Source organism: Podarcis gaigeae (genome assembly GCF_964106915.1).
Source record: "Podarcis gaigeae genome assembly, chromosome: 8".
Taxonomy (NCBI): Eukaryota; Metazoa; Chordata; class Lepidosauria; order Squamata; family Lacertidae; genus Podarcis; species Podarcis gaigeae.
The window spans coordinates 7,031,611-7,153,343 of NC_139684.1; the positions used below are offsets into that span (position 1 = coordinate 7,031,611).

At 50.4% G+C, this 121,733-nt stretch overlaps 6 protein-coding genes and 1 pseudogene across 14 annotated transcripts; 3 read left to right on the forward strand and 4 right to left on the reverse strand.

The window, feature by feature from the left end:
• Positions 1-10,892: 10,892 nt before the first annotated feature.
• On the reverse strand, positions 10,893-16,246 carry MRPS24 (mitochondrial ribosomal protein S24). Its single transcript, XM_083753472.1, has 4 exons — positions 16,162-16,246; positions 13,624-13,704; positions 12,454-12,565; positions 10,893-11,451 (listed from the first exon to the last, which is right to left on the reverse strand). Exons 1-4 carry the CDS (start codon positions 16,210-16,212, stop codon positions 11,168-11,170), a joined length of 528 nt encoding a protein of 175 aa, XP_083609598.1. The 5' UTR covers positions 16,213-16,246; the 3' UTR covers positions 10,893-11,167.
• A 2,551-nt stretch (positions 16,247-18,797) lies between these two features.
• NPC1L1 (NPC1 like intracellular cholesterol transporter 1) lies at positions 18,798-53,759 on the reverse strand. The gene is made up of 19 exons (XM_083753148.1): positions 53,635-53,759; positions 48,826-50,369; positions 45,361-45,461; positions 42,399-42,571; positions 40,419-40,547; positions 39,912-40,094; positions 38,546-38,660; positions 35,671-35,798; positions 35,384-35,521; positions 34,205-34,294; positions 32,742-32,932; positions 30,692-30,819; positions 29,869-29,998; positions 27,739-27,794; positions 27,313-27,463; positions 26,313-26,544; positions 22,972-23,085; positions 22,164-22,326; positions 18,798-19,546 (listed from the first exon to the last, which is right to left on the reverse strand). Exons 1-19 carry the CDS (start codon positions 53,686-53,688, stop codon positions 19,350-19,352), a joined length of 4,017 nt encoding a protein of 1,338 aa, XP_083609274.1. The 5' UTR covers positions 53,689-53,759; the 3' UTR covers positions 18,798-19,349.
• A 531-nt stretch (positions 53,760-54,290) lies between these two features.
• On the forward strand, positions 54,291-55,371 carry LOC310850141 (ATP synthase F(0) complex subunit B1, mitochondrial-like; annotated as a pseudogene). The gene is made up of 2 exons (XR_014568719.1): positions 54,291-54,863; positions 55,108-55,371. The product of XR_014568719.1 is annotated as an ATP synthase F(0) complex subunit B1, mitochondrial-like (transcript).
• Positions 55,372-57,947: 2,576 nt separating this feature from the next.
• Positions 57,948-69,024, reverse strand: DDX56 (DEAD-box helicase 56). The gene is made up of 14 exons (XM_083753291.1): positions 68,925-69,024; positions 68,673-68,834; positions 67,569-67,729; positions 66,432-66,602; positions 65,433-65,523; positions 64,300-64,544; positions 63,922-64,050; positions 61,573-61,686; positions 61,063-61,160; positions 60,733-60,806; positions 59,642-59,731; positions 59,414-59,519; positions 58,927-59,006; positions 57,948-58,256 (listed from the first exon to the last, which is right to left on the reverse strand). The coding sequence occupies exons 1-14, from the start codon at positions 68,979-68,981 to the stop codon at positions 58,152-58,154; spliced, it is 1,683 nt and encodes a 560-aa protein (XP_083609417.1). The 5' UTR covers positions 68,982-69,024; the 3' UTR covers positions 57,948-58,151.
• An 833-nt stretch (positions 69,025-69,857) lies between these two features.
• On the reverse strand, positions 69,858-74,685 carry TMED4 (transmembrane p24 trafficking protein 4; the record flags this gene model as incomplete). The annotated part of the gene is made up of 5 exons (XM_083753437.1): positions 69,858-71,131; positions 71,992-72,138; positions 72,420-72,545; positions 74,267-74,367; positions 74,493-74,685. The coding sequence occupies 5 exons, from the start codon at positions 74,683-74,685 to the stop codon at positions 70,982-70,984; spliced, it is 717 nt and encodes a 238-aa protein (XP_083609563.1). The 3' UTR covers positions 69,858-70,981.
• Positions 74,494-83,325, forward strand: LOC310851213 (interleukin-1 receptor antagonist protein-like). Of its 3 annotated transcripts, XM_083753469.1 has the most exons (7): positions 74,494-76,482; positions 77,066-77,203; positions 77,438-77,891; positions 78,613-78,658; positions 79,504-79,592; positions 80,913-81,037; positions 82,210-83,325. In XM_083753469.1, exons 3-7 carry the CDS (start codon positions 77,852-77,854, stop codon positions 82,420-82,422), a joined length of 513 nt encoding a protein of 170 aa, XP_083609595.1. In that variant the 5' UTR covers positions 74,494-76,482; positions 77,066-77,203; positions 77,438-77,851; the 3' UTR covers positions 82,423-83,325. The 3 variants fall into 3 exon arrangements, with proteins under 3 accessions (XP_083609595.1, XP_083609593.1, XP_083609594.1); XM_083753467.1 differs by lacking the exons at positions 77,066-77,203; positions 77,438-77,891 and having other exon boundaries at positions 74,841-76,450; XM_083753468.1 differs by lacking the exons at positions 74,494-76,482; positions 77,066-77,203 and having other exon boundaries at positions 77,467-78,658.
• Positions 83,326-83,532: 207 nt separating this feature from the next.
• LOC310851085 (uncharacterized protein) lies at positions 83,533-118,633 on the forward strand. 6 transcript variants are annotated; one of them, XM_083753196.1, is made up of 17 exons: positions 83,533-84,268; positions 87,373-89,262; positions 92,507-93,700; positions 94,165-94,237; positions 96,637-97,060; positions 100,720-100,926; positions 103,288-103,368; positions 104,416-104,528; positions 109,443-109,501; positions 109,711-109,803; positions 110,653-110,696; positions 112,257-112,426; positions 112,686-112,756; positions 113,611-113,756; positions 115,177-115,321; positions 115,767-115,910; positions 117,958-118,633. In XM_083753196.1, exons 3-17 carry the CDS (start codon positions 92,612-92,614, stop codon positions 118,219-118,221), a joined length of 3,123 nt encoding a protein of 1,040 aa, XP_083609322.1. In that variant the 5' UTR covers positions 83,533-84,268; positions 87,373-89,262; positions 92,507-92,611; the 3' UTR covers positions 118,222-118,633. The 6 variants fall into 6 exon arrangements, with proteins under 6 accessions (XP_083609322.1, XP_083609326.1, XP_083609323.1 ...); XM_083753200.1 differs by lacking the exon at positions 83,533-84,268 and having other exon boundaries at positions 87,383-87,617; XM_083753197.1 differs by lacking the exon at positions 83,533-84,268 and having other exon boundaries at positions 88,838-88,924.
• Positions 118,634-121,733: the final 3,100 nt, after the last annotated feature.

The window sequence follows — 121,733 nt, forward strand, 5'->3', positions numbered from 1 at the left end:
TGCTTCCTGATCTAAGACACTGCAGTAATCTGGAGTAAATTTGCCCCTCCTGTAAAAGGAGTGGGCTCCACATAGACAATAGTAAAAGCAACTTAGAATTTAGGAAACAAGCAAAGATAACCAGTTCATTTCTCACTAGCATTATATTATTTCAGCTTACAACTAAGTTTGACCAAACTGCGGGAGGCAGTGGAAGACAGGAGTGCCTGGCATGCTGTGGTCCATGGGGTCACGAAGAGTTGGACATGACTAAATGACTAAACAACAACAACAAAGTCAGGTAAGCAGAATACAGTGGTACCTCGGGTTACAGACGCTTCAGGTTACAGACACTTCAGGTTACAGACTCTGCTAACCCAGAAATAGTACCTCGGGTTAAGAACTTTGCTTCAGGATGAGAACAGAAATCGTACTTCAGCGGCGCGGCAGCAGCAGGAGGCCCCATTAGCTAAAATGGTACTTCAGGTTAAGAACAGTTTCAGGTTAAGAACGGACCTCCAGAACGAATTAAGTACTTAACCTGAGGTACCACTGTAGCTGGCAGACATAAATTTGTAAGAAATGAATTATCAAGGTGTTCTTACCAAATTACTCATCTAAAATACCCCCTTCCCTTCTCCATAAGCTAACATTGGCCCCTGCCTTCCTCCACCTGGAGGACTGGGGTATTTGGGGGGAAGTTTTGTTGAAAGCTTTTGCTGTTATTGATGTTAACTGATATTACTGATATTAACTTTTTGTAACTTTATCTTTATGTGGAAATTGTTCAGTTTGGTTGTGTAGTTTTTAATGTGTTTTGTTTATTTTTACGACTACTTTGCTTTACTTGTAATTATGTAAATCTTTTCATACTGTAAGCCGCCTTGATCATTGTTTTAACTGTGGAAAGGCAGCATACAAATAAAATGATGATTTTCAATGGCTGCTCCAGCATGGACCCGATCCCTTTTCGCTCTGTGCTCTGTATGACCAGCCTGACAGCTTTGCTTCAGGTATCCGCTCCCCTCTCCCTTTCTTGCTGTACTTTTAGCATGAGTGTGTCAAACGTCACACATTCTCTGTCTAAGCTTTTGACAAGGAACCTCCTTGTCCTCTTTAGATCAAGCTGTGTTTGTAGTGTGCAAGTTGCTGCCTGCTTCTACTGTAACTTTGCTCTCTGAAGCAGCATTTACCGTATTTTTTGCTATATAACTCACTTTTTCCCTCCTAAAAAGTAAGGCGAAATGTGTGTGCGTCTTATGGAGCGAATGCAGGCTGTGCAGCTATCACAGAAGCCAGAACAGCAAGAGGGATTGCTGCTTTCACTGTGCAGCGATCCCTCTTGCTGTTCTGGCTTCTGAGATTCAGATTTTTTTTCTTCTTGTTTTCCTCCTCCAAAAACTAGGTGCATCTTGTGGTCTGGTGCATCTTATAGAGCAAAAAATACGGTATATATGCTGTCAATTTCATCACTACTACTATTATTCCCCTTCATGGATCACTGCCTTGCCGTGGTGAAGGGACTTGAATAACTCAGAGAAGCTATGAGCTATGCCGAGCAGGGCACCCAAGATGGACAGGTCATAGTGGAGAGTTTTGACCAAACGTGATCCACCTGGAGCAGGAACTGGCAAGCCACTCCAGTATCCCTGCCAAGACAACTCCATGAGGCTCCAATACTTTGGCCACCTCATGAGCAGACTCAACTCCTGGAAAAGACCCTGATGTTGAGAAAGATGGAGGGCACAAGGAGAAGGGGACGACAGAGGACGAGATGGTTGGACAGTGTTCTCGAAGCTATCAGCATGAGTTTGACCGAACTGCGGGAGGCAGTGGAAGACAGGAGTGCCTGGCGTGCTCTGGTCCAGGGGGTCATGAAGAGTCGGACACGACTAAACAACTAAACAACTACTACTACTACTACTACTATTATCTGAAGGCAGCCCTCTTTAGGGAAACTTTTAATGTTTGATGTATTACGGTATTTTAATATTTTGTTGGAAGCCGCCCAGAATGGCTGGGAAAGCCCAGCCAGATGGGCGGGGTATAAATAATAAATTATTATTATTATTATTATTATTATTATTATTATTATTATTGCTTTAGCAGCCCAGGGCAATCAAATCTATATGCATATATGCTTCTGAGAGTACAGTTTCACTTTTAAAAAAATGTATTTTTATTAAAGATTTTCTTGGTTTACAAAAGTATGTGCAATCTCTCTCTCTCTTTTTCTCCAAGTAACATTTTTTACAGATCAGTTTCGTTTGTTGAGACATTAGGAAGAAGAGGGGGAAAGGGGGGGGCGGAGTACAGTTTCACTTATAGCAATTAACTGCTTAGGAACATTCTCACTAGGGAACTAAGCTAACCTTTCTTTATCCCTTGTGTGAGTGAGCTTTTTTGGGTAAAGTTAAGTGGGAAAACACATATTCATAACAAACAGACATTATAACTAGCAAAAGGTCCTAAAGCTCTTTGTAGTGTATGTAAGGATATGAGTGCTAGACATGTACCTTGTAACAAACCTACTTGGGTACAGTGCCCAATCAGGTATATCATTTGAACAGATCCAGAGCTTTTGTCTTGGTTACTTAATGCCGCAGTCTTGGCTATACAATACTATCTGGATTGTACATGTTGCTGTGTGTGTGAGAGAGGTGGGGGAATCAAATAATCTTTCTCAGCACCCAGTTCTGGGACATGGAAGTGCTCATGGATCCAGAAGACTGAATCATAGCCTGGAGGAACCTCATCAGCCCCTCACAGAATGGAAGAGGCCACAGTGGAACCCAGCATGGGCCACCTCAAGGTCTCTGGTGGAAGGGAAGTGAGATGTAAATGTAGCAAATAAATAGAAAGATGTATTAATAGGGCCTCTGAAGGACTTGCCTGAGTGGCCTTTAGCTTCTAAAGCTGAGAGTGAGACAGAGATAAAAGACTTTCAGTGGAGGAACCCAATGGCCCAACTGAGCTGTTTTGACATCCAAAGCTCTAGCGCCAGAGTGGTTGGGTGGGAGGAGCAGGATTGGCGGAAGCTGCTCTGACCTTTGAAAGGTCCTGAGGTGGGACTGTGTGCTCCAGCCAGCTGGCAAGGAGTGTTGAACTTAGTGCCTTGTTGGGTTGAGCAACTAGTCAACAGGTGAGTCACACAAGTGCAGCAAGTTTAATGTGCACTCGTGATGACTTGTGGTCATGATGGTGTTTGGGTGGTTATACGCAGTCTCGCTTTCAGCACTGTTGGCCCCTGCAAAGGGGACAGATTGCTTCGCCTCCAATTCGCTTTCTGCTACAGTCCTAAAACTCTTGCATACCGCAGATGTTGTTTGTTGTCCTGCTTTTCTTGTATAGTAGCGCAGGAGTGGCTTTCCAGTCAGCCATAATTGCATAAACCTGGAGGAAAAAACCCATGAGGCACAGATCTTCCATGCCCTCAGACATGGGAAATGATGTACAATGAGTTGAAGAAAATGTTTAAAATTACATTTGTTTAAAAAAACACCAGAAGCATTTTTGTTAGGGATTGTAGGACAAGACCTGGCAAGGAAAATAAAGAACTTATTTATGTATGCTACAACAGCAGCAAGAGTCTTGATAGCACAAGGATGGAAGAATGAGGAAACCCCAACAAAAGAACAGTGGCAAGAGAAATTGATGAACTATGCAGAACTGGCATGCGAATTGTGAGATAAGGACAAGTGTGACTTTAAAGAAGAATGGGAGCTTTTTACAAATTATTTTAAAAGACAACAAAATGAACTGGACTCCTTGGCAGGTTTTGAATAAACATACACAAATTTATTGAGGGTTAATATGGTAGATAGATAACACAAGGATGTCTACAATTTTACAATATGCAGAGAATAACATGAGCTGAGAAATCAGAGACAGGAGCTGAGGGAAGTCTTGGGGGGAGGGGAGAGGGTTTGCTGGGGAGGGGGGGAAAGGGGGGAAATAATGAAGATGACTTATTTTGATAATTTGTTATGTTGAAATTGTTAATATTTTTTTTTAAAAAAGAAGAGACATATCCCTATCTAAACACAACCAAGTAGACGGAAAGAAAAAGAGCCCTGCTGAATCTAGCCCACTTCCTCTTATCCCCATGGCCAGCTAGATGCCCCAATGGGAAGACCATAAGCAGGTAAAGGTAAGGGGACCCCTGACCATTAGGTCCAGTCATGGCCGACTCTGGGGTTGCAGGACTCATCTCGCTTTATTGGCTGAGGGAGCCGGCATACAACTTCTGGGTCATTTGGCCAGCATGACTAAGCCGCTTCTGGCGAACCAGAACAGCGCACGGAAACGCCGTTTACCTTCCTGCCAGAGTGGTACCTATTTATCTACTTGCACTTTGACATGCTTTCGAACTGCTAGCTTGGCAGGAGCAGGGACCGAGCAACGGGAGCTCACCCCGTCGCGGGGATTCGAACCACCGACCTTCTGATCAGCAAGTCCTAGTCTCTGTGGTTTAACCCACAGCACCACCCGCATCCCAAGCAGGACATGAGTGCAAACATGGCACCCTCCCCACTGGTGATCCCCAGGAACTGGAATTCAGAACCAGACCACCACTTAAAGCAAAGTAATGGTGACTATTAGCCACCCACTTCCAGAACACCAAGTAGTGAATGCACGTCAAACATGGTGTGTTCAGATGCCACCGCCCCTGACCTTCTTGCTTCTTTTTCCACACCACAATTTTAAAATAACGCTGTGCCTGGTATAACAGGCCCTGGAGCGAAGATTCTCACCCTCAAAGAATGTTGCTTTTAACACACACATAATGGCAAGAAGAATCATGCAGGAAACACTGAATTTATTTAGATGTAACCCGACATTTAAACTGTCTGAGCTTAGCGAGCTGCAGAGAGGATTGCAACGGCCACAAAGCTTGAATCTCTCTGCTCATGCACCAAAGCTGAATCGGACACCATGAGGCCTGCCAGGCTCAAAGGCAAGAGAGGATTGGGTTTGGGGGGGGGTGTGGAGGGTGGCTGCTTTCTTAAGCCCTGTTAGGCCATCCTGGGAGTCTCAGGACCAACCAGTGACAAGACGTGAACCTGGGTCTTCTGTGTCCTACCATTCCAGACGCTGCAGTATGTCCAGTTGAGCCAGAATGTCTGGTGGGGATGACCCAGTGGCCAGAGGGCTAATGGGACCAAAGAGGCTAGCCGAAGCTACCTTAGCTTTGGCATGTTCTGCAACCTTGTCCTTTCTCTGCGTGGGCTCCCATAGTTTGCCAAGCGGGAAGAGCCACCAGCCACCCAATGAAATTTTGCTGGGAGGAGAGAAGCAATCTTAAGGCGCACCAGTCATGCTTCTGAATGCCAGTTGCGAGAGACCACAGGAAAAGTGTGTTATTGTGCTTTGAGTCCTGCATGCAAGCTGGAGCCAGTGTGGTGTAGTGGTTAAGAGCGGTGGACTTGTAATCTGGTGAACTGGGTTTGATTCCCTGCTCCTCCACATGCAGCTGCTGGGTGACCTTGGGCCAGTCACACTTCTCTGAAGTCTCTCAGCCCCACTCACCTCACAGAGTGTTTGTTGTGGGGGAGGAAGGGAAAGGAGATTGTTAGCCACTTTGAGACTCCTCTTCTTCTTCCCACAGGCATCTGTTTGGCCACTGTGAGAACAGGGCGCTGGGCTGGATGGGCTCTTGGCCTCATCCAGTAGTTCTTCTTCTGTTCTCATGCAAAAGAGCATCTACAGAGGACTTTTCATGAGACCACTGAATGTTCGAGAATATGGTTCATGAGGAAGCTTGACACAGAAATTCCTTTTAGTCAGTAAGGGAAATGGGTTTGTTTATTTATTAGTTTCTTCTGTTTACATCTTGATGATCTTAGAGCAGGTTACATTTTAACACACTACTATAAAACAATACAGTGCTATTTTTAAAAGATAAAGTAGAACAAACATATCTGCAGTGATAAGATTGCAGCAGAACAGCACTAGCAGTCAGTGGAACATTTGCTTGGCTCTCCCCTCTTTGCATATGATGATAAAAATATCTTTTGGGGGGAGGGTTTTGCATCATATTCAAAGCAAGTTCCATGGAAGAAAGGAAGGAAAAACTTATTGGCAGCTTTGTTTGAAGGCCTGGGGCCAAACTACAAGTTGAGTCTTTTTCAGAAAAGCAGCCGTGTGAATGCACACTTCTTCAGATACACTGAAACACGAAAGCTCATACCTAGAACTAACTTAGTTGGTCTTTAAGGTGCTACTGGAAGGAATTTTTTTATTTTGTTTTGACTATGGCAGACCAACACGGCTACCTATCTGTAACTGAATTCCTGCAGAATCTGGTAAGCTTATGTTTTGATCAGAAGCCCAGTAAGCCAAAGCAAAATTTGTTGTTGGATTGCCTTGTGCCTGCTGGAATTTGTGTGTGTGTTTTAAAAGCCTGCTCTAGATGGATTTTTGTACCCTCTTAAGCAAGAGCACATGCTCAGGATAAAAGATTTGCTTACTCTAACAATGATATTCAGGATATGGACTCATGTTCTAAGTTTGTAACACACATCAGTGGGTCTCAAGGAGCTGTGATGCCTCGCAGGGGGTTGAACTAGATGACTCTGGGTCCTTTCCGACTCTGTATTTCCGATTCTATTCCCCCGCCCCCTACAACAAAGAGGGCCTGCCAATTTTGCCACAGGGATGAGCTCCCACTGGCAGCTGAGAAATCATTGCAAGCAACACAATCATTGCAGCGCCTCCTTTGGCGCTGCTTTTGACCTCTCCTGTGCACATTGGCCAATTCGCTTGACAGGCTTCCACCTCTGTGAGGTCAGAAGCTGGGCATCATTCGATGAAATCCAAAGGTGCCAGAGTTACTTCTGTTCAGCGGAAGCCAGGCAACCCACCTAAAGCCAAGATAATTATCTATACACAACCGCTCCAACAACCCACTGCTTGCAAACCTTGTCCTGGAAGATGAGAGGTGGTATGCTTTTGAATGCCAGTTGCTGATGGGGGGGGGGCTGTTCTGTGCTCCTGTTTGCCCGACTTTCCTTTGGGGCACTTGGGTGGCTGCTGTGAGAACAGGATGCTAGTCTAGATGTGCCCCCATTAGGCTGACCCAGCTGGTACTGGGCTCTTCTTCAAATTCCTTCCATTTGAGTTCGTGGGTACCCATTATTTGCCAAACATCAGATTACTCCGCCAGGAGGGAGGCAAAAAGAGAAGCAGCGGGACTAACAGAGGGCTCAAGCACCCCTGGCTTTCCTAAACTGCTTTGATGCAGTCAGTGGGCTGCAGATCTCATTGACGTTAATGAGCAGGCTTTGGACTGCAGTCTGAAAGTCAAAAATGTCCCTGCACACCGCAGGACATGCAGAGGAGATATGAAGGAGGAAGCGCAAAAATACCCCATTGTGGGCGAGGGTCTGCTTACATGTGCAAAGGGATGGATCAGTGGGAGAGGACCAGCCTGGCATACAGGTCCCAGCTTCCATCCCAAATGGATTCTCCTGTTGGGGCTGGGCGTGTCCCCTCCCTCAAACCTTGGAGTGTCAGTCACCAACGGCCAATGTGGAAAAAAACCACTGAGCTTGATGGAGTCAGGTCACTTCTGCCTGAAACCCTAGATGGACAAATGGTTTGATTCAGTATTAAGGCAGCTTCTATGCTACGCTCAGAGGACCAGCTTCTCCACAGGATTGGTGGGGGGGTGATATGATGGTGCAGAATGTCCAGACCTGTCACGAAGAACTAGGGGGCAGAGCTGAACACCCTCTGAAAATTGAGGGGGGCTGGCTCCCTCAAAAACTAAATGGGGGGGGGAATTGTCTTGGCCCCCAGGAGTCAGCGTCTATGGCTATGCTATTATGTACAGGTAACCTAAATGTGTATTTTCTTGCCGGGGGGGGGGGGAGCTGGTTACAAATTTGCTGAGTTCCCCTTACTCTGCTGAGAAAGTTCCCACCCAGGCCTGAGAAAATTGTCCACACTCTTCTGAGAGGAACAATTTGTTGCTAGGCCTGTAATCCATCAAGACAGGAGGACGCTGGTGGTGGTTCCCACTTTTAGGAATATCTGTCGCCACAGACTGAACCAAAGCACAATGAGCAAGTGGCCATTCAGGCTTCCTCAGCTGATCCAAACCTCCTCCATCCACAGATCTGGAATCATCCATCCATCTGAACCATTTCCCTGTTCCAAAATCAGTGTTTGTGACGGCTTCCGTGCTGGTTGGCAGACCCTCCTGCTTTTGGAGGTGAGCTTTTGACAGCCATAGGGCTGCAGTCAGCATGACTCCCTCCATGTGCTCTCTGTCCAGGTATGCCAGCTCCCTCCCTGGCCAACCAGCCCGTTTCCAGGAAGGAAGGAAGGAAGAGGGCATGCAGAGTTGCACAAGCACAGCTGCTAGGTCTTGGCCTCATCTTAGGGCGGCCCGCAGGGGAGGGAGAGAGCTTGCTTAGTGTTCAAGCCAAGGAAGCCCATGCCAAGAGTGACCAGCTTCCGCACTTGCCCACCTGATTGACTCTCTGCAACTGCCTCAAGCCAGTTTCCTTGCTGTCACCTGCCCTCCACTGGCACCCAGCCTGGCCAGACACTGAGGGCAGCTGTTGAGATGGTGGAGAAACGGAGGCCAAAGGAGTGTGTAGCTCATATTCAAGGCCCTCCATCGACCCACATCCAATCGGGGCTCATGCACCACATGCAACTCAAGCTCAGGCAGAGATCCCTGGACCCCTTGGCAGAGTCAGGGCTCCGCCCACAAACCTATCAAATAACACACAAGAGCTTCTGAGCATGCGCAGAGACCTGCCTCCTGGATATAGCAGCAGGGAGGCATCATTATGGCAGGAGTGACAAGATAAGATCTGATGGGCCTCTTCAAATACAGTGGTATCTCGTGTTACATACACTTCAGGTTACATACGCCTCACGTTGCAGACTCCGCTAACCGAGAAATAATACCTCGGGTTAAGAACTTTGCTTCAGGATGAGAACAGAAATCGTGCGGTAGCGGCGCAGCAGCAGCAGCGGGAGGCTCCATTAGCTAAAGTGGTGCTTCAGGTTAAGAACAGTTTTAGGTTAAGAATGGACCTCTAGAACGAATTAAGTACTTAACCCGAGGTACCACTGTACCTAAAGGGCTGTCACATGGAAGACCAAGCAAGATTGCTTTCCGCTGCTCCAGAGGGGAGGACCCAAGCCAATGGATACAAATTATAATAGAAGAAATTCTGACTAAACATTAAGAAAAACTTTCTGAAGTTAAGAACAGCTTGACAGTGAAACCGAATCCCTTAAGTGGTGGTGGACTACCCTTCACTGGAGGTTTTTAAACAGAGGTTGGAAGGCCATCTGAGAGTGATTCTTTGGCTGTGGTTCTTGCTTGCAGGGGGTTCTATTAGATAGCTCATGGGCCCCTTCCAACTTTCCTATAATTCTATGACCTTCTTTATTGTGAGGACAGGGATGCCCCCAGGAGTATCCACAACTAGTAGGTGCAGTGGAAAAAGCACAAAGTAGGTGAGGTCTAACCCCGCCCCCTCAAAATGCCGCCTCCCCCCTCCCCCAGCTGTCAGCTGGGAAGGGAGGAAGAAGCCTCTCTTCCACCACACCCAGCACAGAAAACAGGCAGCCAGCTTGTGTGATGTGAGCCTACAAGCCAACTGCTTGCATCGTTCTTTCAGCTCCCTAATTTTTAACAAGGTCAGTGGCTGGGCACTTGCCCTATTTACCACTCCAGCACAAAAGTGACGGCATATTCCAGACCGTTCTCCCTCTCTTTTACGGAGGAGAGCCAAGGACAATTGCTTTATAGCGCATCAAAGACAGTGATTACTCATTTGCTGCCCAGGACCCAGCTGCCTTATTCTGCTCCAGGGAATTTACATTTCCTGTATCTGTGCTGGGAAAGTACAATTCTCTGCTGTGTTGGTGTTAGCTGGGTGCTGGCTGCTGGCTGCACAAGTATGAGTGGCCCCAAGCAAAGAGTGATGTCACCGTCACTGATGACAAAGGACAAGGTCCACAACCCATCTATCAGAAGAGCAGGGTGGGGGGGAGCTCTCCAGGGTGCAAGCCTGGGCAGTGTGTATGGAGGTCCTGGGCTGTCCAGATGACACCCCCCTCAGCCTCACTGATGTGGTCCAAAGGAAAGCAGAGGAGTACATTTGGCACCAGCTTGGCTGCAGGAGTTGCCGGAAGGAGGCGTACAAGGTGCCATAAAACCGTCTTAGGAACTCCGCTTAAGATTTGTGTAGGGTTTACTCCTTAGCCTTTTCTTCTCCCAAAGAAAAGCGGCCCAGTTCTCTGAACAGTAAAGTTATCCCCTGCAGAAGGAATTCACTGCCACCCACTGCCTGTGTGAACCAGATATTCTGTAAAGGTAAAGGTAAAGGGACCCCTGACCATTAGGTCCAGTCGCGGCCGACTCTGGGGTTGCGGCACTCATCTCGCTTTATTGGCCCAGGGAGCCAGCGTACAGCTTCCGGGTCATGTGGCCAGCATGACTAAGCTGCTTGTGGCGAACCAGAGCAGCGCATGGAAATGCTGTTTACCTTCCCACTGAAGCGGTACCTATTTATCTACTTGCACTTTGACATGCTTTTGAACAGCTAGGTTGGCAGGAGCTGGGACCAAACAACGGGAGCTCACCCCGTCACAGGGATTCGAACCGCCAACCTTCTGATCGGCAAGTCCTAGGCTCTGTGGTTTAACCCACGTCCCTAATATTCTGTAATTGGCACCAAATGGAAACCTGCAGGACCACCCCAAAGAGGCTGCCATATAGGAGGGGATGCTTTGAGCAGTTTCTGCACCACGGCTGCTATAGCCACAAAGATACTTCAATCCCCTGCCTGGAGGAGGGCTAAGCCCAATGGATGTCAACAGCTTCTGGGATGCTCCTGGCATATAAGTCGAGAGTCCAGGAAAACAGATCTGGAAAGAGCCACGAATAAGGGGCACAAACATTCTTTGTTTGGATTTCAACAAAAAAAAACCAAACTCCAGCTCCTTTCACACCAAGAGTCCAGGGCTCAGTCATTCTCTGAGCCTTCACATGCAAACTGAGCGTCTTCCTTACAAGGTGGCTACCAAGCAGAAGTTCCCAGGTGCCCATAATTCCCTCTGAAGTCCCTGGCCGGAAGGCTCCTGCTCCTGGCTCAAGAAGCAGGAGGCCCAGCTGGGTCTTGGCTCAAAGACAAGCTCTCCCCAGCAGGGGCGTCCAGAACTAAATATACTTGTAGACCACCTTCTCACGAACCGTCTGCACTTCCATCTTGACGGGGCACTTGTACAGGAAGGAGAGCAACGTCTCTGTGTAGCCAATCAGGAAGTAGAACTTGGAAGGCCGCAGCTTCTGCAGGAAAATGGCGCAGATGATCAACGTGTTGGCACGGCGCTTCAACACAATATCGCTGGCCAGGCAGCCATGGAAGGTGCCGTAGATTAACTTGCGGATGAAGACATCCTCCACAGAGCGTTCAGCTGCCCCTCCTTCGCCACTCAGGTTGCCTACAGGGCAGGCAACAAGACAAGGGGAAGGGGGGGGGAGGTCATTAATTCATTAATTATTGTATTTCGATCCCACTTTTTCCTCCAAGGAGCTCAAGGTGGTATACATAGTTCCCATCCTCCCCATTTCATCCTTACTGTGAGGTAGGTTAGGCCGAGTGTGAGTGACTAGCCCAACATCACCCAATGGGCTTGATGGCTGAGTGGGGATTCAAACCCTGGTCTCCCAGGTCCCAATCTGACACTCTAACCACTATACCACACTGACTTTCTGTATCAGGGAGCACCATCCTCACTGCTCTGCATTCAGGAGAGTCATAGCTAGCGCTGGTGGTTTCAACCAGCCCTTTGGTTCACAACTTCACTGGGTGGCAAAATGGCCGAGCCAATGAGGACATGGATCACAACCTAGGTCAATTCCAGGGGGAATTATTATGCCTTTACTGAATTGCATTAATTGTTTTGATGAATTGGTGGTTGTCTTTTTTGCTTTATTTATATGCTGCTGTGTTCGATATGATCATGATTGCAATGTATGTTTGTGATTTAAGGCTCTTGTGGTTGTTGTGAGCTGCTTTGAGCTCAGCATCTGTTGTTGGAAAAGCAGAATTACAAATATTAAATCAAATCAAAGTGACTGAATACTCTTCCAAGGAGGCCAGGTTTGGAAGAACTTTGTATGCAGCTCATAACAAGTGCCAAGGGAGTATCTATACCTACCAAGAAAACCACCCATTGCAGACAAGAACACCAAATGAGTTTCTCTTTTCAAGACACAAGCAGTGTGGAAGATGTCAGGAGTGATGACTCCCCCCCCCCACCTCCTTTCCCCAACAATAGTGTCCTAGGCCCTGTTTGATGACAACAGCCCCAAACCCAAAACCTTCCAGGAAGGAGTGGCCGCAGACCAGTTGCACATCTCCAACTTTTCCAAATTAAAAAAGCTTTGATTCAAGTGTCAGAACAGCCCATTCCCTCCCCCCCCCACTGCCCCCAACTCACTTGTGTGCTGGGAGAGCCAGCCCTTGCGGTGTGCAATGAAGTGGGGTTGGTGGGCTTCCTCATAGGTTACGGGCTTGTCTCCTTTCCCAACACGAACACGAGCTGCTCGGTTCTGCAAGAGAGGTGTTGCAGGAGGTGTTTACCTCTCTCACACAAGCAGCATGTGTGCGCACAGGAGAATCCTATGCCATCTTTATAATAATGGAAGGCATCTTGCCCTTGCCTGCAGTGCCACAATACACAGGAAGCCAGGGGTGGGCAGAGCCTCACAGCCCTCTGGGTGATTTACAATACATCCACAAGGACCTTTGACTCTGGATTTGGCACCAAAAGGAGTGGTTTTCTTCTAATGCAGATTGCTGTACAAGGAACATTTATACAAGAGAAAGATGACTCTTGGGGAAAGAAGACTCAACCCCCGTCCTGCTTAAATGCTGTGGTGCTGATTATGATCCCCTTCCTGACCTAGCCTTTCTATTGAAAGGTCCTGACAGGGGTGGGGGGTAGAGGCTCCCTTGAACCCAACTCAGCTGTGGCATGCTCAGGGCCCCTCACAGGCCTAAAAGGAAAGGTAAAGGGACCCCTGACCATTAGGTCCAGTCGTGACCAACTCTGGGGTTGCAGCACTCATCTTGCTTTATTGGCTGAGGGAGCCGGCATACAGCTTCCGGGTCATGCGGCCAGCATGACTAAGTTGCTTCTAGCGAACCAGAGCAGCGCAAGGAAACGCCGTTGACGTTTTCGCCAGAGCGGTACCTATTTATCTACTTGCACTTTGACGTACTTTCGAAGTGCTAGGTTGGCAGGAGCAGGGACCGAGCAACGGGAGCTCACCCCGTCATGGGGATTCAAACCACCGACCTTCTAATCAGCAAGTCCTAGGCTCTGTGGTTTAACCCACAGCGCCACCTAAATGCCACCTGGCCTAAACGTGAGGGGACCTAATTCATACAGAAAAATCCCTCTGCAGACAAAATGAAAGGTGCTCCCAACACCTTTTAGAATGGTATGTGGTTAGCTTTCTTCAGCATGCAAAGTCAGAGAACCCCATTTGAAACCCTGGCCCTAGAAGAAGAAAAAAACAGTCTTTCCTTCAAAAAGGCAGAGTGCTCCACAGCATTCCCAGGACAACAGCCACCCAAGTATTTTTTGGATCTCTCAGGCTCTTACCTTACAGCAGGCAACACTGGTCCGGAAATCCCGCCTTGCACAGAGCTGCCAAGAAATATTGCCAGGACTCCCTACAAAGGCCTGAGAACAGAATGACAATCAGCTATTCATCTGACACAATGGAGAACCAAACCAAGCACTTCTATGCATATTTTTAGGTTAGCTCAACAGCTCCCCTGTAGTACAGGGGACACAAGCACACACCACACTTTCTAGGTCTCTAGCTCCCACTACTCAGAGATGCTGTTGCCTCTGAACAAAGAGGTGCCATTTAGTTATCAAGAACTAGCAATTTTGGCAGCACTCATAGCCTCCAAGAAGGTTATGTCCTCAAAATAGAGAAGAAAACTAGAATCAAGGGACTGGCTACAGAGATGGTGGAAAGGTTTGAATTGTTTGAGAAATAAAGAGGATGGACTCAAAATCTTAAGACAGCAAAGCAATGATACTCAATAGTCATTACTGAAACCTGATGGAATGAGATTCATGAATGGAATGGAGGAACTGAAGGGCTTAGATTATTTTAAAAGAACAGATCATTAAAAGGATGCATACACAAATGAAGAAATCTACAAACCTAAACACTTGGGTAATTTTTTTTATAAAGAGGGAAATAACAGCTACATCTTTGTGGGAGCATGCTGCAGATTGTCATGCCAAAAAGAAGACTTGAATGATGCCTTCCTAGATCTAGAATCATAGGACCCTCAGGGTCATCTAGTCCAACTGTCTGAAATGCAGGAATCTTTTATCCAACGTAGGGCTTCTGTTCAAGGACCCTGAGATTTAAAGTCTCATGCTCAACCGACTGAGCTATCACAGCCAGATGAGCACATTTTCAAAGAAGAGATTTCAACTATCCTGATATATACCGGAAGGCAGGCTTTGCTGAATCTAAAATTCCTGATGCCTGGCTGACAACTTCATTTTCCAGAAGCACTGGAAGCTGCTTGCATGTGGGCTAGACAATACAGGCTATTTTTAGGTGATGGACTGTACCAAAGAGCGGCTCCTGGAGAGAACAGGCAAGTTGGATGCCACAGGGTTCCATTCTGGGCCTGGCATAGTTGAACATATTCCTCTATGACTTAGATGGAGGATGCTCATTAAATCTGCAGAAGACACCAGACTGTGAGGGGTAATGAATACCTTTGAAGACAGGAGAAGGATGCAAGATTTATACTGACAGGAGAAGAACAGGATGGGTGACACCTGGCTTAGCAGGAGCATGTGTGAAAAGGAACTAGGGGTCTTAATAGAACACAAACTAAACAGGAATCAGGAGTGCACTGTGGAGTAGCTAAAAAGGCTAATGCAATTCTAAGTTGCAACACCAGAAATCATACAGTGTCTAGACTGTGAGAAGCAACGGTTCCAAAGCTCTGCTCTCCTTTGGAGTGCCCAGTTCTGGGCCACACACAGTTTAAGGATGATGTTGACAAAGTGGGACATGCCCAGGAGAGGAGGAACAAAGATGGTGAAGGTGCTATGAGGAAATGTGGAAGGCATTGGGCATGTGCAACACAGAGACAATTAGGAGACATAAAGATCACCTTTATGTCTAGACAGCATCTTAAAAAGCAGAGACATCACCTTGCCAACAAAGGTCCGTATAGTTAAAGCTATGGTTTCCCAGTAGTGATGTATGGAAGTGAGAGCTGGACCATCAAGAAGGCTGATCGCCGAAGAACTGATGCTTTTGAATTCTGGTGCTGGAGGAGACTCTTGAGAGTCCCATGGACTGCAAGAAGATCAAACCTCTCCATTCTGAAGGAAATCAGCCCTGAGTGCTCAGTGGAAGGACAGATCCTGAAGCTGAGACTCCACTACTTTGGCCACCTCATGAGAAGAGAAGACTCCCTGGAAAAGACCCTGATGTTGTGAAAGATGGAGGGCACAAGGAGAAGGGGACGACAAAGGACGAGATGGTTGGACAGTGTTCTCAAAGCTACCAGCATGAGTTTGACCAAACTGCGGGAGGCAGTGGAAGACAGGAGTGCCTGGCGTGCTCTGGTCCAGGGGGTCACAAAGAGTCGGACACGACTAAACAACAAAAGGTCACCTAGCTGGGTCTGATGGCTGTTGCAGCCCAACATCAGCCCGCCACCACCCTAGCTTCCCCTGACGCACCTGAAGTTGGCAAGGGCCGGAACTGAAGGTAAAGAGATTTAGACTGAACTTCAGGAAGAACTTCCTGATGGTGAAAAGCAGCTGAAGTTTCCCCGCGCCTGTTCCAGGCTTCGTTGGAGTCTTTAAAGCGAAGGCCCCTTCAACGTAATTTGTCACGTTTATATCCCGCCTTTTCCCCTCCAAGGACCTCAGGGTGGCGCGCATGACTCTTCCCACTTACCTCAATTAATCCCCACAACAACAACAACAACCCTGCGAGGTAGGCTGAGAGGCAGCGACGCCCCCCCCCCCCAAGGTCACACGCTTCCTGGCCGAGTGGGGGAATCTGAGCCCTCCGCGGTAGCGCGTGAAGCCCCTTCCAGCCCCCCCCCCAAAAAAAACCGACTTCCTGACCGCCCCCAGACTCGCCTCAAGGCCCCGCCGAGCAGCCACCGCCGCCCTCCACCAGGGGGCCGCCATCTTGGGACGCGACGTAGGGAAGAAGGATGGACCGGCCAAGTCTCGCGAGAAGAGGGCGAATGTGCCCGGATGTACTCAGAGACTAGAGTGGGGGGGGGACCTGAGCGCCAGCACGTTATGGGTCGCGTCCAAAGAGAGAAGCCGAGCACGTGCTGCCTCACAACTTCCGGTCGCAGTGCGACACCTCCTGGACCTTACCAGCCCTGAATTCCAGTGACTTCATCTAGATTTAAAACGGGCATCCAGTCTCTCAGTGACTATTCCAAGGGTGATCGGAGCTGATGCGATTTCACCCGAAAGTTGCAGAAAAAAATATTTTGTCCAGAGATCTGTCTGGCAAGGATGGCTATATCCAGAGAGAAAATGGGCTCTTCTTGTTTTTTTGTAATTTAAAAAAGAAACCCAATCGAACAGCAGAATATATAACTTGGAACCACAGAATTGTATAGTTGGAAGGGACTGTGAGGGTCATCTAGTCCAATGTTTTGCCCAACTTGGGGCTTGAACCCGTGACCTTGAGATTAAGAGTCCTGTGTTCTATGGACAGAGCTATCAGTTGTTAAAACAAGAGGGAAAAGGTCGTGTAATTTTCTCAGTTGGAATCTTGTATGGGTAAAGAACATAAGGAGAGCCTTCTGGATCAGGCCAAAGTCCAGCATCCAGTTCTCACAGTGGCCAACCAGATGCCTGTGGAGAATCTCATAAGCAGGACCCAAGCACAAGAGCGCTCTCCACAACTGGGATTCAGACGCATTATTTCTGCCTCCGACTGTGGAGGTAGAGCATAGCCATGCCGGCTAGTACCCATTAATAGCCCTCTCCTCCCTGAATTTGTCCAGCCCTCTTTGGAAGCCATCCAGCTTATTGGTCATCATTCTCTCCTGTGGCAGCGAGTTCCATAGTTTAACTGCACTGCATTAAGGACTTTCTCTTACCTGTTTTGCTTCTTCCAGCATTCAGTTTCATTGGATGTCCGTGGGGTTTAGTGTTATGAGTTTCAAATTCATCTTTATGCCCCCCACCCTCAGATTTAAAATGGGGCAGCTGCTGAGGGCCGGCCTGGTGGTAGCATATGTTCTGTCCCCAGGCCCAGACGGGGGGGGGGGGGGGGGGCATATGGGCCACTTGGCCCGGGCCTCCGATTCCAAAGGGGGCCTCGGTCAGCATATTCACAATTGCTAGGAAAGCATTTTTAAATGTAAATACTTAAAATAATCCTTTTCCCTATGTATTTTTATATTGTATATCTATATTTTGCATTTTGTCTTTATATGCAGATATAGTTCAAGCCTTGAAATAAAACTACTTGTCAGCATAACTTTTGTGAAAATTATTTATATATTTATTTATAAGACTTCAGTTATCCCCAGGGTAAAAAGGGGGGAGCACATTATCTACCTGGCCCGGGCCTCTGCCTGGCTCTGCAAGGCCTTGCCTGTCCCTTCCTCATGGGCTTGATGTCTAGTGCCCCGTTTTTGACATGTTGGCACGTTGACATCAAATGGTTCATTTGCAAGCCCCATCAATCAGCCAGTGATCAGCCTTGCCTTCCAGCCCAGCCATATTGAAAATGAAAACGACCCCAGCATTACCCATGACACCCGATGTTGGGCAAGCGGGTGTTGTTCTGCGGGCCTGATTAGCCCATGGCTGCTTTCTATAGGATTACTTTCATACACACCCTGGATCCACCATATAGAAAGGGGGGGGTGGAATCACTAAAGCAAAATATTATTTTATTTTATTTTGTGGAGGAGAGAGTAAAACAGGGGAAGAGGGGTCTCTATGTCTCCTGTGTTCTGGAGGAAAGAAGGCACGGTGACATCTTAGCAAAAGCCCTGTTTGCTGCCCTTGGAGCAGTTAGCCATTTACCTCCCTCCTCCATACCTGCCCTGTTTTATATGGGGTTATGCCAAGTTCTGATGGCACCAGATGCTTCTGACTAAATCAACCAGTCCACAGAAGCTTGTGACTCAGGCTCACTCTTTGCTCACTGTTGCCCCAGGCAGGCCGACTAAAGTGAAAGCTATTTGGTAGGTTATGGGATGTGGGTGGTGCTGTGGGTTAAACCACAGAGCCTAGGCTTGCCGATCAGAAGGTCGGCGGTTCGAATCCCCGCGACGGGGTGAGCTCCCGTTGCTCGGTCCCTGCTCCTTCCAACCTAGCAGTTCGAAAGCACGTCAAAGTGCAAGTAGATAAATAGGTACCGCTCTGGTGGGAAGGTAAACGGCGTTTCCATGCGCTGCTCTGGTTCACCAGAAGCGGCTTAGTCATGCTGGCCACATGACCCGGAAGCTGTACGCCGGCTCCCTCGGCCAATAAAGCGAGATGAGCGCTGCAACCCCAGAGTCGGCCACGACTGGACCTAATGGTCAGGGGCCCCTTTACCTTTACCTTTATTTGGTAGAGTGGCTTCAATAGGAGGGGGTCAAAAACAGGTTTTGGGGACAGGCCATTATTATTCCCCCTCCCGCCTAGAGCCACAGCTCTGCAACCCTGTGCAACCTCTGAAGCCCCATAGTTAGAAGGGCAGCTTTGACCAAGAGACAAACTACCAGAGAATTGCCGAGGAACACAAAGAAATGTGTTTGTGCTGCTTTTGATCTTTATTCCATTTCCACCCCATCTTTCGCACACGGAACTCAGGGGAACGTCCATGGGGTTCTCAGACAGGCCCCAACCACCAGAAGCGCAGAAGCATTGGCAAGGCGGCCCCATCGCACATCTGTCCCAGTCTTATGTCCTGGTTCTCCTTCCTCTTCAGAAGAGCATCTTGTGGAGGAAGAAACACCTGGAATCACATCCTCCACCAGGTTGGTGGCTGCAGAAAGTGGGGGACCACAGGCGACCAGTTCGTGGGGTTCTCCAGCTCTTCTTGGTTGGCTGGGACAAGGCCAGAACTCTGGTTTACAAATCTACCCACATTCGGCAGATTCTTGCAGTTAGGAACCAGGTTCTTACAGATAACACTGTATTGTTGCCCTTTTGCTCGCAGGGATGCGGGCTGGAGAATAATTATTATTTGGGGTGTGCGCACAATCACGCACACACACGGCACTTGCTTGCGGGGGCTGCTGTGGTTGCTCCCCGGACTGGCCAGCATCCTTGCTTGCCCAGAGCCTCTGTCCTGTGTCTGCCTAGATGCCTGCTCCTTCTGGGCAGCTGCCACCCACTCCTTCAGATCCCTCCTGCTTGGGCCTGTCCTTTGGAGCTTCGCTGCAGCCACTAAAGGCTTGGTTCTGGATCCCGTTGCTGCTTTCAAGAGCAAGGCTGTTGGCGATGACCAGGCTGCTTTTTGTCTTCTGCTGCACATTCAAGTGGATGCTATCAGGCCCTGGTGGGGTGGGAGAGAAAGAGGTCAACCACCAGGCTCCCTAACCTCACATGAAGCACCCCCACCGCATGGCAGGTGTTATGTATTGAAGTGCTTACCCTGGGTATTGTGTATACAGTGGTACCTCTGGATTTGAACGGGATCTGTTCTGGAGCCCTGTTTACATCCTGAAGCGAATGCAACCCATGTCCACGCGGGTCGCGATTCGCCACTTCCGCACATGACATCGTTTTGAGCATCTGCGCATGCGCGAGCAGCAAAACCCAGAAGTAATGCACTCCGTTACTTCCGATTTGCCACAGAGCACAACCCAAAAATACTCATCCCAAAGCTACTTCAACCCGAGATATGACTGTATAGTTTTCACTCAGGTCCACTTCAGGTAATTTAGGCAGGAAACCCTGGGGTGTTCTTGTTGACAGCCGGCTGCCTATAAAAGCAGGCCGGCTGAGCTGTTCGGTTCAGTTCAGTTCAGTTCCAGCTTACTATAAAGAACCACTTGGAGAAATCTCTGTGCCGTCTGCTTTGTCAACCCACTACAGTGGTACCTCGGGTTAAGCACTTAATTCATTCCGGAGGTTCGTACTTAACTTGAAACTGTTCTTAACCTGAAGCACCACTTTAGCTAATGGGGCCTTCTGCTGCTGCCGTGCCGCTGCAGCACGATTTCTGTTCTCATCCTGAAGCAAAGTTCTTAACCCGAGGTACTATTTCTGGGTTAGCGGAGTCTGTAACCTCAAGCGTATGTAACCCGAGGTACCACTGTACTTAATAGCAGCCATTCTGGAGGACAGTTGCTGTCTCGGTCAAGGAAGATGCACAGAAGAGAAGCACTGACCGCCATGATTTGTTCATAGCTGTGGTCTGATTGCTGGGAAGAAGGGAGCTCATAAGAATATATGGTTCATGGATCATCTAGTCCAGCCTCTTATGTGACTGCCCCAGATGCCTCTTTTGGGAGACCAGCAAGTAGGATCTGAGCACAAGAGACCTCTTTCCTCTTGTGGTTTCCAGCAACTGGGATCCAGAAGCATCGCTGGCTTCAACCGTGGAGACAGAGCCAAGCCATCGTGGCTAGGAGCCATCGATAGCCCTCTCCTCTGTGAACTTGTCTTTTAAAGCGATCTGAGTTGGGGGCCATCACCAAGTTGGACAACCATTGCTGCCTCCTGTAGGAGCAAGTTCCATAGTTTGTGTGTGTGGCATTGGGGGGGGGGCTTAATAATAATAATAATAATAATAATAATAATAATAATAATAATTTGTACCCTGCCCATCTGGCTGGGTTTTCCCAGCCACCCTGGGTGGCTTCCAACAAAAAATACAAATACATTAAAATGTCACACATTAAAAACTTCCCTGAACAGGGCCACCTTCAGATGTCTTCTAAATGTCAGGTAGTTTATCTCTTTGACATCTGGTGGGAGGGTGTTCCACAGGGCGGGTGCCACCACCAAGAAGGCCCTCTGCCTGGTTCTCTGTAACTTGGCTTCTCGCAGTGAGGGAACCGCCAGAAGGCCCTCGGAGCTGGACCTCAGTGTCTGGGCAGAACGATGGGGGTGGAGACGCTCCTTCAGATATACTGGACCGAGGCCATTTAGGGCTTTAAAGGCCAGCACCAACACTTTGAATTGTGCTCGGAAACGTACAGGCAGACAGGCACTGTGCTGAGCGACTGGGGACTTGGTACAGAGCAGTGCTGCCAACTCTTCCGAAGTGGGGTGTATTCTAAATAAGTAAGTTAAAGCCGGCACTGAAGATTAAACTGGATTAAACAGCTTACATGTGTTGTGCTGTGCTATTAGGAAATTCTTTTTGCACGGTTTGGTTTTGAAATACATTGTTTTCTTTGCTGCAAGCCACTCTGAGCATCTTTTTGTGTGGGTGTGAGAAAGTTAAAAAAAAGGGAATGAATGAAAGCTCAGCTGGATTTTCATCTTTCCAAAACCCTGGAGAAGAGCGGAAGAGATGGGCCCGTTCGACAGGAGGAGAACCCAGAGCGAGGTCTCATGGAGAGAGGAACCCCCTGTAGCAAGCAAACTACCTCTGCAGAGCACTTCCTTAGAGTCATTCATGAAAGAGCAGTCCTCTCCCACCCCACCCCACAAGCAATGGTGGGCACCCACTTCCCCCTCCTGTCGCAGGCAGCTTGAACTGTGCCTCCATCCCCTGTGCCCCTGTCCTCTTTGCCCCTCATTACAGGCTATCTCGGGACAGGGGTGGCGCTGTGGGTTAAACCACAGAGCCTAGAACTTGCCAATCAGAAGGTCGGCAGTTCGAATCCCCGTGACGGGGTGAGCTCCCGTTGCTCGGTCCCTGCTCCTGCCAACCTAGCAGTTCGAAAGCGCATCAAAGTGCAAGTAAATAGGTACCACTCCAGCGGGAAGGTAAACGGCGTTTCTGTGCGCTGCTCTGGTTCGCCAGAAGCAGCTGAGTCATGCTGGCCACATGACCCGGAAGCTGTACGCTGGCTCCCTCGGCCAATAAAGCAAGATGAGTGCCGCAACCCCAGAGTCGGCCATGACTGGACCTAACTGTCAGGGGTACCTTTTTACAGGCTGCCTCAGCAATTTCCCCTCTTTGTAGGGGTCCGGCTTGGGAAGGCAAACTGGCTCACCGAAATAACTGAGGGCCACAGGCAGGAAGACGAGTCCATGGAGCATCCCCAGCAGCGTGATGATGAGGTTGAGGCGGAAGAAGAAGATCTGGATCAGCTGGGCTTTGGCAAAGGCCAGGACCACGATGCCCGGGAGGTTGGTCATGGCCACGCCAGCAAACACCTGGAGGGACAGCAAGCCGACAGCACAGGCTGGTTATACCCAGAAATCTCCAAATGGGGGAGAAGGGGCAGAGATGGCTCACACAGCAGGGACTGCCTCTGCAGGCAGGCGAGGAGTGCTATGGCCATGGCAGCTTCACCAACACAGCCCAATACCCAGTTGGCTGCCCACCAGATGGGCATAAACAGCTCCCAAGAGTGGAAGTTGGAAAGTGGAGGGAGAGGCTGAGGAGCTCTCGTGCCAATTTGGAGCTGGTTCTGGATGACCAAAAGCAGTGTGTTCATTTGTGGGGGGGGGCGGGGTGTGTATGAGAAGAGCACAACTGATTCTGGAGAGGGGGAGCAGAGCTTGGACAGCCATCCATCGGATTTTTTAGCTGTGATACCTGCAACGCGGGTGGCGCTGTGGTCTAAACCACTGAGCCTAGGACTTGCCGATCACAAGGTCGGCGGTTCGAATCCCCGTGATGGGGTGAGCTCCCGTTGCTCAGTCCCTGCTCCTGCCAACCTAACAGTTCGAAAGCACGTCAAAGTGCAAGTAGATAAATAGGTACCACTCCGGCGGGAAGGTAAACAGCGTTTCCGTGTGCTGTTCTGGTTTGCCAGAAGCGGCTTAGTCATGCTGGCCACATGACCCACGACTCACCGCACTCCCCATGTTGACTGTGGCCTCTCTGGCTCTCCCCACTTTGGTGGGCTCCGTGCTGATAGCGAAGGAGCGGGTGATGTGGGAGACAAACTCCACCGAAATGCCCACAGCCTGCCGGGAGGAACAGAGCCCTTGTCAGAAGAATGAGCAGCTTTATTATTATTATTAAATTATTTGCTGGGCCAAAAAGCCCCAGTTGTTGTTTTTTGTACCATGTGCGGCAATTTCAACGTGATCAGCACAAAAATTGCACCTTGCTTCTGTTGCAACTGAAGGAGAAATATGGTCTAACCTAACCTGGGCATCAGCTCCGTTTTGTCCAGTCGTTACAATGCTCGTAGATTAATTGGTAAAGGAAATCATTGTAATCAGGAAAATGGAGAGGGGGAAGAGAAGCAGCAGCAGGTTTCTCCACCATTACCCTTCAAGCTGCTGTGTCTCTGCCAGAACAGGCACACAGCTTTGCAACTCAGGACCAAGGCTGTCTAGGGTGAAGTGCCACAAAGCTTCTCCTGAATGCTAGGAAATAAACCCAGCTCCCTGATAGTTTTTGTTATGGTGGACAGAAACCTCTGTTTCGATGCAGTCCAACAGAGCTCTCTTTCAGATGTCTAGGGTTTGGCACCCCCTTCAGGAAATTCTGAACAGAGAGCTATTTGGAGGTTTATTTCAGAACACCCATTCGCAGGTAAGTCCCTTCTTCGCAATGACTTATAGAACTCAGGTCCTGCTCGTGGGCATCATCCAATAATGGGCATCAGGCTGTGAGAGCAGGGTGCTGGACTAGATGGGCGCCCTCTGGCCTGATCCAGCAGCAGAGCTCTTATGTTCTTAGTTAATAGCCAACTGACCTGAATTGGATAGTCTTTTTATGGTGGAAGTCCAGAATCAATAGGGAGGTGGAATCAACCTTTAAATAAATTTCTGATTGGCTACCTCAAAGGCTTAGCAGTGATGGAGCTTCTCCTACCACTGGTCTCAAAACCAATCAATTGCCACCAAATGATTCCCTTAAATTTACACAATCTCTCCCAATCACAATCACCTTAGAACCATCTAAATCAATGCTCTCTCAGAACATTTCCCCCCTGAAAGTGCTGCATTGCCCCAAGTTCTGTGCAATCGGGTAAAATATAAGTGACGAAGTTCCTTTCCTTTATTCCCAAACAAATATTCTTACATATAAGAACCCCCTGGCTTCCTTGTTTTCTCACTAAAATCTGTGCAACTTTCCATAATGTATTATGTCTACCTCTTTGTGTTCTAAGGATACTGCACAAATGTGTTGTTGAGTTCTGTGTCCTATGGGCTCTGGGGGAAGAAAACCAAAGTTTCTTACGGCTTAATATTTCTAGAGCTGGCCTCAAAGGGAGTGGTCCTTGCTAGTTGTGCTTAAAAATCCCCCTTTATTTAGGACGATTCATAGACTACTGAGAAAACTCAGTGGTGCACATGATAAAATTATCAATAAAACACCTAAATTTAACAAAACTGTTTGGAAAAAATATGTGTGTATAAGATAAAGTGTAAAGGAAACAGAAAAATATTTTTAAACAAATATGGATAACTACATTAAATTTCTGGGTAGGCTTGCTGAAATAAAGTTTTCAGCAAGTATCAGGAACAATATAATGAGGGCACCTGCCTAATGTCAATAGGCAGGGAGTTCCAAAGCATAGATGCTGCCTATCAGATTTGCAGCTCTCTTGGGAAAATGCAATAAGGAGCATTGCTTTCTTCACTTGGCTGATGCTCATCTCTCCCCATGATCTTCATTTCCTGTTCTGCACCCCACAAACCTGTCGCCCCAACTACTTCTCATCCATCCAGAACTCCCAGTTTGGGTATGTTGCTGTGGATGGAATTACTAAAAAAAAACTGTGATGGAAAGCAAATATTAGCATATGTGTTTGACAAAGCACGTGTGCAAGCTGGGTAATGTGTGCAAATAAGAATGTGCTTCCATGTGCCTCACATCAAATTGCATTATTATTATTATTATTATTATTATTATTATTATTATTATTATTGATTTATACCCAGCACATCCAGCTGGGCCTCCACAACCACTCTGGGCAGTTCCCAACAGAATATTAAAAACACAATAAAACATCAAACATTAAAAACTTCCCTAAACAGGGCTGCCTTCATATGCCTTCTAAAAGTCAGATAGTTGTTTATTTCCTTGGCATCTGATGAGAGGGCGTTCCACAGGGTGGGTGCCACCAGTGGCGTAGCGTGGGGGGTGCAGGGGGGGCCGGCCGCACCGGGCGCAACATCTGGGGGTTAGGGTGAGGGGGCGCAAATCCACGGGTTAGGGGGCGCAAATTACTTGCCTTGCCCCGGGTGCTGACAACTCACGCTACGCCACTGGGTGCCACTACCGAGAAGGCCCTCTGCCTGGTTCCCTGTAACCTCACTTCTCGCAGGGAGGGAACTGCCAGAAGGACCTTAGAGCTGGACCTCAGGTATACTGGACTGAGGCCATTTAGGGCTTTAAAGGCCAGCACCAACTCTTTGAATTGTGCTCGGAAATGTACTGGGAGCCAATGTAGGTCTTTCAGGATAAGTGTTTATTCTGTGGGGTGGGGAGGATTTTGTGTAGAATTTGCAGACTCACAAAGTCAGAAGGCGGAATCCCGTTTTGAGGCTAGACACCTTGGAAGGAACTCCACAATGACCCTTGGAAAACACCCCCCAAGTTGGGAGATTCTGGGGTGCCCTCTCCTGCCGCCCCCGCTCCACAAAGCCAGAGCTGTGCCCCAGAGCAGTTTACCTGTTTCAGCTGTGTATGACACTATTACTATATACATTATTGGCAGAGTTGTGCACTAGTTGACTGTATGTCTATAAGTATCTCCAGGCTTTGCTATGCACGTTGCACTTTAATTTGCTGAACTGTCAAATTTTGGTGCTGGAGGAGACTCTTGAGAGTCCCATGGACTGCAAGAAGACCAAACCTCTCCATTCTGAAGGAAATCAGCCCTGAGTGCTCACAGGAAGGACAGATCCTGAAGCTGAGGCTCCAATACTTTGGCCACCTCATGAGAAGAGAAGACTCCCTGGAAAAGACCCTGATGTTGGGAAAGATGGAGGGCACAAGGAGAAGGGGACGACAGAGGATGAGATGGTGGGACAGTATTCTCAAAGCTACCAGCATGAGTTTGACCAAACTGCGGGAGGCAGTGGAAGACAGGAGTGCCTGGCATGCTCTGGTCCATGGGGTCACGAAGAGTCAAACACGACTAAACGATTAAACAACAACAAGTCAAATTGCCCTTTATATTTGCAAGCCGGTTTGGTGTTTTGGTTTCATTGTATGACATGGGCTAGCTTACCGTCACCAGGTTGATGAGGGAGATGGCGTTGAAGGAAATGCCCCACAACGTCATGGCTCCCTGGGTGTCCACCAGGATCATGATGATGGTGAACAGGTTGATGAGTCCTGAGCGCAGGTCCATGCCCAGCAGGACACAGCAGACCAGGAAGGTGGGGAGCAAGCAGACGGCTAGGTTGATGACTCCCGCGAGGGCGATGCTCAGGAACTGCTCATAAAACACGTAGGTGATCCTGCAGGAAAAACCACAGCGGCCGTGGGAACACCAGCGAGGCACAGAGACTCACTTTGCCGCTCTCCCTGGAGCCTCGCTGACCCCAGGCGTGAAGAGCCAGGAAACTAGGGACAGTTCCCCACAAAAAAGGACAAGATGCCATTCTTAATCGGGATCTGCCATTATGAGACAGACTAAGTTGCGAGATTGATAGTCAGAGGGGGAGGTGAGCCATTGCTTTGTTATCATGTTTGTATTGTGTGTTTGAGTGGGCAAACCCTCCTCTGCAAAGACTGATTTATGGTGCAACTGGTCTGGGAAAATTAATAAGCAGACGCTTAGACTTTATTACATCGGAACAGACTAAAATGCCGCCTGCCGCTTGAGCAGGACTGTTGGATCAGCGTGTTGTGATTTAAGGAGAGCCTGACACAGTTCACACAGAAAAATAACAATGTTTGGTTTAACTCGCCTGCGGAAACAACTTGGAGGTTATTAGGAAGAAAAATGATAACAACTAGAAGACTGGAAGATGGGATTTGTGAACATCAAAAGCAGCAGAAATATGAGATGATTGGACCCTCACTGAGCTGAAAACATGGGAACCCCCAACAAAATTTAAAATTTGGCAAAATATTTGGACTACATAATATGTATTGGTATAATTCGTAATAATTAATCTGATATGATTGGATTGTTAAATGGAAAACTTAATAAAAATTATTATATATAAAAAAAGGACAAGATGCCCTTTTCGGTCCCTCCCCAGCCGCTCCCCACATCTTACGTGTATGGGAAGACCGTGAAGTCGGGGTCCGTTCCTGGCACCTGCCGCATGGCAGCAGTGATGTTGGCCGCCAGTTCCCGGGCCGCCTTCAGGGCTGCTGTGTACTCCTGGGAGTTTTTGAGGGGCGTGTGGTATGCCATGAAGCGGGATGCTGTGGAGAGAGGAGACAGGCGCTGCAATGACCCAGCCACCCAGAGGGGCTTCACCGCTTCGGAGGGGCATTAACCGCCTCCCACCTCTGAAGTGGTGCACCAGGGGAGATGGCTCTGGACTGTATATGAAGCCAGAAGCCCACCTCCCCGTCTGCATATCCCTCCACCCACCCTGGTTGCCACAGCAAGAGAGTCGCTGCCCTCCTGGCAAGGCAGCAGAATTCGCACCTGGGGCTTCTTTTTATTCTGGGGATGGGAGGGGGGAAACACTCACCTATGACTTCCCCATCTGGCCCCAGCCTCACAGACGTGTCATAGGCACCACGACCCCTGGAAAAAAAGATGGGGGGGGCATGTTGAGTCTCAGAGAGAAGCATTCCCCTTGGCAGACCCGATGCAGCAGGTGCAAACTGGAAATGGCCCCAGAGGCCTTTTTATTTTATTTTATTGATTTATTTATTGTGATTATTATCCCACCTCCTTTGCCCCAAGGAGCTCAAGGTGGTATACATGCTCCTCGCCAGCATTTTAGTCTCACCACAACAACAGCTTTCCTGTAAGGCAGGCTAGGCTAAGAGACACTGTGACTGGTCCAAGGTTACCCAGCGAGCCTCATGGTAGAGTGGGGAGATTCGAACCCTGGTCTCTCTCGGGTCTTAAATCCAGCACTCAAGGGAGAAGAGTCAGTGGAAGAAGATTGGAGGAAATTTAAAATTTATCTACAGAAATATTGTAAATTTTTGAATGTTGATGACATTGAAATTAAATGAAGGGGTTCTAGTAACAAGGTAAAATGTAAGATTGGATTGATATTAGATGAAAACTTGAAGCTATAATATGTGAGGAAAAATAATTAAGGATAAACTAACAGGATATGAATTTGCTGAACCAATTTCTAAATGGAATACAAAAAAGGGAGGCGTGAGGAAGTCAGGAAAATAAGTTAATCAAAGATGAGAAATTTAAAAAGAGGGGTTTTTGTTTTCTTTTTTGTGTTTTTCTTTTTTTCTTTTTTACGTTAAATGTATGTATTTTTGTACTTTTGTATCTTTGTATTTTTGTGTTTTTGTATTCTTCTTGTGTTTTTTTCTATTTGTTGTTTTATAATTTCTTTATTGTTAAAACTTAATAAAATATTATTCAAAAAAAAAAAAAATCCAGCACTCAAACCACTACACCATACTGGCTCAAAGCCCAGGATAGGAAAGACTTAGGGCATCCCAGCTGGCTAGCAGGCAGCCAAGCTGTTTGCCGCCAACAGTTCCCCAAACGGCTTGGAAACAGCCAGCCCCATGGATGTCTCACACATCAAGACCTTCCTTAGATGTCCCTCCCTCAGGGCCTGGATTTGGAGCTCTCTCCCCACTGAAACACGGGTGGCGCTGTGGGTTAAACCACAGAGCCTAGGACTTGCCGATCAGAAGGTCGGTGGTTCGAATCCCCATGATGGGGTGAGCTCCTGTTGCTCGCTCCCTGCTCCTGCCAACCTAGCAGTTCGAAAGCACGTCAAAGTGCAAGTAGATAAATAGGTACCGCTCCAGCGGGAAGGTAAACGGCGTTTCCGTGCGCTGCTCTGGTTCGCCAGAAGTGGCTTAGTCATGCTGGCCACAGACCCAGAAGCTGTACGCCGGCTCCCTCGGCCAGTAAAGCGAGATGAGCGCCGCAACCCCAGAGTTGGCCACGACTGGACCTAATGGTCAGGGGTCCCTTTACCTTTTACCCCACAGAGGTCCAGCTGCCCCCAGGAAAAAACCATGCGCTCCATTCCAATCTCCAACCTCCTTGTGGGTCATTTCCTGCAAAGTCCACCTGCAGCCTGCCTACTCTGGCCTGGCCTCATGGGCTCCACTGGCTCAATCTGGCCGCTCCTCAGCCTCCGAGCTCCAGCTGGCCCCCCTTTCCGGTAGGGGTGCCTCTACAACGCACAACCAGGAAGATTGGAAGAAATTTAAAGACTATCTTAACAAATACTATAAAATTAATGAAGGCTAGAATGACATGGGTTGGAAAATAATATGGTGTTCAGAGATGTAGATTAAGAAAAGGAATGGAATTGTCAAAAAACTTTGGGAAATAAGGGAATGGATTTACTGACTGGATAATGAAATTAGAATACAGAACGGGGAGGTATGAGGGAGTCGGGGAAAGTAGGTTGAGAAAATAAGGTTTGAAACTATACTTGTTGTTTTTGTTTATGTTTTTTTTATTGTTGTTGTTTTGTTTGTACATGTTTTTAATGGAAATCTCAATAAATATCATTTTAAAAAAAATACAACGCACAACCAGGCAAGGAGACCCTCTCGGGGGGGGGGGTCATTCCCTGCTGTAGGAACAATCGCCCAGACCCGAATCCTGACCCACACACATACACATACACACACACCCTGGTGCTTGCAGTACTCACGCCTTGGGGCACTTCAGGTTGGGCATATCGTGGAGGAACCAGGGCAGGAACTGGTGGAACTCCTCAACACTTGGCCGGAGGGTCCCGCTCATCAGAGGCATGCACTTTTTCAACAGGCAGGACAGGGAAGCTGGGGGAGAGAGAGGCAGAGGAGAGGCTGAGCCCCAGGTGCAGGAATCTCTGGTCCCCTCCAGCTGCAACCTTGTTGTGGTTCTGGACAGTTAACACTCCAGGAAGCGTTCTTATTCACTGGGTGCATTGCCCACATGAACCTGGGCATTTTCCTTTGATCTGTGCTCTCTGGGAGCTGCAGAGAGCAGTCTGTCTGAGAATGTGAGCAGGGTAATTTCGTTTTTGTTAGAGACAGAACGCTGTGAACACGCAGCTAGATTCTGTAGGTTTTCTTTTCTGTTTGTTGTGCCTCTAAATAAAGAGTGTTAGATTAGAAGCACTGGTGTCGAGCTGAGTTATTGAAGGCACCACGTCGACACAGACAAGCCATTTTATGCTGCGTGTGAACTCTGCTATCATCCAGCAACTGAGAAGCATGGCAGCGCGTGAGTGGAAGCGTGTAGGCGCCACTGAAGTGTCGGATTGCTCGTAAATCAGATATATTGCAGTGCCAATGCAGCAGACCCGTGGGTCAAAGGATTTACAACCCACAAACTTTAACAAACCTTGGGCAGGGAACCCCCCCCCCCCAGGGGATGTCCCACCACCCCCTATACTTTCATAGAATGATAAAGCTGTAGGGTCATCCAGCCCCACCCCCTGCAATGCAAGAATCGCAGCTGAAGAATCTCTGGCGGGTTTCTCTGCTTACTGTCGGTGGAGGGGCAGAACTGGTCCTTGTCTGGGCCGAAGCTGTGGATGCGGCAGCAGCTGGAAAAGGGGCTCAGCCAGTCAATGAAGTCGTCCACCCAGGAAGAGGCAGGGATGGCCAGGAAGGACCTGGGGGGAGAGACAGCGGCATGGAGGGGGGCCAAGGCCCACGGCCAAAGAGAGAGCGTAAGGCTCAAAGAGCAATAATAATAATACTAATAATTTATTATTTGTACCCCGCCCATCTGGCTGGGTTTCCCCAGCCACTCTGGGCGGCTTCCACAGAGACCAAAAATACACTAAAATGTCACACATTAAAAACTTCCCTGAACAGGGCTATCTTCAGATGTCTTCTAAATATCAGGTAGTTGTTTATCGCTTTGACATCTGATGGGAGAGCGTTCCACAGGGCGGGCGCCACTACTGAGAAGGCCTTCTGCCTGGTTCCCTGTAGCTTTGCTTCTCACAATGAGGGAACCGCCAGAAGGCCCTCGGCGCTGGACCTCAGCATCCAGGCAGAACGATGGGGGTGGAGATGCTCCTTCAGGTATACTGGGCCAAGGCCGTTTAGGGCTTTAAAGGTCAGCACCAAGACTTTGAATTGTGCCTGGAAATGTACTGGGAGCCAATGTAGGTCTTTCAAGTCTGGTGTTATGTGGTCCCGGCGGCCGCTCCCAGTCACCAGTCTAGCTGCCGCATTCTGGATTAATTGTAGTTTCCGGGTCACCTTCAAAGGTAGCCCCACGTAGAGCGCATTGCAGTAGTCCAAACGGGAGATAACTAGAGCATGCACCACTCTGGTGAGGCAGTCCAAGAGACTGGCAAGAGAGCAGGAGGCACGCACAGGGCACTTGCACCTCCTGGGCTGCCTCGGCCGTCTTCTAGGCCTTAGGCCCCTCCAGGAGCACCACCTGTGGTCTGCGAGGTGAGGGCTGCCCTTGGAGGCAGGTGCAAAATGAAAAGCCACAGCAGCCAAGCCCAGCCTGAGGTGCCACTGGTGAGGTGGAACGAGGAGGGATGGAGCTGATCTTGCAGTGATCAAATGCAGGAAGGTGGGCTCATCCTGCCAGGCACCTGATCCTGGGCCCGATGCTGAACCTCAAAATTTCAGGAGAAGCTGCTCAATGTTTGTCTGGTCCTCAGATGGTTGGGGGCTGCCTTGGTTTTGAGCTTATTGCCCTTTGGAGCCCCACAGACCACTAAGAATCTCCTGTGCCTCTTCTAGAGCCTGGAGGGCCAGACCACACTACCTTTCCTGTATGAATAATAATAATAATAATAATAATAATAATAATAATAATAATAATATATTATTTGTACCCCGCCTCTGATTGTGGAGGCAGAACACAGATGTTGTAGCTAGTAGCCATCAATAGCCATCTCCTCCATGACTTGGTCTGTTTTCCTCTGAGGTCTTGATAATAATAATGATAATAATAATTATTATTATTATTATTATTATTATTATTATTATTATTATTATTAATATTATTATTTATTTCTACCCTGCCCATCTGGCTGGGTTTCCCCAACCGCTCTGGGCGGCTTCCAACAAAGATTAAAAATACACCAAAATGTCACACATTAAAAACTTCCCTGAACAGGGCAGATGTTTTCTAAATGTCAGGTAGTTGTTTATCTCTTTGACATCTGATGGGAGGTCGTTCCACAGGGCGGGCGCCACTACCGAGAAGGCCCTGTGCCTGGTTCCCTGGTATGAAGCAAACTCCAGGCTGCTTTCTAGCATCTGCCTGGGGGTCTGCTGCTCCTTCTCCCCCAGGAAGGGTCAGGGCAAAAGAGCTTCTGCAACTGCTCTTTTGCCACCATGCCCTCCCCAGTCAAAGCATCTTTTTCTCTGCCCCTCTAAGACGAGCCCTCCAGGAACCCTCCCTCTCTCTATTTTTTCTTATGTTTCCTGGCAGGTATGTGGAGGAAAGAGCATGCAATAATATTCTGGCGTGTTTGAGGGCAAAACTGGGGAGGGGGGGCGCTTTTGTACACCCACCCACCCCCTTTTTACAGGAGCAGAATGGCTCCTCCGAGCGACTTACACGTTCGGGAACTGCACGGCGGACTGGATCTTCTGCGTCAGGGAGTTGTCATCGCAGCCTGAGCTGGAGCAGACCCCGTTCATCCCTTCCACCGTGGAGAAGTTGTAGCCCGGCGTGGTGACAAAGTAAGTTGGGGCCCCCACCATGAAGTATGTGTTCAGGTACTGGAAGTACTGCAGCATGTAGGAGTCCTGGGGAGAGCAGAGCATGAGAACATAAGAACTGTTAAGTTGTGGGTGAACATATCAGACGACACAGCGATTCTTCAAACAGCTCTTCTTTATTCACAGGCCAGAACAGAACTGAACTGAAGAGCTCAGTCAGCCTGCTTATATAGAGCTCCAAAACAATGTAACTGTAGCAACTTTCTAAAACTATCCAATCACTGAAGGTTACTTTCGATCCTTCATTTGCATACAAACTATCCAATCACTGAACGTCACTTTCAATCCTTCATTTGCATAACTATCTACAGTATCCCCCTGCCGGCCCAGGGTGAGAACTTCAGTACATAACAAGAACCACCTAGGACATGTGATAAAATGAAGGGGAAAAAATTGGGAACTGATCTATAATGAATTTAAAAAGATGCTTAAATATACTTTCCCAAAAAGGCCTGAAGCTTTTTTGCTAGACTTGATGGGGGAAGATATTAAGAAAGTAGATCAAAGATTATTAATGTATGTTACGACTGCTGCCAGAATCTTGATAGCCCAAAAATGGAAAACACAGGAATTTCCAACTGTGAAGGAATGACAGGCAATGATGGTCAAATAGGCGGAATTAGCAAAACTGACCCACAGGATTCGCAATCAGGAGGAAACAAAGTACCAAAAAGAATGGAGTAAATTCATGGACTATATAAGTGAGAACTGTAGAAAGTTGAAGACGTTAGCAGGACTGAAATAAATCTTATGACATGGCTTAGATATTACTAAGGAAGTGTGGATTTGAGACTGGAATAAGAAAACCTTCGGAAGGGAAGGAGGGAAGTTAATCGCTCTATGGAGCGTAAAGTAAGACATGAAATATTTATAATAAAATTTAATAAATATAATAAAGATATGAAATATTTATACTTCATTAAACAGGAAATACGGTACTATTTTTAATGTTGCTGTCATTTTGCTTGCTTGCCTTACGATAAAACTGTTGCTCATTGGACCTGTTTATATTGTCATTTTTTTGTATTCATATTTTTATGTTTCTTTTTATTACTCCGTCCCCTGCTCTGGGACTGAAAACATTCTATGAAGAGCGAGCTATAAATCCTGCAAATAATTTAATTAACAAAGCTACTGGAGGAAGCCAGGTGGAATTAAGCAGCTCCCTTCGTTAAGGTGCAGAGCACTCAGACTCAGCCAAGTCCTCAAGTTCCCTGAAGGAACTTCCTCGTGGAGAAGCCTCTTGGGGAAACATCATCATTACTGGCCCAGAAGACCAACAAGCCAGCCAGCTCTTACCGTGGGCATGGCGAGCTCCTGATTCAGCCCCACTTCGACATGCAACATCAGGAAGATTCCAGCGCAGAACATGAAAATGAAGATCAGCATCTGAAGGTAAGAACGCAAGAGGGTCTCTGTAGGTGAAGCAGCAGGATCAGGCCAAAGCGTCTAGTTCAGAATCCCAGTCCTCCCTTGCCCAGGGACCAACTAGAGGCTCCCAGGAAGCACACAAGTCTGACCTGAAGGCCATTATTTTATGTGTTAGTTGGATTCCCCCCCCCCCCTCCATTCGCTCCACCCGTCATGGGTGGGTCTGTGGGCTCCCCACATGGTGTCTCATCCTGACCATGGCCTGCTTAGTGGTGGCCCCCCTGGACCTTCAAGTCACACCCTCTCCCACCTCTGATCCTGGAGGAGGTAGATATGGACTACAGTAGCTTGGACTACTGCAATACGCTCTACGTGGGGCTATCTTTGAAGGTGACTCGGAAACTGCAATTAATCCAGAAAGCGGCAGCTAGACTGGTGACTGGGAGCGGCCGCCGGGACCACATAACACCAGTCTGAAAGATCTGCATTGGCTCCCAGTACGTTTCCAGGCAGAATTCAAAGTCTTGGTGCTGACCTTTAAAGCCCTAAACGGCCTCGGTCTAGTATATCTGAAGGAGCGTCTCCACCCCCATCATTCTGCCCGGACACTGAGGTCCAGCACTGAGGGCCTTCTGGTGGTTCCCTCCCTGCAAGAAGTGAGGTTACAGGGAACCAGGCAGAGGGCCTTCTCAGTAGTGGCGCCTGCCCTGTGGAACACCCTCCCACCAGATGTCAAGGCAATAAACAACTATTTTACTTTTAAAAGACACCTGAAGGCGGCCCTGTTTAGGGATGTTTTTAATGTCTGACGCTGTATTATTTCTGATATTTGGTTGGAAGCCGCCCAGAGTGGCTGGGGAGACCCAGTCAGACGGGCGGGGTATAAATAATAAATTATCATTATTATATTAGATATGGCTTCCAAGACTAACAGCCACCAAGGGGGAGTTGGTTAAGAAGGCTCAGAAAGAAGGATTCTTCTCCCCGTACCCTGTGTTCTCTCCTGCCTCCTTCTTGCCACCTTGCCTGCTCTCTGCCTTGGATTCACAGACACACACACACACACACCAGAAAACCACCCTCTGCCACCTAGCCAGCAGCACTCACCACCATGAACCGGACGAAGCTGTTGAGCAAGAAGGGAGCATAGAAGCGTTCTATGAAGGTGCGAAGGAGACTTCTTTGCTTCTTCTCTGGGCTCTTCTCCTCCAGTTGGACGCAGCAACACAGGTCAAAGCGAGAGGCCTGTGGGCAAAAGGGGCGCCAGCTGAGGACCCCATTGGAGTGTGGGGCTGGAGAGGAGGAGGAGGGGTGGTTGTTGAAGCCTGCAACCCCAGTCAGTAAGGAAACCCTCCCGCCTCAAAAATGCACTTTAAAAGAAAGGCCCCACCCACCTTCTGCCTGCGGGCATCCAGAGACAGCAAGGCCACAAACATGGACACCTGGAGCAAGAAGTCAAAGAGGACGGCCAGGGCAGCGTTCAAGGCAAAGGTCCGGACAGCCGGCATCTCCGACAGGCCACCTAGAAGCAGGAAGGGAGGCGTAAGGTCCAGCAGCAGATCCTGGCTGCTGGATCAGGCCAAAGGCAGTGGTCCACCCTGCCCTCACAGTGGCCAACGAGCTGCCCCATTGGGAAACCCATAAGCAGGATCCAAGCAAAAGGGCCCTGCCCCCAACTGTGGCTTCCTGTAACTGGGATTCAGAATACACTCGGAGTCAAGAGTGGATTTCATGCTCTTTATTCAGCTCATAGTGGTGAGGAGGAATGGAAGTTCCCCCAGAATGTCTGCTTTGTATACATTATTTACACAATGGGCCCCATGTGATTGGCTAATTCCGGGATTCACCTGTAGGCCAATCAGGTTACGGATTCACTTCCACCTGGAGCTGGATTGGGTGACTCCTGTGGACCAATCAGACTGCTGCATTCTGAATCCTATTGTTCTAGGGCCAATCAGACTGCTGCTTCTGGATCCTATTGTTCTAGGACCAATTAGACTGCTGCTTCTGGATCCTATTGATCTAGGACCAATCAGACTGCTGCTTCTGAATCCTATTGTTCTAGGACCAATCAGGCTGCTGCTTCTGGATCCTATTGTTCTAGGACCAATCAGACTGCTGCTTCTGGCTCCTATTGTTCTAGGACCAATCAGACTGCTGCTTCTGGATCCTATTGTTCTAGGACAAATCAGACTGCTGCTTCCATATGGGACAGCTGCGTATTCCTGCATTGCAGGGAGTTGGACTAGATGATCCTCGGCGTCCCTTCCAACTCTACAATTCTATGATTCTATGATTCTGGATCCTATTGTTCTAGGACCAATCAGACTGCTGCTTCTGGATCCTATTGTTCTAGGACCAATTAGACTGCTGCTTCTGGATCCTATTGTTCTAGAACCAATCAGACTGCTGCTTCTGGATCCTATTGTTCTAGGACCAATCAGACTGCTGCTTCTGAATCCTATTGTTCTAGGACCAATCAGGCTGCTGCTTCTGGATCCTATTGTTCTAGGACAAATCAGACTGCTGCTTCTGGCTCCTATTGTTCTAGGACCAATCAGACTGCTGCTTCTGAATCCTATTGTTCTAGGACCAATCAGACTACTGCATTCTGAATCCTATTGTTCTAGGACCAATCAGACTGCTGCTTCTGGATCCTATTGTTCTAGGACAAATCAGACTGCTGCTTCCATATGGGACAGCTGCGTATTCCTGCATTGCAGGGAGTTGGACTAGATGATCCTCGGCGTCCCTTCCAACTCTACAATTCTATGATTCTATGATTCTGGATCCTATTGTTCTAGGACCAATCAGACTGCTGCATTCTGAATCCTATTGTTCTAGGACCAATCAGACTGCTGCTTCTGGATCCTATTGTTCTAGGACCTATCAGACTGCTGCTTCTGGATCCTATTGTTCTAGGACCAGTCAGACTGCTGCTTCTGTATCCTATTGTTCTAGGACCAATCAGACTGCTGCTTCTGGATCCTATTGTTCTAGGACCAATCAGACTGCTGCTTCTGGATCCTATTGTTCTAGGACCAATCAGGCTGCTGCATTCTGAATCCTATTGTTCTAGGACCAATCAGACTGCTGCCTTTTGGATCCTATTCAACTCAGTACGTAACACTGCCCCTGACTGCGGAGGCAGAACAGAGCCCTCCTGGCCAGTTGCCATCAACAGCCCTCACTTCCTCCATGAATTTGTCTCATTCACTTTTACCTCCATCCAGATTGGGAGCCATCACTTTCATCCTTGAGAGGGAGACCCACTGTTTGGCTATGCGCTGCGTGAAAGTCCTAGCTTTTACCTGTGCTGAATCTTGCAACATTAAGCTCCATTAGATGTCCATGAAAAAAAAGGTACAGGGTGGACCTCCTGGGCTCTCTGGCCACAGGGCGAGTCAGGGTCAGCTTTAAGCTTTGGGTTACTGCCACTGCCTTGTTTTCTTCTTTTCATCTCTCAGGGCTGAGCCCACATTGGGGTTCTCCTGGCTTTTCAGGACCCCAATCCCCTTGCAGCTTTGCCTGTTCCAGCGCTCGCTCACCCCCAGGCTTGTCACAAGCTGGGATGAGGGCATCCCTGCAAGAAAGCCTTTGGCCCATTCTAACTGAGGGACATGGGTGGCGCTGTGGGTTAAACAACAGAGCCTAGGGCTTGCCGATCAGAAGGTCGGCAGTTTGAATCCTCACAACGGGGTGAGCTCCCGATGCTCGGTCCCTGCTCCTGCCAACCTAGCAGTTCAAAAGCACGTCTAAGCGCAAGTAGATAAATAGGTACCACTCCAGCGGGAAGGTAAACGGTTTTTCCGTGCGCTGCTCTGGTTCGCCAGAAGCGGCTTAGTCATGCTGGCCACATGACCCGGAAGCTGTACGCCGGCTCCCTCGGCCAATAAAGCGAGATGAATGCCGCAACCCCAGAGTCGATCATGACTGGACCTAATGGTCAAGGGTCCCTTTACCTTTAACTGAGGGATTGTCTCATTTCCACATTCTATGCAGTTTTTTATCAGCCCCGCCCTTTCCCCAGCAAAACCTGCTCTTTAGCACTGAATCAGTGCAAACATCCATCCGCAGGAAACCTGGCTGACGTTTGCTCTGAGATTGAAAAGCAAAGATGGGCTTTTTCTGGGGAGAAGTAGCATGATGAGCAGAAGTCTAGGTGAGCCCCGAGAGCCCTGCCACCCTTCTCTGCCCAAACCTGGCTGCATTTGGCCACCAGGGTTTTGTACCCGACTCCATCCTCGGAGAAGGAGTGGCTTTGCTCACCCAGGAAGAAGCAGATGACTTCGGAGAGGCTGCAAAGGAGCATGCTGGGCGCCACGTCACCCAAAACCCGACCGATGTGTTGCTCCGTCGTCTCCCCAGGCCGTGGCTCACACCGCTGCAGTGGGAGGCAGAGGAAGGGGGTCTGAGAAACAGGGGGTCCTCACCCACAGAGCAGCAAGGCGGAGAAGTCAAGGTGTCTTCCAGGGTTCTCAAACAGGGGTGGTCTGGCCTCAGCTGTGTGCAAAGGTGTCCCTGAAATCTGGGCTCTCTCAGACCCCCCTTCTCCTTCCCCAAGGCTCAGCAGTCCTGAAGTAGGGGAGCTGCTCTGTTCCGGACAGGGCCAGCCTACCCAGAAACTCCAGCGGGTGCAGAATGCCGCGGCGAGACTCCTTACGGGGTCCTCACTGCGAGATCACATTCACCCGGTGCTATACCAGCTGCACTGGCTCCCGGTGGAGTACAGGATCAGGTTTAAGGTGCTGGTTTTAACCTTTAAAGCCCTATACGGCCTAGGACCCTCATACCTACGGGCAGTGGCATAGCGTGGGGAGTGCAGGGGGGGCCGGCCGCACCAGGCGCAACATCTGGGGGTTAGGGTTAGGGGGCGCAAATCCACGGGTTAGGGGGTGCAAATTACTTGCCTTGCCCCGGGTGCTGACAACCCACGCTACGCCACTGCCTACGAGACCGCCTCTCCTGGTATGTCCCACGGAGGACCTTATGCTCTTCAAACAAAAACATCTTGGAGATCCTGGGCCACAGAGAGGTTAGGCTGGCCTCAACCAGAGCCATTGCTTTCTCAGCTGTGGCTCCAATCTGGTGGAACGCTCTGTTACAAGAGACTAGGGCCCTGCAGGGCCTGCAAGACGGAGCTGTTCCACCAGGCCTTTGGCCAAGGCACAGCCTGACCCCCTCCTTTGGTAATCCTCACAGAACTCTAGCCCAGTGGTTGCTATTGATTTGATTTGAATTAATTTTATAATGAAATGATTTTAGAATGTTGTATTATTTTGTTGTTGTTAGCTGCCCCGAGCCCGGCTTTGGCTGGGGAGGGCGGGATATAAATAAAATTTATTTTATTATTATAAATTTGTTACCCATGAGGCTGGGTGAGGCGGTTGCTTTAGGCTGCAGGCTGGGGACAGGTGGCAGGAGTGGTAGATCTGGACCCCCCAAGAAGCATGCTGCGTGCCGCTGCTTGGCCCCATTGCCTGGGGCTGCTGCCTAACTAGAGCAGGGCCATGGCTGCCTCTGCTTGTGCCTCTTTAGCCTCCGTTGCTCCTCCCGCTCAAGCAGCAAAAACACCTTTGTTCTGGACATGCCAAGCCTTGGGAGCCAAGGACACCCCTCCCGGCATTTCTCGCACCTGGTACTCCAGCACGAAGATGAAGATGTTGTCCGCACCGACCGCCAGCACCAGGAAGGGGACGACCTCGATGATGATGAGGGAGGAGGGCAGCCCTATGTAGGAGTAGAAGCCCAGGGACGACAGCACAGCCCCCAGGACCACCAGGATTCCTCCGAAGCCCAGCGTCACCTTGGAGTCCACCTGGAAAGATGAGGCAAGGCGTGGTGACGAGAGGGTGCTCCTCAGCACAGAGGACGCACAGAGGCAAGCCCAGTTCTTGCACCTGCTTCTACACCCAGAGAGGCGTGAAGCCTCTTCCAGATGTTGTGCTGTGTCCAGGAGAAGAGCAGGGCTCTCTCCGTGGTGGCACCAAACTCCGGAAGCACTCGGAAAGCAGCTGCTCCTTAAGTACTGGAAGCCTTGATGCTGCAGGAGGGACTGGAGCTCCTCTGTGCCCCCGCTCCTCCTCCTCCTCTTGGGTCTGGCCACCTCCACCCGCCTTGCCGTGGGGCAGCCCCTTCATACCAGAATGCGCTTCCAGCTGGAGTACTCGCCCAAGGCCAGTGCAATGTACACAAAGATCACCAGGTAGCTGACAGCAAAGATGGGGAGATCCTCCCAGGTGGTGCGGTTGATCTCGTCCTCCAGTGAACGCTGCAGGCATTATGGGGGGAGGAATAAGAGGGCCTTAGAGTCTATAGGGGAGAGTTTGCCTGAGCCATCAAGGGGAAGACTTTCCACCTGCCTTCCCCACACCCTTCCTGGCGGGTGTGGGGCAGATATGGCTTTTGCTGCTATTTGGCTTTTGTTTGCATTTTATTTGGATGTTTGCATTTTATTGTTTTTAGTGTTTATTAGCATGAGATGTTTGCCCTAATGATATTACGCCTGGCTTTTTGGTTCAATTGTGCTCTGTTCCCTAACTGTTAATGCATTATCTTGAGATGTTTTTATATATTTATTTTGTGAGCTATCCTTAACAGAGTTAGAAACTGAGATAGCAAAGCTAGGATCTGAATGGAGGTTATGAGCGCAACAACGGAATGTCTGGGAGCACTTTTTTTCATAACAAGAATACAAAGCTGAAAATGAACAAACTGCAGCTGAAATATTATGTTCATTTTTCACAAGGTCTAGTCCTTCATCTGCCCGCCCTCTGTAATCTTCTTAAGAGGGTCCCTTCTCCAGTCTTCAGAGCAGCTGGAAGTGGGGAGGAAGAAAAAAAGTCCTCCTTTCCTTCCGCTCTGCAGTTTTAATCTGAAATCTCAGGCGCCCAGAGCTCGCGCTAACGAAATTCCCTGTCGCAAAACAATGAGAGTTTCGAATACTGCACCTTGAGCACGGAAAAGCAGCAGGGGAAGGACAACCAATGGGAAAGGCCAGCTCAGCACTGGCTTCTCAGGCACTTAAGATGCTCAAAGCGCATAACTCAGGCCGGCCCTCCACATTCCTTGCACCAGCCAAGAGATGCCCCTGATTCTGTGCCCACTCAGCTCAAGCTCTCCAGGCACACAAGGATGAGAGGGACATACAGTGGTACCTCGGGTTAAGAACTTAATTCGTTCTGGAGGTCCGTTCTTAACCTGAAACTGTTCTTAACCTGAAGCACTACTTTAGCTAATGGGGCCTCCCGCTGCTGCCGCGCGATTTCTGTTCTGTTCTGTTCTCTGTCCTGAGGTAAAGTTCTTAACCCAAGGTACTATTTCTGGGTCAGTGGAGTCTGTAACCTGAAGCGTATGTAACCTGAAGCGTCTGCAACCTGAGGTACCACTGCACTACTTGAAAAATCCCAAAGTTTAAAAATGATGAACATCAGGCTGTCCTGGCACATTTTTCTCCTCTCCTCTGCCACCGACCTGACTGATTTGGGCAGCAAGGGCAGAAAGAATAAGAATAAAGTAGACACAGCACAGGAGGGGAGTGGGGATGGAATATAACCCTCTCCAATCAGCCTAGCTTGGGACGTGGGTGGCGCTGTGGGTTAAACCACAGAGCCTAGGACTTGCCAATCAGAAGGTCGGTGGTTTGAATCCCTGTGACTGGGTGAGCTCCCGTTGCTCGGTCCCTGCTCCTGCCAACCTAGCAGTTCGAAAGCACATCAAAGTGCAAGTAGATAAATAGGTACCACTCCGGCAGGAAGGTAAATGGCGTTTCCGTGCGCTGCTCTGGTTCGCCTGAAGCGGCTTAGTCATGCCGGTCACATGACCCGGAAGCTGTACGCCGGCTCCTTCGGCCAATAAAGCGAGATGAGCGCCGCAACCTCAGAGTCGGTCACGACGGGACCTAATGGTCAGGGGTCCCTTTACCTTTTAATCAGCCTAGCAGGTCACTTTGGGGCTGGCTGGACACCTGGGGTCCACTGGTCAGTGGAATGGGCTGGTTCTGGCTTTCAGATGTTTGGCACCGCTGACCGCAGTGGCGTGAGGTGGCCCCTGCCAGTAGCCCCAGCCCCCAATGGCAAATGGGAGGCACGAGGGTCCATGGTGGGGCAGCAGCAACACCCACCTCTGCCATGTAGGCGACCGTGTAGCTGTCTTCATGTTCCTGCTGGAATTCCTGCACGATCTCCAGAAATTGCTTCTCCCACAACATGGCGAAGTCGAATCGAGGGTCACTGGGAGGGAAGTTGTTCAAGGAGAAGGTCAGGATGAGGGCCTGGCCTTCCGAGTACTCCTCCTCTGTCAGGCAGAGAAGAAGGAGGTCACAGAGAGGCAGGTTGGGGGTGGCACATCCGCAAGGCAGCAAGCCCCCCCCCCCCGAGAGCCCCAGTTCCCTCACACACAGCCCCCCACCTTCTCCCTCAAACCACAGGTGTGGTGCTTTCGCCAGGCCCCTCATGGGCCACTGCTGGGCCTGACTAGGTGGGGCATCCTAAGGAAAAACCATCTTCCGCAGAAACTGCTGCTTGCCTTCTATCACTGTGCCATTGAGAGCGTGCTCACTTATGGCTTATGTGTGTGGTACGGAAGCTGTACTACCCAGGACAGGATGGGGTTGTGCAGAGTTGTTAAGGCAGCAGAGAGCATTGTTGGCTGCCCACTCTCCACCTTAGAGCAGATTTATGCCACAAGGTGCCATAGGAAGGCACTGGACATAGTAAAAGATCCATCGCATCCTGGTCACTGTCTCTTCGAGCTCCTGCCGTCGGGACGGAGATACAGGACGATGATGACAAGAACGAGCCGTCTCAAGAACAGCTTCTTCTCCAGAGCGATCTCGACCCTGAATGGGAAACCTGGACTTTGAAGTCATCTAATCTTCCTTGCTGTATTATATTATATTGTTTTAATTAGTGTTTTTATAGTTGTTCTGATTTTAAGTGGAGTGCCCTATCTAGGTGGATGGAGCAGCCAAGTAATTTCGTTGTCCCTGAGAGGGGGCAATGACAATAAAGATATTATTATTATTATTATTATTATTATTATTATTATTATTATTATTATCTTGAGGCCCTCAGGAATTCCCTCTCTGGATAAGCATAATGATAGAGGGCCTTCTCGGTGGTGGCGCCTGCCCTGTGGAACACCCTCCCACCAGATGTCAAAGAGAAAAATAACTACCAAACTTTTAGAAGACATCTGAAGGCAGCTCTGTTTAGGGACACTTTTAATAATAATAATAATAATAATAATAATAATAATAATAATAATAGAAGAAGAAGACATCTGAAGGCAGCTCTGTTTAGGGAAGTTTTTAATGTTTAATAGGTTATTGTATTTTAGTGTTTTATTGGAAGCCGCCCAGAGTGGCTGGGGAAACCCAGCCAGATGGGCGGGGTATAAATAATAAATTATTATTATTATTATTATTATTATTATTATTATTATTATTATTACAGTACTTGGAATGAGTTTATACAGAATATATTAAAGGTAAAGGTACCGCTGCCCGTACGGGCCAGTCGTGTCTGACTCTAGGGTTGTGCGCCCATCTCACTTAAGAGGCCGGGGGCCAGCGCTGTCCGGACACACTCCCGGGTCACGTGGCCAACGTGACGAAGCTGCTCTGGCGAGCCGGCACCAGCGCAGCACACGGAAACGCCGTTTACCTTCCCGCTATAAAGCGGTACCTATTTATCTACTTGCAGTTTAGGGGTGCTTTCGAACTGCTAGGTGGGCAGGAGCTGGGACCAAAAGACGGGAGCTCACCCCGCTGCAGGGATTCGAACCGCCGACCATGCGATCGGCAAGTCCTAGACACTGAGGTTTTACCCACAGCGCCACCCGCGTCCCCACAGAATAGATTAGGTGATGGATAAAGATTATGCACATCTGGATACAAATGTGCGGAAATGTAATTTCTTTTATTTTCATTTTCATTTGTGTTTTCCCCACCACCACCACCACCCATTTCTAAAAAAGAAAGGAAAGGGGGAAGGAAAAAACAGGAAAAATGTGAACAAGCTATTTTCTTTCTTTTTTCCTTTCTTTTTTAGAAAGGGGCAATGGGGGGGAAGGGGGGGGACATAAGCCGTGGTGCTAGAACTTGTGGACGTTCAATGCAGCTGAACGCTGGAATAGATAAAAGGAAGTCCTTGACGCCCTGCAAAATTGAAATGCGGAACTTGGTGTATGTGAAGAGTTGGAAAAAAATATTTAAACAAACTTTTTATAAAGAAACCAGAAGCTTTCCTATTGGGCATATTAGATTCAGATACCCCAAATGAAAATAAGAGAATATTCTTATACGCAACAACGGCAGCAAGAATAGTAATAGCTAAACATTGGAAAATGAAATAGTACCAACAGAAAAAGAGTGGGAGGACAAACTATTTGAATATTTTGAAATGGCAAAACTGACGGATACAATTAGGGGGCAGTCTAAATAAAGGTTCCAAAAAGAGTGGGGAGTGTATAGAGATTACCTAAAAAAACAGTGTCTTCAAATCAAAACCTGGACTTGCATTGAGTACGGAAATTTTTGCAAACCACAATATGGTCTATAACTAAATACAGTAGATGGAGAAGGGTAGGAATGATGAAATGAGAAAGAAACAGATTAACAAACAGGAAAATACAAGCGTGAGTTTTGCCCGTATTTTCAAGGAAATTGCTGGAAAATAGACCTGCTTGGAGGAGGAAGGAAGTAATAGTAGAAAAGAATAAGAATGGGAAATAGAAAATATGGTAACATAAGCCCATGTGCAAGAGCATAAGGATTTATGGTTATATGTTTATTGTTTGTTTTATTTTTAGTTTGTTTCTTAATTGTCCTTACATCTTAGTGTGTGCGTTTATGTGTTGTAACAAAAAGTTAATAAAAAGCATTTTTTTAAAAAAACGTAAGCTGCGGTGGTTGCCAGAGTACCAAAATAGAACATGTGCATGTTCACACACACACTGCCCTGACCTTAAAAAATGTCTTAATACCACTTATAACTGCAGCCCCTTGCGGCCTGGGCAGCCCAATCTGTGCATGACACAAAAGACCCAATTATTTCCTCCCGGGGGGTGGGCATGCCTCTTACCTGAATACCCCCCCACGGCCAGGAAAGGGAAGACAGGACCTCCGTACTCTGCCATGCAGCTCAGCTCCAGCGAAGTGATGTCTTGGAAAGAGAGAGGTGAGCTGCGAAGGCAAAGGAATTGAGCGCCCAGTGAGAAATCGGTGTTAAGGACACTCCAGGAAGCCCTCCTGATTTCAGAGGGAAAGAGCCGCTTCGTTCACCAGGGACAGCAGAGGACGCTGCCTTTGCCAGAACCGGCCCATCAAGCTCTGCCCTGTCTGCTTCAGGCGTGGAGAACCTCCTGCCCACAAGCCAAAATTGCCCCACCAGGAGTTCAGCTGTGGCCCCCAAACAGCAGTCACTTCCCCACACCTGAAATTGTAGGTGGAGCGGGAAGAGAAGCAGCGGGCAGGGCACAACTAGGAGCCCTAAACTGCTGAAGGATGGGAGGACCAAAGCCTGCTGAATCAGCTGCACACACCGGGAACTCGCTTGAGCAGCCAGTGTCTGAAAAAAGAAGGGTCATTGGCTGGGGCGGAGGCGTGGGGCTTGCAAGGTGCTTTGCGGCAGACCCTGTTTCCCATTGCCAGTCCCGGATTTACAGAAGCCATCATCCCAGTTCCTCTTTGATCCCAGAATGTCCTGCTTTACCTTAAAGGTAACGGTATCCCTGACCATTAGGTCCAGATGTGGCCGACTCTGGGGTTGCGGCGCTCATCTCGCTCTATAGGCCGAAGGAGCCGGCGTACAGCTACCGAGTCATGTGGCAAACCAGAGCAACGCATGAAAATGCCGTTTACCTTCCCGCCAGAGTGGTACCTATTTATCTACTTGCACTTTGACGTGCTTTCGTACTGCTAGGTTGGCAGGAGCAGGGACCGAGCAACGGGAGTTCATCCCGTCTTGGGGATTCGAACTGCCGACCTTCTGATCAGCAGGCCCTAGGCTCTGTGGTTAACCCACAGCGCCACCTGCATGCTTTGCAAGGTGCTTTGCGCCAGACCCTATTTCCCAGGGCCAGTCCCAGAAGCCATCATCCCAGTTCCTCATTTGATCCCGGAATGTCCCGCTTTTCCTTAGGATGTCCCTATTTCCATCGAAGTGCTGGAGGTTATGGAGTTATGCCACCCCCGAGCCAAGGAGATAAGTAACTATAGAGTGGAACCTCAGTTTTCGAGCGTCTCAGAAGCCAAACGTTTTGGACGCCGAAAACCCAGAAGTAATTGCTTCTGTTTTTGAATGTGCCTCGGAAGCCAAACAGCTTCCGCTGCGTGTTTTTCTTTTTTCTCAATGGATTTTGTCCACCTCCAGTTACTTCTCAGTTTTTGAACGTTTCAGAAGTTGAGCAGTCTTCCAGAACGGATTTCATTCGAAAACAGAAGGTTCCACTGTACAACCTTTAGAAGACATCTGAAGACAACTTGTATAAGGAAGTCTTTGAACGTTCACTTATGTTTTTATAGGGGACGCGTGGTTAAACCACAGAGCCTACGACTTGCCAGTCAGAAGGTCGGTGGTTTGAATCCCCGTGATGGGGTGAGCTCCCGTTGCTCGGTCCCCACTCCTGCCAACCTAGCAATTCAAAAGCACATCAAAGTGCAAGTAGATAAATAGGTACTGCTCTGGCGGGAAGATAAATGGCGTTTCCATGAGCTGCTCTGGTTTGCCAGAAGCGGCTTCGTCATGCTGGCCAGATGACCTGGAAGCTGTACGCCGGCTCCCTCGGCCAATAAAGCGAGATGAGCGCCACAGCCCCAGAGTCGGCCACAACTGGACCTAATGGTCAGGGGTCCCTTTACCTTAATGCTTTTATGTGTTGGAAGCCTCCCAGAGTGGGTACACGAGCATCAGCATCATCATTATGGAATAGGACATTCCTATTTTCATGCTGTGATCTGATTGGTCTCACCACCTGTCCACGTTGGCATGGAGGGGTGGGGGCCACAGAGCCAATACGTCGCTCCCCCCAGTCAACCTCAGTTTGCAGTGGCTCTCCAGGTTCCCAGGCCTTTCTCAACCCTACCTAGAGATGAAGCTGGGGATGAACAGAGGACCTTCCGCTTGCCCATCAGGGGCTCTAAGCCTGAGCCACAGGCAAAGGGGCAATGGCACTTGTGGGAGGAAGGACTCTGCTCTTGCCGGACTGCATGAGCAGAGACTCAGAGCCAGCAGGAGGTTGCCAACCCTCCACTCTGAAGGCCGCCCCTGGGCGCTGCCAACAAAACCTCACCTCCCGCCTCCAGGGCTGTGCCAAGATGGCGCAGGAGGTACCGTATTTTTTGCTCCACAACACTCACTTTTTTCCTCCTAGAAAGTAAGGGGAAATGTCTGTGCGTGTTATGGAGCGAATGCCTACGGATGGCGGGGGGATCTGCTGCAGTCGTGAGCAGAGGATCCATGGTTCCCCTTCCTTCCCTCCTCCGTGGCTCGCTTTGAAACAGCAAAGCGGGAGAAGAGCCGCTGAGTGGGGAGGAGAGAGGGACAGAAAGCCTGCTTGCTTTAAAGGAGCAAAGCAGGAGAGGAGAGGAGCCGCTTACACGAGTGTAAGCGGCTCCTCTCCAGTTGGCTCCTTTAAAGCAAGCAGGCTCTCTGTCCCTCTCTCCTCCCCACTCTGCTCACTAAATAGCAGCAAAGTTTTTCAGCTCGCTAAGCCGGGGAGGTGGGAGAGAAGCAGAACCTGCTTTCTTTAAAGGAGCAAAGGAGGAGCCTTCTCCCCTTATACCCCTCTTCTGCATTATTAGCAGCATCCTTCTCCACACACCCCACGCGTGCTCCTTGTCCCTTGAGTGCTTTTCCTTCTCTCCCCACTTAAAACGTGGTTACAAAGCACGGATCCACATGGATCCTCAGGAGTTTTGCACTGGGTCACCCCAAATTCACCATCAGATCACATAGCATGTCCATGGCTACAGCTTGCACCAAAAAAATCATGCACCCACTGTTGCCTGGGGCCGCAGTGGTGCAAAAACGTGGTTACAAAGCATGGATCCACATGGATCCTCAGGATTTTTGCATTGGGCTACCCCAAACTCGCCGTCAGATCACATGTCTGTGGCCACAGCATGAGCCACAAAAATCATATATCCACTGTTTTGTTTAGAATATTTTTTTTTCTTGTTTTCCTCTAAAAACTACCGTATTTTTCGCTCTATAACACGCACCCAACCATAACACACACATAGTTTTTAGAGGAGGAAAATCCGTAGGCATGCCACCCGTAGGCATTTCCTCCATAACACGCACAGACATTTCCCCTTACTTTCTAGGAGGAAAAAAGTGAGTGTTATGGTGCAAAAAATACGGTATGTGCCTGTTATGGTCTGGTGCGTGTTATAGAGCAAAAAATACAGTAATTTGTTCCTGACTCCAAACATAGGACTCAGCCAGATGCACACCCCCTGCTCCAGCTCAGCCTGATCAAAACAAAGGCCACTGTCCCACTAAAGTGTATATTAAAAAGGGGGTCCCCTGGGGGCCAGGGCTTACTTGACGCAATAGAGGAAGTGGTCCCGCCAGTCCACGGTGCCATTCTTGCCCCTCATCATCTGGTTGGCCGTCATATTTAGGCGGGTCACGTTGTTCTGAAAATACTGCAACAGGCTGTTGACGCAGCAGTCAGAGAGGGTAGAATTCGCAGGGTTCAGGGGGGCATAGCAGATGTCCTTCAGAGAGATGTTCCTGCCATACTCCGCAGACCAGAACTCGATGGCTTGCAGCCTCTGCTGCAGGTCCAGCAGGTCCAGTAGAACCTCCATGGAGAGGATGCCGCTGAAATTCTTATTGCCCAGGACGAGGGAGTCGTAGGTATAGCTGGGACGGTCCTTGGCGGTCATGATGACCTGGTTAGTCCTGAAGAAGGGCCCAAAGTTCTCGTCATAGAAGGTCTTCTCCTTCCGGGCCTGGCTGTCGGGTTTGGACCACAGCTCCACAGGGTCTGTGGTCAGCTGGATAAAGACCAGCCCGCTGGAGAGCCCTATCACCACCACCACCGAGATGGCAATCACCTGGATGGGATAGGAGGCCACCAGTGTGCCCCAGCAGCTGAATATCCTGGCCAGGAAGTCATGGGTGGCCTGGCTCACTTTCTGAGAACAGGTTGGCTTGGGCATGGCTTTCTTGGGACCTTTGTCCTTCTGTTTCCGACACGAGCAGGAGCACCCTCGCTGGATCAGGAAGGCCACAAACAGCACCATGAGGAGGCAGAAGAGGAAGATGCACAGGAACAGGACCCCACCCATTCCCCCCACTTGGAAGGGCTTCTGGGCAGGGTGAGGGTCCAGGGCTGCAGGGCATGCCTGGGAACAGTCCTGGCAGGAACACCTCTCCTTGGTCCCATTGCCCACTGCCTCGCTGCACTTCCAGGCCGTTCCGTTGAAGGGCACGATGCCACCCTGAATTGGGGCAGAGCCTTCGGGCACCAGCTGGAAGGAGATGGCCAAAGGGGCCACCCCATTGCTTATGTCCCCCTGGAAATCCAGCCACCTCTGGCTGTTGCACAAGGTGGCCCCATATTTGCCACACATGGCGCTGATGGCGTAGCCGCCCGTCGCCGGCATCCTCACCCCTTTGCAAGAGTCGAAGGACTCCTGAGCAAAGTGCTGGCTGTAGTAGCACTGGTACTCCAAGACCCCTTGCTTCTCCTCCCCCTCGATGGTGCGGTTGAAATAGCGGGTGATGTTGGTGAAGAGGCTCTGGTCCGGGCTGCAAGTGCTCTGGCAGTAGATGCTGGCAAAGTTCTCCGAACAGGACGGGCAGCGAGACAGAATCGCCTGGGACATGGACAGGCTGGTCTGCAGGTCTCGCAGCTGGGCCTCGGAGCAGCAGGCGAAGGTGTCATTGGCCCCCGTGAACAGCATCGGGCAGATGGTCTGGAGGAGGTTGAGGTGGGAGCCATTGACTTTCCGGGCCGGCGTGTTGGAGATGCAAGGGACAACTGCTGGGAGAAGACTGGAACTGATTTCGGGGTTCTTGCCGCACACTCCGTAGAAGGAACAGTATTTTGCCTGATGGATTGGTGTGAGGGCAGCCGCCTTGGTCCCATAGGAGGGGGAGGGAGAGATGTCATACAGAACCAATCATTTCTTAGTATTTATTTTGTCAATTAGGTCTAGACTTTTTTGTCACCACTATTCTGCTTCAATTCCTCAAACTTCCTTCCTGTCAAAGTCTCTTCTATTGTGAAGACAGAAGCAGAGAATTCATTCTGCTTCTCTGCAGTCACCTTATTCTCCTTTGGCACAAATTTCACCGCCTCATCACCCAAATCGTTCTGCCCCCATCGTTCTGCCCCCTCCTCCCCCATCGTTCTGCCCGGACACTGAGGTCCAGCTCCGAGGGCCTTCTGGCGGTTCCCTCACTGCGAGAGGCCAAGTTACAGGGAACCAGGCAGAGGGCCTTCTCGGTAGTGGCGCCCGCCCTGTGGAATGCCCTCCCATCAGATGTCAAAGCGATAAACAACTACCTGACATTCAGAAGACATTTGAAGGCAGCCCTGTTCAGGGAAGTTTTTAATATGTGACATTTTAGTGTATTTTTCATCTCTGTTGGAAGCCGCCCAGAGTGGCTGGGGAAACCCAGCCAGATGGGCGGGGTACAAATAAATTATTATTATTATTATTATTATTATTATTATTATTATTATTATTATTATTAAGACACTCCACTGCCTCCCTAACTGGCTGGCTGCTAGCAATATACAGTGGTAAAAAGGTAAAGGTAAAGGGACCCCTGACCATTAGGTCCAGTCATGGCCGGTTCTGGGGCTGTGGCGCTCATCTCGCTTTACTGGCCGAGGGAGCCGGTGTACAGCTTTCGGGTCATGTGGCCAGCATGACTAAGCCGCTTCTGGCGAACCAGAGCAGCGCACAGAAACGCGATTTACCTTCCCGCTAGAGCGGTACCTATTTATCTACGTGCACTTTGACGTGCTTTCAAACTGCTAGGTTGGCAGTACCTTGGGTTAAGTACTTAATTCATTCCGGATGTCTGTTCTTAACCTGAAACTGTTCTTAACCTGAAGCACCACTTTAGCTAATGGGGCCTCCTGCTGCTGCTGCGCTGCCAGAGCACAATTTCTGTTCTCATCCTGAAGCAAAGTTCTTAACCTGAGGCACTATTTCTGGGTTAGCGGAGTCTGTAACCTGAAGCGTATGTAACCCGAGGTACCACTGTACCTGAGAGCTTTCATTGCTTGTGGTCTCTCTGTTTTTAGCAATTTGCTCCCCGAATACTTTTCTTCTTCTTTTTTTGCATTCCTTACTGTCTGCTTACTTTTCTCTGCATTTTCGTGTTCCTTTTGGTCTCATTTGAACAAGACTTCCATCTTCTATTGGAAATCTTCTTGCCTCTCTAACAGCTTATTTGACCACATTGACACCCTGGCAGTACCTCATTTGATCTGAAGCATACATTCTATCTAATACTGTAGTTTTAAACAACCCCCCCCCCCCAAATATTTGGAGAGAATTGACCCTCTTGACTTGACCCTTGCAACTTCCTTTTTGTCGCAGTCTTCTCCGTTTTGAGAAGTTTCAAATGTGACCGCTGGATTTTCTTTGCAATTGTCTATTTGCACATACACTGAATCAGATAGCACTATGGTCGCTGTTCCCAGTTGGTTCAAGAATACTTGCACCATGTTCTGGTGCCACTTAAGATTAAGTCCCGGGCACCCTGCTTTGTGCAATTGTTCCTAGGGCACAGACATTGAGGGCATCTAGAAATGCTATCTCTACGTGTGATGTGTACCCAACAGCCTAGACCAGGGGTCAGCAACCTTTTTTCAGCAGGGGGCCGGTCCACCGTCCCTCAGACCATGTGGTGGGCCGGACTATATTTAAAAAATATACATATGAACCAATTCCTATGCCCCACAAATAACCCAGAGATGCATTTTAAATAAAAGCACACATTCTACTCATGTAAAAACACGCCGATTCCTGGACCATCCGCGGGCTGGATTGAGAAGGTGATTGGGCCGGATCTGGCCCCTGGGCCTTAGGTTGACTACCCCTGGCCTAGACAAGCGTAACTGAAGTTGCGTATTACTACAGCATTTCCTCTTTTGGATATTTCCTTGATTTCGTTCTCCACCCGAATACCTCCCTGAGCATTTTTGCCAAGGGGATAACATGTCCCCAGTACAAAGTTATTCTTGGGACCCAGCATTACCACACACAACGATTATTCGGAGCGATGCTTTGAGACAGTGCAAGACCTCCTCCAGAAAACCCTCTGCCCTATTCTTCCTATTATGTTTGCATCCATAGATAATTGTGTCTCACCGGCCCTCTCTGTTCCACTACGTTTCCCCTTGGCTGTGAGAATTCGCACTAAAATCCCTGTTTCCTCTCAAAACGCGCACATTAAAATCAGTGGCGTAGCGTGGGTTGTCAGCACCCGGGGCAAGGCAAGTAATTTGCACCCCCTAACCCGTGGATTTGCGCCCCTAACCCTAACCCCCAGATGTTGCGCCTGGTGCGGCTGGCCCCCCTGCACCCCCCACGCTACACCACTGATTAAAATATATTTGGAGGCCTTGTTTTTGAGCCAAGAACTGCACTGGAACTGTGGGGAACTGTGAAAGTACAACTGAATTCTGATCCGTCCAGGAAGGTGGATCTCATCAGACTGATTTGGAATTGGCAAGAACTCAGACTCCTCAAGATGGGGGAGGCACCTCTTCCACAAGGCTGTCAACATTGCTTGGTGTATGGTCTCCTATGTATCTGCTATGCTATTTTGTTACTCATAGTGGAAGCTGGTTTTCCACTGTTCTGGACGGCAGGACCCAAACCAGTGGATTCCAGTGACAAGAAAAGAGATTCCAGCTAAACCTTTCTGACAGTAAGAGCTGTTTGACAGCAGACAGACTCCCTTGGAAGGTGACAGACACCACTGGCGATTTTAAAGCAGACGTTGAATAGCCATCTGCCAGGGATACTTTAGCTGCAATTCTTGCCCTGCAAGGATTTGGACTAGATGACCCTTGGGGTCATTCCCAACTGTACAACTGTATGATTTCTGCCTTCATAAACCAGTGTGAACGTCTTAGGAAAGCAAAGTTGAACAAGGTCTGTCTGTTGTTCCCTGGCAGTCCAGAGATATAGGACCCATTTTCTGTGGGCAGCTGAAAGCGGACAGAGATGGACTTGGGCTGCCCATTTAGTTCAATCTCATCCTGCTCCCCTAAGAAACAGCTCGGTTGCCCGAGGCCCTTTGAAGGCTGTTGCCTCCTGAAGCCCTCTTGCCCTTCCCTCCATCATCCACCCCCACCAGGCCCCTGACCTCACTCACCAGGCCCAGCCCGGCCCTGGAAAGCACCAAGGCAAGCAGGATGGCGCTCAGCATCCTGGCAGCTTGTCCTCAGTCCCAAACAGAAGCTTCAGAAAGGAGGGAGTGCCCAGGACTTGCTCTGCCAAGGTGCCCGTCTGGAGTCCACCCGACGCCCAGTTATTAGCAGACCTGGTCTGACATCTGGGGAGCCAATCAGGCTGTGCCAAGGCTGTAAAACCCCTGCTATCATTAACCTGAAAGTGGAGCTGAGGTTCTTCGGACTTGCTTCGGGGAGACCTACCTGCTGTACGCTCTTCAGTCACAAGAATGTAAGAAAAGCCTGCTGGATCAGGGCCATGGCCCATTTAGTCCATCATCCTGTCCTCGCAGTGGCTGAATTGGCACACCAGAACCCTCCCATCCTGTGGCTTCCAGCAACTGGGATCCAGAAGTATGGCTGCCTCCAACTGTGGAAGCAGAGCAGAGCCATCAAGGCCAGCAGCCAAGGATGGCCCTTTCCTTCTCCATGAATTTGTCCAACCTTCTTTTAAAGCCATCCAAGTTGGTGGCCATCATTGCCTCCTGTAGGGGCAAGTTCCACACTTCAAACTGTGTAGGGCGTTGGCGAGACCTCCTCCACGGAGGCTGCCATCTTGAGTTCTCTTTGCCGGGGCACAGGGACGGAGACGGCGGCAGCGGCAGCAGCGATGTTGTCTCGTTTGGCTGTGTGTGCCCTGGCCCCGGCTTGTGGCCTGAAGAGCTTGGCACCCGCTCTGCCCGTGGGGGCAGTGCAAATATTAAGACCACTTCGCACAAGTCAGCAACGCTTCGCTCCTGTGCCACCTCTTCCAGAGACAGGAGGAAAAGTCCACCATGGAATATTCCCTGAAGAAATTTTCCAATTCTTATACCCTGAAACAGGAGTCACAGGACCCTATATGCTTGGGACTGGGCTTCTGCTCTATATGGTCTCTATGGAACTTTACATAGTTAACCATGAAAACAATAGCTGGAGGTGTTATGGAAGGAATTCTCATCCACATAATAAAGAAGTACGGTGCAGATATAGCAGCTTTTGCTGACAAGCTCAATGAGGATACTATAGCACAAGCAACATCTGTGAAAAATGTGATGATAGAAAAAGCAGTGGAGAGTTGAGGGTTGTCACTATCTCTTTGATACCAAGCAGAACAATGTTGCTATAATGCTTGAGACAAACTACAGAGAGAGGCTGTTTACCGCATACAGTGGTACCTCGGGTTACATATGCTTCAGGTTACATACGCTTCAGGTTACACACTCCACTAAGCCAGAAATAGTGCTTCAGGTTAAGAACTTTGCTTCAGGATGAGAACAGAAATTGTGCTCCAGCGGTGCGGCGGCAGCAGGAGACCCCATTAGCTAAAGCAGTGCTTCAGGTTAAGAACAGTTTCAGGTTAAGAACGGACCTCCGAAACGAATTAAGTACTTAACCCGAGGTACCACTGTACACAGAAGTGAAGAAGTGCCTGGATTATCACGTGGCAGTACAGCATCTCAAGCGGAATATGGAACAAAATCACATGATCAACTAGGTTGAGCAAACCGTTAGGCAGAGTATTACAGCCCAACCGGAGGAGGAGAGCATTGCTAAGTTCATCTTGGACCTGAAAGCATTGTCAAAGTCTGCACAAGCAACTGTTTAAAAACAATTGTGACCTCTTAAACCATATGATGGCAAATCTTAAATAAAACATATATACCTTAAAAAAAACAAAACTGTGCAGGATGTCAAGAACTTCCTTTTATCTATCCTGAATCTTCCAACTTTCAGCTGCACTGGATGGCCACAAGTTCTAGCATTGTGAGAGGTGATAAACTTCTCTCTCCATTTTATCCATGCTGTGCATTATTTTACAAATGTACATTATGCTGCCTCTTTACCTTTTCGCTAAACTAAAATGTCCGAAATGCTGCAACCTTTCCTTGTAGGCAAGTCGCTCCAACCCTTTGATCATTTGTGTTGGCCATTTTGGATTCTCCTCCAGCTCCACAACATCCTTATTAAGGTGAGGCGACCCACACTACATATAGTATCCTAAATGCAGTTGCACCAGATTTGGTATACTGGCATTGAAACAGGTGAGCTATAAGCTGCCTACCACACCCCACAGCATCCTGGCTGCCCAGAACTCCCCACCACGGCCCCTCCAGACTGACGGTCCTCTTCAGGTAAGATGGAACACCTGGTGGACTCTGCCCCACCACCCAGCACCTGCTCAATTCTCCCTCCAGGACCCCCTGCCTCAAGCATTTCACTACAGTCATACCTCGGGTCGAGGTCGAGTGCTTTCGGGTTGCGCTCTGCGGCGACCCGGAAGTAACGGAACACGTTACTTTCGGGTTTTGCCGCTCACACAGACGGTCAAAATGACATCACGCGGAAGCGGCGAATTGCAACCCGCGCAGACGTGGGTTGTGTTCGCTTCAGGATGCGAACAGGGCTCTGGAACGGATAATAATAATTTATTATTTATACTCTGCCCATCTGGCTGGGTTTCCCCAGCCGCTCTGGGCGGCTTCCAACAAAACACCAAAATACAATAACCTATTAAACATTAAAAGCTTCCCTAAACAGGGCTGCCTTCAGATGTCTTCTAAACATTTGGTAGTTATTTTTCTCTTTGATATCTGGTGGGAGGGCGTTCCACAGGGCAGGTGCCACTACCGAGAAGGCCCTCTGCCTGGTTCCCTGTTAACTTGGCTTCTCGCAGTGAGGGAACCGCCAGAAGGCCCTCAGCGCTGGACCTCAGTGTCCGGGTAGAACGATGGAGGTGGAGACTCTCCTTCAGGTATACTGGACCGAGGCCGTTTAGGGCTTTAAAGGTCAACACCAACACTTTGAATTGTACTGGGAGCCAGTGTAGGTCTTTCAAGACCGGTGTTATATTGTCTTGGCGGCCGCTCCCAGTCACCAGTCTAGCTGCCGCATTCTGGATTAATTGCTGTTTCTGGGTACCCTTCAAAGGTAGCCCCACGTAGAGCGCATTGCAGTAGTCCAAGCAAGAGATAACCAGAGCACGCACCACTCTGGCGAGACAGTCTGCGGGCAGGTAGGGTCTCAGCCTGCATACCAGATGGAGCTGGTAAACAGCTGCTCGGGACACAGAACTCACCTGTGCCTCCATGGACAGTTGTGAGTCCCGTTCGTATCCAGAAGTACCACTGTATTTAAAGCAAATGCAGAAGGTGCTATTTTCCCCTTCTGGGGTCGCCGCCCCCCAATACACTGTAAAAATCAATACAACCCTTCAGGGTTTGGGGAGGGTGTGATATTCTCAGGAACAGCTGAGCTTTAACAGGAAATGGTGTACCCAGCTGAGGGGTGAAGAAGGCAGGCGTGGAACCTCTTTGAAACCAAACTGCTGTTGCAGCCCAGATGGGGGAACCCACCCAAATGGGGCTCATTCGTTTTGCCACATGGCAACAAGGAAGGTGACTGTCTCCCTCCCTCCCTGTGAAAAGAGCAGGCCTGGTAGCCCGCTCAACCTGGCAACCCACTTAAAGCAAAGCCACTCAAACTGCCAAGTCACACCCCGCCCGGCTTTGACCCTTGCAAGTGCAAAGCCACGTAAGCTTTTGGGGAAACATCCGAGGAGGAAGCAGTGCAGTTGAAGGCAAGGAAAGCCGGGGGTGGGGGGTTGAGGAACAGGACAGGGAGTTGCGTGTTTGTTGCTTATGGTCCAAGAGGCTCTGTCTGCTGCCTCCACCTTGAGCTGCTTATCTTCCTTCCTCCTCAAGGTTTACAAGCCTGGCCTGGCCTTGACGCCTGATAAGGCCAAGGGAGCCCGGGCAATAGTCCACTAGTTGCCATTATTGGCAGCTGCTGGCACGGGTAGCCACAAGCAGAACAAGGGCCACAGGACGCACCACGAAGGCGGGGGGGCCCATTCTGTGAGCGGACCTGCTATCACCCTGGAAGAGCCTTGCTTCAGACCCGGGGAGCAAAGGGCTGGGGTGGGGCGCAGCTGGCGAGGGCAAAGGAGTGCGATACAAGAGAACAACTCAGTTTACAGAAACCAGGTGAGAAGGAATTGCAGACGGGGCATTTGGCACATCCAAAAGCAGGGGGTGTGATTGAAGGCAAAGGATGTTTACAGAGTCTCCACGGGAGAAACCCGGCTTCCAAGACAAAGCACCTTCACCCACACAAGGAAGCCAATGGGAAGGGGGACCCTGCACCCACCCACAACCTGGCCCAGAGAGGCAGGCGCAAGGGGCCCAGAGCTACTCCCCAGGCAGTGTTGTCAGGACAGAGGAGGCAGCTCAAAGTCAAACAAAAAACCCACAAAGACTTGAGACTGCAGGAGAAGTTGCTCCTGGCCTTAAGGCACTGCAATGGCCACGGGATTTAATGTTCTTCTGAGGAAGGCCTCCGAACCTGACAAGACGGTGGCCGAGCACAAACACCTGTCCTTTATTTACATCAAATATCCTGGCCCCAAAACAGGGACCCAGCGCCAGCCTCCTCCCTAACACAGTTCAGCTATAAGTGGCGGTCAGGATCCAGGCGTTCCAGCGGCCGTCCGGTGCTTGGCTGACCGGTGCTTGGCTCCCGACCTCTGCTTTGTGCACCTGAAGCTCCGCAGGGGGTTCCGCTGGCCCTATTTGGGGAGGGAGAGACAGTGTAGAAGTGGATCTCACAGGGGGAGGGGGTTTGTCTGACCACTGGGCTGCTGGGTCCCTCGCCCTGCGGCCACAATCACAGATCCTAAGGGCCTCTGGCAAAGACTCCTGAGCTTTTCGCTTGGGAATTGGGTCTGCAAACCCCACCCATCCACGGGCCGCACCATTTGTCCTCAGCACATGGACTCCCCCCATGAAGGTGCAGCACCAGAAGAACCACAGAAAGGGGCAGAAGAACTGCCCAAGGCCCCCCACGGCAGGTCCCAAACTCAACCCACACCCTACATAGCCAGGAGTGGAGATCCCGGGAAACAGCAGAGGTGAGATTTTTGCTCTTGCACCCCAAGGAGTAAGGGGGTGAAGGAACAAACACAGAGGAGGGGGTGAAATAGGGCCTCTGGAGGAGCACAGAAGGTCCCCCAGCTGTCAAGCCCCCCAATTGTCAAGCCTTCTTTACAGGACCCAGCGCATGATCGACAGCAGCTCCACAAACTTCCCAAGCAGAGGCTGGAAAACAGGGAGCCGTGCCCGGTTCCGTAAAGTTTTGTGAAGAAACCTTCCCTGGGCCCGTGCCAGGGTGTGAGGAACGGCAGGCCAGTCCCCGCTCCCCCTCCAATTTGGGGTCAGCAGCAGGGGAGCAAGACATACCCTGGTTTTTGGTTGCAGCGGCTTCCGTCGTCTGCGCTTGCTGCCCAGGGGCTGCGCCACAGCCCGGAGGGTGGGAGGCACTGGGGAGAGAAGAGGAGCAGCCGCTGGTGGTTACTGGCCCAAACAGGAGGCGGAAGAGCCCTCTCTTGCGGCCTATTCTTGAGAGGCCTGCAATGCTTTTGCACTAGCTGTCCACCCCCCCGATACCCGGCCCCCTTTGCTGCACTTTTTCTTCCGCGTCACAGCTGAGAAGCAAGAGCTTGCCCACGCACAGCTTAAGAAGCCTTGGAGATTTGCATGGACAGTGGTGTGTGGACCCCAAGGTAAGGACTCTGCAGAAGAAGCAGGGCTCCCTCTCTTTCCCCTCGGAGGAGGGAAGCCCAAGTCCCGCCCCAGAGCTCATCTACAGGGCCTGCTGCTGTTCGCCATGCCCTCAAACGCAGCACTGAGCCCCCCTGCTGAGGCCACAAATGCCGCCCCCTCCTACCCAGGTACGCTGGTACGTTCCGCAGGTGGGGCTTGACAATGGCTGGGTGAAGAGGCTTGTCGTGGCGCAGGAGGTCCAGGTCCCGAGGATTGTCCTCAAAGTACGTCTGGCAGGAGAGAAATGGAGGTCAGCGGCAGCTCCTCAGCAGCCACCCCTCCCTGACGGCCCCCTCCCACTCTCTCGGGTCCCCCTCCCCTCCCCACGCCCAGGTGCTGCGCAGGCGAATACCTTCAGCTTTTCAGAGTTGAGCAGCTCTTCCTTGATCTCCCGGAGGCGAGCTTCCTTGATGGCCTGCTTGGTGACGGACCGCATGGCGTCCTGAGAGCAAAGAACCCAACTGAGGACCAGGCAGAGGTGGGTGGGTGGTTTAAAAGCAATGGGGAGTGGGGCACAGGACTTATTCCATCCCCATGATTACCAAAAGCAGCAGCCAAGTCGGGAGAAAACAAGAAATAGTGTGCTTTACAATTCTTCGCCAAACGTTCCTGCCGCCTCTGAGATTTTCCCTCTCTAGCGCCTGGCAAAACCACTCAGGGAAGGGTGTATCAGGCTCCCTGAAGCAGGCTTGTCCTCAACACTGAGAACCCGAGATCTGCCTGAAACAGCTACCTTTTAATAATAATAAAATTTATTTATACCCCGCACTCCCCAGCCAAGACCACGCTCAGGGCAGCTAACCACCAATAATAAAAGCAAGTTGATTAAAATACAACTTAAAAAACAAGATTAAAATACATTAAAACATTAGGATGCAGCCTCTTCACAGGAGGAGAAAGGAAAAAAGAGGGGGAGGGGATCAAGTTGATTCCAAGCCAAAGGCCAGTTGGAACAACTCTGTCTTACAGGCCCTGCGGAAAGAGATCAGATCCTGCAGGGCCCTGGTCTCATGAGACAGAGCGTTCCACCAGGCCGGAGCCAGTGTTGAGAAGGCCCTGGCTCTGGTTGAGGCTAATCTAACTTCCTTAGGGACCTCTAGGGTGTTGCTATTTATGGACCTTAAGGTCCTCCGTGGGGCATACCGGGAGAGGAGGTCCCGTAGGTATGAGGGTCCTAGGCCATGAAGGGCTTTAAAGGTCAAAACCAGCACCTTAAATCTGACCCTGTACTCCATTGGGAGCCAGTGCAGCTGGAAAAGCACCAGACCCATGCCAACCTCGCCCCCAACTTGCAGTCTGCCCTGCCAAGGATGGCTCTGAAGCACCACCTGTAACAGCTGCCTCCACCGCCCCGTCCCCCCTTTGCCCCCGTGCAGGGAGAGGGCAAGAGGAGGTGGTGCGGCCGCAGCCGCCTCCCAGAGCAGCCAGGCCGTGCCCACTCACCCGACAACGGTACCGGAGGCCCTCAATCTCCTCCATCCGGAACAGGTAGGGCCGCAAGGGAGTGTCGTCGCTGCCTGGTGGGGGAGAATCAGGACCGATTGGAGTGATGGAAAGGCAAGCAGCCACTGCACGGGGCAACTCTCAAATTGGGCAATTCTGCGCCCAGAGCCAAGCCAGTGCCCCGTGCTGACCTCACCGCCCCCGGGGGGAGGTGTTCCCTCTGCCCGCTTGGAAGACATCCCGAGGGCCGCCCCCGGGGGGAGGTGTTCCCTCTGCCCGCTTGGAAGACATCCCGAGGGCAGTACCTCCCTGCCTTGCGAGCAAACCCACCTCCTCCTGTGAGAGCCGCCTCAATCTCAGCCAGCACAGCCTTCTCGGAGGGCAGCACGAAGGTCAGGGCAGTGCCCGGGTTGTCCGCACGGGCAGTCCTGCAAGGGAGGAAGGGGTGAGAAGGTCAGGGAAGAGAGGGCGCCACAGCTGGAAGGGAGAAGGGGCTCAGCAGAGGCACCAGGGCTGCGCAGGGGAAAGGCACGCTCTGTGAAAAGGGAGGAAGGACCTAAACACTGTTGGCCCCTTCCCCCTGAATCACCTTCATTAAAATGACCAGCAAATCAGAGAAATGGGTCTTTGATAACCGACTCAAGAGGAAATTCAGAGAAGGCTGGGTTCTGTGCCAGGCAGCTTGCCAAAAAAAAAAAAAAAAAAAGTCCCAGATGACACAGAGGCATCAGGTGACCTTTGATAAGTGCCTGTTCTTAGAAAACCAAGCATAGCTTGGATGCCTCATCCCGGGAATGTGGAATCCGTGGTTCTCTACATGCAAGGCCACCTGCTGCTCACCTTCCTGCTCGGTGAATGTAGGACTCCACTGAGGGAGGGAAGTCAAAGTTCAGGACAGCAGAGACGTTCTGGAAGTCGATCCCACGCGATACTCCGTATTCCTGGTCTTTGCCCCTGCAAGGGAAGCAGCAGAAGAGAACACTGAGGGCAAGGGGGCGACTCTCTCCCTCTCCTAGGCAGCAGGAAAAGGAAGAGGCCACTCAGAAGCAACTGGGACTCTGCTAACCAAGCCACTTGCATGCATCCTGCAGCCCTACTTAACCCACTTATATACCACTTAGTAAAGCGGCCCAGTTCTCTGAACAGTAAAGTTATCCCCTGCAGAAGGAATTCACTGCCACCCACTGCCTGTGTGAACCAGATATTCTGTAAAGGTAAAGGTAAAGGGAGCCCTGACCATTAGGTCCAGTCGTGGCCGACTCTGGGGTTGCTGCACTCATCTCGCTTTACTGGCCAAGGGAGCTGGCGTGCAGCTTCCGGGTCATGTGGCCAGCATGACTACGCTGCTTCTGGTGAACCAGAACAGCGCATGGAAACGCTGTTTACCTTCCCGCTGGAGTGGTACCTATTTATCTACTTTCACTTTGACTTGCTTTTGAACTGCTAGGTTGGCAGGCGCAGGGACCGAGCAACGGGAGCTCAACCCGTTGCGGGGATTCGAACCGCTGACCTTCTAATTGGCAAGTCCTAGGCTCTGTGGTTTGACCCACAGCGCCACCTGCGTCCCATATACCACTTAACTGCAACTAAAACCTCTAAACTGCTTATCAAAGAGCATTAAAAAATGCATTGTCAACAAAAACCAACATTTAAAAACAAATTTCATAACCAAAGTCAATAAAATCAACACTTAAAAGCATACGTTATGAACTCAAGTCACCGTGCAAAACAAACGCGAGCTTCTCGGGAGAAATCACCTTTAAAGTTGCATTTACTCAGAAAGGGGTTGTTTTATACGCAAGGTGTTAGGGATGTGTTGTGTTTCAATACTGAATACCCTGTGGGTTCAGCTCAAACGGCCAGCAAGTATTTGAGGGGGTGGCACACCAAATATGAAAAAAGCACAAGTCGCAAGGTAAAAGGCAGCTATGTCCACGTATGGCAGTATTTCCTTCTACTTGCCTCTGCCGATTGAATCACGAGGCAAATAAACTTCCTTATCTTTCCCTCCTTCCTTTGTGCTCAACAGTCACAGCAGTTGCTCTTGCGTACATGTCATTCCGCACTTCTCTCATGGTTCTCTTGCGAAAACAACCTGGCTCAGGCTTTCCTCACGTGCATTTCAATTTTATTTAATTCCTTCATAATTTTATTCTCCTTCCACAAAGATATTAGAGTTTACTTTAAAGCCCTAAACGGCCTTGGCCCAGCATACCTGAAGGAGCGTCTCCACCCCCATCGTTCTGCCCAGACACTGAGGTCCATCGCCGGGGGCCTTCTGGCAATTCCCTCATTGTGAGAAGCAAAGCTACAGGGAACCAGGCAGAGGGCCTTCTTGGTAGTGGCGCCCTCCCTGTGGAACGCCCTCGCATCAGATGTCAAAGCGATAAACAACTACCTGATATTTAGAAGACATCTGAAGATAGCCCTGTTCAGGGAAGTTTTTAATGTGTGACATTTTAGTGTATTTTTGGTCTCTGTGGAAGCCGCCCAGAGTGGCTGGGGAAACCCAGCTAGATGGGCGGGGTACAAATCATAAATTATTATTATTACTGCTTAGGCAGGGTTATTAGAAAAAAGCACAAATCTCCAGTTGGTGGCTGGCAGCTGCCAGTTGCTTAATTGCAAGAGGCTGCTATTTATGTTGCGCTAGGAGGTTTGTAAAATTCACTTCTGACTGGCCAGCTGGGTAAATGTCATTGGATCACTCACTGGATAGAAAAAAGTGGTCTGAGGTGAGGAGAGAATTCTATGCCACCCAAATCGGATCGGCTGAAGGGTAGGCCGCCTGGAACATAGATAGGCCACCTCTGCCACCACAGATGGAACCAGTCACCCGCCATGATTCAAATTCAGCTTATTTCCTTGTGGCGCAGTGGGACAGTGCATCTGTCTGTTAACCAGAAGGTTGGCGGTTCAAGCCCAACCAGGGGCTGGTGTAGGCAGGATTCCTGCACAGCAGGGAGTTAAACTAGACGATCCTTGGCATCCCTTCCAACGCTACAACTCTATGATCTACCCCACCATTTATTCCAGGCCCTATTCCAGGCCCCGCATGGCATTTCCTGATTGTGAAGAAGTAGACCTAAGGGTCAGCTGCACACCGATGGCACCTAGCCCCCGAGTCTCCTATTTCACACCATCCGTTGTCAAACAGAACGTTTTTTGTGGCTCTTAAGCCAAACCTACTTTCCTGCTTTGTTGCCCTTCCTCTTCCTCTTCCCTCTCGTCGGTCCTTCTTTCTCTCCCAGGTCCTGTTCGTCGGTGGCGATGATGTAATCACAGAAGCCCCGATTGAACTGGCTGATGATGTGGCACCTGGAACAGATCAATTGATGGAAACTGTGGTTTCGCCAGGGGAATTCACCTCTGGATACGGCAGGCAGTGCCCGGGGCTGCATCGTGGCCAGGCATGGATGCCACAGCCTGCCAGTTTGTTCCTCTCCTCCTACGTGCCCCCTTCAAGGCCAAAGCCCCATACCTGCAGCTCCTTTTTCGCATCTCCCAGGATGGCAGCTGCTGCTGCTGCCTCAAACACTGCCCCCACACCTACCTAGCAAGGCTCACCTGGACTGAACTGGCAGCTCCGAGTTCAGGACACAGGCTGGGATGCTGAACTGCTCCAGGAAGAGCTTGAGGCGGTAGCAGCGGTCGATGGTGCTGACAAAGAGGATGACTTTGCCCTTCACCAGCGAAAGCTTCAGCAGTGCATAGAGCAGCAGGAACTTGTCGTCCTCCGTCTCGCACCGGATCTGGAACTGGCTCAGCTTGGAGCTGTCTGGCAGCTGCGATTCCTGCAGCTTCAGGGTCACCTGTGCAGGAGGTGAAAAGAGGCTTCGTTTTATTTTGGAGTATTTATACGCTGCCTACCAACCAACGTTGTTGAGGCAGCTTAAGCTATTACAGTGGTTACTGCAGCGGGGCCAAGGCATATAAGAAAAAAAAAATACCAGAAATACCAACGAAAGAACAATGGCAAGGGAAACTTATGGAAATTGCAGAACTGGCAAAACTAACAGAAAATTACCTGAAAAGGACAGATTTTAAAAGAGAAGGGGAACCATTTACAACATATATGAAGAGGCAACATAAAGAAATGGACTCATTGGCAGGGTTTGAGTAAACAAGCACAACTGTATACAACAACAAAAATAAGACTATATGTATTGGGAAAATTTGGGGGAAACAATATGCAGGGTGAACAATATGGAAATAAAACAAAAAGGGAGTATAGGGGAAGTCCAGGGGAAGAGGGTCAAAATACGAAAAATTCTTAAAAATATATTGTTAGAAGAAATATACATGGAAAAATCAATAAAAATTATTTTTTTAAAAAGGCATATGTGAATCGCTTCCCGGCAGGGGGCTGCCTCAATGGGACCCTGATGCTGCTGTTCCCTCTTGTAGGGCAGAGCTTGGCAAGGCCATGTGGATGGACTCAGGGAGGGAGGCCTGCTCCCCAGATGACTCTTAATTGCTCCCTTCCGGTGCCACGGATTGCTAGGAGATCACCAGAACCAACGGAACGCCCACAGGTTGCAAGAGGCAGACAGACACAAGACCATTACTATCTGTGAAGAGCATTTCCACTACCACCACAACCCCAGAGAAATGGGACAAGGAAATCCTAGCCCTTCACCTTGCCTCCTTTGAATCCAAAACCATTCCCACAACCTCCGACCCATTTCCCACAAACTTACAGGGTTGTGGAGCACCAGCTCCTTCAGGGCCTCGACATCCGCATTGAAGGTAGCTGACATGAGGAAAGTCTGGTAGATCTTGGGCAAGTGGCTGGAGAGGAAACAAGAGCCCAACGTTTGTAAGGTCGCACCAAAAGCCCCCCTTGCCCAGCACTCAGCACCCAAAGGCAGCGAACCAGATGCCTCCAGGATGAGAGTAAAACAGAGCATTGCAGGCACAACAGCGCCAACCTATCCCTCTGCTTTCATTACCTCCGCTATAAATATGCTGAGCTTCTTTTCCTAGTGTGTTGGCACCAACTTTTTCCAGCCTGAAAGCTGATTTCAGCTCAGGATTTCTGTTTATATTACACAATTTCCCCAATAAAATATGCCACAAAACCAAACAAAAGGGATCCAACAAGCCTCAAAATGGATTCTAGGTAAAGGTACCCCTGACCGTTAGGTCCAGTCGTGGCTGACTCTGGGGTTGCGGCGCTCATCTCGCTTTATTGGCCAAGGGAGCCGGCGTACAGCTTCCGGGGCATGTGGCCAGCATGACTAAGCCACTTCTGGCGAACCAGAGCAGCGCATGGAAATGCCGTTCGTTTACCTTCCCACCGGAGTGGTACTTATTTATCTACTTGCACTTTGATGTGCTTTTGAAATGCTAGGTTGGCAGGAGCTGGGACAGAGCAATGGGAGCTCACCCTGTCGTGGGGATTAAAACCGCCGACCTTCTGACCGGCAAGTCCTAGGCTCTGTGGTTAAACCCTCAGTGCCACCCGCGTCCAAATGGATTCTAGCTGGATACAAAAAGCATTTATCTAGCTCCAAGACTATCCCCACTTCCCCCCTTGGCATAGCATCCAACATTCAACAAATGATGGAGCAGGACACCTGAGCAGGTACTGCTTGTAAGAACTCAGAGGCCTCCTAGGCCCCCTCCACCCTCCCACGGAACCACAAGCCGGCCCCAGGCCTTTCAAAGCCAACAACGCAGGGCCAGAATAAACTCACCACAACAGACTTTTCAAATCTTCCTCAAAGCCAAAGGAGAAAAGGAGATCAGCTTCATCCAACACCAGGATTTCCAAGGAATCCTGCAGGCTCAGGCTGCCAGCCCTCAAGTGAGCCAGGACTCGCGATGGCGTCCCCACCACCACATCTGGCTTCTCCATCAAGATGGGCCTTGAAGGAAGAGAATGCACAACACGCAAAAGCCTCAGTCAGAGATGGGAAGGCCCAGTCTCTGTGAAACTACCACATACACTTGCCTGACCTTGAATGAAAGCTTTGGGTCTGCGATGCAACCATAACCACAGGTTGCTGATGAGAAGAGGCTGCCACCCTTGACTGGGCTATGGAGGATCTCCCCAAGAGGGCAGTGTCAACTGCAGAAGAGGACCCCCATTCATTGTTTCCACTCAGAAAGCAACCAGAGGCCACAGGCAAAATGTGAGACTACAAGAGACTCCAGGGAGGCTCTGGAATGCTTTAGAGAGGCCAGCCTGTCTTCCACCTCCAAAGCCCCCTTGAAAGAACCACCATCACAACCTGCCAACGAGGAAGGACCCATTTGCAGGAATTATTATTATTTATTAAATTTGAATACCATCCCTCATCCAAAGATCACAAGGCGGTTCATAACATTAAAATACAAAATGAGAATACAAAGGACATAATGAAGCAAAAACAAACATCTCCCCCTCTACAAAGACATTTAAATGGTCATAGAATGTTTAATCAGCCCAAGGCCTGGTTGAAAAGTTTTCACCTGGAGCCTAAATATATGTAATGTAGGTGTCAGGCGAGCCTCCCTGGGGAGAGCTTTTCAAACAGGCAGTCACTGCATAAAAGTACTGTTCTTGTGTTGCCACCCTCCAGATCTCTCATGAAGGAGACAGACAAAGAATGGCCTCAGATGATGATTGTGGATCTGGGTTAGTTCATATGGGGAGAGCAGTCCTTGAGGTATTGCGGTTATGAGCTCCTTACAGCTTTATAGGTCAAAATGAGCATTTCGAATTGGGCAGGGAAACAAATTGGCAGCCCGTGCAGTTCGGGCCAGGAATCAGAAAGCATTTTGGGGTTGGGGACTTCATTAACATGGCCAGCCCAAGAGGAAGCTGTCCTGCCCCTCTGCCCACCCCTCACCTCTGAGCCGCCAAGTCCGCCTGGCCAGAGATGTCAACGAGGTGCAGGTCTCGGGAGCAGTAGGAGGTCAGCTGCCGGAGCATCTGCAGCACCTGCTGGCCCAGCTCCTTGGTGGGGACCAGGATGAGTCCCCGAACGGCCTGCTCCGCCACCAGCGCTGACTAAGAGGCAAGAAGAGACCCGGTCAGAAGAGTCCTGCCCTCTCCAGGCCATAACAAAAAGGGCTCTTTAGGTGCGACCCCTACACTGTGGGAGCCTGGGTTAGATGGCCCGGGGTGTGGGGTCCCTTCCAACTCTACAGCTCCACATTCCAGTTCTTCCGGAAGGACCATCTCCACCCCCAACGTTCAACCCGGACACTGAGGTCCAGCGCCGAGGGCCTTCTGGTGGTTCCTTCACTGCGAGAAGTGAAGTTGCAGGGAACCAGGCAGAGGGCCTTCTCGGTAGTGGCGCATGTCCTGTGGAATGCCTTTCCATCAGATGTCAAAGAAATAAACAACTATCCAACACAGGTATCCCCAAATTCGGCCCTCCAGATGTTTTGGGACTACAAAAGAGCCAGTGTGGTGTAGTGGTTAAGAGTGGTAGTCTCGTAATCTGGTGAACCGGGTTTGATTCCCCGCTCCTCCACATGCAGCTGCTGGGTGACCTTGGTCCAGTCACACTTCTCTGAAGTCTCTCAGCCTCACTCACCTCACAGAGTGTTTGTTGTGGGGGAGGAAGGGAAAAGGAGAATGTTAGCCGCTTTGAGACTCCTTCGGGTAGTGATAAAGCGGGATATCAAATCCAAACTCTTCTTCTTCTTCTTCAATTCCCATCATCCCTAACCACTGATACTGTTAGCTAGAGATGATGGGAGTTGTAGTCCCAAAACATCTGGAGGGCCAAGTTTGAGGATGTCTGATTTAACGTTTAGAAGACATCTGAAGGCAGTCCTGTTTAGGGAAGCTTTGCGTGACTTATGTTTCAATGTATTTTTAATCTTTTGTTGGAAACCGCCCAGAGTGGCTGGGGAGACCCAGCCAGATGGGCGGGGTATAAATAATGGTGGTGATGATGATGATGATGATGATGAGGGAGGGCAAGGGGCCCCGGGTCGCTCACCGCCTTCCCCCGGAGCAGGTGCTGGAGGAGGGGCAGGGCGTAGGCGCCCGTCTTGCCGGAGCCCGTCTTGGCCCGCGCCAGCAGGTCTTTGCCCTCCAGGGCCAGCGGGATGGCCTTCTCCTGGATCAGCGTCGGCTTCGCCCAGCCCAGCTCCGCCGTCGCCTGCGCGGCAGAGAGAACGAGAGACACGAGGTCAGGCCCGGAGGCGACGGAGGCCGCAGCTGCCCCCTTCCCCCGCCTCGCCCGCGTTACCTGCAGGAGCCGCGCGTCCAGCCCGAGGTGCGCGAAGTTGCCCGCTTCTCCCTCCATGCTGCTCCTGTCCGCGCGGCCGCCGCTTCCGCTTCCTCCAGCCGGAAGCAGCCGCTCTAGCCGGCCAAACCGAGCAGCGAGAGGCGGCCCCGACGGCGCCCCCTGCAGGCCTTGGCAGCTCGAGCGGCGCTTGCTTCGCTGGCTGGTATTGCAGCGTGGAGACTCGGAGCCAAACGCGACTGGATGGCTCCCTGGCTTAGCGCGCACCGGCGGAACTCCTTGCCGGGAGCCCTTTCAGTACTGGCGACCTGCTCCATAGCCTAGACGGGGGGAATGTGGGCCAAGCGAGCAGCCTCCTGAAAGGGGCACCGCCAGCCAGGCAGAGAGGTGCAGGCATAGCTGTCAACTTTCAGATTTGAAAATAAGGGATCAGCAGCCTCGAAAATAAGGCATCAGCAGCCTCACCTGTCCCTGGGACAGTCTATGGGATATCTAACAATCCGGGATAGCAGCGGGAAGCAGCGCTGGAATAATGGGTGCAAGGCAATCAACCCAACATTGGTCTTTATTAGCCTAAATCTGGTTAAGCTGGCCAACCCTATTTGGGTTTAGAGCAGCTACCAAGGATCCGAACCCATCACCCCAGAAATAGGCTGGCTGAAGTCTGTTGCGTCTGCTTGGCCACCGGGAGGGGGAAACTGGGCCTTTCTCACCTGCATTGAAGCAATCTGTTATTATGCTCTATGATCCTTTGCCTGGCCCACCTTACTCCTTCCCCCCCAAAAAAACTTTGAAGCTGCTGGTTGTGGGGGGCTGCTTTGCCAAGAAGAAGCTTGCAGGAGGAGCCTAGTCCCAGAGCCAATTATATTTTCCTCTTGAGCTCAGTCCCCTTGTCCCCCCACCCAAACCCCAGATCAATAACACAAGGAAGAGAAAGCCTTTCGCAGGAAATTTTATTTCACTCCAGAACTGTAACAAGGAACATTATTAAGAATTTACCGTAGTGGGCAGGAAATAAAACACAGGGAAGAGGAGGGGGAGATAACTGGATTTCAAATTCTCCACCATTCCATGCTCCGGCTCTGCTGTCACCCACAAATCATCAGGCATACTTTTGCATAGGTAGAGGCCTCTCTTTCCAAACTCAAGAAAGGCTGTTAAGGAGCTCCATGTTACATAAACGGCAACTCACTTAATGCTGTCTCCTAGCAAGCTTCCTGTAATCCACATTAGAGGCATTAGCAGGGCCGTATAAAAAACCCCCAGCTCATCTAAGTGAAAACTCCTCTCTGTGCAATTAAAAGATACTACTTGTGGGTATCCTTAAACTAGGCTCATTTGCAGAAGTCTAGAGATCCCATCTGTGCTAGCACTTGAAAAACACCTGGAGCCTAAAGTTTTGCTAACCTCTTGTTCACAGTGGTTATCTAGCTCCTCTGCTGGAAACTGGGGAGGGTTACAAGAGGAGATGCTGCCAGAACCCTGTAGGCAACCACTGCTGATGTCCTAAGTAGCCCCTGCCCCAAGTTCCAGTAGGTGTCAGGCCACCCCCACCCCCAGCAAGAAAAAGACCCAGTTTTAGTATAAATGTTATTCCACCCCTCCCATTTCCTCTTCCAGGCCGTTCTCCACTACAAGGGCAGCCCCCACAAACCTCATGTGTTAAGAGCAAAGAATGACACGGAACCACCAGAACAGAACAACCCAGAAGTCACTCCCACCAATCGGGATCCAGAAACAGGAAAGCACTTTTTTTAAAAAAGAGCCTACTCAGTCTCCTAGGAAGCAATTTTCTCTTCCTTTGGATCTGCACAAGGGCACTGCCCACAGAGGCTTTTCCAGCTGCTGCAACACAGCAAAGCAAAGAACAGGGTGGCATGTGAGAGACTTCTGTGGGCAGGGCACCCCCTTCATCAGGGAAGAGGAAGTATGCAAATGCTGGTCCAAAGATGTTTCACATGCTGTGCTTCCATCTGTCCTTTCAGTTGTGCCAAATCCAGGAGGGTCAAGAAGTGCTCAGTGGAACCGGAAAAACAACGGTGCCTGTGCTGTCAGAAGGGCTACACCAATTTTTTAGCCTCAAAGAAGCTCTTGAGGTGCCTCATCTGCCAAATGCCAGTGAGGATGAGGATGATGGTCTGGGCTATGGACCACCACAGCACCCGCTGGTTGGTGCTCTCGCTGGTCATGCGGAATCTCTCCTCTCGGTACTGGAAAGTGAACATGGTGGCGAGAGTCAGAGAAGGTTCTTCCCTCTCCCCTGCCCCACACCAGACCTATACAACCCAACTTCTCCATCTACGCAGGTGGGTCCTTCTTACAGATGTAGGACCTTTCCAATACTATCCCCCTCTGAACAACTCCTGCCAATCTTGTTCTATTGCAGGTACACCACCTGTAAACCCGCTGCTATTTACCTGCAACAAACGCCACCCTAACTCCAGTCGGGCTGCACCAACAGAGCTTGAATGCCCCCCTCCCAAAGAAGTTCCTAGGATTTGGCAAGTGCTTCTCTGAACTTTCAGATGAGCAAAGCTTTTCAAGATGATGCTCCTTAAGTCCTTAGTGATTAGGTAAAGGTAAAGGGACCCCTGACCATTAGGTCCAGTCGTGACCATCTCTGGGGTTGTGGCGCTCATCTCGCTTTATTGGCCAAGGGAGCCAGCGTACAGCTTCCAGGTCATGTGGCCAGCATGACTAAGCCGCTTCTGGCAAAGCAGAGCAGTGCACGGAAACGCCATTTACCTTCCCGCCGGAGTGGTACCTATTTATCTACTTGCACTTTGATGTGCTTTCGAATTGCTAGGTTGGCAGGAGCAGGGATTGAGCAACGGGATTCGAACCGCTGACCTTCTGATCGGCAAGTCCTAGGCTCTGTGGTTTAACCCACAACGCCACCCATGTGTAAATAGGTAGGAACCATTTAAACATTGAGGTCTGACAAGTTCCTCACAAACCATGGACAGGGTAGATCCCCCCCCCCCCAATAATGCCATTCAAGATCCCGCTCCTCCTCCTGAATGGCATTACGGTAAAAAAGAGAAAGAAATCCGTTGTGGGTGTTACTTACTCTTTGGTAGTTCTGCTCCTTCTGGATCTGCTCCACCTGGTCTAAGAGCTGCCTGGCTCTTAGCTGCAGTTCGGTCAGTTTGTCCTTGGCTGCAATCTCTGGGTAATTGTTGGCGTGCTCCCCGACTTGGATATCTAAGTGCACCCGCTGAACACAATACAGCAACACACAGACCAATTCAAGAGCCACCACTGCAGTTCAACCCACTCCCCACCCCTGTCTCTTTCCTCCTCCCTTCCACCTCAGTTGCTCAGCAAATGTAGAAAGAGCTCTGGCCTTCTACACCAGCTTCTCTCTTGCTTTACACAAGCAATAACCAGGGTGAGGTGGGGTCCAGTTCATGAGGGCAGAGCACCTGTAGAGCAGCCCCCACCATCTCGGCTGGAGCAAGGTGGACAGAGGGAAAGGGCACATAGAAACCTGCTTACCAGTTTCCCGCCTGCAAAAAGGGCCATGCGGGTGGAGTTGGAGTGGAGGCAGATCTGGTGCTCTCCTGGGGTGTGCGAAGTGAAGGTGAAGCGGCCTTCAGAGCCGTACTGCCTGGAGAGGACCATCTGAAACCATCAAGCAGCAGCAAAGTCAGGCAGGTAGGGGTGTGGGGGCATCTCACCTTCTGCTTCCATTTCTGCTCACAGAGCCTAGGGCTTGTCGATCAGAAGGTCGGCGGTTGGAATCCCCACGACGGGGTGAGCTCCCGTTGCTCAGTCCCTGCTCCTATCAACCTAGCAGTTCGAAAGCATGTCAAAGTGCAAGTAGATAAATAGGTACTGCTCCGGCGGGAAGATAAACGGTGTATCTGGGCGCTACTCTGGTTCGCCAGAAGCGGCTTAGTCATGCTGGCCACATGACCCGGAAGCTGTACGCTGGCTCCCTCGGCCAATAAAGCGAGATGAGCGCCGCAACCCCAGAGTCGTCCACGACTGGACCTAACAATCAGGGGTCCCTTTACCTTTCATGATATCTGATTGGAGGTTTTGCCAGGGGTGACGACCCAAGAATCCTCACCCCCACCAAGGAGTCGCCTGGCCATTTCAGGGGCTTTTAATCCTCTCCCTCACTCCTGATGCAGAGGTGGGGAAGCAACAGTCATGTTGTCTCCCTGGACACTTACACCCCGCCCCCAAACTATTGAAAGGCCCCAGGGAGGAGAGGGTGGCGGGCAGGGTGAGATTTCACCCCTCCCATATCCAAGAATCTCCTGATGATCTCTGCTGACTCTCCAGAGAGGAGGAGGTGTGTTCTGCTATCTACTTATTCTACTCCAGCAAAGAGTCAGTCAGTCAGTGTGTCGGAGAGAGAGAGACTGAGTGTTAGAGATCGTGTGTATAGATAAGGTTGCTGCTAAGAGCAGCTGCAGACACTCAGTGAAGTGCAGCATTCTTTATGCTTGGACCTCATTTAGCTCTGTATATAGTTGTGTATTATAGCTGTAGAGAGAATAAAGAAGATATTCTACAGAGCTGCTCTCCGAGTCGCTTATATACTCTGCTAGACTCTGCTAGACTCTGCTGTGCGACGACTGTCTTCTTGTGGAAGTGAATCCGGTGCTCACAACTCTTAAGCTGTGAGTCCACAGCACTTTGACCCGTTCCTGTGCAGAAGGTGGTCTCTGGAAGTGCTACCCAGCTCGCCTAGCCCAGTCGGGGCTGAAGTGGATGAGTCCAGTTGGTGGTACTGGCTCAAGGGCGATGCTGACACAGGGTCTCCATGCTCAGCACCCCCTTGGCTGCTGCTGTCAGGCCAAGAACCGCCTCTCCTGGTATGCCCCACGGAGAGCCTCAAGGTCCATAAATAACAACACCCTAGTGGTCCCGGGCCCTAAGGAAGTTAGATTAGCTTCGACCAGAGCCAGGGCCTTTTCAACACTGGCTCCGGCCTGGTGGAACGCTCTGCCTCATGAGACCAGGGCCCTGCAGGATCTGATTTCTTTCCGCAGGGCCTGTAAGACAGAGTTGTTCCGCCTGGCCTTTGGCTTGGAGCCAGTTTGATTCCCTCCCCCTCTCCCTCTCTCTCTCTCTCTCTCTCTCTTTTCCCCTTCTTTTCCTTCTCCTCCTGCGACGAGGCTACATTTTAATATTTTAATGTTCCATTATTTTAATTGTTGTGTTTTATTTTTGTTTTTAAGTTTGTAATCATTCATCTTGTTTTTATTATTGCTTGTAAGCCGCTCTGAGCCCGGCCTTGGCTGGGGAGGGCGGGATATAAAATATATATATAATAATATTATAAGAAGAAGCAGCTCCCGCTCCCCCCTCCTCCTCCTCCACCTGCTCACCTTCCCATAGGGATCCTTGACCTCCACGAACATGCCCAGGCCCGGCGTGGAGGGCAGGAAGGCCTCGGACTGTTTGTCCCACAGCTGCGTCCGGTAGTTCCCTGCGGAGGGGAGGAACAGGCGCGCCACCGTCAACAAGGGACAGGGGACAGGTGAGCCGGTGCGCGCGCACACACCCCCCGCGCTCTCCCCCCCGCCCCTCTCTCCCCTCCTCGCGCATGCGCACCGATAACCATGGTCTCGTCAGGGATCTCCTCGATGAAGCAGCGCTTCTCCGTCTCCCCGATGTGGAAGTAGAGCGCCTGCGCCCCGCGGCCCGCCGCCAGCAGCACCAGCAGCGCCGCCGACGCCGCGAGCCGCCACCCCGGCGGCCGGGCCGAGAAGGCCGCGGGATCCCCCGAGCGACACCCGCCTGCCATGGACGACGCTGGACGACGCTGTCAACTGCCGCGCATGCGCCGAGGCTGCCCTCCCATCACCCCTCCCGCCGGAGGTGGAAACAGCGCCGAGTGCTGCGCATGCGCCGAGGGGGAAACAGCGCCGGTCAGGTGACTCGGCCCGACGGAGGAGGCTGCGCGTGCGCAGAAAGCCTGGGGAGGCTTGCCCTTCCCGGAAGCCCGAGCGGAAGGGGCCGCAAGGAGGAAGGGCTCCCGCGTGGTCATCGAGCCCAACCCCAAGGCTGGGAAGGAGCCTCCTCGGGGCCCTTTTAACCCCTGCAGGGAGGAGGAGGAGGACTGAGGCCTCTCGATGGGAGAACTAAACGGGCATCTGGTCATAGCTGTCAGCTTTCCCCTTTTCTCGCGAGGAATCCTATTCGGAATAAGAGAATTTCCCTTAAAAAATGGGAAATGTTGACAGCTATGCATCTGGTCCGGCATTTCCTCCTGGTGCCCTTTTGTCTGAGCAGGACTGAGCGAGAGGCGCAGCCGCCCAGTGCGAGGCAGACGCCATCAGCTGCTTTGGAGTTTACTGATCATTTACTAGCAGAAAAATAACATTGAATCGCAGAATATTTAAATGTTGGGGGATTGGGGGCGGGGAACACACATTCCCCACCAGGCACGCATATATTCCGGCATTTGAAGACCGCTGTCTTCTGTTAATTGGGGCTTCTCCGGCAGTTTTTCCTGCATTGCAGGAGGTTGGGCCAGATGGCCCTTGGAGTGCGTTCCAGCTCTACAATTCTTTGATTCTCCAGATTAAGGCGAAGCTGGCTCCTTCCAACCATTCCTCCTGGTTTTCTAGCCACCCCCCTCACTCTCCTGGTTGCCGCCCTCTGTACATGCTGCAGTGGACCCAGTAGGCTCTTGTAACGTGGCACTCGGAAGATGTACTCCAGATGCGGCCAGAGCAATGTGGAATTGAGTAGGACTGCTTGCTTCCTGTTATCTAAAAGCCTCCGTTTCTGTTAATACGATTAGCACAACCACTGCTGGTTCGTGTTCAGCTGGTGACACACAGCAAAAGTGACCACAGGCATGCATAATTTTTTTATGGGGGCTGGACATGGGTTGCACAACATCTTGCAGCCATGCGTTCCTGAATACGGACAAGTCTTATTGGAAATGATCTCATTTCCTCATACCTCAGCTTGTGTCCATAGGAGACCATTTCCTACACGATTCTGGTGTATGAGTAAGCATCATGTACCCTTTCAATGTAAGCCAATCTGAAGTTCCTTTTTTCTCAGAATAGCAGCTTCCTCTTCACATGAGACAAGCTGTCCTGGGTAAACATACTTTGCTTCAGTCATTTATATATCAAACTACAGAAAGCTTAAAAAATAGCTGTATTTTGGAAGTGGTCTAGTACTGCCAGAGAGTCCAAGCCTGCACACTGTGTCCTTAGTCACCCAGTCAATGCACACTGCCCACCACACACAGCCAGTCACAGATGGATGTACACAAAAAGTGCCAACAGAGCATGATGCTGTAAACAAGCCCATATGAAGCTGCTGATTCCTCCCAAGGACCCCAAGTTCAGAATCAGAATTGTGCAATGCAGGAATCTCAACTAAAGCATCCATAACAAATGACCAACCTCTGCTACAAGCCTCCCAGGAAGGAAAGTCCACCACCGTTCCACTGATAGCTCTTACTGTCAGAAAGTTCTTCCTAATGCTTAGTTGGAATTTCCTTTCTTGTAACTTGAATCCATTGGTTCGAGTCCCACCCTCCAGAACAGGTTTGCTCCATCTTTCGTGTGACAGCCCTTTAGCATAGCTGTCAACTTACAGATTTGAAAATAAGGGACCAACAGCCTTGAAAATAAGGGACCTGCAGCCTCACCTGTTCCAGGCACTCCAGTCTTCCTGTCCTCCTGCAGTCTGGTCAAACTCATGCTGGTGGCTTCGAGAACACTGTCCAACTTTGTAACCAGAGGTTCAACTGAATAGAATGTGAATCACATGCACCACAAGGCCTATGCAGCCTCAACTTAAGATGGCTCCCCGGCCTGGCTTTGCACTGCAAAGTTTGCAGCAGCACGTGCAACAAAATGGCGTCCACCATTCAAAAAAAAACCCCTCAGCTTGCATTAACTAGCCACACACAAGGCATGCAAGCTCCACCCCCCAGTCATTCTTAGACTTCTTATTGGGTGAGCAACACAGCCAAGCAATACAGTTGGAGCCTCCCTCCTCCCTGGCCAGCAGGGAGGGAAGGAGAGGAGCTGCTTCCTTTGAAATTTAAGGGACATCATTTAAGGGACATCCATCAATAAGGGACAGCAGCAGGACATGGTGCTGGAATAAGGGACTAACCCTTCAAATAAGGGACACTTGACAGCTATGCCCTTTAGGCATTTGTCTATAATATCTTATTGGTCTCTGTAATATCTTATTATGTCCCAAACACACTCAGCTGGCACCAGCACCCCTACAACCATACACAGAGCAAGGAACAACCATCACACTGGGAGATGAAGAAGAGAAGAAGAGTTTGGATTTGATATCCCGCCTTTCACTCCCCTTCAGGAGTCTCAAAGCAGCTAACATTCTCCTTTCCCTTCCTCCCCCACAACAAACACTCTGTGAGGTGAGTGGGGCTGAGAGACTTCAAAGAAGTGTGACTGGCCCAAGGTCACCCAGCAGCTGCATGTGGAGGAGCGGAGACTCGAACCCGGTTCCCCAGATTACAAGACTACCGCTCTTAACCACTGCACTGAAGAAAGATTTCTTGCAAGCATAGAAGGAGATACAGATAAAAATAAAGCAGGGACAGAATACCCCCTCTCTGACACTCCCTAAAACAGCCTCATCGTGCTCTACCATGAACAGCAGGCAACTCCTCCACTGCTGGATTTAGGGTGATCTGGGCAGTTCCGCCCATAAAGGTTGCAGAGCTAAAGGGGTGCAAAATTGAGGAGATCCATAATTGAGCAGCAGTTCCTAACACTGCAAAGGACCACTCAAGGTTTGGGGAATGACTCAAGAGAGCTTTGTCTCAAGATGCAATTATCTCTAGCATATTTCGTGATCACACTTTTCTGTCGACACCGTCCCAAGCCTGGCCACGCCTCCTAAAAGTGCTCCATAAATAGCTGGGGTGAGGCCCACAAGGCCACCCAGGCACCAGGATTGAAACCATGTGTGACCAGCAGGAGCAGGAACCCTCCAACTTTGCTGGTACAGTATAGCGTGCTTTAGTGTACTCGAGTGTTGCCTCTTTTTTAACTTTGGTCATTTGCAAGACACCAAGTCAAGGGAGCAAGACCAACAGCTTCTCATGCTTGCCTTGTGGTGAATTGGTTCATTTTGTAAGCGGAAATGCCGGAACAGGGTGGTTGGGTAGCGGAGAGCAGAAACTGGGACCATCGGTGAGCCTATTTTAAACAAAGAGAGACCAGCTGTTGCTTTGAGATTTGAGATAATGCTCTGCTCAGATGGGGTTGCTGGCTGCAGCTCTTATCGGGGAATTGAGTCTTTGCTTTCTTTTGAAGAGTGAAGCATTTGGAATATCTGTATTCCCTGCTATGGGCATAATTTAAAAATGCGTCAGGGTTTCTTGTCACTCTGTTTATGTGTTACTCTTTCCTCCCCTTTGCACGTAGCAAGAGGAAGGAGCTTCTGTTGTCATTTTAGGGAACTTTAGTTTCAGCGTCCAAAGTTGCGACATGAATTGCAACATGCAAAAGAGCTGCTGGAAATCCTGGGACCCAACCACAGAATTAATTACAGTGTCTAGCAATCATGTACATTCCCACCCAGTGGTTGTCGAGGGATCTATAAAAAGGGATCAGCCTCGCTGGTCAAGCAGAGCTACCAGGTAATGCCTGATTTAGAATGGAGTCTCACAAATACCCTGGAAGTCACATCCTTCTCTTCCTCCTTTCTGTTCTCTGTCCAGATGGGGAGAAGAAGGTCTTTGCCCAGGCAGCCGTCTTCAGGTCCAGGTAAGTGCCCTGGGCCCAGTTGTGTTCAGGTGGTTTCCATGGCAGAGTGGGTGCTGCTTCGTAAGTGGCAAATGTAACCTGGGAGGGAGAGGGTGCTAACTGGATGCTTATGAGACTACAGAAACTTCTGTGCCCACCAAAAAACTTCTCTGTCCTGGGACTTCCTAGTCAAGGCTGTTCCAGCCTCGTAAACTGGATGGAAACAGCAGATCCTGCACATTTGACAATGCCCGATTTCTGCTTTTTTGCCTGCAGTCAGGTGTCTCTCTTAAGACCAAACAAGCTTCTCATCAAAGTCGATGGCTATTGAGTCTTGCAGCTAGTGAAGAGTGTGAAAGGGAATCTCTCATCTCGTGGGATGGATTGACAACACACCTTCCCTCCCCATTCACACTGCCCAATGCAAGAATACAGCTCTATTTTATCACGTTATGAATGCAGGGTGTTTCTTTTCAGTCCAGTTTTGCATCTGAATTTATTCTGGCGAGTTTGAGGTTGCCTGGCAATGCTGCCAGTACAAGGGGTTGGGGAGTCAAAGGGGAGAGGAGTTGCTGGGGGTGATGAACGGCTGCCACTCTGTCTAGAAAGGGACAAGCATCGCCCTGGCCAGGGTCTTTGGCATTGCCAGGGCTGGTGGGTTTTGTAAATGGCAAGCTGTGCCTGTGGAGCCTGGTATGGGTAATGAGGTGTCCATACTGATTGGTCAAGTCCGAGGCAGCTCGGTCCTCTGTGCATGCATCCACACCTAAAGATCTGGATAATGCTGAAGATTATACTAACAGTTTTGTGGCAGGTGAGAGAAAAGGGAAAGATTTTTCTTGTAAAGGCAGCCTTGTTGTTTTCAGAATCTGGGATGTCAACCAGAAGTCCCTCTACCTCCAGAACAATGAGCTGGTAGCTGGATACCTGCAAGGCTCCGATTCTGCCTTGGAAGGTGAGTCTGCAGAGTTTTGCTTTCCTGAAGCTTACAGGCTGGCGGGGGAAGAACTATTCCTCAGGGCAGTGGCGTAGCGTGGGGGGTGCAGGGGGGGCCGGCCGCACTGGGCGCAACATCTGTGGGTTAGGGTTAGGGGGCGCAAATCCACGGGTTAGGGGGCGCAAATTACTTGCCTTGCCCCGGGTGCTGACAACCCACGCTACGCCACTGCCTCAGGGGTTGGATATGACCCATATTGTGGACACAACCAATGTCTCCTTCCCACCGGACAGATAGGACCTGGGGTTGGACCACTGGGGAAGCCTGGAACATAACTGTGATTCCTGCAAGGGCTTGAATCAGTGGGGTCCCTTTATATTCTATGATATCTCAAAGGGAGCCATGCAAATTTCTCCTTCCATCAGCACAGCCTGTTCTTTTCCTTCTGCGCTGGTGCTGCCCTCAATTGCCTGCCTGGCACTGAACGTGTTTGTGTGTGTGTGCGCCCATGTGTGCACCACTGTGTGCTCCTGCCTCCCCCATTGCTTCCCTCTCCTGCAGACTTTCTCCTGCTCATTCTCACACACGTGTTCTGCCTCTTCACTGCTTCTGTTGTCCCCAACTTCTATCAGCTCTGGATTTCTCTTATGGGCTCCCGTGTCTTGGCATCAGTTGCCGGGAAAGGAAACTGGAGACCCTTCTTTTCCCTGGTTGTGGCCCTCTAAGCTAGAGGCAGGTTGTGTATGCAAGGCCACCAACATCCTGGGCTTGAAGGTCGTCCCCCCCCCACCTCCCTCCAGGTCAGCAAAAGAGGCAAGGGTAGAACACGCCCTCGTCCTCTGGCTGCTAAAAGGTAAAGGGACCCCTGACCATTAGGTCCAGTCGTGGACGACTCTGCGGTTGCGGCGCTCATCTCGCTTTACTGGCCAAGGGAGCCGGTGTGCAGTTTGCGGGTCATGTGGCCAGCATGACTAAGCCGCTTCTGGCGAACCAGAGCAGCGCATGGAAATGCCGTTTACCTTCCCGCCGGAGTGGTACCTATTTATCTACTTGCACTTTGACGTGCTTTCGAACTGCTAGGTTGGCAGGAGCAGGGACCGAGCAACGGGAGATCACCCCCTTGCGGGGATTCGAACCGCCGACCTTCTGATTGGCAAGTCCTAGGCTTTGTGGTTTAACCCACAGCGCCACCCGTGTCCCTCCTCTGCTACTGAGCCCCTAACCCTGACATCACCCACCAGTATGACCCCTGGGAATGCTCTAACACCTCCAGCCTCTCTACTGGGATTCCCCGCAGGACGCCAACAGACTCTCTCACCTACTCTTTCCCATCCCTAGAGAAGATCTACTGGATTCACAACCGGGCCTTTGACCATGAGAAGTTCTCCATCATCTTGAGCATTCAGGATGGGAAGAGGTGTCTGGCCTGCTCCTCTGGCGCCTGGCCTGCGTTGCAGCTTGAGGTGAGGAGAGGCAGTTTGGCATCCCCATAGGATGTGCTCGCGGAGGGGATGGGAAGCCTTGCCGTAAATCCTCCTCCTGCCACATGCCAGCTTAAGAGCAGAGAGCCAGGGATGGGCGGCAGGAGCAGGAAGGACTCTGCCCTTCAGTGGCAGGCTGGCCTTGGAAAGAGTCTGGGTAGCTGCTACCTGACAAACCCATGCCTTTACATCAGGCACCCCCAAACTCGTCCCTCCAGATGTTTTGGGACTACAACCCCCATCATCCCTAGCTAACAGGACCAGTGGTCAGGGATGATGGGAATTGTAGTCCCAAAACACCTGGAGGGCGGAGTTTAGGGATGCCTGCTTTACATGGAGGAGAGGGCCATTGCGGCAGCTAGACTGGTGACTGGGTCGCCGGGACCACATAACACCGGTCCTGAGAGATCTGCATTGGCTCCCAGTACGTTTCTGAGCACAATTCAAAGTGTTGGTGTTGACCTTCAAAGCCCTAAACGGCCTCGGTCCTGTATACCTGAAGGAGTGTGTCCACCCCCATTGTTCAGCCTGGACACTGAGGTCCAGCACCGAGGGCCTTCTGGTGGTTCCCTCACTGCGAGAAGTGAGGTTACAGGGAACCAGACAGAGGGCCTTCTCGGTAGTGGCGCCCGCCCTGTTGAACGCCCTCCCTTCAGATGTGAAGGAAATAAGTAGCCATCTTATCTTTAAAAGACATCTGAAGGCAGGCCTGTTTAGGGAAGTTTTTAATATTTAATGCTGTATTGTTTTTTACCCTTGATTGGAAGCCGCCAAGAGTGGCTGGGGAAACTCAGCCAGATGGGCGGGGTATAAATAATAAATTATTATTACTATTATTATTAAGGGCTACTAGCCATGATAGGCCTGCTCTGCCTCCACAAAAATGCTCCTGAATTACCATTTGCTGGAAACTACAGGATGGGAGAGGGCTCTTGCGGTCGAATCCTGCTTGCGGGATTCAATTGGGGCACCTGGTTGGCCTCTGTGAGAACAGGATGCTGGGCCACGAGGGACATGGGCCTGATCCAGCAGGTTCTTCTTATGTTCTGTCTTCCTTAGGACACTAGCCCAAAGCAGACACGGGTCAGCCTCCTTCTCCCTTTGCCTGCGTCCCTCCCTCACCAGATCGCTCCCTATTCTCTCCTCCTCCTCAGACCGTCAACATCACAGATCTGCCCAAAGGCGGCAGGAAGGAGTCCAGCCGCTTCACATTCTTCTCCTCTAACAAAGACGGGGCTTGGCGGTTTGAGTCGGCGGCCCATCCCGGCTGGTTCCTGTGCACCTCTTCCAGAGCCAACGAACCTCTGGGCCTCACGCAGCTCCCGGGGCCTTCTCATGTGGTGGACTTTTATTTCCAACCCTGCTGAGCCTTGAGGGGCACCCCCCCTCGCCCCCAGACCTGCCCAAGTGCCTGGCACAGCCGCACCGAGGGCTCCTGAGGCACCTGGGAGGATTCCCAAACCGCTGCTCTTTTTTTTCCCTCCTCTCTCAGCCATCCTAGCTCTCCCACCCTCATCAAAAGTGGACGCTTTCGGATGGAGCAGCTGTAAAAGTGGCAGAGGGTGGAGAGGCCCACCGGACATCCCTCTCCGCCATCATGGGGTCCACTCCAGGCAGGTCATTAAGGGCAAACAAGTTGCCTCACAAGATCCAGCACTTCGTATCCCGGTAGATGTCCCTGGGACGAAGCCTCAGGCTGTGTGTGAATAGCCTCGCTTCCCACACCTGATTGTGTCCAGCACTAATCCTGCCACCCCTGAACATGCACATTCCCTTCTGAAGCCACACTGTGCCACACAGCCATGGTTTCTGTGGCATGCCTGAGATCTCCAGTGAGGTCAGTGCGGGTCTTCAAATTTCCTGCCTTCAAATTCCCCTCCACTGGACGCATAAGGAGAAAAGATCTGGGGCGTCAGGGCTTGAACATAGTATTTGTTCCAAAATAAATTAGCAGAACGTGAAGAACTCGGTTGAAATGAAGGGTAGGTCTTCTGCTGGGCTCGTGACCCCCCCCCCCTCAGTCGTGCCACTGAGCAGCTTTTGGGTAGACAGGTCACCTCTGGACACAGCCCTGAGCAGATTCTGCATGTCTTTTAAAATGCCAAAAGATGCTGCCTCTCTGGAAATTTTGCTCTCGTTTTTATTATGTTTAACGTGTTTATATACAATCTTGCAGTCATATGTTTTGAACTGCCCTGAGATCTACAATATGAAGGGTGTTGTACAAATTTTATTAATAATTAATTAAATAAATAATATAAATGAAGGAATCTGGTATTATTTATCTACAAGTTGCTGGTGGGGGGGGGGGCGACACTGCAGGACAGCCATAAATGAGAACCACTGCAAGGAAGTTGAAGCCCCCACCTCACAACAACAGCAAGAGTCTGAAATATATTTCCCGGGGCACTTGAAAACGGGTAGCTATGACATTTTAACTGTTGATGAGACGCACACACATCTTTGATTTCCTTCTTTTGTGCCTTTTAAAACAACATTAAATTGATTATCCTGGATTATGGATACAATCCATCTGTGATGCTTGGAGATGGTTCTTCAATGTTCTTGTGTGTGTTTGTGTGTTGTGTTGCTTGGAGAAATGGAAGCGTGGCTAACAATTCATTCATAATTTTACTTGTATGCCACTTTACTACACACATCATGCTCAAAGCGGCTTACAACCCCAAAAATGCATTTCAAAATCAAGCAACGCAGAAAACAATGTCATTATAATGGAATAAAACAACACAAGAAGAAATAGAACAACATTCCAACGCTGTTACACGATTACATCAACACCCAACAGCAAAAATAACAAGGGAGCAGCACAGTTTCAGCTCGGTCCTACCAGCCCTTTGGCTTCCCAGGGCCCTCCTCCTCCAGAAAACACAGCAACCCTATTTTCCATTCTCCTGGAACCTTTCTGCTGCAACCTGTTCCTGCCCTCCCAGCCTTTGGCTCCGGGGCTCTGGCCAAGAGTGAAGCCTCCTCTTGCGCCTGGGGAATCCACTGCTGTCAAACCCGTCCTGCCGCCTGACATGCTCTTCCTTCCCTCCGCCACAGCTTTCTGCATTCCTTCTCGCTCCATCTTCAGCAGTCCTGGGGGTGTGTATGCTTCCTCACAGCACACCTGACCCTGCTGGGACCCAAACTCCCCCTGGATGTTCCCAACATGGCACTGGGATTCTGCCGTGTCTCGCCATGAAATAATGGGTAAGCAGGAGAACTGGGGTGGTCCTAGCTTGGGTCCCTGGTAAAGAAAGGGGGAGGGGGCTTACTGATTCAAAGGAAGGGGGAGTGAGGGTCCCTCCCTGTTGCCTAAAGCAGGCTCCCTGAGCAAAACCCTCCTCCTTAAGGGCAAGTGAGTCTGGGTCCTCTTCCTGTTTACCTGAGTGGAAGGTTCAAATGAGCCTGGATAGCCTTCCTTGCCCTGATGGGGCAGCAATACCTGAGACAGAACCCCTCCCTTTGAAAACATCCCCTTGCCCCCCACTGTTAACTGCAATACAGTGGTACCTCGGGTTACATTCGCTTCAGGTTACAGACTCCGTTAACCCAGAAATATTACCTCGGGTTAAGAACTTTACTTCATGATGAGAACAGAAATCGTGCTCCGGCGGCACAGCGGCAGCAGGAGGCTCCATTAGCTAAAGTGGTGCTTCAGGTTAAGAACAGTTTCAGGTTAAGAATGGACCTCCAGAATGAATTAAGTACTTAACCCGAGGTACCACTGTACTTCTCTTTCAACAGCTTCCCACACTTTTATTCATTTCCTCTGTGAGAAGGAGCAGAGGCCTTGTATGACTAGGGGTTGGGGTCTCCCCTTGCAGACCCTCCCTATTTTCCAGGGACAGTCCCAGATTTCAGGGGGACAGCCACCAAGTTCTAGGCTTATACAGCCCAGGAAAGGAAGATAATACAGTGGTGCCCCGCAAGACGAACGCCTCGCAAGACGGAAAACCCGCTAGACGAAAGGATTTTCTGTTTTGGAGGCGCTTCGCAAAATGAATTTCCCTATGGGCTTGCTTCGCAAGACGAAAATGTCTTGTGAGTTCCTGCGGGGTTTTTTCCCTTTTTTCCCCCTTTTCCTAAGCCCTAAGCCGCTTATCAGCTGATCCGCTAAAAGCCGCTAAACCGCTAATAGTGCTAATCCGCTAAGCTGTCAATGGGCTTGCTTCGCAAGACGAAAAAACCGCTATACGAAGAGCCTCACGGAACGGATTAATTTCGTCTTGCGAGGCACAAATGTAATAATAATAATCAAAAACAGGAGAAAAAGCAACAAGAGCACACAAACCCAAAACATCCCTGGAAAGACCCCCACAGCCCACCAATGTGCTGGCAATGACACCCACATGCCAGAGGGTCTCCTGCCACTTCCCAAAGCTGGTGGCTTTGGAGTATATACTTGCACTCTTAAGACAGGAACATAGGACACTGACTTGCATCTAGTCAGACCACTGGCCCATTGAGTTCAGTACTGGCAGCACCTCTTCAGGGTCTGTCCCAGCCCCACCTGGGGGCTGAACACGCAGAACAGGTACTCTGCCATGGAGCCCTCGGAAGATTCACTGATCTGCTTAAAACATGTATCTATCAGCATACAGAATAAGAGAACAAGAAGAACATGTGTTTAAAGAAGATTGGGAAATGTTTATTGAATATATGGGGGGGGGGAATCGTGTACACTTGAAAAAGTTGGCAGCAATGAGATAAATTCAACAGTGTATGTAAATTTTGATGGATGTAATAATGGAGTACTGAATGGTTTAGTTTATAGAAAATATGCAGGGATTTATGCTATGCAAAATGAACCATGGAAAGAGAAGAAGGGAAGTCATTGATATTTTAAGGTTGTTTAAATGAATATTGTCTAAATTGAAAATTTAATAAAAATTATATTAATAATATTACAAAATAAAATGTATCTATCACTTTTCCTTGTAAAAAAAATCCCAGAGTAGTGCACATAAAGAATTAAATCAGTAAAGGTAAGGTAAAGGTACCCCTGCCCGTACGGGCCAGTCTTGACAGACTCTTGGGTTGTGCGCCCATCTCACTCAAGAGGCCACGGGCCAGCGCTGTCCGGAGACACTTCCGGGTCACGTGGCCAGCGTGACATCGCTGCTCTGGCGAGCCAGAGCCGCACACGGAAACGCCGTTTACCTTCCCGCTGGTAAGCGGTCCCTATTTATCTACTTGCACCCGGAGGTGCTTTTGAACTGCTAGGTTGGCAGGCGCTGGGACCGAGCAGCGGGAGCGCACCCCGCCGCAGGGATTCGAACCGCCGACCTTTCGATCGGCAAGTCCTAGGCGCTGAGGCTTTAACCCACAGCGCCACCTGCGTCCCATTAAATTAAATCAGTAGTGTAGTAAAATACAGTAGTGATTAAATCAGTAGTGTAGTAAAATACAGAAATTATCCACAGTAAAAGTAAAGGTAAAGGACCCCTGACCAATAGGACCAGTCGTGGACGACTCTGGGGTTGCGGCGCTCATCTCGCTTTACTGCCCGAGGGAGCCAGCGTACAGCTTCCGGGTCATGTGGGCAGCATGACTAAGCCGCTTCTGGCAACCCAGAGCAGGGCGTGGAAACGCCGTTTACCTTCCCGCTGGAGCGGTACCTATTTATCTACTTGCACTTTGATGTGCTTTCTAACTGCTAGGTTGGCAGCAGCAGGGACCGAGCAATGGGAGCTCACCCCGTCGCGGGGATTCGAACCGCCGACCTTCTGATCGGCAAGCCCTAGGCTCAGTGGTTTAATCCACAGCGCCACCCGCGTCCCATCCACGGTAGAGATTTTTAATTTTATTAATCTCTTATTTATCCACGGTAGAGATTAATAAAATTAAAAAAGGATTACCGCAAAAAGCTTAGCATTAGAAGCCAGCAAGATAAAATCGCATTCCTGATTCTTATTGCCCTGGTGTCCCCTGGTTTTCCTCCTCCCAGGCTCAGACCTCATTCTTGCCTCATTTGGGGCGGGGGGGGGGGGGAGCTTGAGCCTGCTTAAGAGGGAGGGGCTCTGGCCTCCATCCCTCTTCCTCCACTGCTGGTTCCACTGACAGTGAGAAAGACCCTTTGTTCATTATTAATCTTTGCCCACAGCACTGGCAAGCAGAGAGCTTGTGGGGGCCCAGCTCAGCCGTGCCACTCACCACCTGGCAAAGGCCCCCTGGCAGCGGCAGCAGCAGCAGCCACTCAGCTTCTCTGCCCAATGCCTCTTTCTCAAAGGTGGGAAGAGAGGTCACCATGGACTGTGCCATGGATGAGAAATCGCCAACATCCTTCCCCGTCCTGTTCTCTTCTTTCGTAGGCAGGCAGATTCTCTGCAAGAGGGAAGAAACTACAAAGCTCGTTCAAAAGAGGCGAAACAGGATCAAATGACCGAGTGTGAACAAGGGGACAGGAGAGTCTTGTGGAAAGGCAAACCATCTTTAGGGGAAACATTCAAGGGGGGCTATATGTACCACCTCCTGCCGTGAATTTTGCTCCAGGCCTATCTGACCCATCTGGACCATCTAAGACCTGGACGGTGGAACTCGGCTGGCAAAACGGGAGGTGAGTAAAGGGGAGTTGGCAGGGAACCAGCTCAGTTTTTTTTGGGGGGGGGGCAAGTCTTGCTGTTGGCTGCAGACCATCTTTTAAGAGCATCAGATTACTACACTCGCTGTCTCAACTGCCAGACTTGCCTTGCAGTGACTGTCAAACTTGGATACTTCCCAAAATGAAAAACAGGCGGGTTTAAGCAAAAGGTGCAACGACTCTGTTAGGCCTGCCTTGGCATCAATGGATGAATCTCTCCTGCAATACACAGCACCTGCAAGGACTCTCCGATCCCGATCAGAACCACACGATTTGTGTGCGAGTTCAAAGCCTCCTTTCCCCTCGCAATGCAACCCAATCTGGGTGCCAAGGCTGCTAGTCAGGGGGAAAAAAACAAAGCTGCAACACGGCCCGTCACGTGATCTGTGCACTTTGTCCCTGAGCGTGTGGTGCGGTTTGGCTTAACGCTAAGCAGGCTGCGTGAGGGCCTCAGGAGGCCCAGTGCCAGCCCAGCAGGACCCTCCCTTTCTGCAAAGGCAATTGGGATGCTGACCGTTTTAATAGGGGAACGGCCATATAGATCACTGCCTTGCAGGCAAAAGGTTGTTTCAGGTTCATTCTCCAGTGGCATCTCCGGGGGGGGGGGGGCTAGTTCTGAAACCCTGGAGAGCAGCTGCCAATTAGTGTAGGCAACACTGAGCTGGATGGACCAGTGGTTTGGTTCAGTATAAAGGCACCTTCCTATGTTCCTTTCGTTGTTCTACGCCTTCTTAGTGCAGTAGCTCACATGGGATGTGACCACTTCAAACCAAAACTTTAAGCCAAAGCTTGTTTCTGCTGCCCACCCCCTCACTTCCACTTGGGGGCTGTAAAGCCTGGGCCACCTGCAGCAGGGACTTTGGTGGGAGGGTGGCCGGCCACTGCATGGTACCCATGTTGTTTCTCCGGGGTGACTCAGCCTGCTGTTTTCCAGTGCAGTGAGGTCTGTGAGCAGCCTGGAGGCGGTTTTCCCCCAGTGCAATTGGAAAGAGGGGAGGGCAACCGTGAATCAGTTGCTTGCCTGCCCCTCTGGACGCCCTTTTCTCACTGGGTGACCTTGGCAGAGGATGAAAAGGCACATCCTTCGGGCCAACATTTTGTTGTTGTGTCCCTGCAAGGAGGAGGGCCCCTCAGCCCCCCAAAGGAGCAGTCTGACAGTTACTTCCTGAGACGGGTGCTGAGACGGTGAGTGTAGACTTGCAGGCAAACAGGAAGCAGCAAGTTTGCCCCATCTTTCTTGCGCAGGAAATGGACACAAGCCCTGGGCAACAGGCAGCTGTTGGGTAAGTCTGTGTTGAAACTTCCCCATCTGTTACCTAGAGCTGGGGGCTGAGGGGTGGGAAAGTAGCTCTGATGGCTGAAGCCCTCCCAGGGCAGGTCCGGGGCTGAGCCCCACTGCGGGGAGTGGGATCACTGTCCTTGAGATCCGAAGGACAGGTCGTTCTGCCCCTCCCAGGGGATGTTGCAGGATCAGTTCTACATCCCTCCCACTGCCCAGGGCTGGCCTGGTGTTGTGCAGTAACAGAGTGGGTGCAAAGTGCTTCTGGGGCACCCCATAGCGGAGGCAGCCTGAAGGATTCAGCTGGATCTGGTTCCATGCCAGCGGGCAATGAACATGGAGGTGAGTGGTCCCCATCCTGCCCCTCTCCACAGGCCCACCTGGAAAACATCTCAATGAGAACAAAATTTGGCAAAACCTCTCTAATATTTCTTGTTTTCAAAATAATTCATTTTGGTACAGCTGCTTTTTTAATGGATCTTCTCAATAAGCTAACTGAAACTTTACATCATTGAGAAAAATATTATGATTACGATTATTATGATGCACCCGCCCTCCGCTTGGCACCCTGGGGGAGGGGGGGACAGGTCACACCACCCTAAACCCTGTGCTGTTGTCTGCGATCCCTGCTGAAACAACTGCCCAGAACCTGCCCCACTTCGCTCAAGGGGGAAAAGGCCAGGCTGGGGGCCAGAGATGGGATCCCCCAGTGGACCAGGCAAAACGGTTGCATCCTGAGTACTCTCTGGGGAAAGGGCCGAGCGGGGCTTCCTAGGCTGCCTCGAGCCCTGCTGATGTGGAGGGGGCTGACGCTGTGCCAAAAGCCGCCCCGCGGAGGCGGCTCGGGCGCAAGAGGCCACCTGCTCCGGGCGCAAAGGGCCCGTCGCCAGCCTCGGCCCGCGGCGCGCCATCGTGCGCAAAGGTGCCCTCGGGTCGGGGCCGCGAAGCCTCCACGGGGTGAGAGCAACCGAGCTCGGCCGGCGCCGCCTCTGGGAGGCAGGAAGGCCAGGCGACCGGGCGCGCGGGGAATGCGGCTGCGGCCCTGGCTCTGGCCCGGCGGCGGGGAGGGCTCCCGTCGCCAGTCCCGCCCGACGAGCAGGAAAGGCGGAGCGGAGCCGGGCGCGCGGTCGGGTAAGTGCGGCCGGGCGCGGGGCTCCGGCCGGTGGGAAGGGGCCGCTCGGATCGGACGGCCCCGGAAGGGAAGCGGGCCGGGCGGACTCCCTTGGTGGGGCTGGGAGCGGCCTTGGCCGAGGGAAGGAGACGCTGCGCGCTGGCGGCCCCGACGGAGGGGGACTTTGCCCGGGGAGCAGCTGCCGCCTCCGCGGCGCCCCCGAGCGCGGCCCGGGTGGAGGCAGCTGGAGGGCGGAGGCTCCTCGCAGGTAGACTATTCCTGCCCTGGGAGGCCCGAGGTGAGGACTCGGAGCCCAGTTTCTTTTCCAAGAGCCGCTTCCGGAACCGAGCAGCTTGGAAACGGGGTTCCCCCTACCCTTCGGGCAGCCGGTTTCCAAGCGCCAGCCTACCTGCCTGGTTTTCCCTGGTGGGAAGGCCACCTGCGCCGCGGGTCGAGTTGTGCCAATTCCCCGCCTGGGTGGGAATGCCCGCCTGCCTGCCTCCCTTCCCGGCGCCCCTGGCCCCTTTCCCACGTGCTCCCTTCCGCAATCGGAAGAGACGCCGCCCTTCTTAAAGAACAAGGAGGCTGGCCGGGCAGGGTCACCCAGCTGGGCCTCGCCAGGTGTTTTGGAGCATAAGCGGCCAGAAGAGCATCATGGGGCGGGGGGGGGGCGATGGGAGTTGTGGTCCGAAACACCGGGGAGGGTGCCAGCTTGTGGGGGGGGGAGGGGGTTGTTTACTTGGAAATCGCCAGTAAGGCTCTTTTACGAGTCAGAAGGCAACAGAACAACAAAGGCAGCTGCTGTGTGCCAAACACCCGAAAACCAAAAACGACCAAATTAAAGCAAACTCGTAAAGTTCAGAAGAATGGGTTGCATAATAGCCAAGGCTGGCTATCATTGCCTGCTGGCGAACAAACAGGTGCTTGCCTGGCACTGAAATGTCATAGTTGATGCTTGGCAAGCCTTCCTGAGGAGGGTCTTCGATAGTGAGCCCCCTCCCCAGTGGCATAGCGTGGGTTGTCAGCACCCGGGGCAAGGCAAGTAATTTGCGCCCCCTAACCCGTGGATTTGCGCCCCCTAACCCTAACCCCCAGATCTTTCGCCCGGTGCGGCCGGGCCCCCCTGCACCCCCCACACTACGCCACTGCCCCTCCCTGCTCCCCACTCACTTAAGGTTGTGCGCCAGGGAGGTTTGGCCTTGAGGCTGGCTGCTGGGATGAAAGGTGGCCCTCCATGGACCAGAGTGATTAGCCGTCCAGGACCCCCTAGTTATCCGCCAGCTCTTTGAATTGTGCCCAGAAATGGATCTGCACTTGGTGCTGTGCTTTAAGAACTGCTGGGATGTGATCTGTATAGCTAGTCCCCATTAGCAACCTAATTTGGGGCAGAGATATGGTATATAAATTCTTAAAATACTGAAGAGAAACCTAGTTTCTTTTCGGCAGCAAAGACATTCCTTTGGGCTAGGCTGCTTGTTTGGTCAGTTGGCACCTGCCGCTGTCTCATCTCTGATCTGTCCTGATGGGAGCCCCAGAGCTGGTGAGTCTCTCTCTTCCACCCCACTGCCACCAACCAGTTCCTCCTCCTCTAGCCCAAGATTTTTTTAAAAAATAATATTTATTAAAGTTTTGAAAGTTACAGAAAGAAAAAAGAAAAAGAATTAAACATAACAAAACCATACAATACAACCCAAAAACAAAAATATTACATATACATAACAAAAATAAAACAAAAACAGTTAAAAAGAAAGAAAGAAAAAAGAAACACAACCAATACTTTCAATGTTATTAACTTTCTTTTGCTTGTTTCAGCGACCTCCTCACACCTCCCTTTTTGTATTCCACTTCGATTATTTGTTTCAGCAAATCCTTTCCATCTTCCTCAAACTTCTGTCCTATCATTTAACTTAACAAATTCTAACATTATTTTTTCCTTTAATCCAATTACAATCTATTATACTTAATTATTTATAACATTTCTGCTAAAGCCATGTAACTTCATTCCAACATCTTTCTAACATTCCTTAATTTTACAATATTTCTGTAGATAATATTTAAATTTCTTCCAATCTTCTTCCACCGACTCTTCTCCCTGGCTCTAGCCCAAGATTATTAGGGCTGTGGTGGTGGTGATGGGGGGGGGCTGCACTTCATGCCAATGGATTGGTGGGGGGAGGTTTGGGGCCCTTGGACGCTGCGATTGGCTTCCACCAGCTGAAATGATGCTTTCTAGCATGATGAATTGTGGTCCATTGATACGAGAAGAGTGTCCTTTCCCACCATGAACCTGTGGGGAGAGATCGCTCATAATGTTGAAAGTGAAATGTTGGACAATTTAAGCACCCCCAATTTAAACCTGGTGACACCTGCAGGGCCCTTTCCAGGTGACCTTTTGGCCAGGTTCTGTTTGCAGCAGCTTCTCCCTCCCTGACTTCTGTTTCGTGATAACGTCAACGTTTGCTTTCTCTTTTCCAGCGACAGCAGGAGAGGCATGGATCCCGCCCGCAGGAGGCCTGCGTTGCTCAACCCTTTACAAACAAGATGAGGGCTTAGCCTAACTGGACCTTTTTGGACGTTTTCATGGTGAACGCCAGAATGGAGCCTTCTGGATCCTCCAGTCCTTCGGACCTAATAGACTTTCTGACTGATTTAGGAATAAGAGACGTGACCTGTGAAACTGGAGACAGCTTAGGAGGGGCAGGTGACCTGCTGACACCTTCAGAAACCCCCCAGACTGAAACCATGACTCCCCTTCCATTCTTGGGCCTGGAAGACATAGACCTCCTCCAGGGTAGCTTGGAGGGCCTTGGCTGGAGCAGAGGTGAAACGTCCTCTGAGAAACCATCCCCGCCGCTGGCTCAGAGCCGTGCTGAGGAATTCCACCCTGGAACTTGCCCTTCTTCAAAGCACCTGGAGATTGTGCAGCCTGGGAGGGAAGCATCTCAGCAGCCGCCGGAAAATCCGAAGAGCCTGGATGACTACAGCAATGATGCCACCAAAGCTCTCTTCTCGGCCAGCATCCTTCAAGCTGAGCTATGCTTCCTGGACCTGCAAGGGGCAATTGAGCGGCAGAAGGAGCCACTGAGGAGTTCCTCCCCTAGCCTTGAGAAGGTTCTGGGAATGCCCCCCTCGCAGGACTCGGCCACCTCCCATGAGCCTTTGCTCCTGGAGAGCGATAGTGGGGAGGAGCTGGAGGAAGACCCAGAGAGGCAGGAGGAGGAGGAGGAGGATGAAGGCTCACTGGAGGAGGAAGAGGAAGAAGAGGAGGAGGTGGAATGCTTGTTTTACGACAACCCGCTCTTTTGTGCGAGTCCAAGAACCACCAGCTCCGAAGGACCATCTCTCTTGGGCTGTATGGAAGAAAAGGCCTTCAAGGAAGATGGGGAAGGAATCCCCACCTGCGGTCTGACCTCTACGGATTGTGCCCACAGCCTGCCGTGCCAGACAGGTGTGGCAATGAGTCTTGCATCCACGGACTCCGATCCTGCGCCTGAGCCAGATCCTGGTGGTAACCCGTCCCCAGGCCCTTACCCAAGCTACGTGCCTCATTACCGCTCCTTGTCTCCCCTGGTGATCACGGAAGGGGAGCTGGAAAGTGCCTGCCCGGTGGAAGAGGAGGAGAGGGAGCTGCCTCATTGCTTTGCTCCCTTGTCGGACACGTCAGAGGAGGTGAGTCCTGAGCATCCAGCCTGGTGTGGCTGCTGCTTCCCTGAGCCAGGCTGCAGGGAAAGGCGGTCGTAGCCCAGAACTCCGCCTGACCTTCGAAAGGTCAGCCATCTCTGCGTAGCCTACCTTGGGAACGAAGGAGACCTGCTGGCTGCAGGAAGGGTGCTTAACAATTCCCCATCTTCAAAGACGGTGTAGTACTGATGCTGCTTCTCTATTACAGCCTGGCTGCCCACCCTCCCTCGGAAGCCCCCACCATTGTTTGCTCCCCTTCCTCGCTGGTCCAGCGGCTCACAGGCTGCCATTCTCTCCCCCCGCAGGTGCTTAGCAAACATTGCCCATTGACTGGGCTGGCAGGGGGATCCGTAGGCGGGCAGGGTCTTCCCAGGGTGGGGTGAGGGGGCCAGAGCTGCTCTCCAAGGCTGGGCTGCCCTGCCCTTCTCTGACCTCTGGGCTTTGTCTTCCAGGTCCAAAGCTTCTTCCCGGACCAGCTGGACCACACACCCTCCAGCAATGATTTGGACCAGATGACTCCCCCAGGTGAGTCCTAATAATAATAATAATAATATATTTATTATTTATACCCCACCCATCTGACTGGGTTTCCCCAGCCACTCTGGGCAGCTTCCAGTTTCAAGAGCCAGTTGTGGTGTAGTGGTTAAGAGCGGTGGACTCGTAATCTGGTGAACCGGGTTCGCGTCTCCGCTCCTCCACATGCAGCTACTGGGTGACCTTGGGCCAGTCACACTTCTCTGAAGTCTCTCAGCCCCACTCACCTCACAGAGTGTTTGTTGTGGGGGAGGAAGGGAAAGGAGAATGTTAGCCGCTTTGAGACTCCTTTGGGTAGTGATAAAGCGGGATATCAAATCCAAACTCTTCTTCTTCTTCCAACCAAATATCAAAAACAATACAGCGTCAGGCATTGAAAACTCCCTAAACAGGGTGTCTTTTAAAAGTAAAATAGTTGTTTATTGCCTTGACATCTGCTGGGAGGGTGTTCCACAGGGCAGGCGCCACTACCGAGAAGGCCCTGTGCCTGGTTCCCTGTAACCTCTCTTCTCACAGTGAGGGAACCGCCAGAAGTCCCTCGGCACTGGATCTCAGTGTCCGGGCTGAACGATGGGGGTGGAGACGCTCCTTCAGGTATACAGGACCGAGGCTGTGGGCTGCAGACCATCTTTTAAGAGCATCAGGTTACTACACTCACGGTCTCCCCTGCCCATCTCCTCCGGTTTGCCCAGAGCACCAAAGGTTCAGCTATTCCCAGAAAGCTGGACTTTTCCTTTGTGACTGCCACCCCACCCCCCACACCTAAGAGGCCTGCTGGCTCACTTCTCAGCTGCTCCTTATCTTCCCAATAACCATTGAGATCAGGTAATCTCAGGCTGCTTGTTCTTTATTTATGGTTTCTGTTGGTTTTAATTGGTCTTGAAGATTTTAAAGGCAGGTCATGCTGCTATGGTCTTTTGGTGAAAAATGGTATAGAACATATGAAAATTATGAAATTATGGAACATATGAAAATTAATTAAATGAAGTGGAGCCCTCTGGCTTGCTTGTTCAGCCCCTGTGATTGGGTGAAGAGAGATTCTGTGATCCAAAAGCCTTTGGCTTCAGAGAACACATGCACACATGCAATTTCACTCCCGCTGCAAGAAATGCTAAGGCTCTTTAGCTTCTTCACTGTGCAAATGTCCTTGCACTCATGTGCAGGGTCACTCTCCTGAACCCACACTTTTTCTCCCCCCCCCTTTTTACATTTTAAAAAGATTTTAAACATCTTTATTGAAAGTTCAAAAAGTACGCAATTATATGTGCACTAAACATTGTGAGACGTAAAAGAGAGCAAAAGAGAAACAGAATATAGAAGGGAAGATAGGGGGGGACCCCAAACTGTATTCTTTACAAGGTTGTTATTGTACTTCACCAGATCTTAACCTATTACAGTATTCATAAGAATAGCACTGTGGGTTAAACCACAGAGTCTAGGACTTGCCGATCAGAAGGTCGGCGGTTCGAATCCCGTTGCTCAATCCCTGCTCCTGCCCACCTAGCAGTTCGAAAGCACGTCAAAGTGCAAGTAGATAAATAGGTACCACTCAAGTGGGAAGGTAAACGGCGTTTCCGTGCGCTGCTCTGGTTCGCCAGAAGCGGCTTAGTCATGCTGGCCACATGACCCAGAAGCTTTACGCCGGCTCCCTCGGCCAATAAAGCGAGATAAGCACCACAACCCCAGAGTCGGTCATGACTGGACCTAATGGTCAGGGGTCCCTTTACCTTTTAAGAATGGATTCCAGATACAGTATCATTGAATTTGTCCATGGCAAGTCTGCATTTATATGCAAGTTGTTCTTATGTTGCAAGTTTGTATAAATCTTCAATCCAATTGTAGAAGGGAGCCACATTTTTATTTTTCCAATTCATCAGTATCAGTCTTTTTCCTGTGGTAAGGACACGGAGAGTCTATTCGTATTGTCCTTTTGTAAATATTCAAGAGGATATTTTGCTCTGTAAATGTAAGGTTGTTCCGTACTGTTCTGTTGATCGTTTGTTACCTTCTGCCAAAAATCTTTCAATATGGGACCATGAAAGAACATATGTTTTAGAGAAGCATTACCCCTATTGCATCTGCAACAGTTAGATACCTTAGATAGCCATTTTTTAAACAAATGTATTGGGGTCCAGTGAGGGACGCGGGTGGCGCTGTGGGTTAAACCACAGAGCCTCGGGCTTGCCGATCAGAAGGTTGGCGGTTCGAATCCCCGTGACGGGGTGAGCTCCTGTTGCTCGGTCCCAGCTCCTGCCAACCTAGCAGTGCAAGTACATAAATAGGTACCACTCCAGCGGTAAGGTAAACGGCGTTTCCGTGCGCTGCTCTGGTTTGCCAGAAGCGGCTTAGTCATGCATGTCCCATCCATTCCTCCCTCCCTTCCCGCCCAGGTGTTGACTTGCCAGCCCAGGAAGGCCTGCTGTTTTCCGTCTGCAGCACCTCCCTGGTGACCGCTCTGCTGCAAGAGCCTTTGGAGAGCCACCCTGCCCCAGAACCTCCGTCTCCTGCAGAGATCAGCTGGGCTTCTTCCAGCTTCCGGGCTGCAGAGCAGAGTCGGTGGCAGGAGCAGCACAAGCCACAAGCCCCATCCCGTGGCCACCCACTGCCTTCGTGCGCATGGGTGGAGGAGCCCAGAAGGACTTCCTGCCTGCAGGAGGAAGTTGCTGCGGCAGATTTGCACTTGGCCTCCCTCGGTGGTGTGGAAGGGAAACTGGAGAGCTCAGCAAAGGGTCTCGAGATGGTGCCCGTCGTGGATGGAGATGAAACCTTGGAAGAGGAGGAGGACGAGGAGGAAGAAGAAGCACCGGCCGTACAGTAAGTTTGTTCCCTTGGGTGTCTCCTGGGGCCTTTCGCCTCGGTTCATCTGCTAGACGCCCACAACATCCTCCTGGTGTGGTTAAGAGGTTGGGCCTGGGCAGATGCAACCTAGCAGCAGCCTCCATGTGTGGGGAAGTGTCTCCTTTGCAGAGACAGCAACTGCCTCACTAGCAGCTTTGAGGAGCCTCAGCTGTCCTCTGCTGCTTCCTCCTTTCCTCCTTCTGCCGGGTCCTCCGCCCTTATGAAGACTTGATGTTTTCATTTCCCCAAAAAGTTTTTGATTTGAGTTTCCATTGAAATGAGGCTGTATTTTAATGTTTTAATGTTGTATTTTAATCCTGTTTTTAAGTTGTATTTCAATCAATTTGTTTTTATATTGGGTGTTCACCGCCCTGAGCCTGGTCTTGGCTGGAGAGGGTGGGGTATAAATTTATTATTATTATTATTATTATTATTATTATTATTATGGCTTGTGGCTCTCAGGATCTCTTTCCTTCAGGGCTGCTCCAGCTCTAAAGCCGTGTGGGGCAGGGAAGGGCACCATGTTGCAACACCCATCTGAACAGAAGCGTTGCTCCGTACATCCTAGAGGGAGAAGGGCAGAGGGGCAGCCCACCGCTGGCCCACACACAGACCCACAGAGATAGTGTGATACTGCCAGGCAGTATCTACCCCCATCGTTCTGCCCGGACACTGAGGTCCAGCTCTGAGGGCCTTCTGGCAGCTCTCTCACTACGAGAAGCCAAGTTACAGGGAACCAGGCAGAGGGCCTTCTCAGTAGTGGCACCCGCCCTGTGGAACGCCCTCCCACCAGATGTCAAAGAGAAAAATAACTACCAAACTTTTAGAAGACATCTGAAGGCAGCCCTGTTTAGGGAAGCTTTAAATGTTTAATAGGTTATTGTTATATTTTTTATTAATTTTAACGTATAAATTATAAAACGTACCACAAAACTTATCACTTATACAATCTTTTTGGACTTCCTTCATCACCTCTGATGATCCACCGTTTTAACCACTTCTTATGCATTTCTTAACTTTATATTGCCTTTACATCTCTTAACAAATCATCCTCCCCCTTCTCCATTTTTACAATACTTCTAATAATACTCCTCACAGAACTTCTTGCAACCCTACAAACGTCGTCTGTTCTTCACAATTACTTTTCAAATAGTCCGTAAATTTACTCCAGTTTTCCATGAATTTCTGGTCTCGCTGGTTTTGAATCCTTCCTGTTAGTTTATCTAATTCTGCATAGTCCATTAACTTCATCCTGCATTCTTCAATCGTCGGTAACTCTTCTTGCTTCCATTTTTGGGCCAATAATATTCTTGCTGCTGTTATTGCATATAAAAAGAGCTTACATTCCTTTCTATTTATATCACTCCCCACAATGCCCAATAAAAACGCTGCTGGTTTCTTTATAAATGTGTATTTCAACATTTTTTTCAACTCATTATATATCATCTCCCAGAAGCATTTCACCTTTTTACATTCCCACCACATGTGATAAAATGTTCCCTTTTTTTCTTTACATTTCCAACATTTATTACTGACTTTATACATTTTCGCTAACTTGACTCTCCAGGGTCTTTCAGGGTCTCTTTTATGCCTCCCTGGCTCCACCTCCTTTTAGTTCCAGGGACCTCATTCCCTCAAGACTTCTGTCAGTTCAGACCAGACCACTTTCAAGGGAGGGGGCACCTGCTGGCCAGCCTGGCTTTGGATTGCTGGCAGTCTATTATTATTATTATTATTATTATTATTATTATTATTATTATTTATTGATTTTTCCATTTTGTAATATTTAGACACATCATCTTTATCCATTTTACTTACTTAGCTCTTAAGAGCCTGCGACTTCCCTCCCTCCCTCCCGCCTCACGGTTTTCAAAGTTAACCTTTATCTCAAAGCATTTATACGTTTTCTAATTTACGTTTCACTCCTTCAAAATATCACAATTTTTAAATAAACCTAAACAGAGAAAGAACAATTATCATTACCAGTCTTTTTACAACCCTGCTAATGTTGTTAATTGCTTACAATGGTCCTTCAAATATTGTATAAATTTACTCCACGAAGTCCATCATCTTCATCTGCCACTCTTCTTTCATTGGGACTTCTTGTTGCTTCCATTTCTGAGCTAAAAGAATTCTTGCTGCAGTTGTTGCATACATAAATAGTTTTTTTTTAATCTTCCTTTGGTATCTCTTCCCCTACTATACCCAGTAAAAACGCTTCTCGTTTTTAACGAAAGTATTTTTATACATTTTCTTTAACTCATTATATATTTTCCCCCTAAATTGATTTTTGAATTCTGAATTTATTGTTATTCAATTTTTATACTGTATTTTATGCTGTTTTTTGTTGCATCAATTAAGTGTTTTAAATTTGTTGTTAGCCTGGTTTTCTGAACCGGGAAGGGCGGGGCATAAATAAAAAAATATTAATTTATTATTATATATCATTTCCCAGTAAGCTTTTACCTCCTTACAAATCCACCACATGTGATAGAAACTACCTTCCTTTTCTTTACATTTCCAACACTCCTTAGCTCTTGTCCTATACATTTACCGCATGCAGTGCATTAAAAGAAAATGTTACAAAAATGATGTATAGATGGATTGCTGGCAGTCCTAGCCTGAAAGCACCGGTGGCATCACCCTAGGCTGGACCATGTGAATTGGCCACTACTCCGCCACAGAGACAAGGGGCAGCAGCTTCAGTGTTTTCCCATGGGCCGCGGCTGCTAGCCCTCCCTATGAAAGCTCCCCGCTTTGCAACTGGCCTCTCACTTTCCTTTCTTTTTTTTCCTTTTTAAAATTTTATTATTTCAAAACCAAAAAAATATACAAACATCAAATTCAAAATCCATATTCATTTTCTAACAGAAGCCTATTACATAGTTTACTTAAATTAAAATATATCTAATTGCTCTAGGCTTCCCTTTGCTATATGTAAACACAATGCAACTAACAAATTATATTATAAATGATGTTGTTGTTGTTGTTTAGTCATGTCCGACTCTTTGTGGCCCCATGGACCAGAGCACGCCAGGCACTCCTGTCTTCCACTGCCTCCTGCAGTTTGGTCAAACTCATGCTGGTAGCTTCGAGAATACTGCCAATCATTTCATCCTATGTCGTCCCCTTCTCCTTGTGCCCTCCATCTTTCCCAACATCAACATCAGGGTCTTTTCCAGGGAGTCTTCTCTTCTCATGAGGTGGCCAAAGTATTGGAGCCTCAGCTTTAGGATCTGTCCTTCCAGTGAGCACTCAGGGCTGATTTCCTTCAGAATGGATAGGTTTGATCTTCTTGCAGTCCATGGGACTCTCAAGAATCTCCTCCAGCACCAGAATTCAAAAGCATCAATTCTTCGGCGATCAGCCTTCTCTATGGTCCAGCTCTCACTTCCATACATCACAACTGGGAAAACCATACCTTTAACTATATGGACCTTTGTCGGCAAGGTGATGTCTCTGCTTTTTAAGATGCTGACTAGGTTTGTCATTGCTTTTCTCCCAAGAAGCAGGCATCTTTTAATTTCATGACTGCTGCCAGGTTCCCATATACCCCCCACTCACCTTCACCCATGTGTGATCTCAATATTTCACTTCTTCCATCTTGTTGTTACAATCGCTTTCCTTTCCTGCAGCCGCCCTGAAGAGCCACCCTCTGGGAAGGGCACCGATTCAGGGGAGGAGACGCCACCCGCCAAGGAGCAGGCAGAGCCCAACGGCATCCTCCACGCCAACGGCAGCGCCCCCCCTGCGGACCAGGCTGCCGCGACGAGGCTAGCAACACGGCTCTACCACCTGGATGGCTTCAAGAGGTCGCAGGTGGCCTCTTTTCTCCGGAAGAAGTAAGGAGGTCTTGGGTCAGGAACAGAGGCAGGGGCTTCTCTCCTGGTTGGAGTGGTGTGACTCAGATTGCGTTCCTGCCCAGCTGGCTTATTTCGGCTCAGTTCCCTTTTTCTTTTGTGAGGTGTTCACAAAGGAAAGGAAGGATTGAACTCTGATTAATAAAAATACACCCAGAGGCTTGAACCAGCAAGACTCTGGGAAGGGTGCGTATAATAATCTCTGTCTCTCCACCCCTCGGCCCAGGTCGTTTTATTCACAAAAGAACTTTTACAGAGTGTTCGTAAGAACCAATCAGATTTCTTCTGAGTATTTCAACAAACCCCACGTGGGGACAAAGTTAAACTACAAACACTAGTTAGGCATGCATACTTTTGGGTAAACGAATGAAAACTACGAAGGAGCGCATTCAGCAACCCCGGAGGTCATAAACAATCAGTACACATGATAGAAGGATGGCCAGGAGGACAGCGATCATGATCGCCTTTATGTGAAACCTGTTTCCTGGCCCTAAGATTAACATACAGTGGTGCCCCGCAAGACGAATGCCTCGCAAGACGGAAAACCCGCTAGACGAAAGGGTTTTCTGTTTCGGAGGTGCTTCGCAAAACGAATTTCCTATGGGCTTGCTTCACAAGACGAAAATGTCTTGCAAGTTCCTGCAGGGTTTTTTTCCTCCCCCCCCCCTTTTTCCCAAGCCGCTAAGCCGCTTAACAGCTGATCCGCTAAGCCGCTTATCAGCTGATCCGCTAAACCGCTAAGCCGCTAATAGTGCTAATCCGCTAAGCCGCTAATGGGCTTGCTTCGAAAGACGAAAAAACCGCAAGACGAAGAGACTCGCGGAACGGATTCTTTTCGTCTTGCCAGGCACCACTGTATCAGAAAAGCCACATCAAAGAAACTGCCCACTGTCTCTGATGACCCAGGACGCCTGCCTGTCTAAGTGGGTACCTGACTTGTGAAGAAAGAGGAATGGAACAGGGATGCAGAGGTGTGGATTGATCAAGAATCATATCAAAATAGTTTAAACCCAGTCAGCGCAATGCTTTCATTGCTGACACAGATGGCTTACCCTATATTTGTTATAATTCCTCATAGCAATCCCACCTAATCACTACACTTTTGCTCTCCTAGCTAGACACGGCTGCGGCCTCTTGAGGCACGTGGTTAACCTGTGGAACTCACTCCCACAGGAGGCAGGCTCAGGCCAGCAACTTGGATGGCGTTAAACGAGCAAATTCACAGAGGAGGAGAGGGATATTGAGGGCTGCTAGCTAGGCTCTGCCTCCACATCTGGACAAAAAATGAATGGCTCCTGCTGGGAACCACAGGGGGGGAGAGTTGTGCTTGTGTTTGAGTCCTGCTTGTGAGCTTCTCACAGGAATCTGGTTGGCCACAGTGAGAACAGGATGCTGGGCCTGATCCTCCTTGGCCAGATCCAGCAAGCTCTTCTCAGTATGTTCTTATGCTCTTGCAATGAGCCAGAGGGCAGGAACTTTAAACAAGCCAGGCCTTCCTGATGGCACCCTCTCTGGGCTGTAAATTCATCCTGACACTGGAGTGGATTTGCATGGGCAAATGATGGCCAGCAGCTCCCTGGTGCCTGGGGTAGCAGAAGGGCAGATACAGTGGTACCTCGGGTTACAGACACTTCAGGTTACAGATGCTTCAGGTTACAGACTCTGCTTACCCAGAAATACAGTGGTACCTCTGGTTACATACTTAATTCGTTCCGGAGATCCATTCTTAACCTGAAACTGTTCTTAACCTGAGGTACCACTTTAGCTAATGGGGCCTCCCGCTGCCGCCACGCATTTCTGTTCTCATCCTGAAGCAAAGTTCTTAACCCGAGGTACTATTTCTGGGTTAGCGGAGTCTGTAACCTGAAGCGTATGTAACCTGAAGCATATGTACCCCGAGGTACCACGGTAGTACCTCAGATTAAGAACTTTGCTTCAGGATGAGAACAGAAAATGTGCGGTGGCGGCAGCAGGAAGCCCCATTAGCTGAAGTGGTACCTCATGTTAAGAACAGTTTCAGGTTAAGAATGGACCTCCGGAACAAATTAAATTCTTAACCCGAGGTACCTGCTACCTGCTGTAACCCCTTCTTGCCCAACTGTTCCTGGAGGTGCAGGAAAGGGGCTGCCCCCTTTTTGCACCTGGTCAACCTTGTGGGAGGAATACGAGGGCTGGGCTGAGGAGCCCATGGGCAGAATTGGGAGTCCCTCTACAGGCTGGGGGGGGGGGCAGCAGCTGATGCTGGAGAAACCAGGGTGGTAGTGGTGGTGTGTGAGTTCCCCATAAGGCTGCTCCCCGATTCCTTTGGGGGGTCCTGAGCTTCTCCTATGTCTTTGTCCACAGCAACGATTTCAGCCGGCTGGTGAGAGAAGCTTACCTCTCTTTCTTCCAATTCAGCGGACAGACCCTGGACCAAGCCCTGAGGTGATGCTCCTTATTGTGGGGTCGTGTGTGTTTTTCCTCCTTGCTCTTGAATGGGAAGGCGGGTGGCCGTGTCCTCCACCCTGGGAAGTACGCTAAACCAGAGTAGGAGGAGGTCTTGGCCTCCCAAGGAACAGCCCAACGGGAGAGTCGGGGGGCTGCCCTAGGTTTCTACACACTTTGGTTCAACCTCAAAAGGGCCCCACGGCAGGTTAAACCAGAAACTTACATTGTATTGTATTAGTGGGGGAAAGAGAGAGCAGTCATTTTTTTGAAGGGATCACTTACAATATAGCAACCATGTGAAGCAGAGAGGAAGGTTTGTGGGAGGGGGGTGGAATTCCTGTTTTGGCTATTCTAGGAGGGCAGAAAGGGACTCGGGTGGCACTGTGGGTTAAACCACAGAGCCTAGGACTTGCCAATCAAAAGGTCGGCGGTTCGAATCCCCGCGAGGGGGTGAGCTCCCGTTGCTCGGTCCCTGCTCCTGCCAACCTAGCAGTTCGAAAGCACGTCAAAGTGCAAGTAGATAAATAGGTACCACTCCGGCGGGAAGGTAAACGGTGATTTCCGTGCAATTCTCTGGTTCGCCAAAAGCGGCTTAGTCATGCTGGCCACATGACCCGGAAGCTGTATGCCGGCTCCCTCGGCGAGATGAGCACCGCAATCCCATAGTTGGTCAAGACTGGACCTAACAGTCAGGGGTCCCTTTACCTTTACCTTTAGGAGAGCAAAAACAGGCCTCACCCAGCAGGGGTCCTTGATAATTTGAGGGAGGAGAGGGGAGAGAGAGCAGGATTCTGGCTGAAGGTCCTGCTGACATGGGCAAGGAATTGGGCAGGTGAGGCGTAATCCTGTCTCCCCTACTGTCCCTGGACCATTGCTGCCTATGTGGGCTGAGCCCCACCCTTGGGAAGGATGCAGAAGCTGTTGGGAGGTCGCAACTTCCTTCCAGCTTCGTGGAGTGATGTAGCTGACACTGGGAGCCAGCAGAGGAGGGCAGTTGCGTCAGGGCTGCCTCTCCTCACGCGTTTCTCTCCCTCCTCTTTACAGGTCCTTCCTGAAGGCGTTTGTGCTCACTGGGGAGACTCAGGAGCGGGAGCGGATCCTGAAGCATTTCTCCGAGCGCTATCACAGCTGCAATCCCGAGGTCTGCTTCAGCCCAGGTAAGGCTGCCAGCAAGGCCGGCTCTTCACCTGCAGCCCCAGACAGGGCTTAAATGAGGGAGGGAGGGATCCCTCGTCTCATGCAGTTTGGGTGTCAGTGTGCAAACAGTCCCAGGTGGCCCATGTGTATGCTGAACTGTGTGGGAGCCTTTCCACTTGGAAGGTTTTGTGGCTTTAAAATAAATTTTAGTCACCTTTAGCTTTAATGATTACCGTATTTTTCGCTCTATAAGACACACTTTTTCCCTCCTAAAAAGTAAGGGGAAATGTGTGTGCGTCTTATGGAGCGAATGCAGTGACGGGCTGCCCTTCTCCCTCCTCAGGGAAAAGCCTGCAAGTGCCGCACACACGCTCCATGCAGCTCGTGAAAGGGAACTCTGAGCAGAGCCTGGGATGCATACAGGCTATGCTCAGCGCTCCCTTTAAAGACTACTTTTTTTCTTGCATTCCCCCTCTAAAAACTAGGTGCGTCTTATGGAGCGAAAAATACGGTATTGTCACAAATAAGTCTTTACAGGATTCTCTGAATTCCTGAACTTTCCTCCACCCCTCCATGGTTTCCACAGTTATTATTTTCCAACCGCATCATTTTCCTAACGCTCAATTCTCACCACAGTTCTCATTACATTGCAAGTGGTTTTTTTTAGAATCCTGCCAATGTTTTTAATTGTTTACAGTGTTCTTTTAAGTAACTTATAACTTTCCCCCATTCTTTATTGAATTTTTTATCCTCTTGATCTCCGATCTTCCCTTTCATTTTTGCCACTTCGGCATAGTCCATCATCTTTGTCAGCCATTCTTCTTTCGTAGGTAGGTACTTTATGTTCCTTCCATCTTTGGGCTAATAACATTCGCGCAGCTGTCGTAGCATACATAAGCAATCTTTTCTGCTCCGTTAGTATTTCTGGACCTAGAATTCCTAATAAAAAAGCTTTCACAAAGTTATTACTATTATTATTTTAAATCAACTCATTATAAATCATTTCCCAATATGCTTTTGTCTTCTTGCACGTCCACCACATATGGTAGAATGTGCTGGAAGGTTTTGTGGCTTTTGCTTTTGACGTCACCGCCGACAAGCCTACACACTTTGGGGTTGGAGGCACCGTGATTTCTCTGGAGGGTGTGAGCTGTCCTCTTGCACAGCTTCTGTAGCAAGGTGCACATCTAGGCAGGTGTGTGTGTGTGTGTGTGTGTGAGAGAGAGAGAGAGAGAGAGAGAGAGAGAGAGAACAGCTATTCCTTCCTGGACTTCCGGGTCGGCGCCATCGCCGAATGGCGGGCTCCCTCCGAGCTCCGGAGGGAGCCGGCTTGGCAGGGGCTGGGTCCTACCGCACCGGCGATGCGGAGACCCTTAAAAACCACGGCCAGATTGAGGCCGTGGACATGGAGACTCGGCTGGCACCGTTAGCGCTCTCCCGACTCGTGAAGGAGCCTTTTTAAAGGCTACGGATCGGGTGCCGGGGAGAAGCGTGGTGCTTTGAGTTCTCTGCTATCCCTGCCGAGCGCAGCCGCATGCTATCCGGCGGAGAGCGCTGACTTCTTCTATTGAAAATTCGGCTCTAAAGAAGAACCTGTGAGTAATTGGAATATGGACTAAAAAAAAAGGGGATAAATTTTTAAAATTTGGAGCGAACGGGGGAGGTGGAAAAAAGGAAGTCAGCCCACCCCTAAATTGTAGAAGAGCCAAAACAAAGGACTGGACAACTAAGATCGAGTGTAACCTTATCTTGCCGAATCAGCAACTTCGCGAGGGAAAATTATAAGATTGAGCTGGAGGAGAAAAGTGGAATTGTTTTTAAAAAAGCAACCCCCCTGGAATCCCTGGAGCGATTCGTGAAACTGCCTGGAGAAAAGTGATGGAGGTTTTGACAGCTGTCAAAGAGCTGTCAAAAAGGAAGATTAAAATAGAGACTTTGTTATGAGGACTTTGCCGGTTATATTTGTTACAAATTGAATACAAACTGTTTTAAATATCGGTCAACAAGCTACTTGGTCTGGTGGATGTGATTCTGGAAGGGAACTTTGTTACTGCAATCCACCTAGAGGAGCCGAGGGATATTGCATGTGTTTTTCACAGGAAATCTGAACAGTTGAATGGAACTTTTAATCTCCTGGGAAACTGCAGGAATGGAACATTATTTTGTCTACAGAGGTCTACACACTACAGGAAACAATGGAACTATTTGTTGGAAAATGAAAGGAACATGATGCAATGCTTTGCTCCATGAATAACAAACCTCTGCAGAGACACTAGAAACTTTTGGAAAAAGAACATTTCTGTGGGAGAACAGAGAAATAAAAAGGAGGAGAATGATTGATAAGAACAAGGAAATAACAAGAACTGGACAGAACTGGGGGAACATTTCGGATATTCAGGTTTGACAAGCTTATGGATACAAAATTGGAGTTTTTACTCCTGGATATAAAAACCTGGATAGAAGAAATGGGCCCTTGTTTGATAGACTCCTTCTACGATTGGACATCCGTAATTAAAGACTGGCAAAGAACCGGAGGGACATAGTGTAATGTGGGAACTCCAGGAAGATATTAGAAGTGGAGGGATAGGTGAAACGCAAAGGGGAAAGAGGGGAGGGAAAATTGGAATCCAAAGGCTGTAAAATTATTATTCATATTTATCTTATTTCCATCTGTACTATGTTTGAAAGGGGGAAACTCGTGGAAGGGTATAGACCGATCTTAGGGGATGAGAATTTGGATAAATTGGGTTATTGATGAAGAGTGTAACTTGGGGATAAGAACTTGTTGAATTTAATTGCTTATTTGGAAGATTTGGAACACAAGAGGGGGTAGGGAGGGGAAGTCCTAGTTATTGGCAAAAAGTTTATAGATTGGATTTAATTTGTTTTGATTTGTTTTAATTTGGAAAACCTTAATAAAAATTATTATAAAAAAAAAAAAGAACAGCTATTCCTTCCTGCCCCCCCTGCTCCTGTCCCTTGTCAAAACATCATCATCATCATCATCATCATCATTTTATTTGTATACCGCCTTTCCATAGTTAACAGTGGTCAAGGGGACTTACAACATGACAAGATGTATATAATTGCCAACATAACAAAAGTCATAAGCAATAAATAAAACACATCAAAAAGTACACAACCAAATCGAAAACGATTTCCACATAAATCATAAAATCTAAAACTGAGTGTGGCGATCACACAGGGTCCCCGGACATTTAACGGTCTATTGATCCCTATGCCACCACTGTGCTCACTTCTCCGCTACCATCAACCCGTTACTCTCGGGTAAAACACTGAGTCCAGACAGTTCTTAAAATTGTACCAAATAAACAAGTTTATTTTATAAGCATTAACAAGTTTATGGTTTCTCAGATAATATCCTGTCAGTTTCTTAACTTTAGTTTCTTTACCGGCTTATACCTTCCTAATACCTTCTGACTCTCAATTGTTTGACTGACTCCTCTTAACAAATTCTCTCCATCTCTCACATCAGACTAGCCCAACCCACAGACTTATCCTCTCTGTCTCTTCTAACTCCGGACTGACTTCTCAACCACCCTAACTCTAACTCTCAACTCCTCCCCTTGGGTTCCCATTGGTTAGTCATTTTTACAATTAGTTATGAACCTTATGAACCCAGTACAGTGGCATAGCGTGGGTTGTCAGCACCCGGGGCAAGGCAAGTAATTTGCGCCCCCTAACCCGTGGATTTGCGCCCCCTAACCCTAACCCCCAGATGTTGCGCCCGGTGCGGCCGGGCCCCCCTGCACCCCCACGCTACGCCACTGACCCAGTATGATGTCACACAGCTAGGAGGGTAAACGGCACACTGAGAATATAGCATCAGTATCAGTTACAATTTAAAATGACATAGATAAAAAACAAAAGCAATTTAAAAAACAAAAACGGAGCCCTCTCTGCCCAGATGGAAGGAGGCCAGGCAAGGCCCTTCAGGCCCTCAGCAGCAGGTGAGTCCCTCTCTTTAAGCCACAGTCCTTAAAGAGCCCTCCAGGCACACAGAAGGATGACATCATGGTGCATTTTCAGTTATGGTGGGCATAGAAGGAGCAAGTCTCTTGTGATGTATGTCTTACCCAGCAAAAAAATGAGCTTTGCAGGAAAAAAAGAGAGTTTGGATTTGATACCCCACTTTATTCCTACCCCAAGGAGTCTCAAAGCGGCTAACAATCTCCTTTCCCTTCCTCCCCCACAACAAACACTCTGTGAGGTGAGTGGGGCTGAGAGACTTCAGAGAAGTGTGACTGGCCCAAGGTCACCCAGCAGCTGCATGTGGAGGAGCGAGGAAGCAAACCCAGTTCACTAGATCACGAGTCTACCGCTCTTAACCCCTACACCATGCTGGCTCTCTAAGCCAAGCAAAGGCCAGTCCTCACAGCCGCGGGCTTCTTCTTCCCGCGTAGCTAAGAGACCTGCCCTTCAGCCCACCCAGCTCACAGGTCCTCCCCAAACTGCACTGCACCTCTCAGGACATTGCTTCCTGTCCTCCCAATTAACCCGAGTTCGAAAGTTCTGTGTTGGCCAGAAGGACAAGTGGGGTGGGATCAGGAGCTGTGCCCCCTCTTGCCTTTCTGGGCAGTTGGGCCTGCCCAGTTTGCATGTCTTTGGGGGGGTCTCAGAACCTGGATCTGCTGGCTGCAGACTTTAATAGGGCATGGGAAATGCCCAGGCCCGAAAGAGGTTCTGCTGCACCTCTAATCCGGCCTGGGACATTGTGCTCCTGTTAAGAGCAGGAACTGCAGGCAGGAAGATTTGTTTTCATTTCTTGGGTTCCAGCCCAAGGCTCCTTGCTGGTCCTGAGCCCCTTTTCTGAGTAAGGGGGTTTGCTGGCGTTCTGGGAGCAGGGGGCCTGGGTCCTTTGAGCCTGTGGGCCTCCCCTGACCTTCCCCTCGGTCTCCTCCCTCCCTCTGCAGATGCTGTTCACACCCTCACCTGTGCCATCATGCTCCTCAACACTGACCTGCACGGGCAGGTAAGGCCATGGGGGATGGGGGGGGGTGGCTTTTGTATGCAGGGGGCCTAATGGAAAGAGGGCTCGCCTCCCACCTCGCACTTCTGGGTCTAACTGTGCGTGTAGGGAAGGGAAACAGGAGGGGGGGCTTTGGGGGAAGCACAGCCTGGATGTTGCGTTACCTCTGCCTGATGTGCACCTTTCCTCCCTTACCTGCTTGTGGCACACAGAATATCGGGCGGAGCATGACCTGCCAGGCTTTCCTCACCAATCTCGAGGGGCTGAACGATGGTGGCACGAACTTCCCAAAAGAACAGCTGAAGGTAAAAAGGAGAGGGAGCCCTTTCCCCTCATCCTTGGGGGGGGGAGTCTGGGGGCTTAGCTTGGTTGGGCAGTGTCAGGGAACTGTCATCAGCTCAGAGGCGAGAGACGGAAGGGCAGTTGTGGTATAGGGAGCCTCTGAAAATCTTGCAAAGCAGTTCCTCTTCCGGCAAGTAGGAAAAGGCTGGGGGTGACGCGACTTTTATGCTGGGGAAGGTACAAAAACCGACCGCTCCCGGATTCTGCTAGCGATTGAGCCAGACATGAACTTACGACGCTCTTCACTGCAAATAGTTTGCACCAAGAATAAAGCCTGGAAAATACAGGTCGGAGTCCTGCCTGGTTACTCTCGAGCAACCGCCACACCCTGTGACAGGCAGCCTTACTTAGGCCTTCTTTGTACAGAGGTGGGCAGCCTTCTGCCATTTTAGGTGCCAGCCAGGGGGACGAGGGGCAGCTGTCCGCTTGGAAATTCCCCCATACAAAAAAATTGTCTCTGTGTTGGGAACTTGGGACACAGAAGGGGAGAGGCTCCTGGGTTCACGTTCTCCTGGACGACGGGCCAGACCTTTTTAAGATGTGGAAATGTCTTTTCAAGCGTTCCGTCTCGTCCAGCCGAAAGCGTGACTCTGAGCACCTCTGGCATCTTGCTTTGTTTGAGCTTCTGTCCCCAAGGGATCAGGTGCTCGGTTTGGAAGGGGGAGGGAAAATCCTGACAGACTTGCTCTGCCAGACTCCTTTGACTCCTCGGGGGTGTGGCGGGTCCTGGGGAGACAAGCGGCAGGGTGGGGCCTGGATATGAAGAGGGAATCATAGACCTGATGGTGCTCTTTTGCGTTTTCTCTCTCTAGGAGCTATATCATTCCATCCGCCAAGAGAAACTAGAATGGGCTGCGTAAGTAAAGGTGGTGGCAACAACATTGGGGGGTTGGCGGGTGTCAGAATTTCTGAGTGGGCAGAGGATAGGCCCATGGCTGTTCCTGCATGGAGCCCTCCAGCCCCAAATGCCCTGGGGGTAGAGAGAGAGAGAGAATTGAGGGGCCACAAACTGACTGGGAAATAATCTTCAGCCAGTCTGCTCCCAAAGGTGTCTCACAGCCAGGACTTCAGGTGAAGGACGGAGGCTGAGGCTGGGGGCAGCTGCCCTGGTCTGCCTTTGCGGTTTCTCCCACCACGGGGACCATAGAATTGTGGGAATGTTGTGGATAGAAGGAGAGGATATATTGATTAATATTATCCTTCCTCGCTCACGCTAGTGAGTCAGTTGTAGAGTACATTCCCCAGTATATAATAGGAAACTAGTTGATAGATTCATTTGAATCTCTTGAGTTAAGCAGTCCTGTCTGGCTTGTCCAGATTGGGTTTGATCCTGGCGAATTCCCCTTTTATCCCTCTTAAAAAGAGTAAAGACACAACAGTCTTCTTTTAAAAGTAATGATAAGAAGTTTACTTATGTTCAATTCACAGTAGGTTCCCTACTGGGACGCGCGTGGCTCTGTGGTCTTGTCAGTTTGCATTTCTTAGTACAGAAAGTATTGATCTGTTGTGTAGAGCTCTTTCCTGTTCTACTTAAATCAATAGGGTTCTGGAAGGTTTCTTTCTATGTGAAAGGAACAGGAAGAAGGTTTTTGTTTGGGTTATTCCTTCCGAGAAGCTGAGAATAGCTGGTTTAAACTGGTTCTGTTATCTTTCTGTCATGGTCATGCTGACTATAATAGTAAGGCCAGAAGGAGCCACAGCTTACTTTCTCTTTCTACCTCTTAGTTCTGGTGTGGTGTTCTGTTCTGTATGCTATAGTATTAAGGTTTATAAGTTACTGTAAGTTTGAGTTAAGATTGCTACAACTGGATTTTTGATGGACTGTGCCAATCCTGAATAATAACAACAACAACAACAACAACAACAATAATAATAATAATAAATTTTATTTATATCCCGCCCTCCTCAGCCGAAGCTGGGCTCAGGGCGGATAACAACAATAAAACAGTACAACAGTACAACACAACACTCTAAAATCATTCATTATAAAATTAATTCAAAACAAACCACTGGCAACCATGAATTGGATTTGTGGCCATTATGCTCATTTGCCTTCAGTAGCAGTAAAGCTCTGCTGGATGAGATACAATTGCCTCTGGTCTGTTTTTGGGAACTCCGCAATGTGTTTAAGTCGTCCTCCACAGATGAGAGATGCCTTTCCCCTCTGCTGCTGCATCTCCAATGTTGACATCAGATTCAGCTTCCAGTTGGATCAGCTTCTGTTTGTGGGAGGGGAGGGCAGCCCAATGCCTTGGTGGGGGGGTCGCCCCTGTGGCAGTCATGTCAGCTTTCGGAAAAGGAGTTGTTTTCTGCAGGGGCTGAATCAGGAGCTGTTGCTCACCCTGTCCTCTGTCCCCCCGAAAGGCCTTTTCAGACAGACCCTCACAAAGCCTCTTTCTCCTTCTGTCTGCTGCAGGGATGATGATGAGGAGGAGAAGTCGCTCAGCGCCGCGCTGCTCTCGCCCTCAGCATCCGGCCAGAAGAAAGCCAACCCTTTCCTGACTCTGACGCACGACCCCGAGGCGAAAACCTACCGGCAGGGCCTACTGGCACGCAAGGTCCACGCAGAGGCCGATGGCAAGAAGAGTGAGTGCTGGGCCGGGGGCACGGCGAGCAGCAGCCCACAGGGACCTGGGCCTGCGAGAGATATCAGCCGTCTCACATGCATGCCAGCCCTGTGGGCAAGCCGGGTGGGAGTGGGCAGTGGTTGGGGCACTCTTGTGCCACAGTGGTCCAAAGCAACCTTCAGTCCTATAGGGACATCAGCCCCTCCTGGGCAGCCCTGGAGCACCAAGGTGCAGGCGGCGGACCCAACCTGACCGCTCCCCATCTCACTCTTTTGCAGCGCCCTGGGGCAAGAGAGGCTGGAAGATGTTTCATACGGTGCTGAAAGGGATGGTCCTCTACTTCTCCAAGGTAAGAAGGCCAGAGCACCGCGGAAACCAAAGGACTTCCGCTCCTAGGCCACCCTCCCCGCGGGAGACCAGGGCTGTGCTGCACCCCAGCAGAGCCAATAGAGCAATTCTGTGCTGCCTCCCCAGCTGGCTTGGCCTTCTCTCTCTTCTGTCTTCTTTACTTCCCACCCACCCTTTCCTCTGACCCCTGGGGTCTCACAGTTGCAGGCAGAGAGCCCTGCTTTGCATGCAGAAAGTCCCAGATTCAGTTCCGTACGGCTGGGCTGGGAATGCCCTCCACCTCCACCATGAGAGCCAGTGTGGTGTAGTGGTTAAGAGCGGTGGTCTCGTAATCTGGGGAACCGGGTTTGCGTCTCCGCTCCCCTACATGCAGCTGCTGGGTGACCTTGGGCCAGTCACACTTCTCTGAAGACTCTCAGCCCCACTCACCTCACAGAGTGTTTGTTGTGGGGGAGGAAGGGAAAGGAGAATGTTAGCCGCTTTGAGACTCCTTAAAGGGAGTGAAAGGCGGGATTTCAAATCCAAACTCTTCTTCTTCTTCACCTGAGACCCTGGAGAGCCTCTGCTCATCTGGGTTAGGGCGTCCTGAGCTAGAGGGACCATTGTGTGTCTCTTTAACCAGGGGCTTCTTCCCAGGCTGGCTGAGTGGGACCCTCTGCCCTGACTGCCGGCTCAGTTCCACCCAGGACCCCTCCCCCTGGCTCCGTGCATGTTATCCTGGGTCTGGCTTCCTGCCCGCCTAGCCTGGCTGGCCTCGGGTGCCTCTCAGCTCATCTACCTGGGGTTAGTGCTGCAGGCAAAATCTCTGCTGTGTCCCCGCACCCCCGATTCAGCTTGCCCCTGCTGTTCTCGCAGGATGAGAGCCGGCCAGACGCCTCTGCCTCAGAGGAGCCCATCGGGGTTCACCACGCCCTGGCCGAGAAGGCCAGCAAGTACACCAAGCGGCCCCACGTCTTCCGGCTGCAGACGGCCGACTGGCGCATCTTCCTCTTCCAAGCCCCGTGAGTATTTGCAGGCCTCTGTTGCGGGCAGCCAAGGCTACCTCCTTAGCTCAGAATTTCTTTTTGACTCCCTCTGAGGCAGAAGCACACCTGTCATGGATGGGTCCAAAGGAGGCAGCCTCCCCAAGCCACTGCCGCTTCCTCCTTACCTGAGTGATTCGTAAGTTTCACAGATCCAAAAAAAAAAAGCAACAATGGCTGGCTTTGGGCAGGTAGCAGTACAGTGGTGCCTCGCAAGATGAAATTAATTCGTTCCACGAGTCTCTTCGTCTTGCGGTTTTTTCGTCTTGCGAAGCACCCCTATTAGCGGCTTAGCGGATTAGCGCTATTAGCGGCCTAGCGGCTATTAGCGGCTAAGTGGCTATTAGCGGCTAAGTGGCTATTAGCGGCTTAGCGGCTTAGAAAAAGGGGGGGGAACTCGCAAGACTTGCAAGATGTTTTCGTCTTGCGAAGCAAGCCCATAGGGAAATTCATCTTGCGAAGCACCTCAAAAGATGGAAAACCCTTTCGTCTAGCGAGTTTACGTCTTGCGAGGCATTCGTCTTGCGGGGCACCACTGTAAATCCCTTTCGGAACTTCAGTTCTTGTGGTATTAGCGATGCAGCAGCTTCTTAATCAGCAAGCGTAGAACAAACAGTTTTAGTTTTTTAAGGGTGTATTCAAAATGGAGAAACAGGCTTTGGTTTCTGGCGTGCCTCAAAATCTGTCCCTGTCACTTAACGTTGTCCATTAAAATGCTGACTATAGTCTTCGTCAGCAGTCCTGGGGAGTCGTGTTTTCTGCTGTTCCCGTTTAACCAGGTGAAGAGGCCCGACAGTAAACAAATTCTAGCAGGAGGAGAAGACGTATGGGACCCAATCCTGCTCGGCTGAAGCCCAGCTCTGTCTGCTTGGATGTGATGGCTCTTGGGATACGGCTGTATACAGTGGTACCTCGGGTTACATACACCTCGGGTTACAAACTCTTTGGGTTACAGACTCCACTAACCCAGAAGTAGTACCTCGGGTTAAGAACTTTGACTATTTAGAAAGACAAGGTTCAAATGCAAAAAAACTGGCTTTGTCTAGAATGACCTTGTGAATGGAAAAGGGGAAGTATACATATATACACATCTGTATATTAAGATGAAAATAATACTGAAATACAGATAAAATATGAAAGGTGGAAGGAATTGTGAGAGTGATGGAAGTCTATTATTTTGTAAAATATTGTTTATGATATTGAAATATTATACTTTTCCTTATTCTTTTACTCTCTACTTTTCTTTGCATTTTTTCTCTTTCTTCTTTACTTTTTCTTTCTGTTTTATTGGATATGATTCTTAATGGTTTTGTTTGCAATATAACAAAGATTAAAATTAAAAGGGGGGAAAAGAAACGTGCCTTCATATAACTCTCCCTGCCCTCTCCCGTTTCCCTAGGACCGCAGCGGAAATGAGTTCCTGGGTTTCCCGCATAAACCTGGTGGCTGCCATGTTCTCCTCGCCACCCTTCCCAGCAGCTGTGGGCTCCCAGAGGAAGTTCATCCGGCCAGTTCTGCCGACGGCACCTTCCAAGAACTCCCTGGTGTGTGTCCTGGGGCTCCCTCAACAGGCTGCTTTGCGGCTGGTGCACAGAAATGAGAGCCAGTGTGGTGTAATGGTTAAGAGCGGTGGACTCGTAATCTGGTGAACTGGGTTCGCTTCCCTGCTCCTCCACCTGCAGATGCTGGGTGACCTTGGGCCAGTCACACTTCTCTGAAGTCTCTCAGCCCCACTGTTTGTTGTGGGGGAGGAAGGGGAAGGAGAATGTTAGCCGCTTTGAGACTCCTGAAGGGGAGTGAAAGGCAGGATATCAAATCCAAACTCTTCTTCCTCTTCATCCAAATGGCAGGATGGGGGAATCTGGGGTGGGCACCAGAGCACAGCCCATGGGCTGCCCCAAACCCTTCTGTGACTCGCTCCCCAGCTGCAACATCCTGCGAGATTCTGGGCAGGTAAGGCTGAGCAACAACCTGTTCCTTTTGCTGCAGGAGGACCAGCACTTTTCCCACGAATCCTGGATGGACCAGGTGTCAGACGACCTATTGGAGCACCAGCGGAACCTGCCCAGCAAGCGGGGTCGGGGCCGGGACCTGGAAGAGTATCAGCTCAAGAAGGAATATTTGCTCTACGAGGTGGGCAAGGACCAGGCCTGTCTTTTGCAGGGGGCGGTAGGATGCTCCCACTGTACTCCTCCCCACTTTGAATGGTCAGAACACCTACCGTATTTTTCACTCTATAAGACACACTTTCCCCCTTCTAAAAGGTAAGGGGAAATGTGTGTGCGTCTTATGGAGCAAATGCAGGCAGGAGGCTCTGCTCAGCGCTCCCTTTAAAGAGCCTTACACACGCTCCGCATGCTCTTTAAAGGGAGCGCGGCTCTTGGGGGAGCCTTAGCTGCGCACAGCCTCTCCCTATGAAGGCTCCCCCTGCCCGGGAGAGGCTGTGCGCGGCTATCCCATAAGCCAGGACAGCAAGCGGGATCACTGCGCAGCGATCCCTCTTGCTGTCCTGGCTTCTGGGATTCAGAATAATTTTTTTCTTGTTTTCCTCTTCCAAAAACTAGGTGCGTCTTATGGTCTGGTGCGTCTTATAGAGCGAAAAATACGGAACTTGTAAAAATATACAGTGGTACCTTGGGTTACATATGCTTCAGGTTACGCACTCCACTAACCCAGAAATAGTGCTTCAGGTTAAGAACTTTGCTTCAGGATAAGAACAGAAATCGGGCTCTGGCGGTGTGGCGGCAGCAGGAGGCCCCATTAGCTAAAGTGGTGCTTCAGGTTAAGAACAGACCTCCAGAATGAATTCAGTACTTAACCCGAGGTACCACTGTACATAACTTCTCCAGGGCAAGGTTTTTACGAATGAAGAGTTTGCATGTTGTCGAGGTCTTGGCTGGCTGGTTTGCTCTCAGGCTACTGGCTCTGAGCTTTTCCTTATCCAAATGTCTCCTCGCAGTCCTGCGGTCTTTTGCAACCTTCCCCAGTGAGTGCAACACATCTGTCTCAATAAATTTCACTACTGTTCCTTTGAAAGAAAAATCTGCCGTTACCTGCCACTTTTGAATGTGGTTATGTACCCTGAGCGTAAGAGCAGTTTTGACAGTGGAACGGACTCTCTCGAAAAGCGGTGGACTCTCCTTTGTTGGAGGCTTTTAAGCAGAAGGAAATAAGTAGCTATCTCATCTTTAAAAGACGTCCGAAGGCAGCCCTGTTTAGGGAAGTTTATAATATTTAATGCTGTATTGTTTTTAACATTCAATTGGAAGCCGCCCAGAGTGGCTGGGGAAACTCAGCCAGATGGGCGTGGTATAAAAAACTTTTATTATTATTATTATTATTATTAATTTGGGGGGAGCCAGTGTGGTGTAGTGGTTAAGAGCGGTGGACTTGTAATCTGGTGAACCGGGTTCGCTTCCCCGCTCCTCCGCATGCAGCTGGTGGGTGACCTTGGGACAGTCACACTTCTCTGAAGTCTCTCAGCCCCACTCACCTCACAGAGTGTTTGTTGTGGGGGAAGAAGGGGAAGGAGAATGTTGGCCCCTTTGAGACTCCTTCAGGCAGTGATAAAACGGGATATCAGATCCAAACTCTTCTTCTTCTTGGAGGGCCACCTGTCAGATTCTCCAGTTGTGATTCCTGCATCGCAGAGGGTTGGGCCAGACGACTCTTTTGCGGTGTCTTCAAGCTCTAAAGCTTTGATAATTACCGTGGCACCTCAGTTTACAGACACTTCAGGTTACATACACTTCAGGTTACAGACTCCACTAACCCAGAAATAGTACCTCAGGTTAAGAACTTTGCTTCAGGATGAGAACAGAAACCGCGTGGTAGCGGCAGCAGCAGGAGGCCCCATTAGCTAAAGTGGTGCTTCAGGTTAAGAACAGTTTCAGCTTAAGAACGGACCTCCGGAACGAATTAAGTTCTTAACCTGACGTACCACTGTACGTGATTTTAGACTACAGAAACATTAACTATGGACATATTTTGCATCCTTAATCCTGGGTGAGAAAATGAAGCTTGGGAGAAATCCTCTGTTAACAGGATGACCCTTCTCTCTGGTCCCTGTGTGTGAGGGGTGCCTGCCCTAGTTGACTCCCTCGGGTGCTGCCGGCCAGAGGCGGCCTTCCCCTCCCCACCCCCCACATGACGCCCTGCCTTCTTTTGTCCCTTTGTGCAGAAGCGCCGCTATGAGACCTACGTGAGGCTGCTGGAGGTGAAGCTGGCCGGCGAAGACATGGAGGACCTTGACCAGTGGGAGGTCCGGCTGGCGGAGGCGGGCGAGTTGCCGGCCGAGGAGGCCTGCTCGTCCCTGCAGAAGTCTCACTCCAGCCCCTCCCTGAACGTGGACGGGCTGCCTGCAGGGGTCAAGGTGAAGCGGAACATTTCTGAGCGCCGGACAGTACGCAAAATCATCCCCAGGCGCAATAAGCACTTGCTGTGAGGGCCACCCCCCCGCCCTCCAGTGTTGCCACCGTCGCCCTCATTGGAGATGGGAGGCCCTTCTGTCTTTCCCTCACCCATCCCTTTGGGTGTCAGCCTTCGAAGCCCAAAGTGGACACACGGTACGAAAGGAGGAGCGCTGCCCTCTGAATCGGCACTTGCAGAATTTGGACTCCAGGTGGCGCAACGTCTCAAGAAACAGATGGGCAGAGGCTGTTGCGGGCACAGTCTCCAGGGCATCGCCCACGCCACCCGCCTTCAACGCAGAGACTCAGGGAATTGTCCTGCCTGCTGGTGCTGGGCTCTGCTTTCGGGGGCTCAGCTTTCTGCTGCCTTAATCCCCATCCCTCATTCCTCAATCGCTGCCACTGGGCAGCTGTGACCTTTGTGCAATAAACAGAGATATGCAGGGACTCAGACTGGATGTTGAGGGCTGGTGGGGAGGTGGAGCAGCTCCCAGGACCCTTTTGCCCCAGAGGGAGAGGGTGCCTGGGGAGAATTGAAGGCCTCTCACCCCCAAACTCCTAATACAGTGGAACCTCGGCTCCCGAACGCCTTGGGAGCTGAACATTCCGGCTCCCGAACGATCGAAAACCGGAAGTGATTGTTCCAGTTTTCGAACGTTCTTTGGAAGCTGAACGTCCAGCGTGGCTTCCACGGCTTCTGATTGGCTGCAGGAAGTTGCACCTTGGTTCCCGAACCGTTTTGGGAATTGAATGGACTCCCAGAACAGATTAAGAGTCCACTGTAACTGATCCTAGTGTCCTCATGTAGATACCAAATACAGTGGTACCTCGGATTACATATGCTTCAGGTTACATACGCTTCCGGTTACAGACTCCGCTAACCCAGAAATATTACCTCAGGTTAAGAACTTTGCTTCAGGATGAGAACAGAAATTGTGCTTCGCGGCGCAGCGGCAGCAGGAGGCCCCATTAGCTAAAGTGGTGCTTCAGGTTAAGAACAGTTTCAGGTTAAGAACAGACCTCCAGAACGAATTAAGTTCTTAACCCGAGGTACCACTGTAGAACTGTGATTAGTCCCCCACAGCGCCCCATAGCAGAGCTGCCAGGGGGCCAAAAGGCACTATCCCAGTGCTCCTCTCTGGACTCTACCCTGAATATAGGATTGGAGCAAGGTTGCTCTCCTCTTGTCCCACTCTCTGCAGAAGTCATCCATCAGGGTGACCAAGGCTGACTTGGTTCTGTGGCCAGATCCAGCCCCAGATTGGAATGGATCTAAATAATTGGTGTCCTCCGTGAATGTTTGCAGCTGCCCCACCCCTGCCCTCCCAACCACCTTTGCCTAAAACGGGGTGTTTGCAGCTAGTCGATAGTTGCTCCCATCCAACAGTCCAGAACTGGTTTCTTTAGGCAAAGTCACACTATGGCCGCTTTCAGTGCAGCAGGGACTAGTGAAGAGTTAGCCACGCTCTGGAACCAACCAGTCAGCCCCTCTGTGCTAGATTTAATGAACCAGGAGGGGTGAGAGGGCACGCAGTCACATTGCCGCCAGCACCTTGCCCACACCAGCTGATTGCATAAGGTGAAACTGGTCCCACGAAACACCCGCAACAGCTGTGCTGGGTATTTTAACCGCAGGTGCGACAAGTGCAGAGCCAAGATCACTCCAAAGTTGAGCAATCTTTATCCTCAAAGTGTGTAGCTGGTTGGTCGCAGCGGGTCTCCGAGCCTTCCCCACAATAGGAGTCAGAAACCTCCAGAATGTCCAAAATAGGTCCACTGGCCGGCTGCAAGAGGATACAATAAAAAAGGGACCCCTGACCATTAGGTCCAGTCGCCGACGACTCTGGGGTTGCAGCACTCATCTCGCTTTACTGGCCGAGGGAGCCGGCATACAGCTTCCGAGTCACGTGGCCAGCATGACTAAGCCACTTCTGACGAACCAGAGCAGTGCACAGAAACGCCATTTACCTTCCCGCCGGAGCGGTACCTATTTATCTACTTGCACTTCGTGCTTTTTAACTGCTAGGTTGGCAGGAGCAGGGACCGAGCTCACCCTGTCGCGGGGATTCGAACCGCCGACCTTCTGATCGGCAAGCCCTAGGCTCTGTGGTTTAACCCACAGCACCACCTGTGTCCCAAGAGGATGCAATGCAATGCATTGCAAGCTGCCAAATGAGACTTTAGTTATGCAGCCCGCACTGCCTGCCAGAACGGAAGGCCCTGAACCTAGGAGCAACCTCAAACAGTTCAGAGCGGTGGTGACCCTTTGCCCATACCCCTTCCTTCCCCCCAGCTTTGGGGAAGAGGCCTGGTGCTTGTACCCCTTGTGTGTGGCACAGAGGGGCCAGAGCAGCTGCTGTTGGGGGCAGGCACAGGTACGTCCTCCGGTGGCAAAGTGGCTGGCTAGCTGGCTCCAGGATCACCATTGCAATGGGGGGCAGGAGTGGCGCCCCCTCCCTGTTCTATCAAAGTCTACTATGAGTGGGTGTACAAGGGGCATCTCACAGAGGTGACTGTTAGGAGGAGTGGCTCAGCGGGAGAAGGAGCGACTGGGGGGGCACTAAGAGTCTGCTTAGAGACCCCCATCACTGCCTCGGATTGGTTACTCGTGGAATCCGAAGTAGCAGCAGCACTGATTGGTTCCCCTGGCAAGGGCTGTAGGGTTCACAAAGGCAGAACTGGCCTTTCCTTTGACTGGAGGGAGGGAGAAACCTTTCAGGCCCCCCAGGGCAGGAAAAAGAAAGCAAAAGAATTGCAGGCCGGAGTCGGACCCCCCCCCCCAACAGCCACAAAACCCGGAAACGCAGACCGCCAGTGGCGTAGCGTAGGTTGTCAGCACCCGGGGCAAGGCAAGTAATTTGCGCCCCCTAACCCGTGGATTTGCGCCCCCTAACCCTAACCTAACCCTAACCCCCAGATGTTGCGCCCGGTGCGGCCGGCCCTCCCCTGCACCCCCCACCCTACGCCACTGCAGACTGCCACTTATAACTTTCAGAAGCAAAGCTCCGCTGTTTCCTTCAAGGGTCCCTCACAGAAGACACGCGCTTCGGTAGCCATTGGCTACATAAAGCAAGTCAGGAGAGCAGAAGAAGCTCTCTGAGCCTGTGCAAAGTACCTCCCGCAGAAGGAGCGCCTTCTAGGCAGCCGCGGCCGCCCTCCTCGAGGGGCTTTTCTCAGGCGCGCCGGGCACAGAGCGAGGGCAGCGGCGCCGTCGAACCTCTGCCGCCGCCACTGGGAGCGCCTGTGCGCCCAGGGCGCAGCTGCTGCCCGGACGCGCCCCGGGAAGCCCAGCGCAGGGCGCGGTCGCCGGTGCCGTCGGGGGACAGTCCTGGCCCGGCAGGCTCCGCTGCCTTCTCCTCCTCCTGCCCTCGGCGGGCGGCGCGGCAATTCCAGCTGCCGCCGTTGCAACGAGGACGGAGGCAATGATCCTTCAAATTGCCACATCTGTATAATCTGCCTTTGATTTTCTGCTCCATGAAGTTTTATTTCCGATTGTTCCTCTCCCCGGCCGCGGGGGCTTCTTCCGCTCTCGGCCGACGGGGCGTCG

What these genes read in the sequence shown, in the direction of transcription:
- MRPS24 (XM_083753472.1), bottom strand. Translation starts at nt 16,212, where the DNA reads ATGGCGGCCCCCTGGTGGAGGGCGGCGGTGGCTGCTCGGCGGGGCCTT. An exon ending in CCAGTGTTGCCTGCTGTAAG is followed by an intron (nt 12,566 to 13,623) that starts GTAAGAGCCTGA and finishes CCTCTCTTGCAG; the next exon opens with AACCGAGCAGCTCGTGTTCG. An exon ending in CTGGCTCTCCCAGCACACAA is followed by an intron (nt 11,452 to 12,453) that starts GTGAGTTGGGGG and finishes CCTGCCCTGTAG; the next exon opens with GCAACCTGAGTGGCGAAGGA.
- NPC1L1 (XM_083753148.1), bottom strand. Translation starts at nt 53,688, where the DNA reads ATGCTGAGCGCCATCCTGCTTGCCTTGGTGCTTTCCAGGGCCGGGCTG. An exon ending in CCAGGGCCGGGCTGGGCCTG is followed by an intron (nt 50,370 to 53,634) that starts GTGAGTGAGGTC and finishes TATGGGACCAAG; the next exon opens with GCGGCTGCCCTCACACCAAT. An exon ending in TCTTCGTGCTGGAGTACCAG is followed by an intron (nt 38,661 to 39,911) that starts GTGCGAGAAATG and finishes CTCCCACTGCAG; the next exon opens with CGGTGTGAGCCACGGCCTGG.
- DDX56 (XM_083753291.1), bottom strand. Translation starts at nt 68,981, where the DNA reads ATGGAGGGAGAAGCGGGCAACTTCGCGCACCTCGGGCTGGACGCGCGG. An exon ending in GCCTCCGGTACCGTTGTCGG is followed by an intron (nt 59,732 to 60,732) that starts GTGAGTGGGCAC and finishes CTTTGCTCTCAG; the next exon opens with GACGCCATGCGGTCCGTCAC. An exon ending in CGCTGCAACCAAAAACCAGG is followed by an intron (nt 58,257 to 58,926) that starts GTATGTCTTGCT and finishes CTCCCCAAATAG; the next exon opens with GGCCAGCGGAACCCCCTGCG.
- LOC310851213 (XM_083753467.1), top strand. Translation starts at nt 76,384, where the DNA reads ATGCTTAGTTGGAATTTCCTTTCTTGTAACTTGAATCCATTGGTTCGA. An exon ending in AGTCCCACCCTCCAGAACAG is followed by an intron (nt 76,451 to 78,612) that starts GTTTGCTCCATC and finishes TTCTCTGTCCAG; the next exon opens with ATGGGGAGAAGAAGGTCTTT. An exon ending in GCAGCCGTCTTCAGGTCCAG is followed by an intron (nt 78,659 to 79,503) that starts GTAAGTGCCCTG and finishes TGTTGTTTTCAG; the next exon opens with AATCTGGGATGTCAACCAGA.
- LOC310851085 (XM_083753196.1), top strand. Translation starts at nt 92,612, where the DNA reads ATGGTGAACGCCAGAATGGAGCCTTCTGGATCCTCCAGTCCTTCGGAC. An exon ending in ACACTGACCTGCACGGGCAG is followed by an intron (nt 109,502 to 109,710) that starts GTAAGGCCATGG and finishes TGTGGCACACAG; the next exon opens with AATATCGGGCGGAGCATGAC. An exon ending in AGAGGCCGATGGCAAGAAGA is followed by an intron (nt 112,427 to 112,685) that starts GTGAGTGCTGGG and finishes ACTCTTTTGCAG; the next exon opens with CGCCCTGGGGCAAGAGAGGC.